The sequence below is a fragment of the Pezoporus flaviventris genome, unplaced genomic scaffold (assembly GCF_033815535.1).
Source record: "Pezoporus flaviventris isolate CSIRO_AGI_PZ_B2104156 unplaced genomic scaffold, CSIRO_AGI_Pfla_v1 ptg000097l, whole genome shotgun sequence".
NCBI lineage: Eukaryota > Metazoa > Chordata > Aves > Psittaciformes > Psittacidae > Pezoporus > Pezoporus flaviventris.
The window spans coordinates 8,900,518-9,044,696 of NW_026892645.1; the positions used below are offsets into that span (position 1 = coordinate 8,900,518).

Sequence of the window (144,179 nt, forward strand, 5' to 3'; positions counted from 1 at the left end):
CTAGCTCTGGTAGCAGAACCTCTGTGGCACTCAAAGATGGCTTCAAAACTCCCCTGGGATTCTGAAACACACCTTCAGTCACATCTGTGTTGCGATGGAAACTTTCTTTTCTATGCCTTCACATTCATTGCTCCCTTTGCCATCTGGTCTGGATCTTGTTGGCACAAGCTGCTTTCACAGTTGTCAAACTGCAGTTTGTCTAGGTAGCAAAACCATGTTGCATGTGTTTCAAAAGAGATACTCAAGAGGCTATGGCTGTGTGCAAGAGCTGTATGTGATACACGGGTAGTTCATAAAGCAGGAGGAAAACATCTCTACAAGCTGTTTCTGAGCCTATCCCTGGATCGCGAATTCAGGTTGAATGAGGAGACATGTGGCCTCACAGTGCCTGGCTGGTGCAACAGATGTGCAGAGGGTCTGCTCCTCTACCTGTCATTTCCACTGCAGGAATGAGGAATGAAAGGATTTTGACTGCAAAGAGTGTAAAATGAATGAGGTAGGATGTTTCTCCAACTGATTTTGGCAGCAGTCTGGTGTTGGTTGCACATGCTGAGCAAGATTATCTTGGGCTTAAGGATCCAGGGGCTGCTGAGTGTGCTGTGGTCCTGAGGATAAGAGAAACACTGAGCTGATTTCTAAGGCTTTCTTCCCTCTTTAATACTGCCATTCTGGATGTAATCCTTTGCTCCAAAGTAAACTTTTCCTGTAATGATCTGGTGAGAGGGACAGGCAGTTAAATCACAGTATGATCCTTCATGATTATCTAGGACTGGAAAGTCATAGTAAGAGCCAAGTGCCTTCTAATGTGGTGGTGTTCACTGTCTCAGACTTGCATGGCATAGGTGGTGTCATTTCATATCCTCTAACCACCTTGTCTGGAGAAATGGTTAGGTTTGCCTGGTTGTTGTAATTGTCTTCACAAAGGGCCTGTGATCAGGAACTTCCATCAGTTGTAAAACTAAATACATTATAGCCATTTTTACTAAGTCCTCAAAGCTTCCTGTGCAGCTTGAATTTAGCAAGCAAAGGAAACCATTCAAATTATGCCCATAGTTCTCTGGGGAGAGCTGGGTCTCCTGCTCTGCTCAGCCTGGTTTCCAAAGCAAATTGACACGGGGGCATTTGGAGAAAGCTTTGTAGAAGAGTCCAGATCGTCGCTGTTTTCTCCAAGTAGACCTATTAACCTGTGAAGGAATCTGAGATTTGCACACCCCGAGTTAGGAGGGTCCCTGAGGCGTGTTTTCAATGATCGCGTTATTCACATTCTTGAGGTAAAACATACTCCATTGTCATCACGTCTCACCTTGTGTTTCCTGATATTTTATAGGAGGCTGCACCACTGTGTTTCTGATGTCACATTCAACAACTCTTAGCAGCTTTCTTTCTCCAGGTGGAATACAATCTATTGAGACCATTGGCTTTTTACAGCGTGGTGAAACATTAACCTTTTCCTCTCCCCCAGTCTAGAACATCACACTTCTGACCTGCCAGCTAGGAGACACGGTCATTTACACCAGTCAAAACCCGAAAAAGCTATTTTGGATTTATACCCCTTGAAGAGCAGAATTTGCTCTTGAGTGCTCTCCTTCCTCTCAACCTTTTCCTGCCTGGCTAAAACATTGAAGTTTTTGTAGGCTCCCACATTAAATCCATATTAGCCTGGAGGGCAGGCAGTCCTGTGCCATTGTGGTAAATATATCAACTCACTCTGAAATAGATATGCCTTTTATCAGATTCTTCTTTAATGAGGAAAGAGATTTAATTTCATGGTTAAAAAATTAAAATGAAATGAAAGACGTGATACATGAGCAATGCCATTAGACTCTGTAGGAAAATGGGAATTTTCAGACCAGGTCTAGACAGCAGTCTCTGAAATGGTTAATTATGGAACAGGTAGCTCATTTTCAATGCTTCCCTGAGAAAAGGCTGATGAGCACGTAGTCCAGAGCCTGGAGAGAAAATCCACTTCATAGTAAGTGCATCACATATATTCTCACCTTGGCAAAGTCCATGGCACTTTAATGAAACATAAGGACTAGAAGCAACGAGGGAAAGGGGAGAGCAGAGGTCTCTGTGCACCCTAATCAAGTACACACATACATGTATGTAAGCCTGAACCACCACCAGTCCATGAAGAAGGGTAATACCTGCTGTGTACCAGGCTGTGAGGTGGCCACAGTGCAGGGAGGCTGAATCTGACCCTAGAAAATACTGTTCAGGGACTCCCAGGCCTCTGCGAGCAAACCCTGTAGATTTAATCATCTTGGTCAACGAGAGTTTCTGGTGGTTTGTTTTGCTTTGGTTTTCATACACAATGCAAGAAGTATTAATTCCCTGGACTGCTTTCACAAGAGAAACACAAAAGGCATCCACAGCCTGTTGGTCCCCTCAGTATAGTTTTTATACCCACTGAATCTTTTGCGGCCAGTTTCTGGAAAGGACATGAGTGAAATTGGAAAGCTCAGAACACTTCGTGTGTTCCCTGCCCTTGTTCCTGGGATGTTCGATTTTGTCTATGATGGGATGTAAAAAATGTAAAATACTTTTTTTTCTCTTTTACTGAGGTTAATTTATTCATTTGTACCACAGTGTTGGAACAGGTACAGGTGTCAAGAGTCGCTTCCAGTGTTATACCTGAGTAACTTCCTCAAGTGTCCATTAGCCTGGAGAAGCAAATGGATTTACTGAGGCTTCGCTTGGTATTCTGTCCGTACTACTTCTTTTTCTTCTGCATCTGAGATCCCCCCAGTCCATGTCTCTGCTGTCTGAGCCAGCTGCTGAAAATGGAGTCAAATATTGTAGTGTCCTTCCTGAACTGTAACATGTCTTTAAACATATCTAGCTCATAACAGAGGGCCCCATACCCATAGAATTAAAAGGGCCTTTCTCCCCAGTTCTCCCTGGTTCTCTTACTGTCACTGACTGGCTGCCTGCTCAAGGGCTTCTTACCTTAATGTTTTTCAGTATTATAGGACTGTGACACCTCCTCTAAATAGAACATAGGGTTGCTTATACCTACTCACACTCTTGACTGGTTAAAAATGCCTGCTAGGCCACCTAAACTGCATATTGAATTCAGTCATGTTGCACTCATGTTGTTAGCATGGTGCTCTATGTTAGTAGGAGAGTCCATGCAGCAAGGGTTAACAGCCCCCTTGCAGCCCTGTCTTGAGCGCCTGAGGTCTGGGAGCATGGATAGGGAGGTGGCACAAAGGGGAAAGAAGATTCCTGGCTCCATGGAGTCCTTTTCTTTGCAGCCTCACCTAAAGGAAGAGGAGTCAGTGTTTTAACACGGTTGGTGTCATTCTCCAGTAGTATCCCTGTAAGGGCTGAGCATCCAAAGAGCAGGCAGTTTGTTTGTGGCTCCTTACAGAGAACTAAGGTAATTCAGCTACCCTACGGGATACTCTAAATGCAAAGGAAGTTACTTGACAGCTTGTTTCAGCAGACAATATCACTGTTATTGCCAAATGTTTTCCTTCTGGCTTGCCTTAGGGTGGGCAGATGGGGGAACACCCGCAGTGGATTAAAAACCGGTATTTGTCTGCAGGTACCACTGCCAAACAGAAACCCTTTTGCATCTCACAGAGTCCACACAATCTGCAGACTCTGAACAAGCCCAGTTGGGAAAGAGATGAATTTTTCACACTTGTTTCTCCAACTTTAATAATAATAAAAATATCAATGCAAGCTCGGGAAGGCAACATTCCAGTAACATTTTGCTTTTACTGACTGAAATTTCCCGTAAGATGGGCCTCTGGCTATAGAATGGAAAATGTGTCCTCACTCACTTCCCCCTCAGTACTGGGCGGACGTATAGAGTCTGGTTGCTTTGTGATTCTTGCCAGGGCTGCTGCAGTAGCTCTGTGCTGGTGAGTCCCTGGTGCCATGAAGTCACAGCCACGAGGCTCCCCGTCACTGTAGGCGATGGGGTCGGTGGTTTGTTCCAGGAGATATTCCTAAGCCCTGTGTCACTTCATTACGCAGCAAATTGGGAGCAGACACTGGTAATAGAGACAGAAGGAAACAAAAGGAAAGAAAAAGAAGAGTCATAACACTATCAGAGAAATATGTGTAAAGTCCCTGAGTGCTTCTGCACTGTGGCCAAACGCCAAGTTGAAACCTAAGATGCTTGATGTGCTGAATTCTGAGTTCCCCACCACAATGGCTTTTATATATGTATATACTTTATTGTTATTTAGCAACTGGTAGTGAGATATAAACTTTATTGTGTAGCAGTTACCATGTTGAAGTTGTGGAAAACTACAGTAGGAGGACATGGGCTGCATTTGGCTATAATTGACTGGAATTCATGACACGGAGTATCTTTTGTTGGCTTTACAAAATGGAATCACTTCCTAACTGTAATGAGAAGTCTTGGACATGAGTGTTTTGGGACACTAAAGCACTGGCTGTTACATGAGTACTGCTGATCCTCATTGCATAATGGTGGCTGTAAAAAGCTTTTAAAGAAGGAATAAAATATTTGGAATTTGATATGTATAGAAGTTCCGAGTCCTCTCACTGTTCTCCAGGCATCAGTTTCAGAATTCAGCCTTGTGGGAGGCACTGCCTTTGCCAGAATAAATGCAGTTTAAAACAACAATAGTAGGAAAAACCCTCTCATAATGCAAATGCTTGCCCTAAAAATTGCTTTAGTTGAGAGAAACCTAACTACACTCTAACTAAATCAAGGCTGTTCTGGAGATGACGCATTAGAGATCTACAGCACAAGAGGCTTTTGTGTCTTGGTTGTTTTGAAAACAGGTACTAAATTATTGATACTGATTGTGCAAAACCCCTGAAATGTCTGGTTTTTGTGAATTCAGTTCTCTTCAATTTTGTAAATTAAGTTTTGAAGGAGTATTTGCACAATACTGTCATACAATACTCCAAAAATATGGTGATACAAGAATTTTATTCAGAACAAAACCAGTTTACTTAATTTCTGTTGTTGTGTTGTCATACAAATAGCTGGCAAACAACCTTATTATGTGGGATGGTTTGTATTATTCTGCTGTGGAAGGTTTGCCTTGTTTGCTAGCTCTGAAAGGGAGATAATCTTAAATCTGAGCTAGGACAGGTGGTTACAAGCAAGAGAGGAGGTTTAAACTGAGTTTACTCTTCTGATGTTGACGTTAAGAGACCCCTGAACTCCCGAGGAAATAACAGGGTGCTCCTGTGCTTTAAAGAATGCAGGAAAGGCGATTGGTGTAAGGCGTAGTCAATTATGCATTCTTCTGTCTAACCTGAGCATGTATTTTGCTTCCGTTGTGTTACCTGATGGACTCAGTCTCAGGCTAGGGTGCACTATGCTGACCTATTGAGGATGTGAAGAATTGGTAAATAAGAAAGGATTGGTGTGAGTTCAGTTACAGAGTTGCATTTTTTTGTTGTTAAATTTATGACTTGGATGCTGCTGACAAATTCACTCTGTCTTTTGGCTCCAACTGATTGCAAAGCTGGATTTCTAAAGACATAGAAGCAACGTAAGAAGTGAGCTAACCCATTTGAAGAAGCCTGGGATTCCAGCTGTGTTTAATAAAATCTGAGCTAGCTCTAGAGAATGTCAGTAAGCTAAATCCCATCTGCTTTGAGGTTTCCCTTTGGTCCCAGAAGCAGCCAAATGCAGGATATGAGGAGAGGTGTATAGGCTCCTACCGGAAATGCTGGGAAAAAGGCAAGGAAAAAAGGCCTCCCCCTGCTCCTTTGGTCTGCTTTTACGATGTGAACTCACTAGTGACACAATGCAGCGTGTTGAGCAATACACAAAGAGAAAGCAGGAAGACCTGTGTACCCCTCCCTGCCATCTAAATGGGATCATAGAATCATAGAATAGTTAGAGTTGGAAAGGACCATAAGATCGCCTAGTGCCAAACCCCTGCCCCAGGCAGGAACACCTCACACTAGAGCAGCTTGCTCCAAGCCCCGTCCAACCTGGCCTTGAACACTGCCAGGGATGGAACATTTACAACTTCTTTGGGCAACCCGTTCCAGTGCCTCACTACTCTCACAGTAAAGAACTTCTTCCCTATATCTAACCTGAATGATGAGCTCTGTGAAGAGCCAGCATCACCTCTCACTTCTCCCATTGCTGCGCTATGCCCATAGCCATTTTACAATGGGCAGTGCCAGGAACTGGGCTGGTAGGTCAATGCTTCTATCTTTTGTGCTTGGGTGCTAACTGGAGATGAACAGCTACATCAGGCTGGGCAACTCTGAGGACTCCTGTGTGTGAAGTAGGGTTAACCATGCAGATGGTCCCTGGCAGTCTTTACAACTTAGATATGATATCCCAGCTGATCAGGGAGCAATTCTGACTAAAACCAGAGGAAAGGAATATGCTGACTAGCACTTTTCATTAAAAATCAGCAAGACTGGACCTGGGGATCGAAGAGGAAATTCTCACAAGTCTGTTTTTCCTTGACTGTATTTCCTTTTCTGCTATCAAGAACAGAGGGAATAATTACATAAATGTACCTGTCAAAACCACTTTATGAGTACTTAAGAAAGCCAGAATTCTATTTCAAGTATGTGTATTTATTGTGCCTACCAGCTCCCTTCCCCTCTGCTCCTGGGATGCTGCTCTTGAACCTGAGGTTCAACATCCAAAGTTCGTTCTACTTGAAAATGAACAGATTATTCCAACTCTCACACTCAAACACTTGGCTGGTCTGTCTGGCTTCTGTCTGTACTGTTCCAGTGAACCTTTCACCTCTTCAGCTGATTGCAGAATCACAAGCAAATGATTGGGAATCACAAAGCAAATGATGGGTTCTCCATCAGCCACATTCCTGACTTTTTTTAATGACTTTATCTGCTGCTCTTCCCCAAAAGCTGGCTGGAGAAGTTAAACATCCCTGTTTGCTAAGCTGTGACCATGATTTATTAGTTTAAAATGATTTTAGGATATGCTTTGAAGACTATAGAGACAAAAGTGTGTAGAACCAATACAAACAGGTAGCTTTTAGTTGGTTTGGGATACTTCTGTCTCCTCAAACACAGCTTGAGATTTCTAGTACTTGGACAGGCACACAGGTCTCTTTCTCTCTTATGGGGGTGCTTTGGATATTTCTATTGGTTTATTTTGGATATTTCTATTGGTTTATCCCCCTCTCTCTTTTACATCAGTGGAATAGGACTGTCTTCATAAAAGCCAGAGAAACTGTGCAAGATGGACACAGTCCATCTGCTTATCCTCAAGTGGGTCTTTTATGGATGGTCTTGATAGAACATTGATTGCAATGCTTATCATACACACTAATCTGTCTATACACTTGCTTACCTTCACTCAGAGGAATGCCAGTGATGATATGCATGATAGGATGCTTATAAATGTGTCTGAACAGCAGCTTTTATTTCATGTCCAGAGGGTACATCATTGAAGGTCCTTCTGCTGCATTTTCCTACAGTGTCTTCCTGTGACAGAGTTTTACTTTAGCATGAAGACGACTGTTGTGACCAGCTTTCTGATTTAAGGTCACACATGGTTACCTGGATAGCCAGTGAGTCTTGTCTCTCCAATTAGCAAATACTAATCACTGCACAGTGATTATCAAACCCACCACCTTCAAGTCCACGGATCCAAATCCTTGCAAAGTTTCTCTTTTGTTTTGTGGGGGTGTATGTGTGTGTTTGCATGTGTACATTTGCTATGGGTTACCTGTTAAACAACTAAACAGTCTGGGTACAGCTTTTAGAATGACTGCATTGCCCGAAGCATGAGTGACTAAACTGAGCTGTAATCTTCTTTCTTTGATTGTTTTCTCTCCTTAGAAATGAACTTTCCACTGTTTTCCTCAGAATAGAGACGTATTACAGCAGAACCAGGGTGTTGTGTACTGTGTATCGATAGCTAAAAAATACCCTATTTGTCATGTAGGCTTCTGGCTGGGTATTAGAAAGGCTTGACCCTTGTGTTTGCTTTCTCATTCTGCTACTGCCATGTTTAATTTTGGTGTAGTTCCCTTTCAAAACAAGTGCTATACTCTTTGCCAAGCTTGTTTTATAAACTGAATTGGGTTTGGTATAGCTTATTGTGCCCTGGGGAAAGATTATATTAGTTGCAAGGTTCCGTCTTATTCTTTTTCTGTGTAAGTGCTTTGACATTTTTGAATGAAAGGTGCAGTTGGGACTAAAGATTGCTTGAACTCATGCAACCATGTCTCTGGCTTTTAGTTGTAGCACGGCATGGCTCACACTGAATAGTCATTTAAGGAAGTAGTTAGCTTCCACAAGATATGCTGGTTACACCTTCAGTCTCCTTTTTCCTAAGAAAGCAACTTTTACGTTTAATAACAGCAGAGATGTTGATGTGACAGTTGTACATTCCTGCACAGGGGTAGCCTCATGCTTATGTGAGGTGAATGGTCCATTTCTGGTGCTCATTTGGCACCTCTTTTAATGACTGAGCGTGTTCTCTGGGAGCAACATCTCACCTGGGGAAGCCCATCTTCCAGGCCCTTGTTACTACTTAGGGCCATTGCTTAGTCCAGAAAGGCACTGAAGATTATGAACTGTCCACAGCTTCTTTGGGGGGTGTGCAGGAGGTGCATGTGAGGTGTTAATGTGGTGTAAATCATGACATATGGGTAGCAAGTGCCATCAAATTCCTACCCAAAATTAAGTCACATTCTCGTTAAACAAACCATACTTGATAGACCAAGCTAGAGACCAAGGGAACATTGTTATCACTGCACATTGCTACCTTTTTCAGCTACCACATTCATTAGATGCCCCCATTTCTCTCTAAGGGAGTGAGGTAGAGCAGTCTTGTGGGTAATGTAGGTTGCCTTCCCCCTTTGTGATGACAGTTGGGTGGAATTGTATCATGTTTTCCAACAAAAGGTTACTTAGGTGTACTCACCTCTGTTTGTGCTGTGTAAGTACCCACCACCCTTCAATCTTTATTAGCATTAGGAACCCTCAACAATGTAGGGCATATACTGACAACAGCTATTGTTATATTTGAACATGTTTCCTATAGAATGGATGAGTACTAAGGACTTTTGCTTTGCTGTATTCATTACTTAAGCTGCAGTAGGGAAACTGTTTCTGCAAGACATTTAAGGATCTGTTTAGCATGATTAGCTGTAATTTTGACATTAATAATCTTAAAAACATGATTACAGTAAAGTGCATGGAAGTATTTAGGGATGGATAGAAGCATGTGCTTAAGTATTTTCATGCATGGAAGCACTTAGAGGATACAAATTGGTGTAGTACAGAATAAAACCTTTACAGCAGTTACTTTCCCTGTGTCATCTATGGATTAATAACTTATGATTAATGGTAACATGCTGATAAATGCTTTATGCTATTCCACATAGGGGCCTTGACTTTCTCAGTCCTCAGCGATTTGGTACAGTTTTCCTTGTCACTCTTTCTACATAGTGAAAGCTATGTTTTGTCTCATAATAATAAAGTCTACTGTAAGTATAACAAAAGATGAAGGTGTTTATGAAAATTGCAAGTCACTCTGTGTCACAGACATTCACATCAGCAGTTTGAATGGAATATACTCATGTCCTACGTAGTTATTATTGTCTATTTACTATTTTTTTTCAGTGAAGTTTTGATTTTTCTGGAGTGAATTTTGAATCTAGGTTATCTTTATGTGTGGTATCACCAACAAATTCTTGTCTAGTGTGTATTATCAGTGTGTTGAAGTCTATCTTGTAAAGGACATTTATTTCATACATCAGGAAGGGACATGATCAAGGTCATCTCTTCAGAGCAAGGCAGACCTTGTATTAGCACCCAGTTCATCTGGCTCCACTCTCAGGTATCCCTTAACAGGCACATCACTTCTTTTCATCAATGTGATAAGAGACTTTGAAATAACCTTATTAAACACCAACATCTGCTCCATTACCTCTTGTTTGTGATTAAGCCTGTGGCCTGTACAGGTCATACAAATGCTGCCAGGGTACACTTAGCTCTTAAAAGAACAGTTAAAGAAGGGCTAAATGTTATCTCTCACAAGTGTCTTCCTGTGTACAGGCTGTACGCAAAGTCAGTGGGTTTGCTCTCAAACAGCTGCTTCCTATTTATTTAGGGAATGAATGCAACCCTGGGGAAACGGTCTGATAATAATAATAAGTTCAAATAATAGAGGAAATTTCCTTTTTGGAGATCATCTCTTAAAAATTCCAAAATTGACAAGTATGTTTTTGTAATTTAGTGGTTGGTGTGGTACTTAATGAACATTTTTAATGGACATTATGGGGCTTCAACTTTACTATCTTTACATGTGCAGTTGATTCCACTGAAATTCTCAGTGGTGCTGATCTGTGCAGCAATTGCAGACTTGTGCCTTCTGGTACAAACATTGGTCTATTTAGGTCAGACTTCCCCTGAGTCAAGAACGAGCTTCTGCGTTCTCTGATACCAAAACTGTGAGCACTCTTCCTGCCTTTTTACATGGGTTGCAATTATCAGGATCAATCCAGCCTCAAAGCATGTCTTCAGCATGGTTGAGCATGGTCATACCACTGCTCATAACGTTTGGGAAAGGATAGTCAATGTATGACTGCATAAATTAGATCTGAATAGAAGCACTGGACAAGTAGCCGTAAGTCTAAGGTGCTTGAAAGCCCTTATTCTATTTGAGAGTTATCACATCAGGAAATGGAGGGTATTAGCATAGAGGCAACATGAATTGCTGCAAATAGCAGATATTTAAAGCAATAGTTTAGATATTTAGATATTTTCTGGGGAAGCTGGAGTGTCCTCTTGTATATTAGCATTGAGTGGTTCTAAATAAATGCTCTCTTAGAAATCAAAGTGTGTTTGCAAATGCTTGTCAAGTAAGAAGCAGTGAATGCACTGGGACAGTGATTTGCTGAAAATTAATGGGAAATCAACTGAAAAGCAGCAGATAAAATCTTAGCCCAAGAGCCAAAGGTTTAGCAAGGTTGCCAGAATACTCAATGTGAACTAAACTTAACTGACCTGTTTCTGGCTACAGATGTAAAGGAATCAAGGCAATGCAGACGTAAAGACAAAAGTACTTGTACTCGATTCTGTGCCAGTGATATCTGTTGAATACAGTCTCAAAAGACAGCAGGTGGAAGTGTCATGGTTTAAGCCCAGCAGGTAACTCAGAACCACGCAGTCACTCGTTCACTTCCTTCTTCCTCTTCCCGCTCCCGGAGGGATGGAGAGGAGAATGGAGAGAATGTAACTCCCACAGGCTGGGATAAGAGCAGTCCAGTAACTAAGGTATAACACAAACCACTACTGCTGCCACCAATAATAATAATAATAAGGGAAATAACAAGGGAAGAGAATATAACTGCTCACCACCCGCCGACCGATACCCAGCCCGACCCGAGCAGTGATCTGGGTGTTCAGGATAACTCCCCCCCGTTTCTATCCTGCGCATGACATGCTGCAGTATGGAATACCTCTTTGGATAGGTTGGGTCAGGTGTCCTTTCTCTGCTCCCTCCCAGCTTCCCGTGCCCCTCCTCACTGGCAGAGCATGAGACTGAAAAGTCCTTGACCTGAGTAAGCATTAGTTAGCAACAACTAAAAACATTAGTGTGTTATCGGTGTTGTTCTCAGGCTAAAGTCAAAACCACAGCACTGCACCAGCTACTAAGAAGGAGAAAAATGACTGCTACAGCTGAACCCAGGACAGTAGGGAAAGGATCAAATGATGTAGTGAAGAAGGATCAAATGTCTCTGGAAATTACTTGAGACAAAAGCATCAGTTGTAAGAATGGAGCATGGAAAGGATTTTTAAAGTCATCTCTCTTTAAGGATCAACTCTGTGATATTATAGTTGCTGTTTAAATCTTGATTTTTCGTCTTCCTCTCAACATTAAGTAATAGAAGCTGTCCTCAACAGGATGCATTTCACTGGATCTAAATCGGTGCTGTTTCTCAAGCTGGCTGTCTTGCTTGTCTCCACTTTATGCTGCTTTTGAGCATTGTCCTACTCAATATTAGTTTCCTATGAGAAATTCTTTTCCTTCCAGCCACAGGCACTGAATATTTCTGGCTCCTAAAACTGTCCAAATCAAGTATCCGTTTCTCTGCCCTAAGGCAGTATCATCTGGCTGGCCATTTATGTCTCATATGTTGTATTCCAGTGGCTCACTGCATTCCCAGCTGCATGTTATTGAAATCAGCTGCATTATGTGTGTACCAAGGACTTCTGAGGCTACACTACCAGTGGTGTGAATTCCTCCTGTGATTCATGTCTTCACATTCAGGGCAGCTTCCACCCTCTCAAATATGCTGGTACGAAGCAGGTTATTCCTAGGACTGGGTGAACCAACACAGGTATGAAATGGGAACTAAGTCTGATTGCCTGTGTTGTACAATTTTGTCCCAAGATAATAATATGCATAACTTTTCCTATTCACTACTATTTTCCAAAGTTGGTCTCTTTCATACTTTCATAAATAGCAAGATGCTCCTAGATTTGTCCATCTGTTATGATCTTCCATACGTGTTTGAATTTTATCTCCAATATTATCTTAAAAGTGCATAAAACCACAGCAATAAATTCAAGAGCATGAAGCTTGGTGCTCATTTAATTTCTCCTGTTCCTTTCATATAAAAAAATGAATTGCTACCTACATTTAGCTAATGAAAGATGATACCACAGGGTACAGAATCCAGCTTCTTAGAGATCCCAACCTAAAGCTATCTTTCTGATTAAAATACATTTTCCTTGTTCTTTCATGTTATCATTTGCTTCTGACTCAGTGTTTCGTTCAGTTGCAACAGAGTGTAATTAAAGATGGGTGAGCCCAAAAAGATAAAACAAGAACAGGCCTGAACTCTTACCTGAAGCTCCCTTCGTATGGAATAATGTTGGAAAGTCAGGTAAGTGGGTGGAGAATTATTGGAGAAAAAAATTAGTTTAAATTTTGATTGAATAAACGTTGACAGAAAAGCTCCAAAACCACATTCTGCAGGTGGCTTTCCACAATTCACACACAATCTTGTTTTAGACTTGTAGGCATGGATAATGAAAGAAAGTGTTTTGCAAATGTATGCGGAAGGGCTGCTGAAGTAAGAGACAGTGAACGATTCAGTGCATGGGGAAGAGCTTTTTCTGAGGCAGATTTTGTTGCAAAACTTGTGTTATATGTCACATTAAATTTATGGCTTTGAGTTCATGTTTTAATTGAGTTTACCAGGACTACATAATTGGGGCAGAGCTCACCCAGGCTGGTACCAGAACCATCTAGAGAGTTTTCTGAGAATTACACATAAAAATGGGAGGCTTGCAAGTGGCTGTATACAGTAACCTCATTGCCTTTGAGACTGGTGGAGGTGCAGGTAATGATGGGATAAAGGGGAATGAATTTAAGCTGAAAAAAGGGAGATTGAGATGAGCTCTTAGGCAGAAGCTCTTCCTTGTGAGGGTGCTGAGGCACTGGCACAGGGTGCCCAGAGAAGCTGTGGCTGCCCCATCCCTGGCAGTGTTCAAGGCCAGGTTGGACACAGGGGCTTGGAGCAAGCTGCTCTAGTGGAAGGGGTCCCTGCCCGTGGCAGGGGTTGGAGCTGGGTGAGCTTTAAGGTCCCTGCCAACCCAGACCATTCTATGTACAGAACAAGGTTTATTTTAAAAACTGTTGGATCAAAGAGGATCCGATGCCTTTACCAGGGATTAGTTAACATTTCTGAGCCTCTCTCCAAGAGAGGCTCATTTCTTGTCCTGGGACATGCCTGTTACAAAACACAGCATGTAAAAAATAAACTCAGAGATTAGAAATGGGTGTTCATCAATGGCTGATGCAGCGACATCACTGGTCTTAGTGAAACTCCTGCTCCCAGTGCTTTTTGAACCCTTCTGTAATCAGTTGGATGAGGGGATCTGTTTGGAAAAATAATTTGTAAAAACTTCAAAGAGTTTTTGTTTGGTGTTTGTATCTTCTGTCAGCAGCAGCTATTTGAAAATAACTAAAATCTGTGTCACGTGCTGTGGAAGGGAGCTCAGTGATAGCGCTAGACATGAAAGAATACACGTTATGTATGAAAGCCACAGCAAGGAAAGCTGAAGTAGCTCAGTGAACAGAGCAACTCTACTCTTTAAGGTCTCAAGAATAATGATTCTCAAATGGTGATTCAGAATTTCAGGGTCAGGAATTCTCCCATCCTTGCCCAAGTGTGTTCCTGGCAGTGCTGTGCCTGTGAAGCAGCAAAAAGTGATGTGCGAGTCCTGGAGCCTGGGAAAGGCCAGCTGGGTGCAGAGACATTCGGAAAGAAACATCAGCAGCAAGGCCTGAGGAATCAGTTTTTATCTTTATGAGCATCCTTGCTCCTGAGAGAGATCCCTTTTCTTTCCTACTGGGCTGTCCCACTGCCCCTTGGAAGCGGTGAGAAGAGTTTTATATTCACTGTCTTTAGAAGTGTTTGGGTAACTCTTGCTTTCTTAATTTTCAAGCAGAAGAGTGATTTTATGCCTTATCCTAGAAGGCAGACCTGAATGTTAAACATTAATTTTCCTCTCTCGCCCTGTGCCACCAACACCCCCAGCAAAAACAAACCCACCCAAATTAAACCCAAAGCAATAGTGGGCTGAGGTTCAGGCAAGAGAGAGGTAGGCTTTTAGTACCAGATAGGAGGGAAATGAGTGTTAATGACTATCCTTTAACCGTGGTCTTTACTTTTTGCCACAAGCCTGAGGTTCAAGGGTAGTCAGAGATAACAAACACCCTGAAAAGGTCCCAGATGAGCACTCTGGGTGTCACAGATATCTGTGGCCTGGGAAGCAGGGAGAATGGGATGAAGGAGAGACCACAAGGCTCACAAAAGTGGTTGGATTATCTTGGCACACACGCACCCACGTAATCTCTTTTTATCAGATCTGAGAAGAAAAGGAATCCCTCCTGTGCCGTTTGCTTGGGCTTTTATATCCTCTGCTCTTTACAAAGAATCAGGCTAGGGCTCCTCTCATTAGACTTTCCTCTTGATTTCTCCACTCATCTGCCTATGGCTTTTGAGAGAGCAGGACTACAAAAGGAGGTGAAGGAGATCACAGGCTTGAAAATATGGGGATTTGCCAGCTCCTTATCTTGTGTTCATCTGTATCCTTCAGCTGATCCAGTGGAATGAGGTCAATTAGCACCAACTGCATTTCAGCTCCATTATATTTTGTAGGAGTTGAAATCCTGCGGGTTTCCTCTGATTTTTATTGGAGTTTGCTACTCTTTCACAATGTTAAAATAAAGGGGATGAGGGGATTAAAACTCCTGATAATTTACTTGCTGATGCTGTAAGGAAAATATTCTGCTTTCTGAGTCATTTGCCCTGAGCTGACTTTCTTCTTGAATGGTTCAGGGGTTTCCTTCTTTAGCCATAAATTGCATGCAAATTCTTAGTGTGTGTGTGCCTGGGGATGACAGTGTGTGTGTATGTGAGTGTGCCTGTGTGTCTTTCAGAAGCTAAGCCAAAGAGAGGGGCTGTTCCTTTAAAGCAAAACTAGGGGAAAAAAAAATGCCTTCAGGCGTCCTATTACAGTGGAATGAGCCAGGGACCGGGATTTGCAGCTCAGCTATATAAACCCTCAGAATCTGGCTGATCTGACCAGTTTCCTTCGCTGTCAAACGTTTCTGCCTCTCACACACTCACCTGCACGTAACTTCGCCGAGTTTTTGACAGGACGGCCGCGAAGTCAGAAGCCAGCAGCTGACTTTAACATCCTATTTATTTCATGGAGACTGCTCACAGCGGGATCTGAGCTCTGTCAGTCTGTAAGGTAAGTCCCTCCTGAATTAAACCCTCTTCTCCCACGCAAGTTTGAGATGCCATAGTCCTCTGTCATGACACTTGTAGACACTGTCTGGATGGGCAGGGGTCTTACTAGGGGCTAGTTTTGAATTGGGGCACAGCTGGTTTTATTGCCTGGTGCAACAAGAAATGTCTCAGTGATATCAATCTGATCCAATGAATGAATGAAGGATGAGTTAGTCGGATGCTGGACACCTACAGAAATAGAGGCAGAAACCTAATTGGCAGGAAAGGTAGAAAATCAGATTTGGGGCTTCCTCTTGGCTACTGAAGTGATGTAAACGTTTCCCTCATCCTTACCTCGTGTGCCAGACTAAATTCACTTGCAGTTCTTACACCTCCCAGGTAAACTCTTCCTCTGCTGTTGTGTCTGACCCGAGAAGTCAGGCCCCTTCCCTTTGCAGTTTGCTGTCTGCACACTTAATTGCGCTGGAGCCTTTGTCACCTCCCTCCCTGCCCCCCACTGGGCTCCAGTTTCATTTAAAGTATAGTTAACACCAGTCTGTAGTGGGGAGCAGAAGACAAAGGAAGATTCAGCTGCTATCTAATTACCGCTGCTTAAACGGGAGGGCTCTGGGAGCCGGGTGGGTGAAATTCTCCATCCTCTTGGAAAAACGGAGACCCTTTACGATGTGCCTTATCTACTTGCTGCCTCGTGCACAGAGATTTTCTGCATGACTGTGTCTGCACTTACCGGTTAGGCTCAAATTGGCTTAAAATAAAGAAGCGGATGGGGAGAAGGTATCGCCCTCAGCTTCGTTTAGGAGTTAAGCCCACTTAAAACTTGATGTTACATCACCTCTGCAGACTTGCTCCTGCCTGATTTGCTCTCTGGCTCCTAGAAGACAGAGGTCTGGGCAGTTATTCTAAACTTTGGAAAAGTATGTGTCACCCTATGCAAGAGAAGCTCGTGTTCAGATTGAAATGATGGGACATATCCTCCTGCACAGCGGAGACCTCATAAAATTAAGAAGCATGATGAAGATATTTATCAGATTTTCCTTCATGTAACACATAGAAACCAGTGAGGTACATGTAACTATGGACTGGGTAAAGCCTTATTGTCGTGATGCTGTCTTTGGGTTTGTCTCCCAGTTTATTTTTTCTTTTAAAATCATATTAAGTAATGGGAATTCATTTTACACTCTTCCTGATTATCATTATATGTGTTGGTGTTCTTTATTATGCTGGGGTTGTTCATTTGCCTTTCAAAGCTGTGAAATCTTAAAGGTGCTCTAGTCTGAAAATGAGTTTTCTTAATGGTTCAGGGACAGTGGGGGCTTGTGACAGCCCTTTGAATCCCAGGAAGACTGACAGAAAAGTGTTATGATGCCTTTTCGTTTCTTTTCTTTTACTGCTGTTGGGAGCTTGGGAGCAAATGCTTGAGCAAATGAAATTGTTCAGCCAAAATCGAATCCATCTCTCTGCAGTTCACCCTTTCTGGCAGTGAATTTTGAAGGTACTTGGAAGAGTTCTCAGGGTATTCCCTTACACCTCTGCACCTTTACTCAGGAAAGGATGCACATCTAGGCTGAGCAGGACCACTGGCAGCTGGAAAGGGGCAGAGTAAGGGGGCTGCTGTACAGGGGATGCTGTATGGGGAGCTGGTTACCCCCACCCTCACGGACCCTCTCACAGTCACTATCCTCAGCAAATTGCTACTCGTTTCCCATACTTTTTTGCTCATTAATTTTAACCTCTGGCTCCTTTCAGCCCAGGGAAAATTCTTTGCAAGTTCCAGTCCTTAATCCTATGCCTACAATTACTTTATCAGTGTTTCCAAAGCTGTAAAAGAGCCAAAGGATCTGCTGAAAAGCATACAGCCTGCAGATGAGAATGTCATGTCTCATTTGGAGGGGAAACTGATTTTCTGCTAAAGAAACCTCATCGAGGTACATTGGTAGTGATAGGCATGTGAAAAGAGAACCAGCCAGATCCAAACTGCCTTTTGAAATAATGATGTTTAATGATGCTTAGAATTTACTAGGAATATCCCTAAACTCAGATTAAAAGTCCACAAAAATTATGAGTAACTGTGTTAGCTGGAGACTTTTGTTAATGCAAATTATACATATATATTTAATCCCAGCTCTTTAAGACTGGATTATTTCTCCTCAGTGTTCACTTAAACTTAATTATTATGTTGCTAGAACAGCATTTCTGAAGGTGTTTGAAGTTCAGGTCAGGTGGCTTATTTTTCATATTACTACTTATTATAAAATATCTAAAAAAATCCCAAACCTACTCAACTATGAAGATGTTCTGACATGTTCCACTCTAAAGGGACTGTCAAAATCTGCTCTTGACTATTGTTTCCCTTTTTGATAAGAAAATGAGACTAATGGCTGAGTCTGCTTCTTAGGACTTTTCTATCCTTTTTAAGATAGAAGTAGAACTGAGGAGTGTGCATTTGAAACACTTGAGAAGTGATGCTGCTTTGGAGCCTGGGTTTTAACCCTTTCATCCTTTCTGGTGATACTGTTTGAAATACTGGACTTGCTTGTGCAGTTCTCTGCCCCTTTCCTGGTACAACACAGCAGTACATCTGTTCATCCAGCTTTGTAGGCTGTGTCCAGAGGTTTGGGTGGTGCTAACTGGCAGTGAAGTGTACTGGGGTGTATAATGCTTGTCTGCTTTAAATTATGTCCCATATTAGCAAATCTATAAGGAAGAAACAGCGTTTATTCAGTTGGCCATTTCCATTATTGAACCCACATACCTTCTACCTTGAATTTGGAATCTAGCCTGAATTTAGCATTTGGAAGTAAATGTAAATGCAGAGGGTGGTGTCTGCTTTATCAGCAGTGACACACGCATCTGTCCTACCCTATTTACTGAAACATGAGAAATGAGAGTGGTTAAAAATTACCCTAGTTTGAAGCTTATGACTTGATATATTCATCCTTGGACATATGCCATCACAGTCTGCTAAGCTGAAGGGCCATTGACAGTTTTAGGGTCCAGTTCCTCATAAAGCTCTAGCCTTAGGAGTGGATGATTTACATCACTGGAACGTAAGAAATCTCAGCTTTCCAGTAATAACAAGGTATTTGTTTTGAATTGTGGCAGTTTGAGATATTGAGCTTTAAAACTGTGCTCTGCTTTACCAATGTGCACTTTCTCAGGCTTAATTTCTGGCGTGAACTTAGCACACCCTTCTCAAAGACTGCTCTCTGTTATCAACCCCCGCTATAGAAGCCTGAAACTACTGTAGAAGGTAATAGCTACCCTTAGTAGTTCTAAGGAAGTTGCTGATGTAATGTTGTGGAGGGATCCTTGTTATTGAAGAAGGAAACTATGGAAGGTAGCAGTCACAGTGAATTAAGTTTAGTAGATATTGTCATCACCCAGGCTCAGAGATATGCAAAACTGGTGCAAGCAGTTGTAGGGCTAGTAAGTTCTGGACAGGAAACATTATAACCTGAAGTCAAGAGCTGAGAAATGAGGGATGTTATTAAGGAACTTATGATGAATTTACATAAGATGTAATTTAATGCATTAAACTGTTTGATATCAAAGTGGACTTGCTGGCCATGGCTTCTATTGGATTTCTGTAGGAGTTTATTAGAAGCCGATGATGCTGTTACTATTGCAGCAGTATTTTAGGCCTTCATTGTATTAGAAACGGTGAATAGACATAATAAGCAATGCTCTCTGCCACAAACAACTTACAGTTGCTATTATTAGCTGTTCAAAACAGTTCTTTGTGTAGTAAAAAGAAAAAAGGAGGAGGAAGGCAACTCTGAGGAGCAGGACTACTGGAGATAAGGACAATGAACAACTCCGAGAGACAATCTTGAGTCATCTCCATTTTCACTGAGCTGGGGGGTTTATACAAGTGTGAAACTTTCCCTAACTCTGCACTTACTGTCCACTCATGCGTTTGACCCTTTGTCCAAGCTGAGCTGAAGTTAAATGCCTTCCACATGTGGGAAAAGTTAAAACCTGGGCATTCTTCCAGGTAGTGAAATCTTTCTCTGTATGATGTAACTTACTGTGTGGAATGGGCAGGGTGGGGAGGAGGAGTCAGCCTGACGGGAGAACTGCCTGACAAGAGATGCTTCTTGATCCAGCAGAAAGTGTTTGGGCATTGAAAGGAGGAATATAATACGGAGTCTTCTTCTTTTTCTGCCAAAAGGGAAAAGTTTGAATAACTTAGTGTCTCCTTTTAACATTGACCGGAATGAGATACATGCCTTTATAACTAGGCATGGCCTTAATGTAATATTTTACTGGATTTCTATAGGCATCATTTGTCTGTCTCCTATATACTGCACATCCTGTTACTGACAAAACATCGTCAACAGAAAAAAAACCAACCCTATAGCTTCAGTGAGTATATCTGGATACAAACTTTAAGAAATACTAGTTAATATACATGATATCCCATAAATTGCCCTTCGCAAACAAAGGTCAGGCTTTGCTACTCAAGGGTCAATGAGAATAACTTTCCATTTCTGTTTTTGTTTGGCTTATGCATGAGTCAGACATCAAAGATAAATTCATCCTGAGTAGCTCTTGTTGCAAGAAATGTCTCCAAATTCACATCCTTAATTGTCTTGCCACTGTAGTTTCAATTAAACTAAGGTGGGATGGTGCCAAGTTTTCAAAACCTCCAACTAGAGAGTGCCTGTATGCGAATAGCCTCTGGCATTTTGTATTCTTTGGGTAGCGGAGAACAACGTTGCCAAGTTTGCATTCAGTCATCCATCACACATTAGCCTACTGGAGGTCCATTCTTCCCTAGCAATAGGGGAGCTCTGCTTCCTACTTAGAAAGATTACTCACACAGAAAGCTCTTTCCCCGTAAGCAGAACCGCACAGGGAAGAGAAAGGAAGCTTTCTTCAGTTCACAGAAGTGCTTGGTTTCCAAACTCTCCACAAAAATGATATTGTTTCATGCCTAGAAAACATATTCTTTTTAGTAATTGAGTTGAAAGTGCAGGATGGTGGAACAGAAATCTTTAATACAGATTTTAAAAACAATTGCTTGAATCATAGGCACAACAAAGGGTTGTTGTAGTAGTCTGCCTCATCCCCATGCCAGGCTGTGGCATTGACTATATGTGTATAGATGTTGGCTGAAATTGGTGCCTGGGGAAATTCCACTGTAATGATTTTGCTTCAACTGCCTACTTGAGCATTTGCCTGTGCCTTATCCTCAGATGCACTAGAACATAATAAGCTCAGAAATCTAAAATTACAAAAGCTAATTTTCTTATGGGATTAGGATATTAACCATAATTTAATGTAAACTGTCTTGATTCTTCTTTAATTTTATGCTCTTTCATACCATTCAGTCAGCACAAAGCTAAAAAGGGACATAAATATCTTCTTCAGAGCATACATAAAAGTTAAATTGAGATCGTTTCCCTGCTGGCCCATCAGAACAGGCTAAACAGTTATTTCCATCATTAAGGAACTCCTGCTAGAAAGAGATTAAAAAAAAAGAAAAAAAAAGAAAAGATATTTATTTCCAGGAAAGGAGTTTTCACTTTTCATTCCCAAGAAATCAAAAGAACTGGAAACAGATTTTGTCCATCAGTTTCGGGCTTGCCTCAAAGACAGGACGCTGAGCAAGCAGGTAAGTGCCAATTGCAAGCTCAAATGCTCTTGTGACTGTGGTTTTCTGCCTCTTTGGTTTGATGAAAAGCCTTTAGTCAGACAGGAAGGTTTCACTTTCAGTATGTGTTGTACAGTTCAGTACAAGTCCTTAGTGGTTATCCTCATTCTTGGCCTGGCATGATCTCATTTAGTCAGAAGTCACTTTGTTAGGCTTTCAAAAGGAGCTCAGTGTCCACTTTGCACTGGTTCTTTGTTTTTACTGGTCCTTTTGGAAAGCCAGCTTCTTTTGGATATGCTGAATCCTCCTAAAGAGTTTCCCTGTGCTGTGTGACAAAGGTCTATGCCAAGAAAGATATAAAGGTAACTTATGATGCGTAGGCTATCCATTCCTCTTAGTGAGACACAGTGTAATGCATATTTTTCCTTTACTTGTGGCTTGCACTTCCCTTCTGCATTGCTTGCACTACAGTAATTCACATCTGGCTCAGAATGAATGCTGCGCGTTGTACCCTACAAGTCAAAAGAGAACAGGATGCATATCAAAGGAAAGGTCTCAGATAATTTTTCTTCCTGAATTATTTTGGCAATATAAATAGCTTCCAGGGAAAAATGCTGGCATTTCCCATGGTGAGCACTCCTTATAAATGTCCTATCTATTTTTCCAGTTTGGTGGCCAAGTGCAATGTTTATAGGAGGATATGCCATCTACAAGCCAGGGGATTTATATTTCCACCGACAAGTGTTAATTATGATGTAGACTTATACACTTTATGGGTTAGCAATTCAGTCACAGGGATCCAGCACTACCAGTGCTGCAGTTCCATGTTTGATGGAAAGAGTACAGGACCTAAAGAGAGCACTATTCTCGAATGCATTAACATGATTTGTACTTTGTCATTCTCAGGTGGTTATTTCATACACTGTGTATCTGCCTTAGGAGTACTACACTGGGATTTGTCAGGATTGCTGGTAGAAGTAAGGACATACAGTTTACTACCAGCCAGCCATGTGTCCCCTTTTTCATGCTTTCTCCAGCACTGGTCTGTAGGCTCTTGCATCTCAAGGTGCTCAGAGCCACTGCCCCATCTGTGCCAGCAGAAGCCCCATGCCATGTCAGCACTGAGAAAGGTGACTTTGGACAGAGTTCATTTGCTTTGGTTTGGATCCCTCTAGATTTGTAGGGAATTACATTTTCACATTACTAATCGTCCCTCTGGCACTATTCAAATGGGTGTAAGTCTCCTCTGCAAGAACAGGGAATCTATCCTGAATTAATACAGTGCTTTCCAGGCTGTGGCCTGACTCTATCTTGTACTGTTTCTGTTGCTCAGAACATGTGCAGGAATCCTTAAATGATGTTTGTTTCTGTGTGTATACAGAAACTTCACATTTGATGTAAGAAAAGTGCAATTTCTATCAACAGAAATATGCCCTATAAACCCTATAATCCTATGAATTTGCCCTACGACATTCGTTAAAGGGGGCCTTAGTGTAAATAAAAATTGAGTCTATGTAGTCTAACCAGTGGTTTCACATGAGCAAAGAGCTTTTACTGCTAACATGAGCAATTATTTCACTTTGATACAAAGTGTTGAACATGCATATAGTACAGCTGCTTGATGTTGGCTTAATTATATAGCAGAGAAATCCTTTTTTGTAGAGGATGCCTTGTCCAGCTCCAATTTGGTTTGTGCTCATATAGGTCAGGAGTATTGCTCATGGAGTAACATGAGGATAAAACCAGACTGGCAGAGAGGAAATTAGAACCCACCAAGCACTTCTCATGCATGGAGCAGCACTTCATTGTCTGCATTATTCCCTGTCCGCTTCACTCCAGCTTGCATTTCTTAGGGGATGGATTCTCCCATAAAGACTGCAAAGGCTGCCAGCCAAATTCTCATGTGACACAATTGCATTGATTTCACTGGAGATCTGTTGCTGGATAATTGAGCTCCACATCCCTTCTTGTATTCCACAGCTCAAATTGCTGCCAGCTAAGACTTTAACTCAGACAGGTCTCAAGTCACTGTGGGTTAAGAGAAGGAGGTCAGAACGCTGTTGGTGGAGGTCTCTCAAGTCTCCCATTAGTGTAACAGTGCCCAATTTGTTGACATTTGAAGCAGCAGTGCAGATTTTTGTCCGAGTTCAGTCACCATCACAACTAATCACTTGCTCAGGGCTGTGTATATGCCTGTATTTTCCATTCCATTACATAAGTGCTTCTGCTTTACATCAGAGCACTGAGAAACACTTTTTAGGAGCACTCTTCTCTCTTTTTCCACATGCCTTGCACTCAATTTGTTTCATATTTTGTGAATCTAATTTATCTTTTCCTTTGTCTTGCCAAGCCGTGGTTGATTTCACTCCATCTTCACTCTTCATTAGGTATATTGTTATAGCATGAGTTTGCTACCCTACCCTAGGTTGCCAAAGATGCACACTGATGCTACCACATCTGACAGAACCAGGCCAAGTACATATCTAGCCGGGGGGCTATTACTGGAAGTCAGGTTTCAAGGAACTCCTTCTGTGGTGTGGGGAGTTGGAAGAATGTGCACATTCCAGCACATTCCCAATGCTAGTACCAAGGACAGAGGAGCTCTGGAGGGGAGGAAAAGCCACCCAAGTAAACTAATAGTTGTTTTAAAAACAGAGAATTGCCTGGTGAAGGGTTACCCCTGTGCTTCCCCAGCTTCTTTTCAGATGATGACCAAGGCTGCTAATGACAGGAGGCAAGTAATAACATTTCTGGTGGTCAAGAACAGCGCAGGCTTTTATGCCTGAGTTCTGAGATGGTTTTAGAGATGTCATTTTTAGTGCTTGAATAGGTACATAGTTAACTGAAATTAAAATTGCAGACCGTATGTAAATAGTCACAGTGAGTTCTGAAAGCATCCTGCTGACCAACATAATCTGTAGCAATTCATGCTACTTAAACACTGTTATTCCAGATGAATATACATGTAAATTATTTGTGCTCTTAGTTGCAGCAAAGTCATTAAAACAGAAGAATCCCACATCACTTTTCTCTGTATGTGACTTTCATTTAACTAAAATCACTTTAAATATGGAAAAATGTGATGCTGGATGTATGGAGCAGGGTTTTGGCTCACCTCTTCCTCCTGACCTTCAGGAGGAAATGTGAAAAACAGCTTCATGAGAGATGCAGTACAAAGCAATGTGGCCTCAGTGTGTTTAGCTTATTCACTTGTGCTCTATGTATTTGTTTAATACGTCAGTGTTTCGTGGTTCTTTAATTGCAAAGGTCTTATTTTCTATTGCATAGTATTCACCAATATTTTTGTTAAACTTATTGATTTGGCACCTATTCACCTACCCATATTGTATTTATTAAGAGTGTTGGTGACTCTTTCCTTACATCTCATTATCTGTAGAATAGCTGGTGTTTGTGAATCAGCTGTGAATTTTAGAGACAAGTGAGACTAAGCTCCTATTTCCAGAACTGGCTGCTGCTTTGTTCTCAGAAACTCTTGTTCAATATGAAAGGAGTAGGAAGTAAGCTCAGGGCTCCTGAATTTCTGCTCTTCCCATCTCAGCACAAACCCATCTAGGACTTTATGAAATAGGCTTTGGAAAACCTATAGATGGTTTTGGAAGAAGCACTGTGGTGAAGGGTCTGGAAATAAAGCAGAGCTTGCTTTGTGGTTTGAACGTAAGCTGCTGTGATTCATGCAAAAAAGCACCCAAACCTCATAGTTTGAAACTGCATCAGCAAATCCCTCAGACTAATTCAAAGTGAAGTCTCCAGTGTCTACCCAGAAAATAATGAGCTCCTGACAAAGTGTAACTTGGCAAAGAAACTTTCCAAAGACAAGTTTAGAAAACTGTAGCTCCTTTCCAGCTATAGAAGCTCTGTAGAAGTTTTCCAGTCTTTGCTATGAGGAGGAAAAAGCCAAGAGACCAGGCGAATGCTTTTGCTATTAGGAAAGGCTTCATTAAAAGGGACAGTATGTGCATAGGAGGCAAGAATGATTTCTGATGAGAGATTATGTGCAAAAGTAGCTTTTGCTGTGAAAGGGGATTTTTATATTGGAGAAGGCACTGATCTAGGTTTCAGCGTCTGTGGTAGCTCTGCTATGGACCTGATTCAATTCTGCATTTAACAGTCCAAAGTTCTGCCTGTGTCTTCAGAGACTAAAGGGTAAAACTCACTTCTGAGCTGTACATGTGAACAGGGGGTTTGGTGGGAAACTATGCAAAAGGAAAGTGGGAACCCTTCTGCTTTCCATGGAGTCCTTTTGAGACGATCCATTTCTATAGTCCTGCTTCTGGATTTAGAACATGATGGTTTTTCTGAACCCATTGTCTTTGTTGCTGTTCACACCACTTGTGTCCTGCTGTTTCTAATCCAGTCTAGGCTGTATCTGCTAGTGGCTTTTTTCTTACAGCTCTGAAAACTACAGTAAGAACAGAGGTTGCTTTGCAGACAGGAGGAAAAAAAGCACTTAGGAGATGCGTAGTCCTCTTTTTTTCTCTCAAGTTTGTAGCAAATTGCTCTACTTGGCTAGTTGCTGTGCACCCTGCCATTAGTCTGAATGCAGCTCAAAAGCACCCCGCTGACCTGCTTGTTTCGTTCCTTTTTTCTGAGTTCCCATTTCCAGAAACCGGTGCTCAAGTGTCACAGCTCTTAAGAAAAAACAAGCTCCAAGGACAGATTGAATCCCCTGTTCACTTGTACCTCATCTCAGTCACTGGGAGCTGGAGCAGATAGGGCTGGTGCTAGATCTTCCATAGTTACCTCTTCTAATTCTGTTTCTCTTTTCTAGTTTATATGCAACACATTTGAAAAACGTGCCCCATAAAATAACTAGCTTGTTTCTTGTGGCTCCTATGGAACTCTATCTGTGGTTTGAGCTGGACGTAGTATTCTTCTTTACATCCTGTCTGAAAGCATGAATCACTTCAATTGTATAACAGCAGAAGACGTTGCTACACAACGATGCATACAGCTCATCGTGGAGGAAGATTGTGTGTATGAATGATCCGTCTGAGTTCATAAAATGTCTGGAGACTGTTAGAGATGAAAGGGCATTCTGTAGATAGAGGACCATTAGCTGCACCTAGGAATTCTGTTTCAGTTGCACATTTTTCTCCAGTTTTCTGCTGAGTTTCTGTGTGGGTTTTGTTAACCTTATCATTTATTTCCATGGATTCGTCCCCATATTCTGGTGATTGGCTTGGCTGTGCTTTGGCTTCAGAATAAGTCTTCAATTTTCTAGTGTTACCCTAGCATTTCAGGCAGTCCTGTAGCTATCTGCATATTTGCTGCACATCTCTGGTCAGACTTTCTTCTGCAGTGCAAAAGGCATTTCCCTGTTGGTGATTCTTGCTCCCTTACATTGCAGGAGATACTGATTCAGTTTTTTGCTTTATACTTATGTATTTTCTAGCATTTTTCTAGCACTCTTCAGGAAGACTTTTAGTTATGGAAATGAGGGTTTGACAATACTTTCCCTGTGAGCTCCTTGGAATACTGAATTCCCTGAGATGTACATTCTCCCTGTGAGGTTTTACCAGTGGATAAACTGAGACACACCAAACGATTTATAAAATCATTTCAGTGCAGGATGTCTGACTTTCAGGCTTCATTTCTAACCACAAGACCACACGATTAATCCTGAAGTTGTAAGCACTTTCTGGAGTCCCTGTTGAGAGTTTCTGTGGGAACTCCACAACTCCAGCCCTAACAACACAGCTCTATTTAGTTTCATTTCTGTCATTATGGTTCAGAAGACTCAGAGGTGACAGACTCTTGGTTGGGAAGCTTTTGTCTCAATTACTGCTGAGATGTAGTTGTTCTGGGCCTGGGGAATCCATTCATAGGGCGACCTCTTCATTTCTCACTTCCTATAAGGTATCTTATGGGCTACGCCTCACCATTCCATTGAACAGGTAAACATATTCTTTGTCTATCCTATATATCAAACTTCATTTTGATTTTCCCATCAGTCAGCAGCAGACTGACTCCCTACTAACTCCATCTGGCAGTTTATGTTCCCAGTCTTTAGAAAGGAGTCTACTGTCTAGAAAGATCCATCCTCACAGTGCCACAACACAAGGCTCTGGTAGAGCAGAAGTGAGCCGCATTGTTCCTTTGCCTGCCATCATCTTCCACGTGTCCTTGCAGGACAAATCTGGAGGATATTGCTCCTTCTCTTATACTGTGTGAGTAGGAGGATCCAAATCAAACCAACATACAAGGCACTCTTGTAAATGTCACCTCATATATATATTAAAAACCTCACTCGAACATTTATTTGGCTTTTTCAACTCAACATTCACAGAAGAAAGGGAATAAACCTAATATGTAAGAAACCCTGTGCATTTTATGCAGGATTTTAATTTCCCAGGCTTTGCACCTCTTAAGAAGCAGCAGCATAACCCATGTGAGACATTACTTCAGCTAGCCTACTACTGCTTGCATCATTCCCTTGAACTCATTCAGCAGCATCCTTCTTACATGCTCTTATCCTTATTCTGCCTCACCCCAAAACTGTATTTTTGAAAAAGTAATACAGAGACACATTTTTAGCTGCTGTGAATCACTGGAGTGCCCCAGGTCAAATTCACCAGCTGGTCTAACATGCTTTGTAGGCAAAGAGAATGTGGAGTTGGCTAATGCACCAGAAGAGCACTACAATCAGCAGTACTCAGTATCTGTCGTCTCTGCTCCCCCTCCAGGTCCCTCTTCAGCTTTTCTCTCTCTTTTCCCAGTCTTTCAAGCTGTTTGTTTCCTTGCCAAGATGATTTCTAGCCAAACATGCTTGCGGGGTGTAGGGGGAGTGTTACTTATCTGTAGTTACGATTTTTATATTATAAAGCAGTACTATATTTTTGTACTATAAAGCAGTATTATATTTTTGTATTATAGGCAGAACTTGCCTTGCAAACAGAAGAATCAGTGTCCGCAAAGAAACTGGTAAGAAACAGGAAGGTAATTGGGCACGGAGTCAGACCTCAGTAAAACCCTCTTTGCCTCTTGGGCTGCTGTTTTGAAGTATTTTGCTGCCTGAAACTTTTGTTTAAAATGCATTGGCATGTCTTCCCCATGGATACATCTCTACACTCTTAAAGGTGTAAATGATCATAAGAGTCATTCTCCTCCTCCTCCTGTCCTGGGATGAAGGAGAGCATAAGTACTGTTGTTTCACTTTCATAAATGGAAGTCCAGCCTGGTCTGTGTTTTATCAAAAAGGAGGTTGAAGAAATGGTTGTGTGGGGTGTATTTTCAGAAAGGCCATTTTGCTCACAGCAAGCCCTAGCAGAGAAATCTCTGGCTTCAAAGAGGTTTTTCTCAGAAGGTCTTTCAGGGCAGGCTGGATTTGTTTCTTGAGCAAAAGAACTCCTGAAATGCTGCTGACCATATTTTAGTTTTCTTCTTGCTGAGTTTTCAGACTTGAGCAAAGAATGGCACCTTTCAATGGCAAAATGTGTTAGGAAAAAAACTTTCAACTGGTTGTTACCTGTTAAGTTATTATCACTCAGTCACAGTTCTTTTGTGTTCTTTTTATAGAGTCAGCCTTTATATGTCTGTCTGGTTGCTTGGACATCCAGTGGCGAGGACAGAGAAACACTGAACGAAACAATGCAGAATGAGAGGAACTGAGTTAATTGTTTTTTCTAATATAGGACATCACTGACACCACCAAGTAACTAATGTGGAACAATGTAATTCTGATGAGTATGGGTATTTAACAACACATATCTTATTGTTTATAAACATCTCTGAGTGCTTACAGACAAATCAGTCCAAACTAACTCAGGCTTTGCTGCTCTTAGACTTCCCAGTATAAGCTGACCTTGGGTGTGTGTCCTGCAGGGGAAATTAGTAATGATGTAGTTATAACTCACTCTTTCCCTGCTGGTGTTCCTGCCACCTCATAAGGGGTACTGCAAAGCACTACTGAAGTTGCTTGACCTGCAGGGTGATAAATATTCTCAGCCTAGGGCTAAGTCAAATAAAAACAGGGGGCACAGTTTACCTCCCCTGTAATGGCACAAAAGCCCAGTGTTTTTGGTAGTGGATTTCACTCCTGCAGAGGGTAGGTGCTGTGTGGTGAGAGGCAGAGGATGCCTTCTAGATGGCTTGTGCCACTGGGACAATGCACTGTGATACCTCAAGGTGCGATTTGCCCCGTGGATGTGTCTAACCAGTATCTGCCATGGTGCTGGGCTCTCTAGAAAATTTAGAAATAGATCAAGAAACTTTGTCCCGCAATGCGAGAACAATGAACCCCATTCTTGTGCCCCTTTCCCATCTTATTCCAATCTCCTTTTCCTGTTGGAGAAAATGAAAAGAAAAAACCCAACCCCAAACCCACCAATTTATTTATTCACTTCTCAATTCTGCCTCAGACTGTTTCTTAAAACCCCTTCTTTTGTGAGTTTAATCAGATGCTTGATAACAGAAAAAGCGTTGCTAACTAACCCGGGGTACAAAAAGCCCCTTCAGAGGAACACATGACCTCACCCAGGATTACTCTATCACATGAATTCAGACTCCACCGCACACCCAAAATAAATGTTAAGCTCCATTTGCAGTGAAGTGCTTCATTCACCTCCATTCGCAGGGCATATGCTTTGCCAATGTCTTCTTCAGTCACTGGGATTAAACGTGTATGGAAATACAGCACAAGAGGCAGATTTTCCTGGTCACAAATAGCCTGCTGTGCACTCAAAAGCTGCTGGCTGGACGGTGCCTTTGGGCCATTGCCCTCCTGGAACCAGCGAGCTCTGGCACAGGTTTGCAGTCGTGGAGCAAGTCTGGTTTTCACTCACAGCTCCTATTGTCTGTTGGTTTTGTTGGGTGCTGAGAGCCTTGGCAGCCAGGAGCTGCCTCTGGGAATGCTTGTGGGCTCACACACAGCACTCCCCAAAGTAACCCTTTGCCAGAAGGTGGCATGCAGCCCTCTAATACGTACGAAGTGACACTAATATATTGCCTCTGTGCTGTCAGGGTCTCTAGCACCTAATAATGGGCAGCATCAACATCCTTAAGATATCCTTTTTGTAGGCACTTTTCAGGGAGTGTGTGGATTTCTAAGCCAGGTGCTTTGAAATCTCAGTCTGGGTGTAATAACAGCTTGAATGAAGAGGAAGGCGTGGAGAGCAGAGCAGCTTCCCACCCTGGCATGCTTTTGTTGGGTGAGGTATAGCAACAAAAACTGTAGGGTGTCCAAGAAAAGGCAGAAAAGACAGGAAAGGCTGATGAAGCTCTTTGAAGTAAAATAAACTACAAAGGCAAGATCCTGCCAAGTCGCAAGCTGGAGGCATATTTGGTATCAGCCACATTATCCATAGGCGGGAGCCCACAAGCATGCTGGAGGGCAACACATCTGCAACTCAGGCTGAGATGTATCATTTGCTTCTAATTATGCACATTTAACAGTATATTACATGAGAGATTAAACACCCAGTTATGAGCATCGCCTGATTAATTCTGCATTGCACATCAATGCTCTCAGCAATTATCTTAATTCATTTTGAACTCATTTTATTAATTCTGGTGGTACCAAATATGGGTTGTTAAGAGCTTTTGATTCCTGTGTTTGGTAGGGGTCTCTTCCTGAGCCTGGTTGGCTCTATGTAACTTAACGTAGTGCCGCATTGGACACTTTTCCTATAAACAACTGGGTTTAAACAGCCTTTAAACTCTGACACAGGCCAAGGGAAGCTGAGATGTTCTAGGATCCAGCAGATGCCATTTCCTTCAGGTCTGATCCTGTACATGTGAATTCTGCGTGACACTTGTGATACCTGTTGGTGGGAAAACTGATGTTGCAAACCCTATTTTTTTTTTTGAGGTTTTCCAGTTGATATTTGTATTCCTTTTGAGGGTTCAAGCATTTTGAGTGTATCATGTAACAATACATACTGTGCCTTTACATTTCTTCAAGGGACAGAAGGCTGCTTATAGCGTGACGACCTGAATGTACAAGCTTGCGAAGTTTGCTGCAGGAAGACACATGGAGGGGCTTGGTTTTTAATTTCCTCTGATGGTGGCTGGGCTCTGGAACAGCTCCAAAGGAAGCATTGAGTTTATTCTATAAATAATTGTGTAGGCAAGGTCTTAACAAAAGTATCTTATACCTAGCAGCCCTAAACAGTATGGTAGTTGTTTCAGAGCAGCTCTGCTCTAGTCAGATGATTGTATAATTTCCAAAGGCATCTCACTTGTCCTTTCCACCATCAATCTTGTCTCCTGTCTATCTGTGGCCTATTTAGAAGATGGCTGTGATTAAACCTTGTTAAGAACTGTAGCCACTTGGCCACTATTATTTAACACAATTAGGGCTTCCTCTAATGTAGGTAGTATATAGAAGCATTAAGAGACAACCTCTAGCACGAAGTTAGGCAGAAAAATTGATGGCAGGGAAGGTCTTTATAGGGGGAAACTAAAGAATCTCTCTTGAGGATCAGTTGGAAACATGAAAAGAATGAAGTAATTAAGTTCAGTTACTTGCATTTTGTTTAGGGTGCAAATCTCCCTGTTAGAAATCAGGGTGGTAATTGTCTTGGCTAAAGTCATGCCAGAGATTAGGAATGATCCCAGCTCTCCCAGGTCCCAGCACAGTGTCATTTCCACACACCTGGCTCTTCTCTGAGGTCATTCTCCTTTGCTCTTGATGGACTCACAATAGCAGCAGCAGTGTGTTCAGGCAGAATTTCTTTACTTTTCTCCTTGCAGCCAGGTAACTACTAAGAAACATAAATCAGAAATGTCTTTAGGACTGTGAAACTGAAAGGCACCTCTTGGTTATTGAGTTCAATATCCTGTCATTGCAGCCACCTCAAACATAATCCGTTTGGCACTTCTGGTTAACTATTGCATGTGTTCAGCAGCCGTTTTCTCCTAGCTGACTTAATTTTTCCCTTAATTCATGAGATTCATGAAACACCCAAACTTACTGTTTCATTGGGAGAGGTCTGTTCTCGCTCTGAGATCCTGAACAAGGATAGACCTAGAGAGATTTGCCATGGGTAAGAGTACAAAACTTTAGAGACAAAGTCGTTTATAATGGAATAATTATGCTAATTTAACTCAAAATAGTCACTGTACTACAGAAGGTTTTGTCTCTCATGGGGCTCCTTTTTATGCTTATCATTCAGAATTTACCATAGCCCTTTCACATTTTTATGGATGTTGGCTTCAGTGGGTTATTTTTCCTTCTCCTTTTGTGGCACTGTCATGCTGATGGCTTTGAAATATGAGCCTTTGCTAAATTCTAAATTGTACACAAAGCAATTAATTAAAATTCTTTCCAAACAGCCTTGGTAAAGCTTTGCTATATTCAGTTTTTCAGCCAAGGTAGAATGGGCAGAGGGTAATATGAAACCAGAAGGTTTTATTTAAAGATGATGTGCAGTAGAACCTTGTGAACCAGTAACCAGACATCTTCCCTGAAACAAAAAAATCATCTAAGAGCTGAAGCCAAAAGTGATAAATTAGCTGGAGTGAAGAGTTCACCCTTAGCTGAGGGATGTTTAATGCAGGAACTCAGGGGCTAGATGGGGTAAAAAGTATCTATGTGTTTGTTTTAATTGCTGTTCTTTGAATCAATCTGAGGTATAAATGTCATTGCAATTCTAGTGATCACCAGGATGCTGTAGTATGGTAATCTATGGTAATCCGAAAGTTGTTTTGTGTTTATTGGTAATTCCAGCAGTGTGGGCAAGGCCCTCAGAATGTGTGATGGATACATTCTGCACATGAAAAACCTGATTTATGAGAGCTCAGAAATTAACTGTGCAAATCAGTGCCCGTCTCTGCATTTGGGTGCCCTTAGTTGTAAGTGCTCTCCCTCCCGTGAAGGGGGCTGATCTCAAACATGCAGGGCCAGCACTAGATGAAACACAGGTGGCTTCAGGGTGTATACAGAGCTCTGAGTTGTGAGTGCTTATCCACATCAAGCATACAGTGGCAGTTTGCCCTTAAATAAGAAGAGTTTAAGTGTTGAAGGCAGACTCATGAAAAGGACAGTATGGTATCAGGGTCTGGTGCTGTAAGGTGCTAAAACGCCTCTGAGAGGTGTTTGTGTTTGAACACCTCTGCGTTCAAACACTGTGATGGGACTCAACAGAGATGATCAGCTTAATCAGTCCTGCAGTGGGTAGAAAACTTAGGTCCAAATGCAGAGGCTTCTAGGAGCTTGGGTGTCTCCATGCCAGCTCTCTGTGTTTCAGTTTTCCATATTTAAAGTGGAGGAATGGCATTTGTCCATTATAATGACAAAATCCTTTTGGAGAAAAGGCTTTCTGCCACACCTACACCACACGTGGGTGTCATGGGGCCCTTGCTCTGGGGCTGTGGACATCACCAAATCACTTCTGTAACAAGAAGGGATTTTATTACCTGTACCAACTTGTATCTTTAGACATCACACTACTCTAGTTAAGCAAACATTGCTTAGAACTTCATTCCCAGTTGGTTCCTCCCTGCCTCTTTCTCCATGCATTTATTCCAGAGGGTACTTTCTCCCTCTTTTTCGCTGCTGTTGGGTATCCACAGACAGCAAGATCTTTTTTGGTCAACGCTTTTCTTTCCTTTTAGCTTTCAGCAAGAAGTTCAGTCGGCAAATCTGGAGCAGGGCGGGGTGGCAAAGGCCTTCAAATAAGTGCCTGTGCATTTTGATGTTTATTAAGTGGGGGTGTCACTGAGTCTGGATTCGTTGCTGTTTATGGGTTTTCCAGATGTGGGATTTCTTACATAGAAAACTGCAGAGTACATGCGGGATGCTTTTTCTTCGTCAACTGACCATAGAGTTAGAAACAAAGTTGTTTGAATATAGATTAGAGGTAAGCCTTCACAGTGTAACTTGGAAGCTGGATGTAGTACAGCTTATCACACTACATTTTAGCTGTTAGAAAGAGGGAATCGGGTTCTTTCTTTCTTCTTTGACAGTTACAACCCTCTTTTCTTCTCTTCATGAGGTCCATTAAAGACTATGAAGAAAAATTCTGTATTATGAGTATTTCCCTTTGGAGCTTCACATCCCAAGGTCCTGTTTGCATCTGTGATGTCTAAGTGGTGTTGAAAGAATCACACTGTGCACATGTTCTCTATGAACCTTGGGGAACACAATGGAGTTTTTGGAATTACTCTAGATTTGGCTGCCTTAAAATTCTTCTCCTTAGGATGAATACAATGTAAAACAGAGAAGAAGAAACCAAAAAATAGCAACAAGTTGGCTTTGATTATTTCTGCTGGAAAGATTCAGTGCTGATGGTTTAGGAGTGTTATGAATTTTTGCTCTCCACTGTGATTTAATCTAGTTTGACCTACACTGAGCATCCCTGCTGTTTCCTTTTCCCTGTTGGAATTGGGAATGGAAAGAAAATGATTTTCTGCAGTTACAATTGTATGGAAACAGCAGCAAAAGATGAAGAGGTCAGAACTGTTTGTGTTTTTGCTTGCCATGTCAAAACTTTCACACTCCCTCAGTCTCATTGAGAGCATTTCAATTTACTTCAGTCTTAATCCGTTTGTGTTTGAGAAGATGCCTGGAGCCTCGAGAGTCGCATGCTCTTGGCAAAGCTACATTAGCACTTCTCCTTTAAAAGGCTGCATCTTTTGAAAAGCCTTGTAAAAATGCACTCTGACAGACAGTTTCATTTTAGTAATCCTCTGTAAAAGCACCGCTTGTATTCCCCGTGGAAAATGCACATGTTCTCCATGTCTGCTCCAGGACAGAGCACATTCCTGACATCTTTTGTCTGTATGGCAATAGATAAAGAGAAGAGCACCATGATGCCAGTGCCCACACAAGTGTGTTGCTGGGTACCATGGTCTTGAGGGAGCAGATGACCAGGTCATGCCTCGGTGTGAATTCTTGAACCGTGAAGTTTCTTCACTTAACAGATCACACAAAACTCTCCTGGGATTAGCAATTCACCAACCCTAAAATGCACCTTTCTGTGGTTCCTGTAGAGGGCTGTGGCTCTCAGCCCTCTCTCTGGCAGTACCTGCTGCTTTAATGCAGATTTGAACTAGAGGTGCTTGAATCCAATAGATGCTGACAGTAGTTGATCCCCTCCTGTAACATTGGAAGTACCTGTTTAGAGAGGAATTGTTTCCTTTTTTTATTTCCTGTTTTTCTTTCTCTGCCTTTTTAAAGTCTAATTTCCAAGTCATGACATGTATGGGGTGTCTGAGCAGCTCCCATCAGCCTTCTGCCTGCTTTAAGGACAGCTGAGATACTTTTTAGCACCTCCATTGCTCCATTGCTGCAATCTGCTTTGATTAAAATCGCAGGGTTCTTATCTGCATATTTATCACTCCACATACCCACAAATCATCTCACAGCTCTGCCACTCCTGAATTTGCAACAGAGACTCGAGCGATTCACTAGGAAATTGAACTGTGCAAGTATTAATTTAGTTTCTCACACCTGCTGCTTTACAACAAATGTGTCTTGAGGGGGGGGGGGGGAATATTCCTATATTACCTTTGCTCAGTATTCCCCAGGAGTCAGGATTCCTTGGGGTTTTCAAGATGGATTGAAAATTTCCTATTAAGAAACACATTTCTAATTTAATGGAAATGTCCTGAAAAAGTTCTGATGTCTTGGGGTGGGAGGTGATGTCTAAACAAAAAAAAAATAACTGTAATACTTTTTCAGCTTTTGACAGCCAGACCGTGATGAGCATTCAGGTCCTTGGATGAAAGGGCTGCAACAGAAGTGAAAATGATTCCTTTCCTTTGTGCTATTGACAGGCTAGCTTATTTCCATCATATAGCACCAAGAGCATTAGTAGCTAGTGATCAGGGATTTAACAGGGTTTTTCTAGAAACAGTCTCTTTTTTTTCTCTTTGGAGAAGTGTTTCTACAAAAGAAGGAAAATGTTTGTTTTCCTGATTCTGCATCAGCTGGTGCTGCATAGAATTAGAATTAGCTTCTCAAGTGATAGTCTCTCATTCTTGTAGTAGGCCAGAAGACTCTAAAGTGAATAGTTACGCGCTGTGAGCCAGTCAAGGTGGAGGAGTAGTGAGGATACAACAGTTCAGGCTGTGGCTAGGATGAAAAAATATGGATTATCTTCAGACTCTTCTGACTTGAACTGAACTCTCCTTGCAAAGATCCCAAACTTTCAACACTACTGCTGCCACAGTGGCTGAATCATTGCCAGATGCCCTCTTCCCCTGTCACAGTGATACAGAAAGCACATGTGTCAGAGAGAGGGACTGACATCTCTATCCTGGGCACCTAGACCAGTTGTTTCAGATACATCACTCATGAAGTTAAGGTGCTGTAAGGAAGATCTTCCACAATTAAACAAACAAAAGTGTTCTTAGGATGATAGCTGGTGCATCCAGTGTTAGTGGTCCAAGGTTTCATTACTCAGCCTGTACTTGCACAAGCTGTACTCAGGTTCTACTCAGATGGGTAAGGCTACCTAAGTGTTCTTGGAAACAAAGATAATGCACAGCAGACCTCAGGTGACTCCAGGTGATATACTCTTGGATCTGTTTTTTGTCTGGTGCCGGCATGCAAGTCAGTAAGTGAGAGGACTGCAAAATTCAATCACTGCTGGTCAAGGAAATTAAAGACATGTGAGAGACCATAGCACCTTCTGTTATCATTTATATAGTAACAGGGATCATATAGGAGCAAGAGAGAAGTAAAGATAACTCTTGCCCAGGGAGGGTGATGGTTGTGGGAAGATGCCAGCGATCAGACTGGGAGAACATGAGCTCTAGACTTTATTGTTTTGCATGACAAGAAGAATATTTTGCAGATCAACCACCCAATCACTGCAAGATTTTTGGAGCAGTCATGTTGCAGTCAGGACAGCAGGGGGGCACAGTCCATTAAGATGAGTAATATTCTGTATTATACAAACTGCTTGTCAAAACTGGACACATTCTGAGTCACACAAGGTTCCCAATGTACCTGAGAGGTATGGTACAAACATCACCCCTCTCCTTTTGTATGCATTACAGCAAGGTCAAACTCATGATAAGGGTCATCTTTTGCAAACTCCTGCTGCAAGACTTTTAGGTGCTTGTGAAGAGTCCCAGAGCTGATTCTGCAAAGCAGATATTGAGAGGATGTCTCCGATTAGCATGTTTAAAATACAACCTCCATGAACCATTCTGAAGGAAAGTAGATGAGGGAACAGTTGCTGTGGCTTCCATTTTTCTCTCTAACAGCCTCTCCTGGGTGGTCCCTTGTGGTCTGAACTGTTGTTTAGATACTTTTGAGGAATGGAGTTGGAGAGAAGGATGTCACCTTTGCTCTTCCAGCCAAAAATATGGCTAATGTATAAAATAATTGAATGAAGGTGTCTCATGTTGTAGATCTCAGATCTAGGAATGGAGCTCAGCTAATCAGACGGGTCCTTGGCAGATCAGATGAGAATCTGATCTGATTTAGCTCAGGTATCACACTAGGTCAAAACACAGAGGTCAGATCAAATACTGGGGAATGCTTCTTCACAAATTTCAGCCACGGTACATTAAGTCTTCTAGTATCATCTGTAGGCTGAGAGGTTTGGCTGACTCTAACACAATGAGTTTCCAGTAGAAGTAATGGTGTTCATATTCATTTCAGCAATAGCGAAGGCAACAGTGACAGCAGCTCTTGTCAGAAGCACGCTTTTCGTTTTCCTGGCATACTAACAAAACGACAGTTTGTACTGTCATGAAATGATGTGTAAACTCCCACCAGTCAGCAGAAAAACTACAATCAATTTTCTTGGTTTGGTCAAGGTCCAAGTTCTTGTAGGTTGGGATATTTAAAAAAGCCATAAGGAAATCGATGCTCGACTTCCACTAAAATTCAGTGAGAATTAGATGCAGACCTGCTTCCAGTTTGTTCCATTTTCCCTTGGTGGTGCATCTGTCAAGCAGCCTGTACCCTAAATAACTACTTGAGGATTAGGCACTGATTTTAGCTATGTGACCTCGTCTCAGAGCAAGAAGTGGATAGCACATGGGATCTCATTGCATGGACAGCAGTGAGCAAACCTCATGTGGGAGTTCTCTAGAGTAAAATCCCACTTCAGATACTGTCCTGAATGTATTTCATGAACTTGCAACCCAATCTAGGGGTTGGCCTGAGTCACAGATAAGATCTGGACTGTGTCTGTCTCTGTTATTCTTCATCAGTGACCTTGTGATTTCTTCTGGTGAAGACGGGGTTCTTGCAGACTATTTGATCAAATATGGTGTTAGAAATGGCTAAAAGCTGAATGTTTTTCCATGGCAAGAAAAAACCTCCACTGCTGCTTGTTTACTTCTGATTTATTCCCCAATAAAAAGGGGTGAAGTCCACTTTTTATGAGCTCAGCATTGTCTAAAAAAGCATTAACTTCAGTAAAGTGTCTGATGTATTATTGTCATCCTTCCACGAAGGCAGCTGGGGTAGCATGGGAAAATATTACCTCTGTGCTTTGGGGGAAGCAGAAGGGTGGAAGAAGCTGGTTTCTCATCTGAAAAATTAATTATCATCAAAAGAGTGTTGTTTGGAGAACAAAATTTTTCTATGTTACTGGCATATCACTAACTTGCAACTAGTGAAAGCACAGTCAGTGAGCTAACAGCTTAACTAAGCTGTTCTGGGAGTATAAGGGGAAACAAATGCTAAGGTGACATTTATAAGGTGTGCTTGTTTAGTCAGTCCATTTGCTATTTCTGGTTCTCTACCTGCTGAAGGGTTGACCCTGAACACAAGTCAATAGCTGTCCTTCAGCTCCCCTGGCTCGTATTTGAAAGGAACAGATACAGACTGAGGAGGAAGAGGAAGTATTGTAGTTGAGTGGAAAGAATGAGTTTCAGGAAGAGCTACTACAGTGCAGCCAGGTGCTTGTAACCTTAAGCAAACTATAGCTAATAGCTAATAACTAACAAATAAATAGCTAATATAAATAACTATAGCTAATAGCTGATGAAATATCAGACAGTGGGAAATACTGCCTAGTGAAAAGGTTGCTAAAAGGTGTTTTTACACCTGTATTGTTGTAAAGCTTCCTCTCTTGAAGGACTTAGATAATCAAAAGATTTCTTGTCCTCCTCGTCTCCCTTTTTTATGTATGTGTACACACTGCTGGTTCTTATAGTATCTCCTGTGCTGGAGTCTCCTGTTGTGTCTCACTACTTCTATGCTAAAATACTGGTAGCTATGATACAAGCACTGACTGTAGACCCTTCAAACAGCAGTGTTCTCCAGAGAACTCCATTTATCAACATGCTGTAGACAAATCATCAGTATAGTGAAACTTGCTACTGGGCTACAAGCCCTGGAGCTCAGATTCCCAAGAAACTGGAGTAATTTAAAGCATATGGAAAAGGGCTGCAGTGAGCTTTTAGGGTTGATATAACTTTTGACAATGTCTTGAACTTCTTTTGCGATCCAGCTTTCAATAACCTTCAAGCAGTGAACTAAGGAGTGAAGGAAATACAGGCTTTTAATGTAATATACCTGAATTATGACAGAACACATTTATTTTACCTACCTCAGTCTGAAAATAGTTATTTTCAGTCGAGATGAGACTCAGCAAGCTTCCATGCCCTAGCCTTCTGCTTGAGGAAGTTAAACCTTCCATTTTACACTATACTTGCTCTAAATTGGAAATAACAGTAGCTTCCTTTCAGATTCATGTCTTGTGGCGTTTAGTTCACAAGCACACTGAGATCCTGGAAAACAGGGTAATGTCTGTTGTTATATATGAGAGCAAGCTCAGCAGCTCAGGTGATGTGAGATGGTACATCGAGTAGCACCCCAGTCCTTAAAGGTGTTCTTTAAGGACACCAGCACACATTCAGTGTCATAGGCCTTTCAGTGCAGGGTGTAACTGTGGTTCATCCCTTATACTGCTCCTTCTTCTTCTAGGGAACAAGTCTGCCAGGAAAGGAAAGGATATCCAACTTGGTTTGAACTGGCTCTCCAATTGCTGCTCCTGAATACAAAGGCCAAACGTATATAACACTCCATCAGCTTTGAAAAGGACCTAAACACCGCAATGGGACTCCCCACCCAGGTTTTAGCCTGTGCGATTTTGGCTTTGCTCTATCAGCATGTCAGTGGTGGGCTCATCAAGAGAATTATCCGGCAGAAACGGGAGACTGGGCTAAATGTGACCTTGCCAGAGGATAATCAGCCTGTGGTTTTTAACCATGTCTACAACATTAAGTTGCCTGTTGGCTCCCTTTGCTCTGTGGACCTGGATGGAGCGAGTGGTGATGCAGACCTGAAGGCGGAAATTGAGCCCGTCAAGAATTACGAGGAGCACACGGTGAATGAGGAGAACCAGATTGTCTTCACACACCGGATTAACATTCCCCGCCGAGCCTGCGGCTGTGCAGCTGCCCCAGACATTAAGGATCTGCTGAGCAGACTCGAGGAGCTGGAGGGGCTGGTATCCTCCTTACGAGAGCAGTGTGCCAGCGGGGCTGGATGCTGTCCCAATTCCCAGGCAGTAGAAGGTAAGGCAGACTGGGGGGAGCTGCTCTTGGGGAAATTCTTGTGCTGGCTGTGGGTCTTGTTTAGAGTAGATACCCAAATCTGTTTCAAGAATGAGCAAAAGTCAACCTGTTGAATTTGAAACGTAATCAAAATTAGGAATGTATTTGGCCAGCTTGCAAGATCCATTCATTCACAGTTTTGCTGGTTTATGAATCTGTGGGTCAGAAGTCTGCCTGGGCTGCTTTGTAGCTGTGGCATTGAGCATGTACAGTACTTGGGCATGGTGACAATGTGTTGGAGTTGAGATTAAAACTCATGCAGTTCAAGCTCTTGGCTCCACATTTTGTCCCCTTGAGTAAGCTGCCAAGGTAACTGGTCTTGTTTCCAAGTTTTCTTTAAGAGAGACTGATAAAAATACAGCTGGACATAAGGCAATAGACAAGCACAAGTAGTCAGGGAAGGGGGAAAAAAAGGTAAGGGCTTGGTCATACAAGAGAGAAAAGTGGGTCTTCTCAGTATTTATTTGTCCCTCCGAGCACAGAGCTGGTCTCACAGCTGATGATACAATTGCTGCCTGGCTTGTTATGTTTGGGAGTGAGTTTGGGAATAATGATTCATGGTGCAAGCCCTAATGAAGCAGTCAGGAAAGCTGCTCAGCCAGTGGAAGAGGGATTTGGAGAAGGGCAGAGGAATCCAGCATCCTCATTTAACCAAGCAGTTGGCAGGGGCACTTCCCTGGCATCAGTGTGAATTAAAGCACCCCATGTAAAGTGAATCTCACTGGAAAAAGGATTTATTGTCATTTAGAAGCTTTGGTGATACTGGAAATTATATCCTGTACAGAGCTAGGAGCATTAGGCCACTTTTAGGTGGTCTGTGCCACACTGGCGTAGTGCATCCCAGAGAGAAGGGGAGTAATTGATTTTCTGGATCATTGGTACAGGTCGCCTGGACACAACACCCTATTGCAGTGGACACGGCAACTACAGCATTGAGATCTGCGGCTGCGTTTGTGAGCCTGGCTGGAAAGGTCCCAACTGCTCTGAACCAGCCTGTCCACACAACTGCTTCAACCAGGGCCTCTGCGTCCAGGGCAGATGCATCTGCAACGAAGGCTTCACGGGTGAGGACTGCAGCCAGGTCTCCTGCCCAGCCGACTGTAACGACCAAGGCAAGTGCATCGATGGCGTTTGTGTGTGCTTTGAGGGGTACACAGGCACAGACTGCAGCGAAGAGCTCTGCTCCCAGGGGTGCAGTGTGCATGGAAGGTGCGTGAACGGGCGATGCGTGTGCCACGAGGGCTTCGCAGGCGATGACTGCAGTGAGCCCCTCTGCCCCAACAACTGCCACAACCGCGGGCGCTGTGTGGATAACGAATGCGTCTGCGATGAGGGTTACACCGGTGAGGACTGCAGTGAGCTCATCTGCCCCAACGACTGCTTCGACCGCGGGCGCTGTGTCAATGGGACCTGCTTCTGCGAGGAGGGCTTCACCGGGGAGGACTGCGGCGAGCTGACCTGCCCCAACAACTGCAACGGCAACGGGCGCTGCGAGAACGGGCTGTGCGTCTGCTATGAGGGCTTCGTGGGGGATGACTGCAGCGAGAAGAGGTGTCCCAACGACTGCCACAACCGCGGGCGCTGCGTCAACGGGCGCTGTGTGTGCCATGAGGGGTACCTGGGTGAGGACTGCGCTGAGCTGCGGTGTCCCAACGACTGTCACAACCGCGGGCGCTGCGTCAACGGGCAGTGCGTGTGCAACGAAGGGTTCATTGGGGAGGACTGCGGCGAGCTGCGGTGTCCCAACGACTGCAACAACCGTGGGCGCTGCATCAACGGGCAGTGTGTGTGCCATGAAGGGTTCATTGGGGAGGACTGTGGCCAGCTGAGGTGCCCCAACGACTGCCACAAACGAGGTCTCTGTGTCAATGGGCAGTGTGTGTGTGATGAAGGGTACACAGGGGAGGACTGCGGGGAGCTGCGGTGCCCCGAGGACTGCCACAACCGTGGACGCTGCGTGGAGGGGCGCTGTGAGTGTGACAATGGCTTCACAGGGGAGGACTGCGGCGAGCTGTCCTGCCCCAATGACTGCCACCAGCGCGGGCGCTGCATCAATGGGCGCTGCGTGTGCCACGAGGGCTTCAGGGGGGAGGACTGCCGAGAACAGTCCTGCCCCAAGGACTGCAACAATGTGGGCCGCTGCGTCGACGGACGGTGTGTCTGTGAAGATGGTTACATGGGGGATGACTGCTCCGATGGTAGGTTGGAATGTCTCTTTTGAACTGCTTCCCATGGTAATTCCCTGTGCCCTTCCAGCAGATTTGGAAGCTCTGTGAACCTTTTACATGTAGCCCAGCACTGTTGCCACTCTTATTTATCATCACCCAGACAGCTGAATTGGAGAAGTAAAAACAACAGTAGCAAGATTTTGACCTCCCTAACCTTTCAGGGCTATATAGTCTAGAGCTTACTGGTGATTTTTAGTGGTCAGCAAGCCAGCAGGCTGATAACCGTGATGCAGTTTGCTCCCTCACAATGCCACTGGAGCCAGCACTGGTTGGGATTTGTCACCATGACCTTTCAGTTCCTCATAGCACCTCTCGATGCTTAAAAACCAAAATGCATCTGAAAGAAATTGTTCTAGATGTGGAGAAAAGGAAGATGTCTCCAGGGTCATCTTACTAGGAATTCAGCAGGATTAGTCAAAAGGATATGGGCCTAATTTTGACTAAAGAATAGGCTTTGCAGGAAAGAGATAATATAGACAATGGATGCCAGTGAAAAAGGAGCCTGGATATCAAACATTTCTTGTAGCCAGGTTCTGGTTCCCAGTCTCATGCTGGATGGATAAGAAAGGGGTTTGGATTTATAATGCCATCACTACTGTAGGCAGCTGAAAATGAAACACACAGCCCTGACAACACTAACAGACCCACTCCAGGGGCTCAGTGGCCTTGTTCTGAAGTCAGATCTCTGAGCTGGAGCCCTGGTGGAGGCAGAGGGTGTAGTTAGTGGAGACTGGGCACACATGGGAAATAATGTTGTCCCATCCGAGTGAGACAACTATCATCATGGAACTGCCAGATGGTGCAAATATTGCAGTTCAGGCTTTCAGGATTATCACAGGGGCCTTGGCTACCTCTCATTTTGGCCAGATAGATCTTTATAACTAAAGTAAATCTTGATTTTATATATATATATTATATATATATATATATGTGTGTGTGTGTGAATGTTAGACCTGATAAAAGCTTAGAGTAAAATCATGGAATCAGCTGGAGTGGAAACCTAGCTATGAAGCCACATGCTTAGTTTCCCAATACCACTGACTTTATGGAAATTGATAGAAAATTTTGGCAGCTAGATAATGACAGGCATTATGCTATAAATGAGATCGTTTTCTTTAGTAGAGCCCAGGGGAGAAATTTTAGAACTAAGATCTTTGTAGAGTAATCAAAGAGTACTTTGGGGTTGGGAACATTATAAAAGACAATGAATACCCTTGAAAAGAAATCCTCATTTTTCATCTCCTCCTTCTGGAAGACTCCTAAGCCACATTTTGTGCTCTTGCACTTGCAAACGTGGAGCATTCTATTGAAAGTATTTACAAAAATAATAATGTTTAATTTTACTTTGGAAAATCCATGCAAACCCCAGGACTTACAGCTATAAAACCATGTGCTGCTGGCAGTTGAATTGAATGTCTGAATCCCTAGGGACCCAGCTATAGTCTTGTGCAGTAGCTATGAGAGGAGGAGCTGGAACACAGTCAGCCATAGGCTGTGTGCAAGTGTGAACGTAGAAATTGCCCTTTTGGAAATGTCTGTAGTCTTCATCAGCCGAACATTCCTTTCTTCAAGCAGCTAATTTGTGAGACATGGCTTCCTCATTCCCTGTTTGTTAGATGATTCTTACAAACTGCTCCTGGGAAAATGGGGAACTGGGTAAGTCATTATTTTCTGAGCCTTGAAAACTTCTTATACGTTTGTTTTGGGTTTTCCCCTCCTTAGTGTCTCCTCCAACTGAGCTGACTGTGACAGACGTAACAGATAAAACCGTCAATCTGGAATGGAAGCATGAGAATGTTGTCAATGAGTACCTCATCACCTATGTCCCTACTGGCAGTGGTGGCTTAGACATGCAGTTCACTGTGCCAGGAAACCAGACAGCTGCCACTATTCACGAACTGGAGCCGGGTGTGGAATACTTTATCCGTGTCTTTGCAATCCTTAAAAACAAGAAGAGCATTCCAGTCAGTGCCAGGGTAGCAACATGTGAGTTTTACACTCCCTGTATTCTTTCTTTTGTCTATAATGTAGTATGTATTTATTTGCATCCCTTTGGAGGGGGGGGGGGGGTATTATTTCTTTTGTATTTTCCATTTTCAATTCATCTTCTGCTCTGGACAAAGCCAGCTTTCTGCACTTTCATTTTCTGTTATTTTCCAGTACCAATGACTGCATTCAAAGTTACAGCTCTCTCACTCTTCCACTCTCTGCGGTTCCTCCCAATGAATATCAGGGGGTCTTTGTAAATTAAGACCTTTGGCTCCTTCATAATTAGGTCCATTTAAAAATCTGGTAATGCTTCCTTTAAAAACAGGAAAATGTAACAGTGTGTAAGAGGAATGTGAAATCACTTGATTCAAACTGTTTTGGCTGAAATTGAGATTTTATTTGTTTTGTATCTTCTGTGTGGTTTACCACAACTTACTTTCTATCTGCCTGTCCATTCATTTGTTGTTCATCTTCCTTTTTGTATTGTGCACATCACAGTCATAGCTAAACACCCCAGCCTCAAAAGGTGCTCTTTGACTTCTGTCACTATGCTCATTCCTAGAGACCTGGGACAGGATTCATGTCACCTGTCTTTTAATGTCCATACTAGGCTTCCTTCAGGAGGGCAGAAAAAGAGATTTTTTAGGGCAAAATTCATTTTACTCTGACATCTAAACCAGGTCAGAGGAGTGTCTCTCCAAAGACAGAACAACTGGCTGTGAAGAGGGTTTAAACATCTCAGATGCAGATAAATAGGAGGCAGATATTTATAGTGGTGGAAAGATGTCCCCCTCCCAGGGTCCTCTTTAAGAGACCTTGTCACCAGGTAATGATATCCTTCTGTTCTGTCACAGATCTGCCTGCTCCAGAGGGTCTCAAATTCAAGTCTGTTAGAGAAACATCCGTCCAGGTGGAGTGGGATCCTCTAAACTTCTCCTTTGACGGCTGGGAGCTGGTCTTCCGTAATATGGTAAGGGAGCATATGGTAAGAGGCCATATGCAAGTGGAAGAGCCTGGATTTTTTATGTTAATACTAACTGAGTGTTCCATGTGTTACAGAAAAAGGATGATAATGGAGATATAACCAGCAGCTTGAAAAGGCCAGAGACATCTTATATGCAGCCAGGTTTGGCACCAGGACAACAGTATAATGTGTCCCTTCATATAGTGAAAAACAATACCAGGGGACCAGGACTATCCAAAGTGATAACCACAAGTAAGCACAACCTGTACTTGGTGTAGGGTCACCAATAAAACAGCTGCTGTTTGGTGTAGGGAGTTTTTAAACAAAGAGAATGCCAAGTTCTCTATACTGTAAATCAATAGGGGGAAAAGAAGTAGTAGTGGAGCTGCTAATGAAGGATACATGAAAAGAAATTAATTCCTTTCCAAATTACCTGTTTGAAGAGAAAATGAATTATTTTTTAGCTAGAAGATAGCAAGGAGCATTTTTATTCTATTTCCCATTGTACATCAACAGCAAATAGAATTTCTTTCATCCTAGTATTATTTGCATGAAGAAATTGGTTAAAGGAGAATTTGTATTGTGCAGGGGGAGAACCTCTTAGGGTTCCTGCTTGTCTTTGCTTGGCAGCTTCTGATGTTAATGAATTTTGATGAATCTGCTTCTGATGAATTGACTCCATTTTGCATTTTCTTCTGCAGCTATGGAAAGCAAAGTGAGAAAGTAGATGAAGATAAGCTTCAGTTGGTAGAAGCCACTCATTTTAATTTTGAATCATAAATTGAAAGCACAAGAATGTGTATGATTTTTATGGCAAGATTTCTTTAAAAACCACTTTTCTCTCTTTTTGTAACAGAGCTTGATGCCCCTAGCCAGATCGAGGCAAAAGATGTCACAGACACCACAGCTCTTATCACATGGTCCAAACCTTTGGCTGAAATTGAAGGCATAGAGCTCACTTATGGCCCCAAAGATATTCCAGGGGACAGGACAACCATTGACCTCTCTGAAGATGAAAACCAATATTCTATTGGAAACCTGAGGCCACACACAGAGTACGAAGTGACGCTCATCTCTCGTCGAGGGGACATGGAAAGCGATCCCGTGAAAGAAGTCTTTGTCACAGGTAAGAGGCTTGGATGCCAATTCCAACCTCTGGGAAGGTAATGCAATCACCATCAATCTTCCTGTGCTGTTTGTGTTGTGTTGCTTGAGTTGATGAGTTACTTCATCAACACAGAATCAGCAGTACTATTATAGAGGTACATGAAAGTAGAGAATGTTTTTCTGTGCCTTATATACCCTACTGGCTCAACGAAATATACTCAAGTATCTAAGTGTATTTTGAAAATGAGAATTATGCTATTAAGTCTCTTAAAAGCTTTTGCTCATCATATGCTGAATCTCCACTTCAGGAAACAAATATCCTCTAGGTTACTTATCTTCTATGGTTTCTATTCCATGTAAGACCTTATTTCTGTTTGTCTAAAGCATAACAGACTAGCGGAAAACTGCTTTGTTTTCATACTGCAGTTCTTCAAATGTTTTCTGTCATGTTTTTTATAAATTTACTTTGCTCTTTAGTGATCCTGAGCATGCTTTATGAAAGTGTGAGTCCTTTAGCATGTCATCAAGGTCTGATGCATTAAGGGAGCTGAGTAAATGGTACATAGGAAATAACTTCCCTTTTCATCCTGAAATGTAATTGTTCATCCAGAGCAGGATTTGAGCCTACTATAGGTGTGAACAGCAAAAGCCCACTGAACTTCTGTATAATATTCACCTTTTCTTTTAAGCCTTAGAGCTCCTTTCAGCTATGAATGCAAGATAATTACTGAACAGAAATCTAGACATGATCAGCAGCCTTGATCCTTTTGAAAGCTGATGTATTTATAGAGGAAGAGTAGTATTTTCATCCAAATGTGTTTTTCCACAAGCCTATTCTGTAAAGAAAATAATTGCTAAAGTTGAAATTGTTATTTTTGTCTTAGGAGATAAAAGTTTAATTTCTTCCACTGATCTTTTCTCCACAGCCAGTGAACTCTCCACTTCGCGGTAAAAGAAATTGCTTGATGTAGTTAAGAACATAGATTTATCATGTGAGAGGGCACTTAACTTCAGCTTGGTGGATCACTCCACCCTCTAAAAAGTACTGTTATAAGAGACTTCTGTCAAAACATTCCTATGTATTTATTTATCGGTTTATTGATTACAGACTTGGATGCTCCAAAAAACCTGAAGAGAGTGTCGCAGACAGACAGTAGCATTACTTTGGAGTGGAAGAACAGCCATGCAAATATTGATAACTACCGCATTAAGTTTGCTCCCATCTCTGGTGGGGACCATGCTGAGATCACAGTGCCAAAGGGCAACCAAGCAACAACCAGAGCTACACTCACAGGTAGGAGAATGGTGAGCTGGTCATCGATGTCATGCCACTGCCATCACCGAGGGCACAGTAATGTAGCGCAAAAGTACCCTTTTGGTCACTATACAGAAGAGGTACAAGCAGAGGTTTTGCATTATGAGTATAGGCAAATATCACATGGATGTCTATGTGCTTTTCTTTGGCAAAAGTACCTGTACTGCAAGCTCTTGAAAATAGAAGCTATGTCTGATTATGCATTTGCACAGTGTCCAAAATGTGATCTCAGTCATCACATTAAATCTTTATATTTAAGCATGTACATGGAAAAAGATTTATTAGCATCAGGTCAGCTGGAGGGTCAACTGGAACCTCAATTCTCTGCATGCACAGGAAAGCATATATCTTAACTTGCATACATTCAGGCTTCTTTGTTTAAACAAATGCCTGTAAGCATATTCTGTGGACAGAAACTCATACTCCTATTTCTCTTCACTTAGGGTTGAGGCCTGGAACTGAATATGGCATTGGTGTGACAGCAGTGAGACAGGACAGGGAAAGCGCTCCTGCTACTATTAATGCTGGCACTGGTGAGTAACTTGATCCCCTTTTGCTCTGGAGGAAGCAGCAAATCAAGTGGATAAGCCTCTGAGCTGTTGCTAGACAGCCAGTATAGATGCTAATCTGTCAACTCTGCTTTTTTAACCTGTAGATCTTGATAACCCCAAGGACTTGGAAGTCAGTGACCCCACTGAAACCACCTTATCCCTTCGCTGGAGAAGACCAGTGGCCAAGTTTGATCACTATCGCCTCATTTCTGTTAACCCCTCTGGAAAGAAGAGTGAAGTGGAGATCCCCGTGGACAGCACCTCTTTTATCCTGCGAGGGTTGGATGCAGGGACAGAATACACCATCAGTCTGGTGGCGGAGAAAGGCAGACACAAAAGCAAACCCACAACTGTCAAGGGTTCTACTGGTGAGTGACAGCTTTTGATGAGTGCCGTGCACCGGGTCATTGGGCAATGACTAGCCCAAGTCTTCACCTCATTTTGTAAGCCATGCCTGGACAACTGCTTAGAAACATCAACTGCCTACAGAGCAGACTTAGCTCTGTCTGACATGATAGGCTTAACTGAGGGATAGCTGTGCATTTCCCTGCCTACCATGTCTAGCTCCATATTCTCAATGATTTCTTGCTTAACCTTTGAGAAGACTTGCAAAGAGCACAGCTCTTTGTCCTGCATGAAATGCAGATCTCATCCTTTGTTTTAAATGAGGCTGTTCTTTGTGTATTATGTCTTGTAACTTGTTTTGTTTTCTACAGCCAAAACCAAAAAGGAAGAGCAACCAGAATGTATTTAACATTACTTGTTTCTGCCTAATGAATTCTCTTCACAGCATGCCTCCACTCATCATGCTTCAGCAGGGTCAACAGGGCTCTGATGCTGCCTTTTTTTTTCAGTTTTGTCATCCAAAAGCTAGAAGGGCCTCCAAATCTGGTCACAGTCACCACTTCCATGGAGACCACGACTGTTACGTTTGTCTACAGAGAAAGGGGGCATTTCTGTCATCTCCATTTGTACAAACCACTCCGAATAACCAATATCGGTGGATTACTTACCAAACAAGGTTTTATTCTTGGTGAGCCGTTTTAACCCAAAGTTTGTTGCACACAGAATTGTATCTTGGTACAGAGCATAAATAAGTCTTGAATTTTTACAGGCATTCAGGCTAAATTCTGTGAGGCAAAGCCTGAAGTGCTGTAAGTGAGCAGAGACAGTGAAATGAGAATCAGCTGACAATTACTGTCCTTTGCACTGATCAAAGTGTTTCTCTTTTTCTCCCCAAAGCCCATCTATGAGGTAAACATGTGACAGAAGTTATGGATTTTACAAATTAATAACAGCTTAACAAATCAAAACTGGTTTCATATTCAGTGGTGGTGTCCATCCAAGCACAACCTCTGAGTGCTTTACAGATTTCACTTATCCAGTACTGCAGAGATGTTTATGCTATGATGCAAACTACAGAAAACCATCAGTACTGAATTACTAGTTTGATGCAAGGCCTGTGTCCAGTGTTGGGAAATAACAGGAAGCCTTGAGGTACACACATACAAAAGGAAGCTGAAGGTTTATGTGGCAAGAGTGAGCTGACTTTGATTCTTCCCAAGTTACCAGATGTTTCCCTATCTGTCTGAAGACTGGTCTCAAAAGGAGTATGTATAGATGCTGAAACGGCAGAAACAACACATTGTGGAATTTCAGTCTGGCCTTTTCAGCACCAGCTTCCCAAGTCTCACAAGGTAGCTTCTTTTTCCTGATTTGGAGCTCTTATAAATCCATTCATCGGGCCAGGGTATCTGTTTTACACCTTTACTCAGAGCAGCCGGTAGAATTATTTGTAGTGGGCTCCTTAGAAGCATCAGCAGTAGTTAACAGAGCCTGTCTCTATGACCTTCCTCCTGTGTAGGAATGGACAAATCCAAACACATGGGCATGGGGAGGCAGAAACGCTCTATAAGCCTGTGGGGTGTAAGAGATGAGGTCTTTCCTTCAGTTTACTTTTTTTATCCACCCTCAATACCATATTCTTAATCTGTGTTCCCAGTACCTGGGAGGTCCTGAAGTCTTCAGGCTAAGCCAAACAAACTTGGTTTGCCCTCTCTTGCAGAGCTATGGGGGCTCTCACGTCCATTGCACTGCTGGGGTAAATACTTGGAGCAACAAGGGAGAGAGAGGAATGATTGAAGTGGAAAATGCCAGTAGCACAGCTAGAACTGGACTAGCTCTTCTCAGAGGGTGGGGGAGACAGTCCTGCTGTTTGGAGGGGCATGTGCCACCCCTGCTGAACAAGGGGGCCAGGGACTGCAGAATGGGTGAGAGCTTTTCTTCTCAAAGTTTCCTTTGCTTCTCCACATTGCCAGTTTTTCATCTTACTTTCTTCCCAACCTCTTGATCAGAGTCAGGCATCCCTGCCAGCTGCTGTTCAGGAGCCTCTCACATGGTATTATTTATTTGTAGAGTGGATTTTCTATTGCTGAGGGTAAAGCTTTTTTCAGCCCCAGGGCTGAAGATCTTCTGTCAGTACCTTCTCTCCCTTCTTGCATTCTTCTTGCTATCTTTTTTTGTATATCAGCTCTCCACACAGAGCTGAAATGTTCAGAGCTCATGACCAAGGAACATGTCCCAAAACCTTCCATAGTATAGGATGACAGCTTTCTGATGTTTCTGTCTCTTCTTATAGATGAAATGCAGCTCAAGTGACAAAGGTTTTTGCAACTGATGTCAACAATTCTGTATTCAAGGGATGATAAGGATTATAAAGTGAACAGTTTGCTAAGGGTCATTTTATTGTACTGAAAAGGGAAGACTGAATATTTCACACTGCCATTTGCTTGTCTGTTTCTTCATGGCTTTATATAGGCAAACCCAAATGCAGTCAATGACTCCTTACCCAGAGGAGCTTCCTGGCTCTGGGAGCTTTCATGCTCCAGAGGCCTCAGGGATGCAAGAGGATGCTCTGAGGGACCTTGTGGTCTCAAGGATGACTGACCACAGCTTTAGTGTCTCCTGGTATGCAAATACAGGAGTCACAGTAGTTCTGTGGTGGAATACAAGGATGTGCCATTGGCAGCTGAGCCCCCTGCAGAAACCTCCCTGCCCAGAGAGTCCCTAAGTGCTGTGATTGATGGCCTCCAAGCTAAAACTTCCTATAAAATCAAGGTGTATGGACTGGTTGGAGAACAGCGCTCTTCTCTGGAAGCTGTGGCTACAACAGATACCTCCTTTCTGTTATTAACAAAGGTGTCACAAACTAGGGTACTACCTGTTTGTTAGAGGTCCCACCCAGCATCGCACTAAGGTTTTGGTTTAGAACTATTTCTGAAATCAAAGAACATGAGCCATTTTACTGGTTGGAGGGACCTTTCTGGCAGCATGTCTTGAGGATGTTTCATCAGATTAATAACTAATTTGTAGGGTGAGCATGTAATCCTGCTCTGAGGAAGCTGAGCAGCCAGAGTCCAGCTTTGTTCTTGCTCTGGTTTGGAACCCTGCCTGCATAGCACAATAGTCCTGGAGGAGGATGGGTGGTAACACATCAGCCATGAGAGGCCTGTGGAAATAAATGAGTGGACATTAGAGAAACCAAGCGCCAACCTCGAATTCCTCTGCTGAAGGACCCAGATTGTGCAGCAACTGCTGATGAATCGTGGTTGTGGTACTGTCTTGCATCTGGAAGTGAGTTGCAATAGGAGCATGGCTCAGAGAAGTATCTTTTCCATTCTGTTGAATGTTTTTAAGATAATTTATGCGTTTACCAAAGACTGTTGTCTGCGCTGTGCTTCAGTTCCCTCTTCCTCTCCTGGCTTCTACTTATCTTATATTGCTCCACGCATTTTTATGCAAACTCAAACATTAGGAAGAATGATTAGGTGAGGCAGTTCAATGGGAAACTGCCGTGCTGGTGACTGGCAAACTAAGTTTGCCAGTAAAGATTGTCCATTTATTCAGCTGATTCCTCTGCTGAAAATACCTGGAACCTGACTTTAGTAGGAGCTGCTGTAGCGTTTCTGGCTTATTACTTACTGCAATGCTTTCTTTATGAAGTTCAGAGGGGCAGAGGCACTCTAAGCCCAGTTTAATCAGCTGCTTGGCAGAGGGGAAAGCTATTTAGCCAGAGAGATCTGAAAAGAACCAAAAAACCTTGATAAACCATCATATCTTACAGTGTGCTTGAGCTTATGAGAGACTCTGCAATGAAACCGGTTCACAGCTCCTCTTGGCAAATAATATAAAATCCAAAGAGCAAGAAATAATACAGAATACTGTATTATGAATACTGAATCCCAAGGAACTGGGGAAATGTCCTGGCAGGACATTAGCATTCTTTTTAGTAAAATTGCCAGTGAAGCATTGCGGTGGAATTCCTCAAAAGGCTATCAACAGCAGTATAGATGTATTTAGGCCATGTTCGGCTTGGAGATTTTACAAAGAGAATTAAACTAAGAAGTATTGCAGTCTGAGAAAGAGCATATGTTTGTTGTCCATTCAGTTTCCCCTCTACATCGCTTTCAGCTCTTTGGCATCAACTTTCATTCATCTTGCCACCACGAATCACTCTATCTGGTTGTCATCCACCCACCTAGGGCTCCTAGAGCTCTCTTTCTCTTCTCTCCATATATTCCCCTGGTTGCCAAGTCAAGTGTTTGAACTTCATTGGTCTTATCCTACAGTTCAATGGTTTTCCAGATTTTCTGTTATCTGTTATAGTATTCCATGTGCTAAACAATGAACACTGATACTGCCTGTGGTATCAGAGAATTTCCTATGTATTCCTGTAATTTTCATTTTCCTATCTGTTGTTTGGACAAAAAGCCACATATTCCTCTATTACACATGAACTTTATGTGGCTTATATGAGTGTTAATACATGCGTGTAGAGGGTAGACCACTCTCATCCACAAATTCATTTGTGGAGTCATTAAACCCAAGGTAATATTCAGAATTAGGTCTGAAAAATAATCAGAGGTAATGTAGTTACATATAATTTGATATGCTCCATGAGACAGGCTGTGCATGGCAACCTGCCATGTAGTTGGCAAAGTTGGCAGAATAAAATTAATCCACTTGTGACAGCGAACTTCAGAATTAAAGTGTCATTTAGGTAGTTGGTACCTCAGTTTTTGTATAATACAGTTGAACAGCTGCTGTATTTTCCATTCACATTAGAGTAACCAAGTTCTTGTGTGGTTATACTGCAAGTGGATCTGGGAGAATGTCAGGAGGATGGTCTAGTAAAATGAGGGAAAATGGGGAGCCAGTTTTGACTCTCATTACACAGAGTTTTCTGATAGATCCTCAGTATATCAGGAGTGTAATGTCAGCCTTTTATTTTTCTTTTCTATTTCTCTTGTGTTCTTTGATGTTTTCCTTTTGTTTCCAAATCAGGGTGCATGCCAGTTTCCTAGTGGGACCATCCAGAGCATGAAGCTGTACCTGTACCAAGTACTGCTGCCCTGGCCTCCCCACTGGTCTGTTCACTCTACCTATGCATGTCTTCTGCAGAAACACTCCACAGTAAAGCCCAGCTACCACTGTGCATGTCAAGTAGACAGCCTCAAGGTTGAACAAGTACCAATTGCTTGATGCTTGATGGTTTTTAGCCTGTTCCCAGAATAGAAAAGAGCTGGTTGACATCTAATTGTGCACAAGCAGCTGAGAGTCCCAGGTGGCTAATGGTTCCTCACTGCATGTCTTCCTACTTCACTACATAAGCACAGTAACCCTGGTGCAGTCAGTTCTGACAGCTGTTTTACTGAGGAAGAAGGAATTATGCTAGTGGTTATATTGCAGGTAAGCTGGGGCGATGGTTTTTCAAGTTACAGCATAGATAGGGCCTGTTTCAGACTATGTGCTGAGGTAATTTAAAGCAGGCCCTCACCTAAGTCAAGAATATCAATGACATATGTAAACATAAATCACTGTTTGCCTCACCTGCTTCTGCTCACCTTCCTGGAGGTGAGCAGAAAACAACGTTTTTACATCTGCATTTGACCTGAGAGTGTGTTTTCAAGGTAACATTTCTGCATTTACATTGACATACATTTTTAATTGATTTTTCTCCTCTGAAAACTTCTTTTTTTTCTGATACATGTGTGAATTTGGAGGCAGATATTGAATCCTGAGTATGTATTTGTGCTGATTTGATTGATGATGGAAGATGACTTGCTCTCTCTTAATTGAATGCAAGTGGAGCAGGTAAGCAAGGAAGTCACTGAGGTGTGAGATGATGTGGTTTGCCACTAATGAGGAGATAATTCCGCATGTCAGAGAAATCACCTGCCTCTTGCCTTGCAGCTGTGATCAGGAGCACATTCTCTGTCACCTCCACACTACTCAGATTCTCAGAATCTGACTGTGCTCCAGGATGCGCTCACAGATCATTCAGTATGTTGAAGGCCAAGTCTTTTTCCCTTCCATTCTTTTTTATCTCCTTAAAGAAAGATTGCTCAAGCTCTTTCTGTCCTAGTTTTTAGGTAAGGATGTGTGTCCCCCTCCGTTTTATGAAAATCCTATATATATCCATATGAATCACTCCTCCAAGCCTGTTTTTGCTTGGGTAGGATAAGATTTAGCATGCTTCTGCTGTGGCCGATTTCTCAGTCTGGGCTTGGATCTGTTTGCAGTATTTGGCATGCATTCCACTTATGTTTTATATCAGAAGTAGTAACTTATGTGCTGTAGTAAAGATAAAAGGCATGTTCAAGAGATTTAGGGTTCAAATCCTCACCAGTGTGAATTAGCAAAGTTCTTTGGAGGTAACCAGAGTGTACTGATTTACATCAAGTGAGGGTGTGCCTGTTTCTCTGCTGGGACCCTTTCAGCTCACTGTTAAATGGTTGTTGCTCTGGATCTCCTAGTTAGTGTTGTCGCATGAGGATCACACTGTGCTTGGTGCTGCTACCTTTCCTTGTGGCTTGGATTCAGTCTCCAAAAAAGACAAACCCATCTGTGTTCTTAGAGCTCTTTAATTCAAAGCACACAAACTGTTTGTAGTGGATATTAGCTGGCTTTTAGTGTATTTGGGAGTTTATTATCAGGAAGTTCTAACTTGTAATTTACCTGTGTTTAGCACTTCTAGTCACAACACCTGGAGGATCAATCAGTGAAGCACCATTTAATCCCACCAGTCCTGCACCTAAAGAGATAAGCTATTTAACAAACCCCAGCACTGATTCTCATGCTCTGCTTCTGGTGCCCACTGACTTTCTCATCTCAGAAGCCGCTGGTGCTCTTCATGACCTTAACATAACACACAAGGCTTTCAGTAGTCTCGCCCTGTCTTGGGCAGCACAGGATGAGGTCTGGATCAGTTCTTTATCACTCTGAAAGACCTGCCCAGTTTAAATAGAACACAGGAAATCTTTTTGCTGAAAAACCATTGTGAAACAGAATTTACCAATCTCAGCACAAGCACACAAAACCAGATTATCCTCCATGGAAGCACTCAGAGTCAGCTCTCTTGGTCCCTGGAAGCCCTAGCTACTACAGGTATTTTCTATGGATTTGTTAGCTATATGTTTCTTTTCTGCTTTGAAATGCAGAACTTCATTTTGTACTGCTGTCCCGCTGCAGAAATGCTGGGCTTTGTGAGTGATGCATCCTTCCTTAGTTGTTCTTTTCTTTCTTCCTTTTGCATGGGATAAATGTCTTATTGCTGTGGAATGAGAACCTTGAGTGGTGCAGCATGGAAAATGCCTTTTATGCTTTTAAGGCAATGTAGCATCAATTCTCTCTTTCAAATTGCATGTAAAGAGATGTTGATGCATCTGCTATTTTCAAGGCATATGAAAATAGCAAGGGGCTGCAGGTTATCTGCATTGTGGTTCAAGCACAAGAAAGATTGCAAGGATGTTGTGGATTGCAGCATTGGCATGGAAGTGGTGATGTCAGAGAAAAAAAAAGACTGTAACACATTGGGAGTATTCCTTTTACGTTTTATCCCTGTTACATAAATCTTGTGAGGAAACAGGCCTATAGCAGCAAGGCTCACTTCGATAATAATCAAAGTGCCAGTGAGTAAGGTCATATTTGGAGAACCTAGCTGGAGCTTAATGACTTTACCTGCCCATCATCAAACCCAAATTCACAGCATGAGATAAAATATGTACATAGAAACGCACAGATTATTTCACACATACTGCAAGGCTAGAGCACCTAATTTCTCAATGGTTGGTTCTCTCTTTTTTTCTTGTTTAAGCAAGAAACATCATCCCTTGATATTATTTACCATGAAACAGTCATTGTTTCATCATCTATATTGGATGCTTTATGTATGAGGCATTTGGAGTTTTCCAACAGTCCAAGTTGGTGCATGATCTTGTATGAGAATCTCTTGTTCCCTAAAAAGCATGATGGGGTTGTGTGCACTTCCATTGCAGACATGCATGAGAAAGGAACGGGACTCTGCATCTTGGAGATGAATGAAGCTGAGCATTCGTCAGAGTAATCTGAATTGCTTTTATGCTGTGATGATTACTGCATTACTTATTATAATCAAGCTTTTACTTTTCATTTGAAGGCAATGTGTTTGCTTGATTTGTTTCTGTTGCCACCAAAAGATCATTATTTCTGACACAATTCTTTTCTGTCCTGCTTTCTCTTTTTCAGCTCAAGGGTGCTATTTCAACAGGATTCATCTTTTACCCCAATGAGTCTAATTTCTGTTCCTGATAAAGCAAACCAGCTCTGAATTCATGCTTTTATTTTTTTGGTAGAATATCACTGTTATTTCATAAAAAAATTATTCTTTCCAACAGGATGGGAAAAGCTCATGAAAACTTTAGTGTTCCTGAGTAGCTATTTACAATAGCAATTTACTATACATTAGCAAAACTCACTGCAGATAACTGATTGTGATCTGTGAGTGCTACACCTCTGAAAATACAACCCCAGCTACATATATAAGGCTACGTAGCAGTCATACAATAAGCACTCTTTTTTTACAGGGGGGTAGTGATGTTGCTGAGTCTAAATTTCACTTATTCCAGGGCCACTTTATCTTCTGCCTTAGAATAGGCATGAAGCTTAACGCTGCAGTTTACAACTGACAAACCAGATCCATTTCCCTTCATGCATCATCTTATAAATTGTTAGGCGTTCAGATTGGGATGATTCAGATGGATTTTGTTCTTGTTATAATGCTGATGTGTCAAAAGTGCAAATAAATAAGTGCTAAAATATCAGTAAAAACAAAGGCCAATGCTAGATCGTATAGGAAGTTTTTTCCATGCTGAAAAATCCAGGTGTTACTCTGTCATTTTCCTGTATGACCACTAATTTGAAGGAATCAGTTGTATTTTCAAACAGAGGACTTTCTATTCTTGCTGAGAAAATGACCTCAACTTTCAGCTTTAACAACATCAGAGTTAGTTCTGATGGTCGCCAGCTTCCTCTGCCACCCTTGTGGTGGCTTATGAGAATGGTCATTTCTATGAATGCAGATTTCAGTTTTAGGTTAATATCAGTAACACTGAAAATCCAAAGCACCCTGCCCCAGGAAGGTTTTGTGGACAGAATACTGTAATAAAAGGAAGACAAATCCATTAAACAAAAGATATGCAGACTTGGAAGAATTTTCCCCTTCTTTATATTTTTGGATTGGAAATAGTTTGGAAGAGTAGATAACGTCCTTCATGCGGACACAACTAAAATCATAAACACCTGAATTCCAACTGCTAAACTCGGTGTCTTCCTACCCTTACAACTGGGTGCAGTATTCACTTCATAATGACAAACACTGTGTTGTTACTAGTGCAGTACAGTAGTTACAGTAATACTTACTGATCTCATCGCGAGTTGTAATTAATGTTGGCAAGCCACTTGCAGCTGTAAGATGGTCTAAAAGCTGCTTTCTGTAAGCAGTCCTTCAGCATTAATGTGGTTATTATTTATTATTACAGTTCTTTTCTTACAGTTCTGTTGTGCCATGCCTCTGAAGAGATTTTACAAGTTATCTGAGGCAGCTGAGAATGTAAATGTGTGTGTGCGGGTGCATCTTTGTGTCACTGATTATAAGTGACATTCTTTAACGTGGAACAGCATTAAATAATGTCATCACCAGCAGTCTGTAATGTGAGTAACTGATTGACTCTCTGTCCTTATTCAGAGGAGGAACCTGAGCTTGGAAAATTGTCAGTATCAGAGACTGGCTGGGATGGTTTCCAGCTCACCTGGACAGCAGATGACGGGGCATATGAGAACTTTATCATTCAGGTGCAGGAGTCTGAGAATCCCGAAGAAACCCAGAATATCACAGTCCCAGGCGGACTGCGCTTTATGAATGTCACGGGCCTCAAGGCTAACACACCTTATAACATCACGCTTCACGGTGTGATTCGAGGCTACAGGACCAAACCCCTTTCTGTTGAAACCATGACAGGTATCTTTTCAAGTCACTCACCCAGCCTGGTGGCTCCCTTTCTTTGCAGACAGGAATGGGAGCCAGAGCTATTGCAACTGCTTGGCAAAGCTTGCTCGCTTTTCATGGGGAGCACTGAACTCATTAAAGCTTGGCTGAACATCTCTGGCATGGAAATGTCTCTTGGTCAGACTTTCCAATAAGAGTCTCAGTGCCCCCATGGAGCCTTTCACTTTTAGGACTGCTTCCCCCCCACACACCTCTGAATGCCTTGTTTTGTTCCCCTTACTTGCTTTTTGCTGGTTGACACTAACAGCAAACCCCAACTCACTGTTGTACATGCTTGCAAAAGCCCAGGTTGCCTTTTTAAAATCACAAAAATCCATTCATTATAGCCTAGAGAATTAAAACTGAAGATCAGGTCTAGTTTTTACCCTTTGGAAGCTACCTGTGAAATGATGCACTAGTTTCCATGTAAAGACAAACTTTGGTGCATAGTTTGTGCATCTAACTCAATGCAAGGCCAGACACCTTCTGTATGTTCTTATATAGAAAAGAACACAAATTAAGTCCTACTGAGAGTAGCGGCACATAATAAGCTGTATAAGGTTGTTAAACAACCTGGTTGGTCTGAAAAAGATACCATGCAAGAAGACCAACTTCAGCAGAAGTGCCTTGGCATAAAACTGACCTGAAGGAAGGAAGGTAAGCCCCACGTTATGGTTGCCCCACCTAAGGTTGCATGGAACTAATCGTAAGCCACAAAAATCGTTTTCTGGCTGATACTGTGAAAGATGTCAGTTTGAAATGAGAGCTTATCTTGAGCTTTGTGAGGGGTAAATACGTACCTCTGTCTATCCTGTATGGCTCAGTGGCTCTTCCTTCAAATAATTTTTGTTGGACAATATCTGATGCCTTTGGGCTTCCTTAGAGACCTGTGCAGCCTCCTGTGATTCTGAGATAGCCTGAGCTGGCTCATATTTGATTTCCCCCAGCACAGAAGGGGATAAAAGTACACAATAAGAACTAAACAGAGTTAAAACAGTAGAGCTTGCTTGTTTCAATAATGCTTTAAGCAGCCTGGCTTAGGTAGAAACATGTCTGGCACAAGGCACTTCCCCTGGGCTGTGTCCTGCTGCAGAAGTCCTGTGCTTCGAGAGTCCTGAGTGTGAGCTGGTAGCAGACTGCCCATTGAAAACTGACAAATGTGGCTAGACAAAGGAGGCTGTACAGGGACAAACAAGAAAACAGACATCATGGGTGTCCTGCCTAGCTATGCAATGTGCTCTGCTCTTATTAACTTCATAAAAGCAGCAGAAGATGCCCTGCTGATGTTTTCCCTTCCCTTTCTGGGTCATGCTCAGCACCCGGCTTTTCAAAACTGTCCCTTCTGGGGACTTCTAATTGTCAGAAATTTTGGAGTCTTCCTGTAACATCCGAGGGATGTCTGCAGAAAGGAAGGAACCCCAAGGCAGCAATCACTGTTCTGCATTTTGGCCCCAGCTCCAAAACTTCATGCCAGCTTTCATAGGCTTAAGCTAAGAGGGAAAATAAGAAAGCAAACAAAACACAACCTTTCCCTTTGGATAAAGAAAGAGCTCTAGGTTTAGCTTCTAAAACTGGAAGCTGACTTTTCCAAATGCCCTGGGGGCATTCACAAAAGTTCTGCATCTGCTTTCATGCTCAGACCTCGAAGACACATGACTGCTCCTGGAGGAAAAGGGAAATAGCCATAGCTATTTCCTTATTTAACATGTTGAGATGCTTTTTGATTTCTTTCCCTTAGTAACTGTCTGCTTGTAGCAAGCTTTTACCCAAACCCTATTCTCCAGCAGCAGCTGGGAGTGCTGCCAGCATGAGCAGAGAGTACAGTGTTTCTGAGCAGGAGGAGGTCCAGGGCTGTTCCTTTCTGACCTGTGTTGTTTCCCTTCTCAGGAGCGCACCCAGAAGTTGGTGAGCTAACAGTTTCCGACATTACTCCTGAAAGCTTCAACCTTTCCTGGACAACCGCCCATGGGGACTTCGACGTCTTTACTATTGAAATTATTGATTCTAACAGGTTGCTGGAGCCCATGGAGCTCAACATCTCAGGCAACTCAAGGACTGCTCATATCTCAGGGCTTTCCCCCAGCACTGATTTTATTGTCTACCTCTATGGGATCTCTCATGATTTCCGCACACAGGCAATAAGTGCTGCAGCTACAACAGGTATACAAAACTACCTCAATGCTAACTCTCCTTTCTTCTAACTCTTCCTTACAGGTTGTGCCCCTTTCCCTGCCCTCAGCTACCCCATCAGTCTACCCATTATCAAATCCTCTACCTCACTGTTTGAAACCTTCTAAGGAAGACCTGCCGGAGACATTTTGAACTGTGAATGTTAATCCACTACCCCATCCAGCGAAGTCAGTCTATCACATTATGATGCAATTTCATCAACACAATAGGTTTGCTCTTGTTCAAACGTTCAGGTTAGGGCAACCTCTGCCACAGCAAAATACATTTCCCAAGAGTCAAGTGGGAGATGATGCATTGTGTTAGCCTTGTATCATGTGTTTGTGTCTGTCACCCGCATACAGGAGACACTGTTCCTCTCAGATAAGCTGATTTCTAGATACAGCTTTTATCCTGATTCTTTAAATAGACTTCAGGCACATTTCAGTCTGTGGCGGCAGAATCCTATAAGGTAGATGCATTGTCTGAATTCAGCCTCAGAATTCAGGTTGCATTGGGTGAGAGATTGAAAGAGCTCATTTGTCTTGACGTTGGTGAAAGAAACAGGAAGGCATTTAGCTCTTGGCACATTGCACATCTTCAGGTTTTACAGTTGACAGTTTTTATAGAAAAGACGGGGAAGTCAAATGTTCAATGTGCTCTAGGTAGTAAGAGTATGAAAGTGGAAGGAGAGGAGTAGACTACAGAAACAGAAGGTGCATTCTCATAGTAGGCAGATGATAGTTCATGTTGTGATCATTTAAGTTTTGCCTGCTCCTATGACAGTTTTTCCTAAGATCATGTCAACTTATCATAACAATGGATGAATGTGGCCCGTGACATTTAGCAGAATAGCAAATTTCAGTGATCAGATAATACAGAGTTCCAGTTTCCAGCATCAGCGATGGGTTTACATGGGCAGGGCTGCCGGGGTAATGGTATGAGCAACGTTGAGAAACACAAAGCTAGATGATCTTTGTGACCCATGGCTCATGTGTATTCAGACTTCTATATTACTTTATTTTGTTGCTTTGGGTTTTAATGATTGCAATACATTTCCATTTGTTTTTCTTTCCATAGTAGAGGAACTTCTCCTTAGCAAACTCAGTGTATCAAATGCTACCTCAGACAGCATGTCACTGACGTGGGAAGCGCAGGACAATGCCTTTGACCATTTTATTCTAGAAGTCAGAAACTCTGACTTCCCTTTGGACTCCCTGGTGCACACAGTGCCAGGGGCCTCCCGGCGCTATGTAGTCACCAACCTCAAAGCTGCCACTAATTACACTGTCCAACTCCATGGTGTAATTGATGGGCAAGGTGGTCAGACCTTGACAGCACTGGCAACCACAGGTATTTCACCTTCCAGGTTTGCTTTTTGCTCTTCTTTCTTTTGCTGTCCACCGAACTGCTCGAAAACATGGCTCCAACTCATCATCCTGCCTTTGGTAAATTATAGGGAGATCACTATGAGGGGAAGCTGAAAATGCTGGGCTTGAGGGTGCTTGGAAAAAGATCTGAGACAATGGAAAAGGCTGAAGAAGTGCCCCCAGCATTAAGGGAGCCAGTAGTAAACCATGATTGGTTTCTTTATATATACACTTACCTGCAAGTTTTGTGTATATATAATTGACTTGCTCCAGAAAGTCAATGTTTTTCACAGGGTATCTTTGCACTTGATCTGAAAAAAGTTCTTGCTCATCCCATCCTCACATTCTTTGTTGTGGATGGGAAGCCTTCGTGTCTTTATCGGCCTGGAGAGGCACCTGCATGCCATTTTTGTTCTTCATTCTTAAACCCAAATGTCTTCCATGACATTTGCGTCTCTTGTTGGAGTTTCATGCAGCATGCTAAATGACCAACCAGAACTGCATGGAGTGGTCTGATGTTCTGATGTTCCTCTCTGCCTGGTATTTTCATGTGTTCCCAGCAGAGAGCAGGGCTCAAGAAGCAGCTTCACCCTTTTGATGGTCAGTCCACCACTGTCACTTGCATTGCTGCCTTTGAGTCTCTATGACCTGTTTCGCTGGATGTCAGAGCTTTTCCTGTGGTGGCGGTGATTCCAGGATGGCAGGAGATCACTAGGACTTGCCTTTTGCATGTAGTGTTCTCTGGAGTCTGGGTGTCTTGATGTGAACGTGCCTGACGGGATGTAAGCAGCATGTGAAGGAATGTGGCCATTTCAAGATGAGATTGGAAAGGACTGGTTTACCCTCTCTGACCTGCATGCAGGGCTGATGGCTCCATGCTTGGTTTCACTGGGTTTTACACCCAAGCCTGTTTGCTTTGGGGATATTTTCTCATCTCCTCCCCTGTCTTCAGAAGTACCATGCTTACATGGTGACATCCTCACTGTCAGCCATGAAGGCATTGATGGTCACTGGTTGATAGCATGATGACAGCATGTGTCCTTAACTGGGGCCACTTGGATTCACCTGTTCCTAGTCAATCCCAGAGAAGAAGGTGGACTATTTGAAAGTCTTGCAATAAGGGATGGGAGTAAAAGTTGGAACATCTCGCAGCAGTTCCTGTTTTAGTTAAGAAAAGGATTTCATTCTGTCGCTGTTCTCTCTGTCAGTGGGATACAGCTTTCTTACTTTTCTCCCAGCATGAATCACTTGCATCATTATTTCCCTGTATCTCACTGCATTTCCCAAGGTGTTCTTGGTTCATACTCGATTGGCAACAGGAAAAAGAGAAAATCGGCCCAGAGAGCAGACATGGGATTCTCTGACCCCTGACTGCTGGGTTGTGTTTGTGCTCTCTCTGGGCTTTAATGAATCTTTAATGATTTTATGCTGAATGGAATAGCTTTAAAACAGGATGGGCAAGGAGCTCTCCCCCTACTATAGCCTGAAGGCCAAGTTTGTCTCCTGGCAGGGGGAATATGTGATTCTGAACCTCCTATAGCAGACAAAGAGAGTCTTTGCTTCTTAAGGAAGTACTCTGACCACTGAACAGTCAGGAAGGAGAGCAACAGCAGTGTGGTGGAGTTATTTTTGGTCAGTCTGTTAGATATTCTCTGATTGTGCCTAATCAGAGGATGAGGAACACCTTATCTGTGGAGTCCAGGGAGGTTTTGGCCTGAGATTAGTGCTGAGATAATAAGTTAGGATTAAAACTCCTCATAAACTTCAGGGTCCAAATAGAAAATGCATCTACAGCTCCAGGCAACAGAAATGCTAAACAGAAGCTGAACTGGGATTTCAAGATGTCTGGTTTGGACTCACCCAATTCCTGCCTGAATCCTGCTTTATCTACTTTGGAATTGTTGTGGGTTTGTATTCCCATCAAATTCCCAATGTGGAGTTCCTGCAATTCCTATGGTTTTACCATTTTACCATAGGACCATATACTGCTGGTGCTTCTGTAAATCAGGCCCACATTTCATTAGGAAAATGGAGTTTATTTAAGAAAATGCAATGAAAAAATCAAAGTCAGCACTAATTTCAGTGGCTTCTTTCCAAAACCTTACAAAACAGCTCTTGCAATGTTCCTTTTTTTTTTTATTCTTCAACCACTGCAAAACAGAGCTGATACATTCAGCCTTAGCTTTAAGCTTCTATAGATCCCCAGTGCTATCCCCCAGCCCCGCGGAGTAACGCTGTGTCTTCACCTATGTTCCTTTCTCCTTCAGAGGCTGAGCCACAGCTGGGCACACTCACCCTCACAAACGTTACCCCCGACAGCTTCAACCTCTCATGGACCACGAGAGATGGGCCTTTTGCCAAGTTTGTTATACACATTAGAGATTCCTATGCAGCACATGAACCCCAGGAGCTCACGGTGTCAGGAGGTGCTCGCAGCGCTCACATGTCAGGCCTGCTAGATTACACTGGCTATGACATTAACATTAAGGGGACCACCAGTGCAGGTGTTCACACAGAGCCCCTCACTGCTTTTGTTATGACAGGTACCTGCTTAAAGGTTTGGAGTCTATTCATTGGCTCATAAAAATAGATATTCCAGCATGGATAAAAAGAAAGGCTCTCTACAGCACTGAATATCTTGTCCAGCAACAATGGTTTTGTTTGCAAACTTATGCAAGGATGGGTCAGACCAGTCATGTTGACCTTAAAAGAGATATCCAGTAGGAATACAAGTTTAAAGAGGTTTAAGAGCCTTCTGGAGTCATAGAACCATAGAATCATGGAATGGTTTGGGCTGGAAAGGACCTTAAGATCATCTAGTTCCAACCCCCTGCCATTTCTAATAACCTATTCCCATGTCTAATAATCTTGAACGCCTGAAGTTTGAGGGGGCAGTTTACCTAATAATGCAGCATTTGCATCTAAAGGATCCAGAGGGGACTGGATTTTAGAACAGCTCCTGCCCTGTGATGTTATAGAATCACAGAATGCTTTGAGTTGGAAAGGACCTTCAGGTCATCCAGTTCCAACCCCCTGCCACAGGCAGGGATGCCTCACGCTAGGCTGTGTTGCCCAAGGCTCTGTTCAACCTGGCCTTGAACACTGCCAGGGATGGAGCATTCACAGCTTCCTTGAGCAGCCTGCGCCAGGGCCTCACCAACCTCACAGTAAAGAACTTCTTCCTTATCTCCAACCTGAACTTCCCCTGTTTCAGTTTGAACCCATCACCCCCAGTCCTATCACTACAGTCCCTGATGAAGAGTCTCTCCCCAGCATCCTTGTCACCTCAATACACCCTTTATGTCTGAATATTTTGGTCAGGTTTGAGTGGGATCGTCTGTACATTACATGCCTCCTAGATGACCAAATAAATGCCACAGAATTCATCTCCTATATATATTATGTGGCCAGTATGTGCTACTAAGGCTTGCCACAGACATATGGATGGGACGCCCTAAATAGGATTAATGGAGAAACTGAGGCCTTATTCACCTCTCTTCACTAACATGCAGTGGAAACACCAGTTACAGCAGCTTTTCATGGCTTCCTGTGAAAGGCAATATCCATGGTCATTTTCCTTAAGGCAAATGGTTGTTTTACACCAGCTCCAATCTGCTCCCTCCTGGCAGTCAGTCTTATAGCCAGAAGTGAGCAACTACTTTCAACCCCCTGCTCTTTTGCTCTACCAGAGCCCAAATGCTTCCTTGCTGAAAATAAACCATGGACACTGGTATTTGGAGAGAAAGCTTCCCACAGCTAGGTAAACAGCAGAAGGATGTGCCAGCAGTTCACATAAATCTGCAGGGCTTAGTGTGTTGGTGTCACTCAACACCTATCCCAGGAAAGTAATTTCAGCTCACTGTTTGTTTACCCACCCTCCCAAAGACCTAACCAAAATGTGAATCTTTGGGACTGCTTGATTAGAAGTAAGTAAGCTGCACAAATGACTCCAAATTGAGTAAATTTGAGCTGAATCTCTGGCACCCAAATGTGTAAACATCAAAACATAAGGACTTCCAAATTATAAAGCTTCAGGAGGGAATTTTCATACCAAGTTCTAACAGAGCATCGATTTCAGCTGTTATGAAATGTCAAAACCAAACCCAAAACCCTTTCCCAGAGAAAGTTCAGTGTTTAACCAACTGGTATTTTCTTAAGTGAGTGAGACGTGAATGATTGGAAGATGGGATGAGTTTAGCTCCTGCGCCAATGCATCAAGGTTTGATTAATAATGTAGAGAAATACTAGTAATGCCTTGGATTCAGGATCATGACCAGAGCTTAGCAGAACCAGTTGATCTTCCTATCTATCTGACTTGTCAGATTTTGAGTGAGCAAAATGCATCTTGTGAGAATTTGGTCTCTTTATTTAACTTTATGGGAAAGTTTTGAGGAGCTGATCCCCAGCTTTGACAAACGTCATGCTGATGGGAAACACAAGAACACAGCTCACTGGAATTTCTTGAAGTTGTCAACAGACCACACTAGCAGCTGCCTGTGAAGCTCTTTGGACACGTTAGCTCTGTTCTGCCATCGTTAGCCCCTGCCCTTAGCCAGTGCAAACTGGCTTCTGTCCCATCCCCAGCAAACCCCAAAACATTTAGTGCTTGCACTGGCTATGACCCTGACTGATTAATGTCCTGCTTCAGGCAACTCTGACCCCTCCACCATTGAAATGAAAAGCTGGAGATATTCATGTGAAGTAGAGAGATAAAGAAGCAAAATACAGGAACCACAAATGCCAAAGTTGAGGCTTTGTCCCTAAAACACCAATGGTAGAGACAAGTGGAAGGAAATGACAGCTTTATGCATAGCATTTCTAAGCTAGTTTTGGTTATAACTGTCTTGCAGTGCATGTGTAACAGGAAAAATGGGCTAATACAGTGAGCTTGGAAGCAATTTCAATAGAGCTTGTGAATTAATGGTGCCTAGTCACCCTTGATGAAAATTTAGCATCTAACTTCTGGAGGCTCCATTGAAAACCCTGGTCTTGTGGTCCTGGCTATGCACTTCTATTAAATCCATACTTTGGGGGAAAATGTGATTTATGTTTGGTGAAATCTGTGACACTTTATAATTTGCAATGTTTTTCGCTTCTTTTTTGTGTGTGTTTTTGCACCTTCCCTTCTTTCAGAGGCCATGCCCCAAGTGGAAAACCTCACTGTCTCTGATATTAACCCTTATGGGTTCACAGTGTCGTGGATGGCATCGGAGAATGCCTTTGACAACTTTCTAGTAGTCGTGGTGGATTCTGGCAAGCTGCTGGACCCACAGGAGTTCCTCCTTACGGGAGCCCAGCGGCAACTGAAGCTTAAAGGCCTTATAACTGGCATTGGCTATGAGGTTGTGCTTTATGGTTTTGCCAAGGGGCACCAAACAAAGCCCTTAAGCACTGTGGCTGTTACAGGTATTTTAATGCGAACAAATTGTTCTCTTCCACCCTTTTTTTCTTGCTTTTCTTCTCACACGGAAGATGTCTCATGCAATCCATTTGCAAAGCAAACCTTGGCTTTTGCATCCTTTTCTGCATCATGGCTACACATAACTCCTTGTGATTGATAGGTTCACCAATGAAATTCCATTCCTTTTAACTCGATGTTTCCCTTTATCCCTTTACAAGGGATCCTGTAGAGGCGCATGAAGTGGGTTGAGGGGTGAAAGTTGCTGCTGTGGTCATGCAGGTTCTTCTAACTGAAGTCTTTAAAGATAAAGGGCTGCATGTGGGAGCTCGTCTTGTTAATAGCTGTTGGGCACGTCAGCATTCTCCAACTTACAACCATCAGGACCTTCAGAAAGAGTCATGGATTTCTTGCCCACGGCCTCCTTTCTACCACTCTCTGCGTGGGTTCCACCCAAAGACCATCAATGTGTGATCAGTGCCACCTTTAAGGTTGGCTGGCATCTCTCTCCAGAAGCTCATGTGTTCACCTTCATCACAGCTGCTGTTTTCCAGTAGCATTTGAGCTTTCTTGAACAATCATAGCAGACCTATTCTCTAGCCCCATAACCATCCAGTTTCATCTGCATGACACTGTCTATGCAGTAGTAAAGCTGGGGTTTACCTCATTGGAGGTTCTTCTGTAGAAGAAAAAAGTGCTTTGGAGATGCTGTAAGACAGTAACGACTCCAGTAGCATTTCTCTAGGTAATGATGCTTGACCATACCGCGCTATAGATATTTTGCAGGTAATGAATAACTTACAGCTCCTGGGATCCTCTTGAATGGGTTCTTTCATTAAAGACAGTCTTGCATTTGGATTTAAGCGTGTGGTTTAAGGGATATGAGTTTTATGATTCTCCTTGCTGCTTCGGCATTTGTTTAATATTGACGTAAAGGGTCCATCTGCTATGAAACATCACAGATGCCAGAAGTGCATGAAACAAGGGGTTTGCATGAAGTAAAAGACTCTTTGAAGTTGCTTCTGTATTGTCCTCCTAACAGAGAGAGATCTGACAACATTCAGGCATGCCTTCTATAACAAGAGCTTGGGTTTATTATACATGAAGGTTTCACAGAGGTAGTAAGGGAGAAACGCACCTGAAACTTACTATTAGCATGTGTAACTTTGCATGTCAGAGGCAAATGGTGTATGTCCATGCAGTGGGTTTGCTATTAGAGTGGAAGTTTGAATGAGCCTGCACACACTCACATGTATCTTCTTCAGTATGTGTGTAACTCTAACAGTCTTTTTACTTGGTTTTTTTTTCAATAGCTGGCAGATTGTTTCCCTTTCTTTGAACTGTGGTTGGATTCTTGCAGTGTGCTACAGCCAGACCTTAAAGAGGTCTCTCATGAACTGATTAAAAAGTCATTTCTTTTCCCTACTGTTATCTTCTCCTTTTTTAGAAGCAGAACCCGAGGTCGACAACCTTCTGGTTTCAGATGCTACTCCAGATGGCTTCCGTCTGTCCTGGACTGCAGACGATGGGGTTTTCACCAGTTTTGTTCTCAAAATCAGGGATACCAAAAGGAAATCTGATCCACTGGAACTAATAGTACCAGGCCATGAGCGCACCCAGGATATAACAGGGCTGAAAGAGGGTACTGAATATGAGATTGAGCTCTATGGATTTAGCAGTGGACGACGTTCCCAACCCATAAATGCAGTAGCAACCACAGGTATTGTCTTTGCAGTAGGAAAAATATAACATGCTCATGCCTGTTTCTTTCAGCATCTCCTTTTCATGCCTGCTTGAGCTGTTACAAATTGTCTCCTGCATGTCCCTTATCCAAGTTACCGGTTCCGTGTGGTGTAGTTACCTGTAATCAGTCATCTCCGATTCCTTAGCTTCATCACTGTCTATTTAATGTGGTTTGATTTAATTACTTTTTAATACGGTTTGATTTAATGACTTTTACGATCTGGAATTAGGTAGCAGATTATAGCAATTAAAGCACAGGCTCTGAGGGACAGAAATATTGTCTCTGTATCATCCTTTTTCTGTGATTCCTGACACTGGTTACATATCAGCACTGCACGACGCTTTACCTCCTTAGAAAAGAGGCATGACAAAACGAATATACCAGAGCTATTGAGACGTTTATTTATGGCTTGATCAGCAAAGGACTAAGCACCATTAACTTAGATCTTAACAGCAGCAACATGTGCTTGATAATCCAAAATCAACTTGAGTTTCTTGCAGAATCAAAGCTTTGAACTCCCTCAGCAGAAGTTGCTATGTATTCTCTTTCTCATCTGTCAGAAACCCCAGTGGGAATGAAGAAACATTGTAAACATAATTGTAAATGGCTTCTGTTTGAAGTTAGCCTAAGCCTATTTGTACTCCTGAAAAACCTCCACCAGAACAGAGCTTCATATTCTCAGTGTCACGGAGAAGGACATTTTTGCTTTTGTAATGAGAATATTTTCTTCTTCCTTTATTTTTCTATGAATATATGCAGATATTAGGCAAGTAAAAAGTTCTCGAGGCTTAGGTTGAATTCTTTAGCTTGATTATACAAAGAAAAGTTTCATACTTTGAAGCATTTCATTTTGGTACTTTTGAATGAAGCTTTTCTTCTTTTTTTTTTTGCCCACCAAAACATGGTTTCATTTGGAAACCTTTAAATCCAAAGCAAATGAAGCAATGACCCACGTTCACTCTCTTAAAAACGCTCATCTGCTGTAAAAACACAGTAATTTCAAGTCAACCTAGTTTCATGCGGGGAATGAGAAGGGACCAGGTGAGTTCAGTGTGTGAGGAAGCCAAGAGAAATGCATAAAAGAGACATTTGCCCAGTTGCAGCAGTGTACTCCAGACAACAGTAACTCAGCGCTGAACAGCTTTTCCTGAAACACTATGGACTCATGATTCACTCTAATGTCTGTGGTGCCAGTTGTTAGCATGGAAAAGTGCATTTCTGACCATCTCTACTGATTGCCATCACATCCCTTGAATAAACAACAAGGGCATGTTTACCCTAACCCGGACATTTACATGAAGCAGAACATGCATCCATCACAAGCCCCTATTCTCCAGGCTCATGTGGGTTGTCTTGTAATGGAGAGGGATGTTTAAAGTCAGCTGCACTTGTTAGCAACATGTCCCCATTTTCACTGACTTCCAGAATATTTATGGTAAACCACTAAGAGTTCCCATTTTCCTCATGACAACATTCTTCACTTCTTTCAGGGAGATTTAGCACATGTCACCTACTGAAACCAATAGCCCAGAAGGTGTTTGTCAGATACAAATAGCCTGTGGATAATTGTTAATAGAGCTGGCGCCACAAAAATCCAGCTAAGTAATTCGAACTGCAGGTTACACCAGTTGGGAAGCTGGGCCACTGAGACATCTAACTAATTTCTGTTCTTAGGAGTGGATTATTACACAAACATATGTGTATTTATAGCATGTCCAGTCTGGTGGCAAAGAAATATTTCTGCTCCTGAAAGGTGTAGCTCACCCAGGCTTATATTCAGCCTTGCTTTATTCTGGCCTGTGCACAAGTTACAAGGAATATATTAGTTAGAAAGTCTTTAGGTTTAGTAGAGGAGATAGTAAAACAACAGTTGGAACAAAGCTAGCAAATGGAGCAGCAAACCTAAACCAGACACTACCTGGAAATGAAGGCAGAAGAATGTAGATTGAAAATCCTTCTCTGTACTTACCACTCCAGCTTCTCCCTTTTTCCCCACCTGGGGATGTGCCCTTGTACACACAGATGTTGTCTTCAGGGATCAGGTCCAAGCAATCTTCCCACACCATCACAAGTAGTTCTTCCTCCATTGTTTACTTATATGTGAATACACATACAAGTGAAGAGCAGTTTCCCCCCAGGTCCTGGTAGTGGCATTGTTAAAAGGTTAACTTCTTTGGGCTGATGACGGTACCCTACTCTGCATTTATCTGTTATTTTACCCTCATCGCTTCTGCTGTGGTCGAAATCATCAGTTATAAAAACACTGTAGTGCAAGGCAGCACCATGCAGATCTGCAGTGTCCAATCAAGCTGGCTCAAGGGAGTTTGTCCACTGCTGCTTTCAGAGGGACAGTCAGTGTCTTTTGGAAATTCATCTGTATAATGTTTGTTAAGATGCAGTTCAGCCCTCACTGGGGACCCCAACCTGGCTATGTGCCACTTCGTGTCCTTGGTAGGAAATGTTGGTCTTATTCTGCTGCTTTCCTTTCTCCTAATGATGTTCTGCCACACCATGAAGTATTTTCCAGCTGAGAGGATCACCAAATACTTCACATGCTCTTTATACATGATAAAAGTCACCTGATGCTTCCTGTTGCCTAGGAGAAGAACACACTCCTATAGCCTGTTAGGAATGGGAGAACAAGCTCCTGGAAAAAAATCCCCAAAGAATAGCAGCTACTCAGATTTCATGGGGGCTTCAGCAACCTCACAAGGAAGTTCTCTGTCTCTCATACAGCTCATGGGGAATGATGCTGGAGGGTAATGCCCATTACCTGTATCTGCCCAACAGATGAACTGGGGTTTTGTGAGTGACAAGACATGCTGGACATTTTTATGCCTGCTTAATTTTGGCTTTCAGGTACCTCCAGAAGATGGTTTCATTTGCTGCTTTTTAATTTCCCTGTGCTCAAAGGTACCACTCATGCATCTCTGGGACTCATTCCAGGACTGATGCTTGTTGTCATTGTCTGCTGTACTTCCTTTGCTAGGCTTGCTTCCTGGAAAGTACCTGCAGTTGTGGCACCTGGGGATGTGGAACTCAAATAGTCAAGGCTTTTCTTACTACTGTTATACAGTTTACCTGCTGCAGAAAACAAGTGTTAAGCACAAAGAAGTGTGCACAGCAGAATCCAAGTGGGATGGGTTGGGTACTTTATTTGCTGGGAAAGGATGGAATTCTTCATGTCTATGAAAATTGAGTCCTGGCTCATCTCTTTGGTTTCCAGAGTCAACACTAGCACTTTTCACTAGTCACAAAGTGCACTTATGATGTGAAGCAAAATCCATGCGATATTTACTTCTCTCTCCTTCCCAGTTTCTCTTTATGCTCCTCTGTTTCCTTCAGACTGTACCTAAATCAGTAGCAATTTCATGTGCTGTGTACTTTTACCAACCCCACCCTACTTTCTTAGTTATCTTTAATTCTTTCCTTTTTTTTGGCTTTTCCATAAGAGCAAACCCTTCAAACTCAACTTGTCTCATGAGCTCCAGATGAATAATTTACATTTCTCTTGAGAGCTTCATTGTTTTTTCTTCCTTGCCTTTCACTTGATTTAGTGCCTTGCTGCTACAGCTTTGGGGACACATGGAACAAACAACCTTTTGACTTCTTGCCCACAGGCACATTCTTTCCAAGCTATTTCAAGCCCAGTCACTTTTTTTCTCCTCTTATCCCCTGCCCCTGCCCTCAACCTGTCTTCACTGCTCTTAATGTGGCTCGATGTCCCCACTGTGCTTAATGGCCTACTGTGTGTGGGCTGTTGAGTTTTTTTCATAACTAGTCAGGGTTGTTTTGGTTACAGTCAAAAGAGTGGATTGGAAGTGAGATGCCCAAGGTGAACTTTGAAGTGGCAGGGCTCTTTAGCATGTCCTTCCAGAAGTCCTTTCCATGCTTGTTTTATAGTAGCTGAATTACGCTTTAAACTGGAATGTTTCACCTTAAGCGTTGGTTTGCATATTAAGGCAAAACTTGGGCTTTGTTTACCCAGCTGGCTGATCTAATTTGGAGGGGCAATGTAGTGCTCAGGTTTATAAAAGGAGAGGCTGTGTTGTATGACAAAGAGCTGCAGTGGATCCACAAAGTGCCTTCCTCATGATGGTTGTACTTGGATGTCCTCTGGATGGATGTGCTTGAATGCACCTAAGAAAATCACGGTCTCAGATAGAGATTCCAAGAAGACAATCTTATCACTTCTAGTTTGAAGCCAGCAGAAGCTACAGCCAGTCAGTACTGGAGAGAATGGACCCTTGATGAACACCTGCACCTGAGTCCTGGTCTTTTTTAGGCATCATATAGTAGAAACTTTATGCTCAAGCAGAGATCTCTCTGCTGCTAAGGGCTGCCATTGCTGTGCGTCACAGACAGGGTTCTGAGACCCAACGGAATGTCTAAAAATCATTCAAGGAAACTGGGGTGGAAAAAATATAAGTACAATGACTCCTGAGTAATAGAAGTGTATTCCTGTAAGTGTTCTTCCACACTCTTCTATCACACTGAAATCTCTGTTACTTCTAAGTACATGATATGTTGGCATATGTCTGGGGTATTTTTAAGCTATGCACTACTGTAATGTTACTGAAAAAGGAGAACTTAGACCACATGGATAGTTGCTGTCAATGTGTGCTAAAACCATTAGCTGTTTGGTACTCCCTGCATTATTGTTGTTCAGGATTGAATGTTGATAGCATCAGCTCTTGGGATAGAAGGCTAAGACAAATCAGTGTTCCAGCACTAAGGACAGATAAGCAAATGATTTAACTTTTCTTTCTATGTGGTGTGTTTGTTCTCTCTTCTCCATTGACAGTTGTTGGATCTCCCAAGGGAATTTCTTTCTCTGACATCACGGAAAACTCTGCTACAGTCAGCTGGACACCCCCTCGCACCCGCGTGGAGAGCTACCGCATCTCCTATGTCCCTGTCACAGGAGGTGAGAACTTGGAGGAGGGACAGAGAGGGAAATGATAAAGGGAGAGCAGAACGGGTTTCTTCTGTTGATATCCATCTCTCAGAGCAGCTCCAGACGATCTTAAATCCCCTTTTTCTTCAACCTGCTGACCAGGACCATGGGTGTGCATGCACGGTCCCAATAGTCAACCTCTGTCTGAACATAGTCCCACGTCCCATGGGCAAGCCTTTTAAGTCTGCTCGGAGATAGATGTTGGGTGATTGTACCCCTAATAGGGCCCTGTTCACAAAACTCTCTACTGCTGCTGAGCCTCCTAAGTAAGGCTTTATTTCCAAATTGTCTCATTATTTTGCTCTCACTTATGAGCTAAACATATCTGAAAAGATGGCCCTTGGAAATAATAATCGTGGTCTATGATTATAATAGTTTTCCAAGGCAGTGATTTTTCTTAGTACTCCCCAATGTTGTTTCATTCCAGCCATTATATCACTGTTTTAGTGTTCAGCTTAAAAAACTTCCTATACTTACACAGATTTTTAGCATAACTTAGGGACATCTCTGAAAGGAAATAGCTAAGGAGCAAACACTGCAGACATCAGGACCATAAAAGACTTGCTGTTGACTCAGACAAGAAAACACATAGGCCTTTAGACAATGCAGTATGTAAGCACACACGTAACTAAATATACAGTGATACCACCACAAAGGAAAAGGAGCCATCCACAAGCATAATGTTAGGCACCTGTCTAAGTGCCTTCCTGGAATAAATTGAGAATATGAAACAAACACATATTGTGTTCTCACCCACATACGCAGCACCTCTTAAAATAACATATACTATATCTTGGTTTGAAATGAGGTGGGTGAAGAAGAAACCTCCAGCCCTTGCCAGAAACAAAGCAGATCTAAACTGCAGCTTGTGTCCTCACAGGTGTAGGAACTTCCATGTACAAAGCGCTGTGTTTTCACCTTACATCTCATTTGTAAAATGAGATTTTTCTGAGCAGAAATGATGATTTTTCCTTACTGTTGGCATATACTAGGAATGAATCAAACCAATGTCTTAGAGGTAGGTGTTACGGCAGCAATATTTTTTCGTGAGGCTGCCCTTTGATATTGGTGGTTGTAGCCAAATGGAGAAAATTCACCTCCTCCTGCACAAGTGCATCCATGTTGGTCATAAAGTCTTTAACTTGGAACACATCCTTCTAGCATTTACTGAAGTATTGTGTCACTAATCCCTTGGCATCTGGCTTCCTCCTAGGTACTCCAAATGTTGTTACAGTCGATGGAAGCAAGACAAGGACCAAGTTGGTGAAGTTAGTCCCAGGTGTAGACTACAATGTTAGTATCATCTCTGTGAAAGGCTTTGAAGAGAGTGAACCCATCTCTGGCATTCTGAAAACAGGTAATATATAAAGAGGAAACGGGAGGTTTTCAAATGCATTGTCTGTGCTGTAGGAAAGACTCAGAAACTGGAGCTGTAGACCCACTGAGATCCCATTTTTGCTGTCCGCACAAACTGTAGGAAGATTTGTGGCCAGTCTTTCTTTGAGTCCAGAACCTCTAAGTTTCGTCAGGCTCTCATTCGCTAACGGCTGAACCAACTTGCAGTGAGACAGAGACCATTCACGTATTTACAGTCCTAATACATCAGAAAGAAAGAAACAGTTTAATTAACACAATTTTACAGATGAGGTAGTGAAGGGCCAGCTCAGCTGAGCAGTTCAGACCGATTTTGTTGTGTACTCAAACTCCACATCTCCCAGGTTCCAGACTGTTCTAAGCATAAAAGCAGTCTTTCTCATAGTTTTTCTTCAATACAGCCTTAAATATCCCTGCAGGAAATGAGGGTCCACCACACTCCTGCTGACCACCTCCCACTGTCTCATTCATTCAGTCTTTTTTTGTGGGGGATAATAGATATTCAGAGAACTAAGGCAAGGAAGAAGATGCTGAGTATTGGATAATATAGAATCATAGAATGGTTTAGGTTGGAAAGAACCTTAAGATCCTTAAGTTTCAACTCCCTGCCATGGGCAGGGACATCTCACACTAGTTAATGTCACCCAAGACTCCATTCACACTGGCCTTCAACACTGCCAGGGATGGAGCATTTATCACTTCTTTTGGGCAATCTATTCCAGTGCCTCATCACCCTCACAGTAAAGAACTTCTTCCTTATATCTACCCTGAACTTCCTCTATTTAAACCGATCACCCCCTATTATATCCCTTGATATAATGAAATTTGTAGCCCATTCCAGCTGTTCTGGAGGCAGATATCTATCCTAATTGAGGGAAAGCATAAACCTGTGTGCAAAATAGAGTCCCATGAGGAAGCAAGGCAGGATGTGTGGGGATTTTGGATGGTTGCTAGCTGTTTGATTGGTTTATTTTTAAACATGAAGGGCAAGCTGGTGGAAGGTCACAGCGCCTATCAGTGATCACATTAGTTGTTTTTCCCAGCTCTGTCTCCTGACTTTGCTTCAAAAAGCAGTCAGATTGGAGGGTGCTGGGAGAAATATGTCACCTCTGACAGAGCCATTAAGATTGGTGATATCAAGACTGATCTGAGAACATAGTGATGTCTGTTCCCAGTGCTGAATCTTTTCACACATTGACCTCCCTTTCCAGTGGAGGCATTTGATGTCTCTTTATAGGCACTGAAGTCTTTTCTGTGGAGCTCCACTATTCTGAAGGGGGTTATAAAAGCTGCATCAAGCAGCACTGTTTGCACATTTTGTACCGTATATTTTCAACAGAGCATTGCACAGAGCCGCAGAGTGTTTGTCAAATTTCCTGAATCTGTTACTCTCTTTCTTGCAGCTTTGGACAGCCCATCAGGCCTAATAGTGGTGAACATCACAGACTCTGAGGCCCTGGCAACCTGGCAGCCAGCAATTGCTGCTGTGGATAATTACGTTGTGTCCTATGCTTCTGAGGATGGTAAGAAGTGATGAGTCAGGGAGCTGACAGCATTACAGTCTTGAGACCGTCTCAGAAATGGGTGCAGCAGTGTGACACCAGGAAGATGGCAGGGGGTGTTACTTGAAGGAGATGCTTCCTTGCTGGAAGCAGTTTAATAATGATGCTCTTAGTTAAACATCCCCAATTGAGGCACGAACAGAGATAAGTGAATCTTGGAAAGAAAAGCTGGTGTTATTATTCATACGAACACTAGAGAGTGCTAATACTTTTAGATAAAGGACTCCGGTGTTAATTCATGTTCAGTATAGATATGACCAGAGAGAAGCGCTCTGGGCTTTTACAGTTTTCACCTTGCTTGCAGCTAGCACAAAAACCATCAGAGTGGAGCAGGGGGCTGAGTCCATCCTGACATGAGTGAACAATGCTGAGACCTCTTCTCTTTTGTGGTCTCTTCTTAGAGCCAGAAGTTACTCAGATGGTATCAGGAAACACGGTGGAGTACGACCTGAAGGGCCTTCAACCTGCAACTGAGTATACGCTGAGTGTCCATGCGCTGAAGGACACACAGAAGAGTGAGACCCTCTCCACCCAGTTTACTACAGGTGCTGTGTCCCACCTCAGTGCGGGGAGACCTGCCATCTCTTTTAGTCCCTCTGGGCTTTCATTTCTCGGATACTTGAAAGTCAACCAGCACATTGTGACTTTTTTGTTAGAAACCTGGATTTTCATAGCATTTTCACCAGCTTTTCTCTGGTGGAAGGCTGGTGTGATCCAGATGGAGGTTTTCTGTTGTTAGTTCTACAGAGCCTCAAAGCAGGACTTCTTTGGGGTCCATATGTTGGGGTACCAATGCTGAAGATATCCAGTTGGTTTCATACTGTGGCTTCCCATGAGCATCAATGAAATCATGGAGATTTCTCATTTTCTTGACTGGTCCCAGGGGGTTAACTAGAGAGCCAAGAACTAAGCCACACAAATTCAGTGTTATAATTCCAGTGGAGAAGAGAAGCTATAGCCAGATCAAGTCTGAAAAGTTTTCCTATTCAAAAGAGGCATATCAGAACCAGAGTTTTTTCCTGGGAATATGTAAATATTGATCTGTCTTGTAGGAAATAATAAAAGGCACAATATTGTTTCAAAAGACATTTCAATGCAGCTGCTTGCAAACTGAAGTGCCTGGGACAAGCCAATATTTTAACTTGGATAAAATGAATATCTTTATTTTAAAACCTTCAATGGGGAATTTTTTTTTTTGTCACAAAATTTAGGTCGAAGCATTTTTCAACTTCAAATTTCTGTGGGGAAAAAGTTTGCTTTCCTGGCCTGTTTTAATATACTGCCCATAATATAGCCTGTGTACTAAACTCCACATAGACATGATTGTGAGTGATCTGTTGTCTCCTTCAGGACTGGATGCTCCAAGAGATTTAAGTACTGCTGAGGTCCAGTCAGAAACAGCTGTGATAACTTGGAGGCCTCCACGTGCTCCTGTCACTGGTTATCTCCTGATCTACGAGTCCATTGATGGCAGAGTCAAGGTATAGCATTTGTAACCAAAGCAGAAGAACTGTGCCTCAAAACAGCAATAGAACATGGTCATGTGCCTTAAGTTAAACATGCTAAAATGCTAAGTACCTGTTTCAGTGCTAGCTTGAACACAAATGCATTTAAATCCTGCTTAAGTACTTTCCTGTATTTTATCCTGAAACAGAAGCTCAATTGCAGCCTGAGTTTTGACAGTTATCTCTCCACAATACAGATAAAAGCACAAGCAACCATTTTGCCTCGTTCCAAACCAGTATCATGGAATAAACTCATACCCCCCAAAGAATGTGATTCCTCTTTCTAATCTCAGGAGAATCCATCCCTGTGAAAGTGAGATCTCTAAGGCAGGATGAATCACCTTTGAAAGTGCCTTGTGCTCTCCAATAATTGTATTATGTTCATCCATAACTAGATTACAGTAGATGCTTAAATAGAAATGAAGTGAACCCCAGCAAAATTGACAGACAATTCCGGATGCCCAGCCTGGTACATCAAGAAAGGTTCTGATTTTCAAGAAGGAAAATTCCTTAAGCAGACTTAAAGTCTTTTAAAGCTACAGAAAAACAGCCTTTCAAAGACTGGAGTATAATATTTCTTTGTTGTAAAGAGTGATTCTTCTCTATTTTTTATGAGTTTCATAGACATCTATATAATGTATAGTTCACAGCATGCACACATTTATGCTAACTTGCTTTTAAATCACACAGCTTACACATTCTGATGGTCATGATGGTCATAAACATTTATTTCAAGTCAACTACTGAAGAAAGTGTAGCTTGATACAAATCTTAGCGAAATAGAGCTTTTGTATTAAATAATTTAGATGGTTAAAATGGCCCTAAATAATTACCACAAAAATAATGTGACAGACTAAAATATGTAGCAGTTACCAGTCATTCTGGTTTTCTCTCTGAGGTTTTCCTGCATTGTTTCTTCTCCCCATAGGAAGTCATCCTAAACCCTGAGACTACTTCCTACAGCCTGACAGAGCTGAGCCCATCTACCCAGTACACAGTGAGACTCCAGGCGCTGAATGGATCCCTGAAGAGCAAAACAATCCAGACGATTTTCACCACAAGTAAGGACATTAAAGCACGTGCACAGTGGAAATAATCCATGAGCTGAGCTCTGCAATAGGCAGACATAGACCTCATAGAAGATTTTCAATCCAATTGTCAGTATGCACTTCATTTGCTTGTAGTGTCAGTGCCAAAGTCCCCGTCCCCCTCCCCAAGCTGTCATCTGCTTTCCCCAGACTGGCAGGATGAAATTCTTTTCTTTGCATCCATCCACATTGCCTCTATTGCCCTTTCTCTGAGGAAACATCCTGTGTAAAACATCAAAAGGAACATTACTCTAAAATCCAAACTGATGCTCTGATTTGCCTCTGTATTGATGCATAGCAAGCTGTTAAAAAAAATCAGTGTTTTGAGCTGAAATGAAGCAAGCCACACACACAGACACACACACGAATCAGTTCAGTCCAAGGAGATGAATTTTAGGGCAGTTTTTTTTCTCCTTCTTCCAAGATCAGTGTTCACAAAGCCACGTGGCATGTCTGTTTCAGCTCTGGCAGGACAGTTCTGCAGTGAGCTGAATGTAAGAATAGATTGGGTTCTCTGAAGGTCACTTTACAGCTGACATTCAAAGAGAGGTTGTTCAGTATTAACTGTGAAACCTTGCCTGTCATTAGTCACACTCTTCACAGTTTGCAGCCTTTCAGGAAGGACCTTCAGCCGTTTCCATTCTCCTTTCTGCTGCTTGTATCAACTTCAGCCCAAGGACGCGCAGAAGTGCTAATAAAGATCACACAGCTCCGAGGCTGCTCACAATCACTCCTTTGGTGGAACAGGATGAACTCCACCAATAGGTGACAATCCACATCCAGACATGAGAGAAGAATTAAATCTGGGTTTATTTAAGCGATTTTTAACAGATTGACTATAAGCAGGACTGAATGGGGTGGCTTCACCCATATGAACACGAAGGCAGCCTCAGTCAGGTAGATATTTAAGCCTGGCCTTAATTCTAAACATACATTTGTGTGCTATTTAGTGAGAGGAAACACTGAAATAGCTCCCTGCAAAGTGATGCTTTTCTCCAAATCCCAAAGCTGATGAAATTCTCTGTAGCTGAGGTGCTGACGCGGGAGTCACGGACAACTCAGAGACGATCAATGTGGTCAAGTGATTGCCAAATTTATTCATACACATCACAACTTTTATAGTTTCTAGGATTAGCTGATGTAACCAATATAGATTCTGATTGGCCCAAAAGTGCTGTTCACACATTTTCGAAACAATGAAGCAGATAACAGGCTAGCTGAAAATTTGTTCGTTACTCATTGCACACATCTGACATCCCATCCCACTTCTACATCTTGTTAACCTTGAGCAAACGCCAAGTTCCCTGTTCTACTGCACGTAGCTGTTCTTTAGTAACCTAAGGTTAGGCCTTGCAGCCTGGGTAACTTGAGTTCAGGCTTTACAACTTAACTAAGTTGAGTTTGGCTAAGACCACACAGCTGGAATGGCTCACATGTCCATTGTTCAACTGTATTCTTCATAGCCACCATCTCCTAAGGCTAAGACATCTGGGTTGGTCACGAAATGTCCACGGTTCCTTGGCCTATCCACACTGAGGCACAGGCAGGGATGTGCATCACGCTGCAAAGGGAGCAACAGCCACTCTGTGGACAGCCAGAGTCAAACACTCTACTGTGGATACACCTAGAACATCACTTCATTAGACCATTGGCTGAAATAGTTAATGGCCTAAGAGAACTTGGAAAGAAAAGAAAAGCTTTTTTTTGGGGTTGAAATTGTTCTGACTGCAATGATCCTACTGTGATGTTGTCAGAAAGAAATGATTAACAATATTTCCCTGTACTTTCAACTGTTATTGTTTGCTTTCATTTTTAAAAGCCTCTATTTATAACATTTAATATTATACTTGCTAGCAAAATATTCCCAGTTTCTTTTAGGTTGTAGTCCTGTGTTTGTGTTTTCCCTTCCCATTTCTGTCATATCATGAGATGTTGGTAGATTTGGTTTTATCCAGAAGTTGCTCATGCCATTTAGATACTTAGCTGGAGGATGCACTCCCATCATAGCAGTAGTTACCTGCATTCACAGCACTTCCAGAAGTGGAGGCAGATGTGCAAAAGCATATTCAAAAGAAAAATTTGCATCATCTGCTGTTGACTGTGAATCTTTTCTATGTAGGAGGTGAATTACAAGCCCATTCCTGGGCTCTATACCTGGCTGTGCCATTGACCTACAACAGATTTTCATGAGTCATCTGTATTCAACAAGTTTCTTGTAACTGCCGATTTCCTAAGGACTGCTTTCTCTCTTTCTGTGTGCGTGCAGCTGGTCTTCTCTATCCTTACCCTAAAGACTGCTCCCAGGCTCTCCTGAATGGAGAAACCACCTCTGGGCTCTACACGATTTACCTGAATGGGGACAAGGCTCAGCCTCTGCAGGTCTTCTGTGACATGGGCGAGGACGGCGGTGGATGGATTGTGAGTAACAGGGAGAGGGCCCACACCACCTTTACATGCATCTGCCTGTGCTAAGAGCACCTGCTCATCTATGGGATCCCTCATAGTGCTCTACTGTCAGAGTAGGGCTGACTTGTCTATAAATTTGGGGAATTCAATCTTGGGTAGCACACGTGAGTGCCTAGAACAAGGTTGCCGGATGTTCCTGTAGCTGGAGGAAAGAGAGGTGTCTCCACAGGATGGGTCACATCAGTGGTTTCAGTACTATACAAAGCACAGATCTCTCTCCCCTGGCTATAAGGGGTGCTGAAATGACCAGCTTAGATCAGATACATGCCTTCTAAAGAGCTAATTAGGTGACAGGAGAATAGACTAACTCTATTTGAATGAGGGAAGCAATGGAGGAGGTTAAAGCACAGGCCAGAGAAATATTGCTTCAGCATCCATGTGGTGTGATGGCCAGCCAGGCTTCCCAGGCCATTATACAAGGAACACAACCCACCCAGACAACAAATGAATGGAAATAATAATGTCTGTACTGACTCTGCACTGACATCCTCCAATCTGAACATGCCAGAGGGACCTGAGGAACAGAAGGGAAGTTGGAGCTGGAGAAATACATGGCTAGAGGACTAGGGCATGTAGAAAGTCTTGGCTGAGAAATACAGAGTTGCAATGGGCTGTTAAAAAGGCAGAAAGGCCGTATCATGAAGCCTGGGAACCCAACAGAGAAACTAGAGGCTTTCAAAAAGGAAAGCAGTCTTGGTACCATTCAGTAGTTGCAGTGAGACTGTTGCTTTGGCTGGTAAAGGCAGGGGAGCTGCAATGCCAAGCTGTGCATTTCTAAAAGCCACATTACTAGTCCCTTTCTGCCAAAGGCAGTGTGTCCATAACACTTCTTGCACGTGGTGGTTGTAGGTGTTCCTGAGGCGTCAAAATGGGAAGGAAGATTTCTACAGAAACTGGAAGACTTACGTGGCTGGCTTTGGAGATCCTAAGGATGAATTCTGGATAGGTAAGTGGCAAGAATTTGTCTTTTTTAAAAGAAAACATGAACACAGCCCAAAAGACCAGAAGCCCCTTTGAACCCTCTGTTTAGCTGTCAAAAGTCTGGGCAAAGGAGGTTAGGGAGAGCATGCTCTGAGAGAGATTGAAATTGCCAGGTCCATGCCAGTCCCTCTAGTCACAGCTCATAGATGTCACGGTTCTTGGCTCACCGTACATACCAAATCAGTGCTCACTGGCGCTCTCTCTAAGAAGTCAGAAGCTAAGCTGAGAAGCAACTGCAAACCTTCTTCTTCCTGCGCTCCTAGTACACCCCAGCAGCAAAAGCATACAACTCAAAGCAGCGAAGTGGGGAAAATAGCAGTAAAAATCAATTTTTCAAAGCTTGTACTACATTGCATTAGGTTGTAAGTGAATGACAGTAATGATCACACAGTGCAGCTTTGCTTTTCCCAAAGGGCTACTGGCTACTGCGATCAGTCAGCCTGTTCTTACCTATTTGGTTTCGTGCTGACATTACCCTACGGCAAAAATAGCTTTTCCCTCATTAGTGTTTATGCTTGGGTGTAACAGACCACTGTAACTCTTTAATGGGACAGCACGATGGTGCAGAAGTAAACACAGGGAGACAAATCAATTGTTCTTTTATGCTCACAGGTCTGGAGAACCTCCACAAAATCACTTCTCAGGGCCAGTATGAGCTGCGTGTGGATCTGCAGGACAAAGGTGAGACAGCTTATGCTGTCTACGACAGGTTCAGCGTTGGAGATTCCAAGACCAGATACCGCCTAAGAGTGGATGGCTACAGCGGCACAGCAGGTGAGGGGTGTATTTTTGCCTTCTGATTTGCAATTTCCTCCCACTTGCCTCGAGATAACTGAATATTGCAGATGAACATCACAGAGGGTACTTTATGTATGTTAGGTGCTTGAAAATAGGAACATACCAGTATATTTTATGTTTCCATTCTAAATCCTCCAGTCATTTAGGTGCCACATTTTATGGCATGCTTATGGCGGAGTATAAACTAGTATATTAAACAGCCATCTATCTCATTTGTTCAACACTTGACTGTCATTTATACAGCTAATAATAGCTTGGCACAGCCTCCTGTCTTGTCAGTGGAATGTGCAGCAATGTCCTGCTATAACATGATTTGTAATCAAATTGTATGCCTTTCGTCATCATGCTGGGGCAAACCCTGCAGCCCTTATCAGGGCTTCAAAGGATTAAGAGATAAATTCAGCTTCACAGGATGTCTTAGTAGGAGATAATTTCATGCTGCTAGGGGCATAAAACACCACAGAGATATGTGTGTATGGACTCTGCCCTGTGACCATCACACAGACTTTATGCACAGCCTATAGGGATACAGACAAAGTATATGCAGCAGTAGTAGAATTAACGTCTATTTGAGGCAAACACATTGATGCAGAGCAGTAGTAGCTGCTACATCTAGTAAGATTCAGGCTTACTACTTCCTTTTCCTGAGCATTCAGGTCTAAGATTTGTGGATAGAGCAACACAGATACTAAGACATGAATGAGAGTTCTGCTTCAGGCATACACTGAAAGCCACTCCTATGGCACCCACCTGTAAATGGGCACCCACCTGTAAATGAGCACCCAGACCCTGGGAGTGGGAAGTCAGTGGCAGGCAGAGAGCTCTCTGGCTGTGTTTCCAGCTGAAGAAGATGGGCAGCTTTACTGCATGGACCAGCTAAGTGAGGAGACTTCTTTGGTCTTGCAGATTCAGTCCTTTTGGAGGTCTCTTTGGTCTGCACTGCCTTCTGTACAGAGCCAAAATCCACCTCTCAGCAAGAACTGCAGAAACTGAGCTGCATAAAAATACTCCTAATAAGTTGAGGAAAATTTGCTGCAGAATTGTCACTCCCATATTATCTAAAGTAGGCAAAACATTGACCTTGCTTTCTTTTGTCTTCCCCATTCAGGTGACTCCATGACGTACCATAATGGGAGGTCCTTCTCCACTTTTGACAAAGACAATGATTCTGCCATCACCAACTGTGCTTTGTCATACAAGGGGGCATTCTGGTACAAGAATTGTCACCGAGTCAATCTGATGGGCAGATATGGTGACAACAGCCACAGTCAGGTGAGTTTGGCGTTTAAAGTCTTCCGTAATGCATTAAAAGAAGGGGAACTGCAGTTACGGATATGTCTTGCTGTTCAGCTAGCAGGACATCAGAGCACCAACCAAGCCTACCTTCTAGACCCATAGGGAAAGATACGGGCAGTTGCTCCCAAAAAAGGAATTTAAAGTCAGCTGGTGAAATGGGATGTTTTTGTATGATTTTCCAAGGGAATATCCCAAGTGTGGAGGGAGCAACTGTAGTTTTCAACATGTGAAACAGAATGTTCTTCCTGCCATGAAAGTCAGGCAAAGAGTTACAGTTCCAAGAGACAGCACGTGGTTTGTTTATCCAGGTTGTGCATGCTGGTGGCCAGAGCCCTGTGCTTCCCTAAGCCCCCCCAGTTTGTTGTGCTTCTGTTCCCGTTACAAAACAGCCTGCAGTCTGAAACGAGAGCAGTAAAGGCTGACAACAGGAGAAGAAGTGGATGTATAATCTCCCATACTCCATCTTTTCCTTTGCAGGGTGTTAACTGGTTCCACTGGAAGGGCCACGAATATTCCATCCAGTTTGCAGAGATGAAGCTGAGACCTTCCAGCTTCCGGAACCTGGAAGGAAGGAGAAAGAGAGCGTAAAACCCCGGAGGTGGCAATGGGGCTATGGGTATGGTGGTGGGGGGAGGGATATTGAGTGTGGGTGTGGGCAGAGGTGTGGGGAGATCCTCTAGCATCACTGGGTGGTGGGGTGTGAGGAGCTGGTACTTGCACCAAAGCATCAGTGCCCCTTGGCCCAACAGAGGCTTCGGCAGCATTCCAAACAATAAGCCTTAAGCATCCCAGCTTTTCCAGCAGAGCCGCTCCAGTTGCCCACCAGTAACGTCCTCCACACCAAAGACAACGACCTCAAGGGTTGTCGGGTTGCTAATTCTTATCTTCTCAGAAAGCCTGTGGGATAAGGTTCTTCCACAGTCTGACTGTCTCTTGGGTGGCCCAGGGGAGGGGAGGGAGAACAGCTTTGTACATTGGTAGTTTGTTTTAGAACCAGGCATACTTTACACACAGAAACGTGTACGATTAATTATCATTATTATTATTATTAGCTAGAATTGAAATTTGTTGGTCATTGGAAAGCCTGGTTTTATATATATATCAAGTACTAGAGAGAAGGAGGGGGTGGGAAGGGGAAAGCAGTATGGTTTTAAACTTAAGCGTAAGATTAATATTATTAATATAATGACAAAGTAATAATAATAATAATGATAATAATAAGCTAAGTTTTGGTCATTTTGAAGAGAACCATGCTTGGGAAACACAGCAGGACAGTGTCTGATTGTAAATTTTTTTGTTTTTATAAATAAAAGCACAATTACTTCTAAATAAATTTCTACCTTTTTGTCATACATGTTGAGTTTGTGCATGGCCAGGGTATATTTGTTTAGATGGGGAAATAAAAGGAAGGCTGAGAGTGACGAGGCTGCTGTGCCCCTCCTGAAATCTGTCCCGTTTGTGACTGATTGGTTGTAAGTATTCTGCTGGGTTTGTTACAGTGAAATGCCTGTAAGGAGTTGGTTTCTTAGAGAATATATTTCTGATTTTTCCTGCCCAAAAGCTTCTTACATGTTTTTTTAAGCATTACTGACCAGTGCTTGCTCCATCTAGGTGGGAATAACTAACAAGAATACAAAGAAAATACAGATGTTGTTAGGTACCATCGGCAGCTTTGAACACATGTAAATAAAGGGCTCTTTTTTTTATATGAATGAAATCTATGTGTAGTTCCTCTGTATCATACGTGTTGGAGACAATAAAAGATCTGTTGTTTTAATCCAGTCTCTCTGCCCTACTTCAAGCTTGCACTTTTCAAACAGAACAAATGTTTCCACCTCCTCCTTGGCAATCCCTGGGAGGTGGCTGGGAAAGAAGATGCTGTCAGCGAGAGCAGATGTGATCAGCTCTGTGAATAAGACTTACTGTGAAGTGGCAGCAATGAGGTAAGGTCAGACAGTGTTGATTCGACACAGGAGTAAAAGGTGTGTGTGCCTGGGAAACATCACTAAAAACCATCAAAATCATGAAGGAGGAAAGGAAAGAGGGAGGGAATCACTTCCCTTCACCCTTAGCTCCTGGCTTCCTAATTATTTCTTCTTGTTATTATTTTTAATTGTCATCCTTCCATTAATGCAATTCTGAGCTTTAGCTGAGCAATAGCCCTTGGGAATGGCAATGTCCCAGGGCTACCTTGTTCATGGTCTTGACTCAGGTGCTCACTGGGACCAGCTTTACTGTGAGAGAGCCTCAGGGCAACAGGAGTTGCCGTATGGAGAGAGGGAAGCTGCTGAGGCAGAAGCCCCACACCTGCTCTGCTTTATTAATAATCAGTCTCAGCAGATACATTTCATAAATGTCTCATTTCTGTAGGTATTTATAAAGCATCTCCAGGAACACATCCATCTCACACAGTGCGCAGCTTTCATCACTAGGCAGACTTTAGGACCACAGAGTGAATGCTCAGGGATGGTGCAGAGGATTTACTGTTTGAGAGCAGAGAAGGCCATGCTGGGGAAGTGGGAGAAGTTCCTCTTCAGCATGAGTAAAACATTGGAGGTCTTCTGTTCATGCAGTTCCTATTCCAGCATCCCTTGGCAGCCCTGCTCGCTCTCCTCATCCATCACAAGCCAGACTGCCGGCAGATGGCACAAGGAGTCTGTCTGCCTTGGTCAGTGCCTGCTCTGCTCGGCAGCACTAGGGACGTCCTGTGGATATCCAGCATCTGCTTCACGATGGTCTTCTTGTGCACTGACATCCAGCACTCTGAGCTTCCCAGCTGCTGTTGGTGTCCCTGCAGCAGTGGTCTTTGTTAGGAAAACTGACTGCAGGTAGTAAAGCATATCCCTGTGGTCTCACAGCAGGAACTTTGCAGGGACACTGTGAGAAGAAGCTTACTTCTGGCTTGCAAGGGCAGGAATAAGTCACAGCAATAGCACATGTCAAAGGGGAACTTAATTCATTAGTATTATTGCATGTACTCTGAATTTCCTTCTCCTTTGCCACCCTTCCAAATGGAAGTTGTACTAGTGAATAGTGAATACTGTTTGTTTTGCACAAGGAACACAAATGTCCTTTGACCTTCCAGAGCACTGGCAAGGGGCTGAGATGGAGCACTATATTAAAATTCATTCTCTGTAATTAATAGCCCTTCTTTGGTGTTTGGCAGTATAAAGAAGAGAAAATCCAGTAATGAAGAAATATGCTCCACTCTCAAGATGCTTTCAAAGTTATTAGGAAGTGGCACTCAATCTGTATAACTGGGAGCTTGAAAGCTCTTAGACTCTGTTTGCAGACATTCAGAGGAAGAATTGACATTTATGAAATCATTTCCCCATTCCAGTAACTTCACTAGGCTGAATGTATCTGGCTGTGATGCCATTTAGCTTGGCAGAACCAAAGAGGGCTGCTGGAGAAGGGCTCAGCTTGGTACCTCGCTCCAGAAAGGATGCAAGCACACTGCACAGAAGATGTTGTTTCCTGTAATTACTCACTGACAGATGCCCTGATGGATATCTTTCATGATTACTACTGTGGAAGAGAAACTGGCAACTCCTTGAGGTAACACATGCCAACCCTTGGGAGCTGACACAAGCTTGGTTCACTACCAAGCAGCTCCACCGTTGGCCATTGTAAGGGATATTCACTTTCTGGTTTTTCTCTCCTTCCTTTCCTGACTATAACTTGTGAGAATAGCTTGAAAGCACTCCCAGTTTTGAAATCTGTTTATAAGCCTGCCAAGGGTGAATGAAATTGCTGACTAGTTGGTTATTCAACTTAAAAACCCAGAAGCCACCTTACTGCTGGTGTTAATACTTAACATGATGAAGCAGTTTAGGAAAGGAAGGGTTTCCAAACTGTTCAAGCAGCAAGATTTAAGATCTCAAAAGCACTGAAGAAGGTATCTGGGGAAGTGAGTGGGATTTATGGGGTTAGGACTGTATCCATAAGGGGTATTTTTGAGACAAGTACATGGAAAGCATCTTCTCCAGTGCCACAGAACCACTTCTCCTTCCTTTTGTCAGTGCACAAGCCAAGCCCTGCAGACCCTTATTCATACTGCAGTCCTAGCAAGATCTCAGACTTGGATTTCTTACTTAAGTTTGAGTGAGGTGAGTGCTATGAGCCGGTTGGGCAGAAGACAGCTGAATAGATAGTTTTGGAGCACCGAGGCTTAAGTTGATGGCTTTTAGGTTATTAAATCCTCTGGCTTTTTGTGGTATTTGGAGTACTAAATGATGTTTATTTCTGAATTCAGTTTTGAGTGTGCAGCCACCCTGACCAAGTGGATCACTCTAGTGTGATGTAGGAGACGAGAGATGCTTGAAATTCTTCCTTCTGCCTGAACCAGAGTAAGACCTTGATGTGGGCTCAGTTTAATTGTTAATCAAGAGTCTAAATGGAACCACAATACCAGGGCATCGTGCCGGAGTATTAGTGGAAAATGTAGCCCAAACTGCTGCAGTGATTGAAGTGACAGAAGACTCTTTCTATTTCCCATCTTTCCTGCACAAGGATGTCACTTCATTCAAAATCACAAGTTTCACTTGCTTTGCTTTAAAAGGAGTTGGCATAACTGGGGTTAAAGAGCATTTAAAACTAGGAATCCTGCATAAAGCGATCCAGTGGCTGGCCCCATACCCATTTGGACTCAATCTTCGATACCTGAATCCAAAATTGCAGCCTTGAAAAACCTCACAGCTGCCTTCTTTCTTTTTCCTTTTTATTTCTTCCTTCCTTCCTTCTTTGTTCTCCTTCCTCTTTTCTTCTTAAAAATACAGAAGACATGAGCCCTTCAGCAGCTGTAATGCTCCAGCTGGGGTTATCCCCTATTCCCCTCTATTGCCTTAGCATTTTCTTTGGAAAAAAGTCTCCTTAGAAATCCTCCTGACTATAGCCTTTGTTTTATGCCTTTTTTTCCTGAGTATTTCCCCAGCACCATGTAAAGAAATCTCAACCTGGAGTATCTTAGCAACTTTGTGTGGGTACAACATCTGTTTACCTTGATAAACAAGGTGTGGCTTGTCCCCAAGAAACTGCAAGCAAATATCAGCAAAAGCTTCACATATGACTTCTGTTCATGGAAGGCTGACAGCCTCACTGTGAAAAAGCACATCTTAATCAGAGCTCCAATCTAGAGAATAACGTGATCTCTCTGCGGTGAAGAAACTGGTTTAGGTGAGAGGGAAAGACAGTTGAATGGTACGATGATGTAAGAACACCTCTGGTTTTCTGGGTCATCCTCAGCTGCTCACAAACTGTTCCTGGCTCCAGCCCAAGAAGTTTAGGATGATGATTGTATGGTTTTCACTTGACTGGCAACCTTGGTGAGGAATTTCCACTTGGTCGAGAATGAGTCTCCATCCGGGCTCATATCAATCATGTTCCTTCAGCAAAATGAATCAGTCCTATTTCATTTTGCAGTGGAAATGACATCCCAAGTGGAGGATGGAGCTGTAATACAACCACATGCAAGCATTTCAACACCCCTGCAATTAAAGGAAGGTTTTCTAATAGTAGTAGGAGTTGGAAAAGAAAGGCAGAGGAAGTTATTGCATTATAGTTAAAAATGAGGCTGATGTTCTACCCAAGTACATGATCTCTGTCTGTTTTTTATCCCTTCTACTCCTACGTTGACACACATGCACACTGAAAAACCCACTGCCATTTTAGTCACCTTTAAAGTATGGGGAACTCATGGTCTCATTGAGATATCTGATGAAATCCGATGAGTTACTCACTCGTGCCCTTTTAGCTGACATTGAGGATAAATTTTCCTTAGGGTAGAAGTCCCTCTTCAGGACCTCTGAAACTGCAAGTGTTTGACCTGAGCTTAAAAAAGGGGTCTTGCAATGTAGGAGGCCCAAGTCACATTCCTTAGTGCTGATACTTTGGCTTCAGAAGAGGAGCAGAGCAGATTTGGAACAGCAGCTATGGCTATGCCATACAGCAAGACCTTGCAAACTGCCTCTCTGCTCCTGCTTTCCTCATTGCAGCTCTCAAGACTCAACCTCATACTTTTCCATCTCTGGAGATAGAGAGGAGCCTCCAAAGCCCAGGTGCTGTGTGCAGAATGAGCACTAATCACAGTGTGTTGATGGTTTAGAGGTTTTTCGGTGTACAACATGCAGCATAACTCATAGTTAAAGGACTTCAGGACTTCCTGTGTTTGGATTGCCAGAGGGAAAGATTCAAGCCTTGTGTCCCTCCAGCACTGGCAAAGCCATTTCAAAGGTGTCTCATTGCATGATCCTGTCTCTGCCTGACACAGCTGAGGATGCACGCATGGCGATGAAGTCAAAGGACCTGATGATTTCACTCCTTCACCTCTTTGTCAGGTACTTTCCTCAGAGGAAATCATTCAGCTTCCTGTGTTTTTACTGTAAATTATGCGCTGCAAAGAGGAAAGACAGATTAGGAGGGAAAAAAATACAAGAGACGATGGTTTCAGTACAGATAACCCCTTTCACTGCCACTTTTGTGGCACCCTTTGCACCCCCATTTTAACCTACAGAAAAGGTTAAACCTAACAGCTGAAAGTTTGTCTACTGCTTAAACTGAAACTACTTCAAGTACCCAAAGTGCCCATTTCCTCCCCACCCTCCCCCTGCCTCTTTACTTTTACTTTACTTAGTGCCTTGTCCTTCTATTTCTGTAACTGAGAGAGAGAAGAAATAACGTGGAAAAGACTGTTTGTCTGTTTGTCCTTTGTCCAAATGGAACACAAAAATATCCTGGCTATATCACCAGAGAGCACAACTGCTCAGATTTGTTCTCAAAGATAATTTCCACTCTTTCATCAAATCAATTGTAAAAGTCTCAGCTTTAGGAAGAGTTGGGACTCTTTTATGAACAAGATGTTCTAGGTTTCCATGCCAATAGGATGCTGCTTGTAAAGAAGGTGCTTAGCCAAAAAAGAAGCCATTTTCCCTAGAAAAGGGGTTTGATGGGGAATTTTAAAGCAGCTTCCATGGAGATGTTTCAAGTGTGAGAGACCAAAGGAGTGCAACTAGCTGAAATAAACTGAAGTAAACCCCCCCACAGAACAACACAATCCATCATATTCTGAGTATATGTACACACTGAACGAGTAAAAATGAGATAGCTCCCCCCCCATGCCAATTTTTATGTATTTTAAGTGCAAGCTCTGTGCATTCTCTACCTTATAGTAACCAGACTACCTGGAAATAGCACACCCCACTGCAGGGCTGGCACATCAGCCTAATTAATTGCAGATGCCTTTTTAATCAGTTCGTCAGACTAAAGATACAGGCAGCAGCTCTGTGTTTTGACAGTCTCCTACTAAACCAAAGGAGTCTCCTCTGGAGCCTTGTGTGTGAGTTTCTTCCAGCCATGGTTATACATGGATACCTGGGGTGTCTTAGAGGAGGGAATGGCTTTCACATTTGTGATTGCATCTGACCAGCCTGATCTTTGCTTTCCAAAAGGCTTTTCAAACACTTGCAGCTCCAGTTGCTGCTTTGAAATCTTCTCACTGAAATAATGGATTAAGGTCTCTGCTACAAAAGTGTCAGTGCCCCTGGGCAAAACTTCAGTTCTAAGCCCTGCTTCACTCCAAACCATCTCCCCTGTTGCAAATCTTTGTCATCTCACTTGGCTATGGAGCTGAAAAACAGCTCTTTGATGAGGATCTGCTTCCACGTGGTAGCAAGTGACCCTGTCTTTGCTGCAAGATGAAACAGGATTGCTCTGCATATGGAGAGCATCACTCACACGTACCAGTGCAGACAGAGGTGTGTCTGTGTTCGTGTCTGTGTGGTTTTGTAAGTGCAAGCGCCCTTTAGCTGTGCTGCCTTACAACTGCCATCAGACCAAGGGAAGAATTCAGACAAGAAATTCCCCTTGTAAAATTCCATGTGCTGGAGAATGTAATAAGTCAATTTAGGTGACACATCCCTGGTCACTTCTGCACCTCCCACACTGCGGTGCTACAGGGTGCAGTCCCTTTAGCTTGTTTTCTTCCTGTTTGCCTTGCACAGGCTCATGTGGGTTGCTGTGGGTTTGTAGAGGCCCTTGGGCTATGGCTCTGCAGGGGAGAAGGCTCTCCCCACCACTTCTGGTGCTGGGTTAACATCCTGCACCCTGCCAGCATGGGAGCTTCCAGATAGTTTCATCCTTCAGTGAGTCAGCTGTGCTCCTATAGAAAGTAGGTAGATTGAGATGAGATACGCAGAAGAAATGCTTCCCTGTGAGGGTGCTGAGGTGCTGGCACAGGGTGCCCAGAGAAGCTGTGGCTGCCCCATCCCTGGCAGTGTTCAAGGCCAGGTTGGACACAGGGGCTTGGAGCAAGCTGCTCTAGTGGAAGGTGTCCCTGCCCGTGGCAGGGGTTGGAGCTGGAGGAGCTTTAAGGACCCTTCTAACACAAACCATTCTAGGATTCTATGATACATATGCATTTATGGGTATACCTATGCATGCGTAGAAAATATCCATGTCTGTATATGCATTTCCCCACAAATATTCATTTGTACTAAGATCTATTCATTGCATATTAAAGAGAGTGCAAGAGAGCATATGTGTACACATGAACAGCATGCACACACACGCAAATGCACAGATTAGGCAGATATATAGATCTAGATACAGATATTGATCTAGATACAGATATAGATCTAGATACAGATATAGATCTAGATACATAGGTTTAGAGAGATATATATATAGATATAGATTAGATAAATATAGATATAGGTATAGATATAGATATATAGATAGAGATATATAGAAACAGACTAGATAAATATAGATATATAGGTACAGATACAGATTACAGTTGTTTAAAGGCTGGGAGCACCACTGGTCCAGAGCCCCTGAAGTGCTACCAGCTCAGCATAATTGTCAGTACTTGCAGTTTACAAAGGGAACAGAAACCACCGAGTTTTCAGGTGGCTGCAGGTACCAGGACCTCAGCATCAGCCCTGGTGAGCTGACAGCAACTGCCTGTTGCAGCCAGGTTCCACCAGCCCCACTCTGCAGGCAAGCTCCAATGCTCCAGAACATTTTGATGGATTTCCCTTTCCACTGCTCTGTTAGGGTGTGATGCAAGCACATTTGTTGCTCTTGTTACAGCATGTTTATGAGTAGGAGTGCCCTGATTCCTGTAGCAATTGGTTCATTCACTTACATTCATGCTTCAAAGTGCGTTACAGAGAAAGAACCAGAGAAAGAACCAAAGGGATGTCTGGGAGGGATTCATCCTTAATGGGAGCTTGCTTCGTGTGCCTCAGGCACGAGCAGGTGGGGAGGTAATCAAAGCAAAGGAACAGTGACTGCGTACTTGCAGCTTTGTTTAATGCTCCTAGCAGGGAAGTTTCACCTCTCCCAGGGAAGGATTTTGACAATCTGTTCCTTTATAGCTTCTCTCCTTGCTGCAGTTTGGCAGTTCTCATCAAACTTCCCAGCTCAACAAAGCGTTGCTCTGGGAGGCTTTGCCACACAGTGGGTTCTGGAGAAGTCTCTTTGCTTTGTCTTAGTTGGACACTGAACAAACACCACCTGATCACGTTACCTATGTGGGTACCCAGGGAACAGCAAAAATGGAGACACGTGGCCCCTCTGAGATGAGAGACCAACTTTGCATCTAAATGGGAGGCAGTAAAAATGAGTCTATCCCCTCAACTCCATCACAAAGGCAACAAACCCAAAGGCACCTGCAACTGATGGGCTCTCTGGAGTTAGAACATGGCAAGAGTTGGCATGCTCAGCTATCTGCACAGTTAGTGCCCAAGTGAGAAGTGGTAACTTGTGTGTATATTTCATCAGACCATGGATCTGGAGGAGAAATAGCAGAAAGGGTACACTCGGCCACCAAGAGCCTTTTATTCCAACTGCAAAGCAAACAACGTGATGAGAGTTTAAGGTTGCTGTGTCGAAGAAACCTCTGAGCTTTGCATATGTTATTGGCCAAAGAAACATCAGCTGCTGTATTTTCCAGTTAAAGGCTGCATGATCAGCTGCAAGCCAGCTCTTGTGAGGGTCACGTTTTCCAAAGGGCTGCAGGTACAGCAGGTTTTGGGGGGCCTGAGCTGCCCTTAGTGTTCTGGAAGAAAGATCACCTTGCCCTGGCCATCTAGAGATGTTAAAACCCTCACTGAGAATCCCGTTTATGGCAGTTTAGTCCTGAACTAAGTGTCTACGTGTATACAGATTAGGAATCAGATGAAGAGTGTATGTAAAGTGAATATACGATACTAGTGTGAAAGTGAATATGTGACAACAGTGTGTGCTATTTCTGCTAGGAAATCACTTCTTTTTCAGATAACTTGGTGTATAGTGATAGTTTTGAAGTCTTTTATTGATGATCTGTATATGTGAATGTGTGTGGGTGTATCTTTTTTTTAATGTATATATGTATCACAGAAAGATGTTACCTATCTCCTGTAAACAGCACGGCGAGAAATGTCCCATCAGCACAAATGTATCGTGTGTGTGATCTTTCAGAGCTAACAACAGCGTCTAAAAGCAAGAACAGTCTGTGGAGTTTGATGTTTCAGTGCTAACTTTTCACAGGAGACTCAGTTACTATTGCTGTTATTTCATAGAATCCCAGCCTGGTTTGGGTTGGAAGGGACCTTAAAACTCCTCCAGCTCCAACCCCTGCCACGGGCAGGGACACCTTCCACTAGAGAAGCTTGCTCCAAGCCCCTGTGTCCAACCTGGCCTTGAGCACTGCCAGGGATGGGGCAGCCACAGCTTCTCTGGGCACCCTGTGCCAGCGCCTCAGCACCCTCACAGGGAAGAGCTTCTGCCTTATATCTAACCTGAACTTCCCCTGTTTAAGTTTGAACCCATTAATCTTTTTCCATGCAGTACTTCCTAGAACCTCCAGTTGAGAAGACGAAGCTTTTTAGGGGGGACCATCGTGTGAGCATCCCACTTGTTGGAATAGGACCTTGGGACAATGAAGGCAGCGTACCCAGGGCACACCAGCCCTTAGCATAGGAGAACATCTGCCTGCAGATGTTTTTCCACTGACAAATCAACTGAACATCCAAGCTGACACGTTTCTGTGAAAAACAACCTCTCCTTCCTGGGAAGACAACTGATGTTGGGGCTCACACAGTCGGATAGGTCAACCCTCTGAGGGTGGCAGGAGTGCTCCCTTTTGTGGTCCTCACAGCTTACCTTACAGGAGAAATCAATAGAGAAGCTGGCAGACATTGGCATCTGCAATGGGCAAAGAGAGAAAATAATAAGGGCAGGCAGGCTGTCAAAGAGGATTTTTAGCAACCAGTACGTGTGTTAATACTCTGACCTAGTTTCTGAAAGGCCTATATAAGGAAGAATATTCTCCACTGAGCAAGCAGCTAGTAAGCAGTGCCAGCAATTAAGAGTTTGGAGTGCATCAGTTCTGAGATTCAGTTATCTCTTCCTGGAAAGAAATAAAGCACAGAAAACAAACACTCTTCAAAAAGCATTAATCCACCCCCCCTCCATTTCTAATAAAAGCTTTGCACCTCAGCAGTGGTGTGAGTTGGCACCGTGAACCCAAAGACATTGCTGTGCTTGCCCACTTGTGGCTAAACTGCCAGAGGAACTTCATGAGAAAGGAAAATCCCTTCCCTCAAGTTACCACAGCTTATTTTAATGGAGTTTCTGCAAACACACATCCCTTTGAACCACATGTACAAGTGGTCTGGAGTGCTGCCTTGGCACCGTATTCTCTTTTTTCTTTACCATTTAAGCCTTAAGCCTACAACCTGCGTGGGTAGGTCCAAGTGGGGCAGAAAGGCCTCTTATATCAGCCAGGGTGCCTACCCTCTTGAAGCCACCCATGACTTTAGGAGCTTTTGTTTCTCCTTGGCCAGTGTGAGATGCTTCAAGGCTTCTTTCTTTGATCAGGCTTACTTGCAGGGGCCTTCCCTTTGCCTTCCAGTGGGGCTGAAGGTGCTCAGCAAATTATTAGGAAGTTTGTAAAGTCTGGACATCAGAAAGCAGGAAACCCAGAGCTGTTGCCCAAATCTGATCATTTGGGACCAGTTCTCGCATCTGGCAGCACTTGTTTCACTGCTTGCATTGGTTTTAGCTGTGTGTACAATAATAAATGGTGTTATTTCTAATTTACTAAGTTGAAGGCTACACAGTCCTCGTAAGAGTTACAAGATTATTTTGCATGTCACTATCCTTTCAAGAGATGCTTCATCTGTTGTAGTGTAAGAGATATTGTAGTGCTTCACTGATTCTCATAAAGAAATAAACATACCAGAAATTATACAGAAGTGCCTTCCCTTTTTGAGAGCACCAAGTGGTTTTCTATTGATTGAAGTACATAAACATCAAAACAGCCTGCTCCTCAGGATGAGGAGGTTTTCAAGACCACTAGGAGAAAGTAAAACCCCATTGTGATTGGGGAAGAGAGACGTTCTGTTTCATTAACCATGAAGTATCACTGATTCTATGACTTCCTTGCTTTCTTAGGTGAACACTTATGGGAGAAGACTTTCTTTTGCTTCCATAATTTCCTTTGTTTCTATAATTGGAAGAAAGCATAGACAGATATAGATGTTCTCCATGGACATGGGAGGACTGGGGAGAGGGCAAAATAAGAGCTACTTACTGTCATTCTGTGCTTTACATGCTTTCCTAATCTTACTTCTTCTTCTATTAAATATTTCTTCTTATCAAGAAATCTGCTATTAAACACTTCCTATTGGAACCTTTCAAACGCACTGAGACAGCAGCCCCACAACAGATCTTCTCGCTCCTGGGGATTTCCACTTTATCTGTGTCAAAACCCCATCACAGAGGCATGAAACACTCAGTTCAATACATACAGCAAATCACTGCCAGAGCCAATAGCATCATCACCTTCCACCGCCATCCTCATTGCTTCAGCCATGCAAGCATCTGCTCTTGTCTTCAGCTCTCTCCTCCTTGAAGCATAGGGGCTGGAATGAGCTCAGCACGCAGACAGCGGGCTGCCTGGATCCTTCCTATCATGCTGCTGTAATATTTTCCACTGCGAAAAACGAAGAACAAGGACTCTAAAACTTGCTTTCTTTTCCCCCAAAAAATATAAAATAGCGGGCCCCAGGGGAACACATGACACAAGCATCTCCCTCCTCCTGTTCTTTCTGCATCATCTTGTACAGCACACGCTGCCTGGTGGGAGGACCTCTGAGAGGAATTTGCTGCAGGTGAAACTAGCCACATTTATCATGCAGTTCCATAACCATCCACCTTATCAGTGTGTCAAGCCCCTCAGTGTAGCATGATCACTGCTGCTACACACAGGCAAGCTGACCATGGCAGTGCTACAACTGCCCCTTGCTAACCTTTCATAACACCTACCTGTTTGTTAACTCTTTAAAGCCCTTGTGGGTTTCTGTAACAGTGCAAAACAAGAACTGTCCCTCGGTTCTCAGAAAAACATAGAAAACCACAGAAAACCACACCAGGAGTCTGTCAGCCAGTCTCAAGTGTGTTCTCACTGCACCTGCCCCTATAGGGATTGGGGCACTGACACAAATCAAAAGAAAAACTGACCTGGCATGAGCTGAAATGACACCAAAACCCATGCCTCGGCTCTTTTAATGAATAAATATTGTTTCATTTTAATTTTGCTTCATAATTTGCTGAAATTTCAATTAATTCAGCAGATTTACTGCCATTCAAAGACTGCATTCAAAACACTTCGGGATTTCCTGTTTTGGATAAGCCTCTTAAAGCAAAGAGGGGATGCTCGATGGCTCCCGCAGGGTGTGAAGGGCTGCATCCTTCCCAGCTCTCTGTGCTCTGGTCCCCCATTGGGACAGGCAGGGAGTCCTATGCTACTTCCTCCTAGGAACTCCTGGAACAGATACATACAATAAGGCAGAAAAGTGTCCATTTCTCCCTCTTGATTGAAAAGAGGTTGGAAAGAGCACTATGAAATACTGAATGCTTGGAGGCACCAAGCCAGAGATGGATCATTCTTTATCTAACAGCTATAAGGGGCACCCCAGGAAAACAAACCCTTCAAAGCATTTAAAAGATAAATGAAAAGAACATTTGCTTTATACATAGTGTGATGAAATTATGGATCTCATTGTCACAGTGCCCGAGTGTGCTCAGATAGGAATTAAATAACTTAGGTAATGCCCACTATATCTTGCCTGCTGCTTATACTTTCTCCCAAAGCATCTTTGACTTAATTACTGTGCTTGCAGGTGGTTGGGCTGGATGGGACTTGCTCTAACTCAGTACAGTGCTCTGACTCACTGCAGTGACCAAAGGCAGTGGGTGGTGACGTACCTGTTTCTTCATCCAGCAGCTCTTGACAATCTGCATCCACCAGCTCCAGAAGGGTTTTTACACCTTTCTAGTGCCTAATTCTTGCTGTTTCCAGCATATAAATGGAACTACAGCTCTCTCTTTCTCCAACTAATATGGAAAGGGCTGTTGAGCTCCTAAGGAGACCAGATCATAAGTGATTGAATATCTGGTGGGTACTCATCCTGTAAAAGTGAGACCCAGGGAGGGAATCTTAACTTGCAGTTTTCAGGAAATGGTTATCAGGTATTTTCCTACCCTTTCATTCGTTTTATGGTATTCTGGTTTGTGGATACTATTTAATAATAATGATTTCTTGAGTACGGGAGAAGGTTGTTCAAATCTGTGGTCTGAATTACTCAGAGAGGGAGATCATATCTACACTCATTATGGTGCGCATTGTTACCTTAAGCATCCAGTTAATGGATGAGGAACATCTTCATCACCTAGCTCAGGTTTTGGCATGAACAGAACCCGTCAGAAGTGCAACTATTCCTGAGTTGTCTAAACCGCTGTTTACCCTTGTCTAATTGCAGGGTTTCAGCACTCCAAAAATTTTCAGCATTTGTGGTTTTGGAGTACAATTCATCTCAAATTCATGAACCAGCTTAGCCAACCCCAAAGTGCCTTTTCCAATGAACTGATGACTCATTGAACAATTTTCTCCCACCTTTAGAGTCACACCATTTCATGGACGTGGGTTCTTTGCTCAGAGAGATGGCTATCGCATCCGACTCCGCCATAGGAGTGTTGAAAGCGCAGGCTGTGGGCTGTGCAACTGTCTAGGAGTAGCTTCTGTGGTAACTTAAGCACTTGTGGTACCTCCTCCTCTATTCCCTTTCAATTAATTCAGCAGATTTATTACCATTCAAAGACTGCATTCAGCAAACTATTTCCCAAGGTTAAGTTTACCAGATGTTGCAGTCGCCTTATGATTAGGATGCGCTTTGATTTGTGGGTCCATCGTGTGCTTTGTCATTTTGCTCTCCACATGACTTACTTCCCTTCTGTTACACAGCTGTCAGGGTAAACATTTAGATTTTAACATTATAAAAAAGGTAATAAGTTTTCCAAACATCTTGTTTTAATAAGAAAAATAGTTCCCAAACCCCAAATTTCCCCAGGAAATAAAGCACAGTCACCTGTGTCAGTCTGCTGCTCTGTTGGAGTGCTCACTGGAGGAGCTGCCTGACCTCTGCCTGCTTCCATCCCCAGTTGCCTGCAGAGATGGGTAGCTGCTCCTCGTGCCCAAATCTCATGAAGCCTGCCCAAGATGTGCCCTCAGCCATCTCCCCACACTGCTGCTTACTCCTCTCCAGAGGGGGGGTGAGCAGCAGCACTGGGGCTGGGTCTTCCCCGCTCCTCCGAGCCATGTACCACATCCTCTGCCCACATAGTGACTCACCACAGGTTGTACTGTCCAATGCCTGTGCATCACCCTGGCACAGGCTCTGCTGTCCCCACTGCGCTGCCTTTACCCCATTCATCTCTTATTCTCAGTTCCTCTTCAGTCCTGCAGTCATATGTGTGAATATCCTGCCCAGTTCTGGACCATATCCACACAGTCTATTCATAGAATCATAGAACAGTTTGGGTTACAAGGGACCTACAAAGGCCATCGACTCCAGCCCCCCACTCCCTTACTTTGGCATTCATCACGGCACCTCATGGCTATCCTATCTTCCCCAGCAACCTCTCCCAGCCCTCTGTCACCCTCAAGTGCTTCATCAAGAAGGACTGAAAGCTTCTCCCTTGCTAGCGAGGCAGCCCAGTCTCTTGTTGCTTTAATACAGTCACTGACATTGCACCAGCTCATGTGTGTGCCTGCATTGTGAATATTCATGACTTTTACGTGGCCCTGTACTGCTTTTCCAGGGCATTTGACAGTGTTCCCAAGTGAGATGTTGTCATGACAAAAGTAGGGAGCCCTGCTCTAAGCCATGGCATGGCAGACTTGACTTCATGAAGAGCATCCTGTCCATCCCCATGGACACACAGTCTTTCAACCACCTAATCCCTCACCTATCTACAGCTCCTTACTTCTCCAACTTTTCATATATTCTACCTACTTTACCTGCCTGTGAGGCCCTGACCCCTCTTCCCATGTCTTTATGCACCACCAACCAATCCTTATTGCAGAGGTGTCTCTTTGGGAAGCAAAATACATCAATCATTTTTCAAAGCATTATGAAATTCATCAGATTGGCAGCAAGGGAAACCTTCCTGAATTACTGGATGAAACTGATGACAGTTTGCTATCACTGGAGAACCACTGGTCGTGCAACTATTACGTCAGGAACTAGCTTCTGTGTCTGGGTTGTAATGGTGCCATTTAAGACTAACTTCTAGTCAGAAACAAGAGTAATCCTAGAAAGTCCCTTTCTCCACCCCAAAGTGTAGCAAATGGAGATCAAAAGGCTATTTTTCCCCATAGTTTCAAGTTGAATAAATTCATTGAATAAATAAAATCATACCGAGTAGAGTGTTCCAAAACAAAATATCATTTTAATAGAAAAATAGTACCAAATTGCTGAGCTTGTGGCTTTCAATGTTACTGAAGTGCAAGGATTGTTTTCATTTTCTGGGAAGTTGTATCAGAATGGCCATCTTTCTGAAAAATGGTGTTGCTTTTAAAGAAACAGTAGTTTTGAGAGGAGGGGAATCCACTGGGATATTTCCATCTATCTGCATGCTGTTTTGGACTCAAAAGACTAGAGCCCCGAGGTGGGAACTGACACAGACCTGCAGTATGACTGTTACAGTATGACCTGCAGTATGGCAGTTCAGGTTGCTCTGAAGGTGACTCTTAAGCCTGCACTGGCCACATATCACAGGCTCATAGAATCATAGAATGGTTTGGGTTGGAAAGGACCTTAAGATCATCCAGTTCCAGCCCCCTGCCATGGGCAGGGACAACTCACACTAGACCGTGTCACCCAAGGCTCTGTCTAACCTGGCCTTGAAGAATATTCACAGTAAACACCAAATACGCCACGGCACCCATAGCATTAATGTTACCTTGTGTTTGGTGAACATACTGGCACATACGGAATCATAGAATAGTTAGGGTTGGAAAGGGCCTTAAGACCATCCAGTTCCAACCCCCCTGCCATGGGCAGGGACACCTCACACTAAATCGTATCACCTAAGGCCTCGTCCTGGCCTTGTTCAACCTGGCCTTGAACACTGCCAGGGATGGAGCATTCACAGCTTCCCTGGGCAACCCATTCCAGTGCCTCACCACCCTCACAGTAAAGAACTTCCTCCTCTTATCCAATCTAAACTTCCCCTGTTTAAGTTTTAACCGGTTACCCCTTGTCCTATCACTACAGTCCCTAATGAAGAGTCCCTCCCCAGCATCCCTATAGGCCCCCTTCAGATACTGGAAGGCTGCTATGAGGTCTCTACGCAGCCTTCTCTTCTCCAGGCTGAACAGCCCCAACTTCCTCAGTCTGTCTTCATACAGGAGGTGCTCCAGCCCCTGATCATCCTCGTGGCCTCCTCTGGACTTGTTCCAACAGCTCCATGTCCTTTTTACATTGAGGACACCAGAACTGCACACAATACTCCAGGTGAGGTCTCACGAGAGTAGAGTAGAGGGGCAGGATCAATCTATCTACTAGCAATCACTTGCTGAGACTCTCCCCTATACCTGGAGCACACCTGGGGATGCAGAAATGCTGTGGGTCCCCCAGGAGCCCCATCTGAGAGTCTCCGCTCCTGCTGGTCCTCCCTTTCCATCTCCCCAAAGCCAGACCTGCTCCCTGAAGCACCATCCTTGATGCACCAGCACTTCAGAGCATTGCTGCCCATCTCTGGGCTGCTCCAGGCAAGCAAGGTGTCCTGGGTTCAGCAGTAGCAGCCATGTTTCTCCTTCTTGGTAGCTGGTGCAGTGCAGTGTTTTGACTTTCGGCCTGGGAACAGAGCTGATAACAAGGATGTTTTGGTTTGGCCAAGGACTTTGTGAGCCTCATGCTCTGCCAGGGAGGAGGGGAAGCCGGGAGGAAGCAGAGACAGGACACCTGACCCAAACTGACCAAAGAGGTATTCCATACCACAGCACGTCATGCCCAGGATGTAACTGGGAGTTAGCCGGAAGGGCTGGGAGACTGCAGGGTTGGAGGAGGTATGGGTCGGTGCTTGGTCGGGCTGAGGGGGGCAAGTTATGGGTCGGCTGGTGCTGAGGTGTTGTATTCTCTTCCCTTGTTATTCCCTTTATCATTGTTACTATCGGTGGTAGCAGCAGTGATTTGTGTTATACCTTAGTTACTAAACTGTTCTTATCTCAACCCGTGGGAGTTGCATTCTTTTTGATTCTCCTCTCCGTCCCTCTGGGAGTAGGGGGAGGGAAAGAAAGGGGTAAGTGAGTGAACAACCTGTCTGGCTGGGTTTAAACCACGACACAAGGGCAGTTCATGCACTTTTAGGCTGGAAGGCAGAGCCTTAGAGATGAGAAAACCAGTGCTCCGAGCTTTTGCTTCCTATCAGACTTTGCATCTCCTGTTCAGGCTGCACAAGACAGCTTTGTAATATGTAGACCAACCAATACTGTGTGTTTCCATTGCTAGCTGTTACCACGACACAAGCAAGGCTCTGTCAAGGCTAAAAGGCTTCCTTAAATAAGTGCACTGATAAGCCTGTCTAACTAACAGCTTACTGCTGATTTTATGCCTTGTTGCTAGTTTTTAGACTTTAAGGTCTTCGTGTCTTTGCCTAATCTGCTTTTTGGCAACAAAACCACTTATAGGAGTGTTGATAGCATAGCAAAGCAATGATAAACACAGCCACAGAATAGTGGCTTGGTTGTGCTGTCCCTCCTTCCCCCTAGATGAGTGGAAGACCTATATTTGGGTTGCGGCTAACCTATACCTGGTACGTCACAGCCCAGCGCCTGCCCTCCTGCACTTCATATTGACTAATAATAACAAAAACTACTTTGTGAGCTGCTTACCACCCACATGTATCTATCCCCCCTAGAAAGCCCCAGAGGAAATAACAAGAACTAACAGGCTTTTTCTATTTATAAACAGAAAAAAGCATGATTCCTAGTAGTAAAACAGGCAGATGTTTATCTGCTACGTCAGAAATGTTGAGTTGGTTTTTTTTGAAATTCCAAATGTGAAGTTTCCTTTGCTTGTGTCAAAAGCTGTTTCATGTTCACTCGCAACCTACACCACCACCTCCTCTTTCTCATTATCTTCACCTCACTTCTTCCCTCATTCCTTACCTTGCCTGGCTACATGCTAAAGGACTGTTCAGGCTCAGCCACCATGACAGCAAAAACCCACACACACAAAGGCTCGTGGAGCTTTTCATTGGCCCATGATGCTTCTGCAAAGCGTTTAAATTCATGGTAGAAACTCACTGCAGCTGCATGGATCTCACTTGTCCAGTGCATCTGGCAAAGGTTTTGGAAAGAAGCAGGGTCTCTTTGCTTTCTCCATCCTCTGCCCCATGTTGTGTGCCTGTAAAATGGTAGAAATCAGGTAGACCTTTCTTGTAAAAGGTTTTGAGCTCTGGGGTGGGAGAAGTATATTGAGCTCTGAGGTTCAAGTATTTTGCAATAGATCCAAAGGCATTAGCAGGTCCTTTTGCGCAGTGCTGGCTTCAAACATTTCTCTTCCCAAAGCATTTACAGAAGCAGCAAACAAGTGCAGAGCAAGGGTTGGTGGCTTCCCTTGCAGAGCAGTCAAGCGCTCCCCTCCCACCCTCTTCTCTTGAGCTTCGGCCTAAGGAACTCCAGACAAAGCCATCATTGTCTCATCTAAAATTACCCTCCACTTCCAAGGGATGCTGACAGATGGTGAGGCCGTGCGTTCACACAGCTCCCACCCGGGTGACTGCGTTGCTTCCCTCACAGAGCTGCTGGGAAAGTGGGACACAGCAGGTGCCATGGCACTGGTCAGGCAGGATGGCTGTGGTAGAGACCAGACCTGAGACCTGATTTCCTTTCAGTCTGAGTTTTACCCACAGTCCAACATCATCTAGAAAACACGCAAAGAAAATAAAACAAACCAGCCTGTCGAGACACATCCTGAAACTGCCTCAGTACCTTTGACAGAGGCCACAGAGCAATAAGACATTATTCTATCTGAGTGAGTGCCTCTAACTTTCTATTGTTTTCTATGTTTCTATTCATTCAGAGCACTGTTTGAGGCTGCACTTTGCAGTTTCCCATCCTGCATGTTCTGAGAAACATCCTTTGTTGAACATTTTCCCTGTTAAACCGTAGCAGTGGCAGAGTAATGAAATGATTTGGGCTCTAGAAAATAACTTTAACATGAGAAATCTGAGCTATTTTGTTTATTTTATTAATTAACTTTATTATTATTTTATTCTTATTATTTTATTATATATATTATTATAATTATATATTATTGTATTTATTAACTTTATTCATTCAAACTGAGGAAAGAAAATTCGAACCTGTGTCCATATGGATTTAAGGAAAGAGTTCTGACTAGTGGAAATGAGTTAATGACAGATGAGGTGAAAGAAAAAAAAACAGCACAAGGCTTTCCACTTTTCTATCTTTCTGTCTGATTCTCTGGCAGTCCAATAGAAAAGAAAAGCGAATCCGTGAGACTGAAGTTAGTTAAACATTACCATGACACCTTGAAGGAAATGGCAGGTCCATCTTGACTTGAAGTCTTTGAAATGCAAGCTAGCTGTCTTTTAAAATTAAATCTTTCAGTCTATTTGAATTTCTTGGTTCAGTAGTGCTCAGTAAGGTAATTTCTAAGGAATTCAGCAAGAGAATGAGTACTGATGTATCCTGGGTGACAGAATTGGCTCAGTAGGTGAGACACAGCCTTTGGTAATGTATCCAGCATAAATACACATATTTACTTATATATCACTAAAAATGCATTAAGATTCAAGACAAACTGTCCACAGTATAATATGTCTGCAGTGCTACCCATTCTTCATCTCACTCCTATTTTAATTTATCTACTGTTTGACTGTCATGAATTCAAGGCTGAAGCTGTCTTTTATGTGCACAGCCCTTGCACAGCCTCAGCTACCAAGTGCTTGATGAGCTCCCTGTCCTGACTTAGAAAAGATCCAAACTTTATTCTCTAGGGAATAAGCCACCTTTAATCAATGAGAACAAGACTAGAGTATCAGTATTTTCCCAGTCTCTTTAAACCCTGAGAAATAAAAGATGTATACTTGTGTATGCTGTGCCTGCACCACGATTTCCCCTCATGACAAAGAAAATCCTTGTTTTTCATCTTCTGGGTATATGTTCAAGGCTGAAACTATACTAACACAACCAATATAAAGGCCAAAACCAAGCCCAAAGCTCAAGGGCAATAAACTAATCTATTTTCACTTAAATTGGGGATTCACACAGTGCAGAGAACTGTCTCAGTGCAACCAAGTACCTAATAGCCAAGGCTGGTGTTGTCAACCATTATATTCCCAGTAGATAAAAGTGCATAGATGATAGCAATTCACAGTGCTTAAACTTCATGCTTACCTTTTTTTCAGACTCCATGAAACTTTCATAATGAAACCCCAAAAAACAGGGGGAAATGTATGGTTTGGTCTGGAAACCGTGAGCAATTCTGTGGTTTTGCTTAGGTTTGGACTGAAACTAGCCCAAAGTAGGTAGTTTCTTCTAGCTGAATTTCATCTAAAGATTTTGAATTCATTCATACATGAAACTGAGAGCGAAATGTAGGGGACATGAATCCACATAGCTTAAAAGAAGGAAAAAGAGTGAAACCGCAAGTCAGGTTTGCTGAGTTTAGCACGACTTTGAATTGCTTTGCATGGTATTGGCTGCTGACTTGTTAAACTATAGACCCCATGACTCTTTGGCTATTTGTGAGTTGTCAAGTTCTTGTATAGGTACCCATCTTTGAAGGCATGGCTAATGTTTGCCTTGTGGCATTCTTTCTGCTTTGCCCAAATAAGCTAGAAATCCAAGTGTAGGCTGCCATGCCTCCGGCATGGAAAAATCTAAGGAAAAAGTATGGAGAAGTAGTATTGCTAGAAAACCCCTTGCTATTTGCTACAGTGGTTCACGTTGATGGTTTCTTTTGATTGTCATTTGGGCATCTCAGTGTCCAACTCTCCTGTGTAGGGTGAAAAACCTGTTTTTCCAACAGTAAAACCTGCTGTGTGTTGTATGCCTATGAAAGTACTAAGAGATTTGCACAAAGGCATCAAAGAAAGACATAAAGGAAACTGTGGAGGTGGGATTCAAGAACAGACAAGATAAAATTTATCAGTTTGCATAAATTGAGACTGACATTGCTGAGATTCCTGGGTTACATTAATTCAAGAGAAGATGAAGTAGAAATGATATGAATATCAATGGGGATGCTGTGACTGGAATTCAAGACAGAAACACCCAATTTAATTCAATGGAGAGCAAACAAAACAGGATCCATGGTGAACAAATCCTTCTTGTGGATAAGAAATCCAGCTTTGATAAAAGCTTTGTGCTTTTTCAGGGTAACTGTTCTAGTGAAAATGCTGTCAGGTACAGTATTTTTCCAGACAGTTTTGTTCGTAAGGACAAAGAGGAACTGTCACTCAAGCCTGATTATATTGATTTTGCTTTTTCATTCTCCTGTCACTTCTACATCTTATCTGGCTTATGTAAATGAGTAGCCAGTTTTTCCAGAGGTGATCATGCCCTGGCAGTCACAGCTGTTGTGATGCAGTGATGCCTCGATTTTCTTATCCCACCGTTACCACTCCTCCTGGATGCACCAAAGTAAGATAGCTCTCAATCCCTGGATCATCTCTGCTTGATGATGGCCTCGTATAGTTTCACTCACAGACATGGTGTGTTATGCTTATTTGGTGGCTGCTATCCTTGAAAGGGTGATATAAAAGGTGGGTGTGATTTTTCACATGAACAACAGTGATCAATCTCCAGCCCTCTGCCTGCTAATGAGGGTCATAAATCACAAGCATGCCCAGTCACTTCTCTGCCTTCAGCTATCTGAAAGATATCTAGACCAAGCAAATTGTCTGTTTCTATAACATAGGCTGGGAACATAAGCATTACCAAACTCATTCACCCCACTTAACTATTTTAAGCTAGACTGAATCACTTGCCAAGAAAGCAGTCTACATAACAGTGATGCTTGCCTTAGAATTGGTGTGGGGAGCTGAGAAAGATTCCATCCAACACATTTATGAAGATCTTGCTTCTTTTCAGTGAGTAAAGCTTGTGAGAAGCCAAGCAGCTCGGAAAATTCACTGCAGAAAATGCTCATCCTGAGCTGTACGTTTTTGCACAACTGTAGACCAGTGTAACCATAAATTGCATAGGGCTGGGGTCTAAACAGCTCTGTTTGGAGATGCTGATTGCAGCCAAGGGCTACCCAGCTCCAAGGAGGGAACTTGCAGTATTTTTATGGTGATTTTTGTCTTTAACTGTGGTTGTGGGAGACTATAAAGAAGCGAAGGTGTCCCAACCCTGAAAGTTCAACACACTAACGGAATACAAATAATATTGAAGCTTTTGACATATATCAGACCAACTAGCCTTTAGTTCAGGATTCCACTTCTTATTATGGCCAGTTATTTAAACTTTCATATTCACACACAGGAAATCCCTTATTATTACAACCTAACATTTCCAGAACAGTGTCCCTATATCTATGTCCCCAAAGACAACTGAGTTCCCCTTTCCATTTAAGAGGCACTCATCCTTTCCAACACTATTGTTCATCTGCATCCCCCCCATGCCTCACACTCTTCCTTAGATGAAGTGGGAGGGCCACGCACAGATGCAGAATGCTGCTTGAGTCTGATCCTGTCCCACAGCTCAGACCCCACCTGATGTTTCTTTGCCCGGCTCATCACCATTATAATTTTCCAGGTTTTCTGAGTCAAAACATGGGCCCTTTTCCTGCATAGCAAGTCAGATCATACAATCTGAAGACCCCTTTCAGACTTACAACATGCAAATCTCCTACACCTAGTAAGTGTAAGATCCTTTTCAGGATTGAACCTTGCTCACCCTGCTGCATTTCTCTGCTAACCCTGGCTATACCTGGATACAGCTGGATTCGGTGCGTCTTCCCCTTCACACAACACATGGTCCTGGTGTGTTCTCTGCAACGTTCATCCAAAGTCCAGCACAATGGAATGGAGCCGTTCCCTTCCTTTCACTGGGTTTCGATGCTCATGGTTATTTTTTCCTGCTACCCAAATCCATTTATTAGAACTTGCTCCTGCTGACCCAAAACCACCTCACAGATTTACCAAGATATTCAGCTGTGTCCAGAGACTTCAAGAACCGCATTCAGATGAGCAAATGCCCTTTTTCTCTCTCTTAATGTTTGAAATTGATATAATCTTTTTTTTTGATTGCAGACCCCAAAGTAGGCGCCAGAGTCTGAATATGCTTCTAGGTGGCTCAAGGATTTATTATGCTGCTTGAACCACACAGAAAGAGCCTGGTTTTCAAGAAATTATGAGAATATTATGAAAATAGAATAACTGGAATTTCAGGTATCTGAAATCTCTGGATGTGCCTAAAAAATCATATGAAGGAGTGCTTTATTATTAAAGTTATTTAATGATACCATTTCTTCCAGCTTTGTGATTCATGCGTCGTCTTCTTCATCCTACTCCCAAGTCATTAATCAGAATACAAAGGGCTTTAATACCCAGAAAAGAACTTTTCAGATTGCCTCTTACCAGCAAAGCTCCCTGCTTTGAGAAGCATGCTGCATGGGAAGAACTGTTACTGTTTGGGCAGACAACAACTCCTACTGAGCAAAAGCACTCTGTGACACATCTGTGGAAGTTACTGCACTTTTTATAACTGTTCTATTTGTACTGCTTTAATATTGCATTTTATTATCTACCCTAATATCTCTGGTTTCTATCTGCTTTTCAAAAGAGAGGGATGGTGCATATCACCTACAGTAACAAAAGGTGGTTTTCTCCCTATAGCCAATTTTCAGCTAATTTAATATAACTGTTTTTCTATTGATTTACAAGGCTGACTGATATACTTCTTTTGAATAAGGAAGATGGTTGCACAGCATGAATAAATGCTATTAGCTTCCCAAGGAGATAATACAGCGCAGTGGCAGCAGTAAGCTTTCCTTTTTTCTTGTTTTGCTCCCATATGATATCTATTTTTATTGAATAATTTTATTTGAGAAACAAAATGGAAAAAGAGCATTGCTATTTGTGGAACCTTTCCAATATGCTGCAGGAGCAGAAGGCTTGGATGGGAGATACGCAGCATCTCAAAAGACTGTTTTGTGGTGGCAGACATCATCACAACAGTGTTAGGAGTGTCATATTGGAATGTCATTTACTTCCTTCTGTGACCAGCCTTGGATTAGCACCACATTAGAATGCATTCTAATAAATGCAATTTCAAACAAACAATGTTGTCAGCTCTGGCCCAGGCACCCAACTCCCTTGTCTTGGGCTGAGATGTGGAGTACCAACATCATGCTGAAGTGCAATAGGAGAGTGATTCATCTGAGTGAACTTAAAAGCCTCCAACAACAAGGTGATTCATGCTTCAAATGCTAATGTTTTTTTGCCATAACTTCATTTTACTGATTTTGCATTTCCATATCAACTTCCATATCAACTGATTTACAAGCATCTGCATGAGCTCATGTGTTTATATGTGAGCAGTCAGGTGCGACTCAGCTGAAGTTATATAAGCCTCTATTTAATGGGGTCTCTCTCTGAAGATAAGCTCAAGGCATCTTTCTAGATAAGACCCTTAAGCAGGAGGGGACTCCAAATCACTTGTTGTAATAAAATATAATGGCGCATCTTCTTTGAGCTCTCTTAGGTCTTGAAAAGCTAAGGATGAGGTTCTGGTAGCAAACTAATGCATGTAAACATGAATGATGGCTTTGATGAGAAATGGACCCAGTTCCCATCAAGGATAAAACCAAAAACTTCCAAAACTTCATTTCTGCACTTCACATCCGTGTGGCAGCTGGTACCTACACATCTCTGAAGAACTGGCCATTAATGTCTTTCAGAAAGGTTTTCAGTTCTCACACACTTCAGTCAAGGATGAGTTCCCATTGACTGTGTGGATGGGTTTTCAGTTCTCAGCAAGTTTATTCAGAGCAGCCCTGCAGAAAAGGACTTGGGGGTGATGGTCAATATGAAACTGAACATGACCCAGGAGTATGTGCTGGCAGCCCAGAAACCAACCGTATCCTGGACTTCATCAAAAGGAGCACGACCAGCAGGTTGAAGGAGGTGATCCTGCTCCTCTACTCTGCTTTTGTGGGACCTCACTTGCAGCACTGTGTGCAGTTCTGGGAGCAACAACATAAGAAGGACATGGAGCTGTTGGAACAAGTCCAGAGGAGGCCATGAGGATGATCAGGGGCTAAAGCAACTCCTACATGAAGACAGGCTGAGAACATTGGGGCTGTTCAGCCTGGCAAAGCTGTGAGGAGACCTCAGAGCAACCTTCCAATATCTGAAGGGGGCTTACAAGGATGCTGGAGAGGGACTCTTCAATAGGGACTGTAGTGGTAGGACAAGGGGTGATGGGTTCAAACTGAAACAGGGAAAGTTCAGGTTAAGTGTAAGGAACAAGTTCTTTACTGTGATGGTGGTGAAGCAGTGGCACAGAATATATCTTGCCTGTTTCCATGGTGATGACAGATGCTCTGAAAAACACTACTTTGAAAATCTATATAAGCCTTTGTAGTGCTGTGATTTGATTAAAGATAGCAGTAATAACAATAAAATCCCAGGACTCCATAATGCCAGAGGGGTAAAGAAGAATTGGATTAAAATAGAAAGGTACTACCTCTGGTTTTGAAGTCCACAAGCCCAAATCAGAGGAAACTGGAGAATTACACCAACAAATACCTATTCTTCTGTTCTGATGTTCTTCCCAAGGCATCCCTTGTTACTCTCTACTGAAAATAAGATGTTGAGGCAGGTGAACCATGGCTAAAATCCTGTTTGGCCTCTCTGATGCCCTTTTATTACCAAAGCAAGAATAGCTGAGACAAATGATACTCCCAGTCATTTCGATCATGTTATACAAGAGAACACACATCTAATTGTGGAAGTTTTCAGAAACACCAGGAGTGTCTTTCATGTTTGACTGGCCAGAAGGCAAGGAGTCATCTCACATAGGAAAGACTGCTCCTTCCATACTGGAAACAAGTAGGAATGAAAGCAATCTCATTTCAGTTCTATGAGAAGTCCAGTGGCTGGGTGATAGTCCCAGGCTAGGACAGAGGAGAGGCTTGTGGACAGGATAGAAATGAGCATTAATTTGCTAGCTGCAAATAAGCCAGGGCAGGAAGGTGAATACAGAGACCCTCTGCAGACACATCCTAACATCATCGCTTTCAGCTACTTCGGTGTGACCGCTTTCCTCCTATGCCTCTGTCTAGAAAATGCTTCCTACTTCAGAAACATCTTCCTGACACTCTTCAAAGAAAATCCCACCCAACATCTCCAGACCTTCACAGGCACCAGTCACCAAACTCAAAGCCTGGGTTACCTCTGAGCATAGAGCTCTGGAGATCACAGCTCTGGGACGCTGCTGGGAATAAGAAGAGATCACCCTGTGCAACAGAAAGGCAGAGCTCCAGGGTGATTCAGTGTACTGAATTGTAGCTGCACTGGGTAGAAAATGAAACAGGATTTGCACAGCTCTCTGTTTCACAGAAAGCCAGTGGTGGGGCGGGGGACGGCAGATCTGGGTAACTGTTCACCCTCTGACATCAGAAACCTCCGATGCAGCACCCGAGAACGCAGCTGCAAAATCCCTGATCAAGAACATGAAGCTCCTTCCCGTCTTCACAGCTGCATCCTGCTTCACGCCCCCAGGTCCCCCTTTTTTTGTACTACGAGTGATGAAGGTTTTTTTCCGGATCACATGAGCCAGGATGAAGGGGGAAAATCCTGCCAGGAAAAGAGATGGGCTGCAACTTGAACCTGATCAAGGGGAGATACAGAGCAGCACCCTGAGAGCTATATAAGAATGGGCTCGGCACAAGAGCAAACACTTTTTCAGGCGAAGGACTTGCATGAGTCAGCCATGCATGTGAAGGAAGACTCCGTTTCAAGGGGGCTTGGAGCCACTAACAGAACATGTTTGTATTTCGTCATCGCTACCCTTGCTGCGTTACTCATCTTTGCATTAGCCACCATCATGGTCTTAGTCGTTCAGAGGATGGTAAGAAATTTCTTACTTTATTCATTCTCCCTTTCTACCCCTATCTCTCCTCCCCCCCCCCCCCCCCCCGTAGTGCTTTCCCAAAATTATCCTGTGGCCAGAAAACCAGCCACTGCCTCCTCTTATAAATGCACCCCCATGAAACAAAGAGGGAAAGAAAAGAACTTTCAACGTTCCTCCATGGGCAACATTAATTTCTAGCACGCAATTCCTCCTCTGTAAATGGAAGTGGAAAACTCACAATGTGAGATGCAAGTGACCCTCTGTCCTGCCTAGTTAGGACAAGAGGTGGAGAGAAGATGTAGTGCCTCAGTGTTTGCTACCTCTTTCTACATGTGTCTCAGTTCACTTCTTTGGAGAATGACCACTTTCTGAGGTGGTCTGGTCTGGTTTCTAGAGTCTACATGAATTCCTTTGAAATACTGATGAATTTCAGTAATGGATATACCAAGAGGCATCTCTGTGTGTGACACTGTGGATGCACCATGCTGTGGTGTGGCAGAACTCTCTTGAACTACCCAGGGCAGTGGATGTGGGCAGAGTAGCTCCCTTCTGCTCTCTTTTTTTTGTCAGTCCCATTCTTGGGTGGGATTTTTAACGCAAAACTATAGCTATAGCAGGGATGACTGAGGATGTAAGTGAGGCAAGATCTCACAGGGTCTCACAAAAACAGGTTACCTCTACCTACAGACATCTTTTCCTTCTTAAAATGAGGAAAATGGGTCTCAAGTGCACCTGGGGTTAAATGAGGAATCAGTGAGAAGTTACAGCCAGAGAAGAGGCACAGGTGGTTGTGAATACAAAAAAACTCATTTCTAATCTTACCAGGAGCATTGCCATGAACTTTACCGGAATGAAATGCCAGGTTAAACAATTTACAGGCTTTGAAATCTTACTGCAAATATCTAAGTGCTAAAGTACCACAACTATTCATAGACTAAAAGCACCAGTGTGGGGCTGCTGGAGGAAGTTGGCCAAGGAAAACAAAATACGATCTTTCAGCTCAGTGTTTTCTCTTAATAAATTAACCCTGTGCAATTTGTGTGCCTCTGTATGCACATTACCCAGAAATGAAACCATGAAGGCCTGACTGATATTTCTTTGTTGCACCTGAGAGGAGACATTTACCTGAAATCAGTGCTCTTCCAAAAGAGAAGCAGTTTGGGCACAGTGAAAATGAGACGTGGGGGTTTTCAAGTGACAAATAGTGGGACATTAAGGGAGTTCTTTAACATAACAGGCTGGATAATTACAGAATTGCCAAAGCTTCCCTATATAATGAGACTTTCATTTATACTTATTATGAAAGTAAGCATTAAATTACCTCTCCATCAGGATAAACACAGTTACACTATAGTTGCCAGAGGAACAATATTATTGAAAGAGTCAAGCTTTTCATTTAAAAGAGTAATGACATTATTGCAGCTGCTTTGGTAATGAGTTTGGCTGAAGGAGAAAGCAGGAAGCTGAGGTGTGTGAGGAACACAAATAAAATCAAGCATCAATTTTACACTGTGAGAGGAATTTGGCAGTAAAAGTATAACTTGTGTTCTTGCTCTCAGGGAGCTGAAAGACCCCCAGGTTCTGAAGCATCATAGTCATTCTCCATCCGTGCCTGGTTTTAAACTTCCAGACCTGGGAGCAAGTGTTGGTTCTGTGAGACAGGTTCCTCAAGAAACTCCAGGGCTTACTCCAAAACTACTTTAGCTCATGGTCACAATGTCAGTGTAAGGCTAGGCACAAACTCTTTTGGTAAATACAGTTGTGGCTGGGCTGAGCATTGTGTAGTATTGACTTCAGTAGTTCCACGACATGGAGTTTGGATGGTTCTTGTACCTGGAGCCCTGTAGACATTGAGTCTTACTGATGAAGGGATTAGAACATCATCAATTGGCTTAACTTTCTTTGTAACTTCTAAAGAGAGGACCAACATTTTGTGTGATCAGCCTCTTGGGAAGATCTGTTTTACTCTCCAGATGCTGTCAGCTGGATTATGTGAGTGGTCTTTGACCATGGGAGCAATGGTGGTAACTTCATGCCCTCCCTATGCTGAGCTAGCAACTTTTCCTCTGCTCAAAGGAGTGTTAGGTTAATGGGTCTTAGAGACAATGCAGGCCCTTGTGACCCATGCCTCAGGTACCACTGCATTAAGAGAAGGCTTCTGGTGGCAAGCAGTTCATACAGTCTCCTACCCCCACTGCAGGTATATGCAAGTCACTGCTTGTCTTCCTTTTGATGAATTTACACTTGCCTAGTTTAAGATGAAGGATGATGCATTAGAAAGTGAAAATCAAACCGTGTAGAAACAAGGCAATGGCCTCATCCAATATCTGGGTGCTCTGAATAAAAGGAAATCCAACATGAAAGACCAAAACAAAAAAAAAAAGCAACTATGATTCCAGAGCTTCTCTGAATCGAACAGCATTGAAAATACACATTACCACCCTCACAAACACACCCCCATTTTCCAATACGCCAAGAACTTTCCTTTACACCTTGTTTTTCAGACCTCAGCAAATCTTACACTGTGCTGCAAGGAATGCTGTATCAGACACCTAAGCCACCTACCTCTATGAACAAATTCTGTGTGAACGTCCAAAGTCTGTAATCTGGGACAGTCCATCACTGCTCTGGATCTTGTAGACTTCATATTTTTAACCTCCAAACTGAATGGGCAAATCTTTTCAGCACCATTAAGGCACCAGGGTGGCAAATGCCAAGAGCCAGTGCAGTTACTTCCATTTGCTGATCTAGTTTTCAAGGCTGCTGGAGTTAAAAATGTCAAATCCTTTTAGCAGTGGGGCTGTTGTAACCAGAAATTGCTCCTAGAGCACCCAGTACGATACAACCTATAGCACCTAGTATGATAACAACGCTATCAGTGATTTATGTCTGCTCAAAGATAACCTCGTCACGCACTGCCCCACTCGGTGCCTATTGGCCCCCTCTGGCGGGCAACCCTGACAAATAGGAAAAGGTGAAAACCCCAAACACCAGCTATTGCCCCGAAAGCAGATTTCCACTCGCTGAACACCACAGGAAAACCACTGAGGCATTTTAGATAAGAAAATGCATTGTTCCAACGCTTGCTGTCAGTGTTGTGTACAGTGACAGTCACCTGCTGCATGGAAGGGGCACTTTAATAGGGTTTGTCAGGACTGGAAAAGCTGCATTTCACACAGGGCTCTGTTTCATAGGATCAGTGAGGTTGGAAAAGGCCATTAAGACTATGAAGTCAAACTGCTCCCCAGCACTGCCAAGGCCACCACTGACCCATGGCACTGAGGCCTCGTCTCCACGCTGTGTGAACACTTGCAGGGACGGTGACTGCAGCCCTGCCCTGGGCAGCCTGTTCCAATGCCTGAGCACCCTCTGGGGCAGGAATTGTTCCTCAGCTCCATCTAAACCTGCCCTGGGGCAGCTTGAGGCCGTTTCCTCTTGTCCCATCCCTTGTTCCTTGCAAAAACGTAGCAGCCACCTCCCGTCTCCATCCTGCAGTGATGTGATACTCCTTACGAGATCAGCTGTGGGGACGGTGCTCCACTTCCTGGTGTTTTCAGTGTCAAGTTTCTAGCTTTTCCTCTTGGACAACCACCTCAAGTGCCACCTCCTGCCTTCCCGCTCAGCCAGAAATGTGTAATGATGGCTGGAGGCTGAGCAAGAGACACAGGAGATCCTTGAGGCTCTTCTTCAAGTGGCAAAACTTCCTTTGAGGGCAGCAGCCCAAAAAGCTTGTTCCCACAGAGCCACTGAGTGGACATGCTCTTGGGAGAGCCCTGGACCTTGTTCAGCTGACCCCAGGCCAGTTTATAGGGGCTGTGATTTGGAGGTGTGTTTTCTTGGGCTTTCTAGAAGCAGATACATACTCCAGTATGTTAAATGGTTAAATGACTACTCAGGGTTCTAACACGGAACACGTCCCTTTAGCAGCACCAATCTGACTCAGCCTGGGAAAAGTTCTTGTAAAATAAGGCAAAAGAAGAATGGAATAACCTTCACTGGCACCTGATTATCATTTTCTCTAATGAAGCAAACTCAAACCATGTTACTTGCTGAGAAAAGACTGAGATCCTTCAGCAGCAGCACCCAGCTCACTCCACACAGGGGGAAATTCATTGTCATGCACCCTGCCTGAGCTGGCACTGTAGAACTGAATTTCTCTAGGTTCCTGCTGCGTGCCGCTTTGCATTCCAAATCACAGCATTGCAAGCAAAGTTTTTGCTGTCAGAAAAGGAAGAAGTAGTGCCAGTAATATTTCAAAGCAATCTGTAAAGCTCTATTTGAATATCTATTCAATTGTCACTAAAATAAATTGCATTAGTATCTGCTGTTTCCACCCCCTGGGAGACTTCTCAGGTGAGAACACAATACATTAGTTCGTTTCTGTTGTCCTGACTCCAACGCAAGCTGCGAGCCATCAGCCTTGTCCTGCAGGCCACCTCCAAGGGAGGTGCAAGATGAACACCTCATTGATGAAAAGGGTTCAATCAGTTTACCAAACACTTCTCAGCTGCCTGCTTTCATTTAGCATAATGTATCTGGGGACAGAGCGTCTCCATGCAGAAATGCCTTTAGCTCTCTGCAGAGGGCAGACATGCTCATACATAGCATTGAGAAGCAAGGCTTCCCTTCGCCCTGAGCGCATGTGAGAGGGATGTTCCAGTGCAAGAGTCCAAGACAGGAGCTGAGATGCTCCTTGGGAGCATTTTCAGCAGTCTGTTCTCAGTCCCACGTTTGATGATATGTGTGCATAGGATCCATAAAAGTTTGCAAGGGAGGAGCTCGGAAATGCCTGGTTTTCCAAACTACAGCTTCAGGTTCCTATTCTTCTAACCCAAAGACCTTCCTGCCCAGTTTAGGAAGATAACCTGGAGAATTATTATCTCCACAAATAACTTCTCCCCTGTCGTACATGGGTGTGGGGAGAGAAAATGAACAAATCACGTATTACAGATACCCACATCATGAAGCGCCTATGCCATCTGTCTGCAGGACACAGCATTTTGGTATTAGACCGAAAGATAGTGCTGCTTTGCTGGAAGCAGATGCGGCTTGACTCTTCAGCCACGGTTGAAAACATAGCCACATTAGGCCAATGTCTAATTAAAATACTGAAGGCTAGAACATTAAATACAACAAATACACACAATCTGACTTCTCTCACTGTCCAACCATCTTCCTTCTCCGTGTGTTATCCTATTTACACATGGAAATAGTGCTTATGGACCACTGTGAAGTTGTCTCCCACCACATACATGGTGTGCCTCATTTCTCTAAGGAGATATTACTGTTCTGCTAAATCTGGTACCAGCTTCCCAAATTTCTTTTTGGGCATATAGATGCCACTGAAACAGGCTCCCCAGGAGAGTGTTCACAGCACCAAGCTTGTCAGAGCTCAGGGAACACCTGTACAATGCTTTTAGTCATTTAACTAAATTTTAGGTAGTCCTGTGAGGAGCAGAAAGTTGGACTTGATCCTTCAGGGTCCCTTCCAACTCCAGATATCATACAATTCTATGATTCCATGCTAAATAAGGCCTGGCCTCATTCGATTACACAACTAGCCCAGGTAATTGGTATCCACATAAGAGGAGCTGGTTTAGGCTAGCCTGAGGAAAAACCTCTCCCTGATACTGAAGTCACCATGGGACTGCCTGCGTTAGTGAGTGCAGGAATATGACAGAGTTTCAAGCACTCAGGCACTCTCAGTATCTTTCCTCAGTATCTTTTCTTCCTGTTGGAAGAATTTCTTTGCTCCCTGAGGGCAATTGCTGGGTGTTTACAAGCTGTCAGTGACTTCACTTGTGTGGAGGTAATACGCAAGCGAGCACAGGTTTCAGGGTTGTACCTTTGGATGGCACAGAGGTGTGATGAAATAGAAGCAAGACCACAATGAAGCCTACCATATTCCTCACTTGGAGCTTGTTTCCCGAGATGTTCTCAGGCCACGCTGACTGAGGACAACTGCCTATTCTGAACAGTGGGTTTGCATCCCAGCAAGGAGTAGGAGGGAGGTGAAGCAGGACAACACCATCACTCTCCCACCTTGGGCTCTACATCTTTTACTTTCATCCAGCTACTAGCTTCCTGGGGGCAGATATTGACTTTCTAGGGTTACAAGTCCCATTCTGTCCTGCTCTCTTCAAGCTTTGCAAGCCACAGAGTGAGGTTTCCAGGGCTTCAAAAACCCAACTGCACTGAGAGAATTGCTTTCTCTGTTAGAAATTTAGATTTTCTACATTAGAAAAAAAGGGCTGTGATGAGGTACGCCTGAGGGTAATTTTTGGAGGATCGGCAGAGAGCTTCCCAGAGCTGTTTGCTCCACAGGAATCCCTCACTCACCTGTGAGGCCTTATAGGACCCATAAGCTCTGTAGCAGCTGGCACTGGCTCCCTGCACATCAGGCTCTGTATTGCCTACATGGCATGCAATAGAAACTATTACAATCCACTTTTAAAGCAAGGTTGTACTTGAAGATGGATGTAACTCATGGAATAACCATCCTTTCTTTGCTTCTTTTTCAGGCAGTGGATCCTGCCACAGAGGGCATTGCAAAACCATTCAAGACAGGTAAGATACCTAAACAGTACATGTGATCTGTCTCATCTGTAAGGCAAATATTGCCCAGCATCCCAAATAAGCCAATTACTCACATTTTAACATTTCAGCCTTGGATAATCTTTTAATCTGATACTCTTCTGTATTGGGCTTGTTTCATAGCTCACAAGTCTCAAGGTAGTCGCTGCATGTCCTTCCTGAGAACTTCCCATCATGCCTGACCATCTTTTTTTCTGTTTTAAAATTCCTGTAATCTGGGGGGATTTTCTTTTCCCCAGGACATCCTAAGCACATACTGCTTTCTATCAACCAAAGTAGCTCCTTACAACTTTGTAAGTCTTTCTTAAGTTTTTTAGTGGTTTATTGTGCATGAAAAGTTCCTCAGAAATAAAGCAGCTTCTGAACACAGCCCTACTCTAATGCATCCCAAAAGGCGCCCAAAAAGGAGCTTTGCAAACTCAGTGGGCTGCAAGGCATCAGCCTCTCTGCTCTTGGTCCCCCGAGATGGTGGAAAGTCCCCAGCGCTGGAAGGTGGTATGGACCCCGGAGCAGAGCCTCTCTCTTTAAACCAGCATAAACTCAGAGATGTCACCAGAACTGTGCTGGTTTTCATGGCTGTTTTACCACCATTAGGAGGAGATAGTGAAAGCTGTGGGTGTGGACCCTGGTCAATGACAGAGGAAGAGTCACAGATGCTGTATCTGTAGGTCAGTGTTTTTCAAAGCAAAGCATTGACCAGCGATACTGGTATTCCCAGGGCAGGGAGGAATGATCTCACTAACCCAAAAGTGCATTGCAATATACATACACGTATACATATATATGTACGTATTTTATACCATGCAACCTATGCCAATTGCTTTTTCTCCTCCTCACTAGTGGGCAGGTGCCAGGCAGGAGGAATGTGTTTTTTCCAGGAATGTACAAGATGCTGTTTTCATTAGCCAGAAACCTTTCTGTCTTCGGGTCAATATCAGTACAGACACCCTCTTGCTCTGAAAGCAGCTGTTACATCTGAGATGATGCCATTAGTGAGAGACAAAGGAGAGAACGATAGAGAAACCCCACAAGACAGGAACAGTTGAAAGCCGTTTGCAATGTGTATAAGGGCTCTATCAGCCTCCCCCTCGCTGCCTATCAGTGTTTGCTGTATGTCTCTGGCAGGGTAATAGAGCACTGAAGAGTGAGGGAATTACAACGGCCTTTTATTTTCCTCTTAAAATGTATGGAGCAGGGCTAATGGGTTAATACATCCCAGTGGGTACTTTACTGAGGTTCCCTTAGCAGGGAGCTCTACCATGTGCTGCCAGGCACTGCTTGCTGATTTCTAAGCAAGGAGCTGTGGTGACCATTGCAAGGTCCCAAGCAGCAGTTGTGGAATAGGAAGAAACAGAAGCATAAGAGATATTGCAGGGAACTGTGGTGAGGCTGAAGTTGCTGTGGATTTAGGTTTGGATTTGGGTCTGCCTCTCAGGCAGCCCTGATGCTTGTGGAGTGGTTTGGATGTATTTTGTACCTACCCTGTTCAAACCAGGGCTTCCAAGCCCTGCATTGTAAAAACTGGCAAGCTAGCAAAAAGTTAGTGTTGCTGAGTTGCCAGCTGGGTGCTCAGCCTTGCTCCAGCCCTGTGTTGGTACCTACTGGTGTGAAACATCTCAAAGATGCGAGTGGAGGACGCAGGACTGCGCTAGTGGGAACAGCTAGGGTTCACTAAGGCAGAGATTGCTTTGTAGCACAAAGGGACGGTGGTCTGAACACAGCTACATCTTGGAGTTAATCCTGTAATATTAAAGCAGGAAACCCACAATGATTTCATTTAGATCCCCAATGAGATTATGTTGTATGAATAGCTAAATGCCAGTGGGCACTAAAGCAGATCTACAGGTTTACATTCCTGACTCATCATTTAGTCCTCAATGGATGGGTTTGCAGGTATCCCCAAGCACGATGCAGTATCACCTAAATGTCTGTGCGAAAAAAGGCACGTCTCCTCCGATCCTCTGTGCTGTTGTCAGTGGAGTACCTGAGCAACAGGGGGAAAGACTGAAATTCATCATGAATTTTGTTTGTGAAATGTTCTTCCTGTGGAAAATATTTCTGTCATCCACATTTGGATGAGAGATGGAACTCATCCACATTTCATAAATATCAAATCATACATTAATATGGGAGAGACAGGTGTTATTGTAGGGTTCATTTTTTAGAGGGAAATCTAAGTCACAGAGAAATTTATCACCTGACAACATCTGGAGAGGTTCAGCCTTCATCAGCTCCTTGCTGTCTTCTCCAAGCCTCATTTCCCTATAAATGTAATCCTGCCCGGATGGCTTTTCTTGTTATTTTGAGCTGCAAAGACAAAATATCAAAACATCTTATTTATAAAGGAAAACCCTGCAGCTGCATAAGCACATGCTCACACACTGTTTACAGGTATCTTTTTCTGGTGGTAAGATCCATTGGCAGTTGGTGGGCAGAGCAGGAAAGGAAACCCCACACCCCATTCACAGTTTCAATGGGAAATAGGTTCCCAAATAAAACTCTGGCTTTGAGAAAGTACTGTAATACAGGTGCCATTCCCATCCTTGCTACCCTGGAGTAAACCAGGCTAAAGCCGGTGAAGCAAACAAGCCCTTCCAGATTTGCAGCTCTATCTGACTGCAGTTTGGCCTTCTGCAACTAAATCTGGTCTCTTCCAGCTTGGAACTGTCCCAGTGCAACACTAATGAAACTGTGAGTTGTTAGTCACAAGTGCCATGATGGTGGGCTCTTCAGAAGTAGATATTTCATGTTTAGACTGTAGAGATTTTTGCTTTCTCAGCTTCAGCATACGTATGTGTTTGTGTGCATATATGTGGAACTGTATGAGGTTCCGTCTACTCTGAGATGAGGGCAATGAGCTGTTTCTCAGTTTGAAACATTTTGCCAAGCCTGGGTTTGCAAATGCTAGAAAGAGAGCACAGGCAACCTCTGGGGCCAGCATCCAGAGCAAACTGCAGCTAGGCAGATTCCAGGTAGTCATAAAGGGGGCTGTTTGCTTTCTTAATTCATAATGAGATTATCAGTATTGCTCAAGATGCAGAATGTTAGATCTTCCACCTCTCCAATACTTAAAATGCAAGTTAGAGATTAATACATATATGGAGAGATTAACAGCTCATGAAATTATGTGGCCTTAGGCTACAGAAGCCTGAATAATTTTGGCCTTTATCTCTACATGTTTTGTGGTATCGGGTGTGCAGTGATGAGATTGTACTGAGTGCTTCCTAAATTTGGAGGACAGAAACGGATACTTCTAAAGTTTATGACTTTTGGAAGAAGGTAAAATTGGCAGTGAGTTCAGCGCCATTTCAATGCACAGGATCAGAGTGACAGTCCTTGGGCTCTCAAGGACCAAAGGCACTTGGTACATGTGTGACAGCATCGCTCAGCTGGCACAGTCCATCAGTGCCAACAAGCAGCTGTTTGCAGGACACTGAACTGGAAGGAGAGAGCTTAAGACAGCTACAGGGACTTCTTACAACAGCTGCTGAGACACAGCATTAAGCAAGTTCTGCTAGCTCTAGCGTGCTGACAGAGGTGTGAAATCATCTTGCCTAATTTTACAAGCACTTAAATCAACGCGGGGTATGGAGGAATTGAAAGCTGTTTGTTGCCAGCCTGTACTTCTTTACTTCATAAAATAAGTTCAGGTTCTTGTCCTGCTTTTGTGCCTGCTCACACTCAGCCTCCAGCTAGTTGTAATGACATAGATGCTGCAGAGGAATCCCATAGTAAGAGATGACAGCTACTAAGACAAGCTTCAGAAATCACATTTGAGGGGCTTTCCATGTCAGAGTAGCAAGTTTTTGCACTGTGGCATGCCACTTTCAGCTGCTGGTTTCACCGCCCTTTGTCTGTGCTCCCATTATACTCAACTGAAAGTTGGGAAAACTGAGGCAGTGAGGAGATTTCCACAGGCATCACAGGGATGGTGGCATCAGGCATCAGGAGTGCAACATCTTGCACCTGGCTGGCCGTAGCCCATAGATCCACGTGTCCCACAGACCTTGGGTTCCTCCTGGCTGGACAGGGTCCTGCTGTGTTTTGATGTTTCTTGTTTGTCTACAGGAAACCTGGAGAGGGGCTTTGGACAAGGGCCTGTAAGGACAGGCCAAGGGGAATGGCTTTAACCTGCCAGAGGGGAGACTGAGATGAGCTCTTAGGCAGAAGCTCTTCCCTGTGAGGGTGCTGAGGCGCTGGCACAGGGTGCCCAGAGAAGCTGTGGCTGCCCCATCCCTGGCAGTGTTCAAGGCCAGGTTGGACACAGGGGCTTGGAGCAAGCTGCTCTAGTGGAAGGTGTCCCTGCCCGTGGCAGGGGTTGGAGCTGGAGGAGCTTTAAGGTCCCTTCAACCCTGTCCATTCCATGGTTCTATGATGAGGCTCCTTCCGTTTTGCAGTGCAGGTGAGGCTGCAGCTCCTCTGAGTCCCATTTCAAAGTCCCCTTTGGCTCAGTGAGAAAAAGCTGCACTAAGCTCACAGAAATAGTCTGGGCCTTTTCCTCATGGTTGCACCCTCTGGATGCTCATCCTATGGTAAAGGGATGAGGAAGACAAGAGTGAATTATCTCCTGGTACTTTCTTTAGGGCAAAATAGTCTAAATGGCTTTCTACTAAGACTCCTTCCTTACTAGCAGGCTTCCTTAAAACAGCCTAGTCTACACTGTCAGACAACAAAACCAGTGAGGTCTCCTTGGTATTTCATCCTGAATGTGACTTTACTTTTCCTCTTCCTCTTGTTTTTTTTTAAGTCATATAATCCTATTGACTTCAGTGGGATTACTTCAGATTTACAATTACCAGTGCAAAGCAAATTAGAGGATATGATTGAATATATGCATCAATCAGGCCTGAAACTGGAGTAATTTCTGCCTCTCTTGGCTGGTGCCAAAATGCTACTTTGCTCCTTGAGAAATAAAACAAGAAAATAGTTATTAGCTGCCTTAGCAAAGTGAGAGCCGGAAATGTCACATCTTTTTCCATAACTTGCCTTCTCAGAAACACAGCTGATGTCATCAAATAAGTGCTTTATACACACACACACACACAACTTGCTGACATCAATAAATGTAAGTACAGCTTTGGAAATGCAAAGCGTGGCTAGCTCAGTGAGGGGCGAGTCTTGAGTGATGCCAAGACTCTCTCGAGACAGCTCATGACTGCTGGGGCTCCTGGTTACATCAGGCTGTTTGTAGAAAGTACTGTAATACAGGTGCCATCCTTGCTACCCTGGAGTAAACCAGGCTAAAGCCGGTGAAGCAAACAAGCCCTTCCAGATTTGCAGCTCTATCTGACTGCAGTTTGGCCTTCTGCAACTAAATCTGGTCTCTTCCAGCTTGGAACTGTCCTAGTGCAACACTAATGAAACTGTGGGTTGTTAGCCACAAGTGCCATGATGGTGGGCTCTTCAGAAGTAGATATTTCATGTTTAGACTGTAGAGATTTTTGCTTTCTCAGCTTCAGTACCTGTATGTACAGCATTTTGCTTGCTTCAGGAGACACTGCAAGGCTGCAACTCCCAAAGGCTGCTTGAGCAGCAGGGGATTTTCTGTTTTATAGGGTGAACTCTCTAAATGCCACTGAGTTTCTGTCCTTCTTGCAGGACGCTTGTAGTGGGAGCGGGCTCAGGGTGCTGATTATGCATGACCAGAGACTGCTGTTACCACCCTAACAGCTTCAGTTGGAAATAAGGGCCAGAAGGGTTTTCTCCTACCCTATGACCTCTCTCCACATCACTACAACACTACATTGACATGACTAATATCAGGAAAGTTGGCTTTGGTTTTTCTTTGGGGATTTCCAGCATGGTCAAGGGACTTTGATATGTGACTTGCTCAATCTTGGAGTGCAGTGACAACCTGTTTCCCTCTAAAGTGTTTAAACTGCTAAAAACAGAGACAGATTGCAATTCTTTCAAGACATCCTCAGCCTCCTTCTCCAACAGTGAGTGCAGAAGGTGCAACTTTACAAATCACCAACAAGGGGGACTTGAGGGGACCAGCTTCTCCCTGATCTATCCCTCCTGACCAAGTGCTTCTTAGAAATCTGGCCATGCAGATAATGCAAGGGTCTAGAGATCTGAATTCTTTTTTTGACCCTTAGTTTAAGGAATCCTGTAAAACTTCAGATCCTTGCCTCACTGCATTTAGTTGACTCCTTCTCATTCATGTAAGGAACATGAAATATGTTATCTGATGTCATGGAGTAGCACCAAGATGTACTAGAACTTAGTTTGGTGTATTAACCCATCCTTCAGAGATGCTGGAGATGAGTGACTCTAATAGTGATGTTATCAACTGAGTCACAGGATTTCCACAGTCATTGTATACCATGGGAGAGGGAGTTGCAAGCACAGCCGGGAGATGTAAAGAAGAGCCAGAGCAATGAGAAATAACCATCCACCCTGTCTGGTTGCAAACACTGGGATATACGCTGCTTTTCTGAGCCTGTATCTTGTCCCTGTATCCGTGTGCCTGTGGGCTGCACAGGACAGGGCAAACTGCTCTATACAATCACAAAATAACAGAGGAATAATCAGCTCTCCTGCATGCTACTCAAGCTACTGTTGCTTGTTGCTTTGGAGCTGCTGCTGTGGGATTTGTCCATAGCACAGTTCTAGCAAACACATGAGATGCCAAACGCTGACAGCTTTTTACAGTACAAAACCAGCACGAGTGGTCACTTAATCTGTTGTTTCCCTCAGGGAACACCTCCGAAGACTATTTAAGAATCCTACAGAACGTCCCGACCGAGGGAGCGGCTGCGTACATGAGAGGTCAGTGGGGAGTTCAGTGCTGGCAAGGAAAGGTGGTTGAAGAGCAGGCTGTTTGCTACTCAAACTGGGCTTAGTGGCAAGTGGCTTTTTGACCTAATGGATATTTTATAGGTAAAAACATTCCTAGCGTTCCTGAAATGCGGGTGTCTTGGGTAAAGCCCCTCTCTGGCCACAGAAATTCTGTTTTTTAACTTGATAAGGAAAAATCAATAAGTAGATACATTCTGCACACAAACACATGAATACACCTCTGTTATTTCCATTCAAGTATTGCAGAAGGCCATTTTGACTGCATCTCCCTGGGTTTCCCAAGGGCTCTGTAGGTCCTTGGAACTCTCTAACACCCCACTTCCATGTGTGAACTCCCAGTCATCTGGCCAGGGCCTTTTTTTGGAGCTTCCTATGGGAAAACCACTGAAGAGGTATCTGTTTATCAGGAAACACACTGCTGCAGGTCACCTAAGGCTGAATTCAGGTCAGTAGAGTTCAGCAGCTCATTTTAAAGTTTGTTTGCCTTCCTTTCTAGTGTTCAAGCAAGTAAACAGTTCAAAACTGAGCTTGGTTGAGAAGGGCATTTGTGAAGACATCCAGTGCAAGAGAGAAGAGCTGGTGATAAAGAAACAAGGCCTCTACTTGATCTATTGCCACTTGAACTTTTATTTCCCCAGCTGGTCAAACAGTCCCACCGACCTCAAGATAGAGCTCCTTGTGAATGACCAAGTCAACAGGCAAACGTTATCCACATGGTGCGCCTCCGAAACGTGCCACAAGAAGACTTTTAAGACCTTGTTCCAGCTCCATTTGACACCCCTTAATGTGAAGGACCGAGTATCAGTAACACTCAATCATCCTAAATTCTTAAATGAAATTTTTCTTCCCAATGAAAATGTTCTTGGGGTCTTGAGGTACAGTGATGACATGTGAGCAGCTCTCTGACTTCCCACTGCTGCCCAGATTGATCTTTCCCCGAACGAGAGTAGTCTGTTTTTATTAGGCAACACCTTTAGGAGCTTTGTGAGTATCCCAGAACAAACCCTAAAACACTGCAAAACCCACACCTGACAGATTCTTCTGGTGTGATTTGGGGTTGGATTGTTGTTGGACTACCCAGTATACAACCCACATACCTGACAATGGTTCCTCAAAGCAATACTGTGTAAACCCAGATTAAAACATAACCAGATTATGGGAAGAATACACAATATTGAGACTTGTTGGGTAATGGACCATTGGCAAGGTGCCTGTGCTCAGGAGATGGGGGAATCTTTTTAACTGAATTTTATGGAGTAGTATTTTGACATGGACTTACCAAAAAACTAACAATCAAAGCTTGTAATCTGGGTTTTCTTTACAAGAACCTTGAAACCGTAACTCTGGAGTAGGTTTATGGATAGAATGTATGAAAGCAAAGGCAACGGTATTATTGACTTTCAAGCTAAAACTCTGGGACAAGACACAGAAGATAGGGGATTTACAGGATATTTCTGTGCTGCATCCTGCTATGGACTTTGTGCAATTTATTTCCAAGTGCCTTCTTTTTCACTATTTAACCATCTTTTCAATTTAAATATTAAGCTGTTTGGGGCAGAGACTGTGTATATGCGCAATGCTCAGTCTCTGGTCTCACCTGGGGTTGCTAGACCTTTTCATAACAAATATTAGAACAGTAATCTAGTTGCAGATCTAGCCACATAGCTAAGCTCATCACTGTATGTTTTCCTTGAATCCTGTCCTGCCTGTTTGACAGAGCCCTGCATGACAGCAGGCCACACTGGTGTGGAAAGACACCTCTAATGCTTTCACCTTCTGAAAAGCCAAGATTTATATCTGAGGTCCAGACTTTCCCAAAAACAACTTCAGGCTTGGCTCTCAGCCAGGAGCTGTGGAGTTTGTGCAGTCCAGAGGACAGATATTATCTGAGCTTCTTTGGTTTAGTTGAATCCTTAGATAATGAAGGATTAAAGAGTAATCTCAGGCTCTCTTAGTCTATGAATTGCAGTAACACAGGTGTGTATTTGAGATTTAATTATTACAGTGTGAAGATAGGATCAAAAAGTTACAAAAGCTGGTACCAGTTCACTGCTTTCTCTTTTCCCTTCATCCCTGAGATCCTACTAGGGTCTATTTTCACTAGTATTCAAGTTTTTCCCCTTGTGTTCTTGTATCTTCTTTCCTTTACACGTCTAGAGATCAGTGGACTGTTCACATCAAAATATTTAGTCACAGATTTAGTTTCTAGCTTCAGAAACGCAGTGTCTTCTTATTCAAGCTTAGTTGATGTTGTCAACCGAGGTAGTTTAGTTTGCATGAGCACACTCAAAAATACTCCTAATAGCAGTAATCTGTTAACTGTGCTATGTCACCAGAAACTGATGGTACAGCATGGTGAGGTTTCATCCCATTGACCAGCTGACTTCAAAATACACAAGAAACTTTCAAAGCGCTCATGAGCAATCGGCAGGATTCATTGCTAGAGATACTGTTTTGATGCACATAGAATTATAGAATGGTTAGGGTTGGGAAGGACAAAAATTCCTTTTGCTATTAATGTGGGGAAAAAAGGAAACAAGAAAACTAAATCCATGTTTTCTTTCTTTCTTTTCCCCTTACAGAAAAGGCTTATCTTGCCTATGACATTATAACCTCCACTGAGGTCTTCTCACCTCCCTAGGCCCTATAAATCTTTCAAGTCTATGAATAAGGTTTTTAACCTTTGTCTGCCTTCACCTCGATGCACACAGTGGGTGCCCAGAGAAGTTTAAGCGAGCCCAGCAGCCAGGAATCATAGCTCCTGAATATAGAAAAGGCAGCTAATGAATGAAGATATGCATTTACTCACATGTAACGACCCACTCCCTTTTCCTAACAGCTTTGAATAGAAAAAGAAAGACCATTCTTAAAAAAAAAAATAAAAAAAAAATCAGTGCTCTGCATAGGATGATTTTATTCTATTATTTTACCAGATGGAGAAAATCCTAACAAAGCAGTGCTAAGCTTCTCAGCCCTAGGCTTTTTAATACCACAGGATAAAGCAATCTGGCCTCTACTCTGTTGTCTCTGAGAAATAAGAATAAATTATAGCCATAAAGAGAGCCCATTAGTAGTGTGCAATTTTGCCATCAGTTAGACAATGTTAAATTCCTTCCAGTGAAACAAGACACTGAGCCAGCAGCAGCCTCCATGCTTCCTGGCAGACTCCAAGACACTTCACTCTTTCATCCTTTTGCCTTTGCTTATTTCCTAGTGTTTTGAAGAAGGTCATTTTGGACAAAAATCCTATACTACAAAGGAGTCCAAACTGACTCTTCACACAGTGTGGTCCTTTCAGCAACATCAGCAGCAATTCACTTTGGGGAACAACCCATTTCCATGGTCTTATCTTCACCACATGCAGCAGATAAGCTTTTCTACAGGAGGGTCCTCACTCTTCTGAGTAGCACCTCAGCCCTAGAAGCCCTGCTCTGGTTTCCCACCACAGGGCTCAGCCCATAAGGAAAGGGGCACTACTGAAAGCCCTGAAGTCATGGAGAAACTCTGAAAACCCCTCCCCTTGCCCTCAGATGTGGCAAACGTGTGGCTTGCTGTGCATAAGCTCTATTGCTAACCTGACCAGAAACAGGAAGCATTGGCAATCTCACAAGCAAGTCTGCTCTGTTGAGGTTTCTTGGTCCATTGCAGACACCAAAAAAGCGACATCGTTAAACTGTTTTCTGCCTGGCTAAGGAGTATCTGTAGGTGTTAATGTAAGCCATTGTTTGTATATTGGTGGGTAGGAAAGAATGTGTGGTGTTGGCTTAATTCTGGCTGTTGTTAATTGCTAGAGAATATTTTTCATAGGGACCTAAATGGAAGATAAGTCAATGCAGTTCACTTCCAGCCAAGCTCACCCGGGGGCAGCAAATCAAAATCAGATCAAGTTTAGTTTAGATGATAGAGTCGGATCTGAAGTTCGCCCGAACTGTCAAGACTTTGAAACCAGGATTGCAATTAAACTTCACAAGGCTTGGTGACACCTCCCATGAAATTAGTCTGACCCCAGACTCCTCAAAGCTCAGATCTGAAAACCAGTCACAGCTTATCTGACACAGATTCATTATTTAGGCTGTGCAACTGCCTGCAGAGGGACTCGGGAGTTTTGCACTCACTTCAAGTCTGGTTTAGTTTCATTTCACTCTCCTCAGCACTTCCTACAGGCAGGAAATATCACAGTCACTGAGAGAGAAATCCTTCACTGCGCCATGGGCTAACCAGGGGCTCTGTGTTGCCTAAAAATGCACAGGAGTCCTATTTTAAAGATCCCACTCAGATCAATAGCGCATCAGCCTTCTTCTGCAAGGCAACTACCTGACTCAGCAGTCCTCTAATGCACTCAGATTCCTTTGGAGAGCAAACACCATTCTGCAGAACCTTTGCCACTTGCTCTTAAATTCCAGTTATTATTCTTTGTAATGTAATAGCATTACAAAGATACAAAAATTACAAGCAGCTATATTTTTCCCTAAGTGAAAGTAAGAAAGAGATTCTACAGCTCAACTAACCAACCAAAAAGTGAAATAAGTAAGAAGCCTTCACTCTGGGGGAGCTCTAGCTGGGCCTTACTCTCTGGTCTTCAAAGACTGGAAAAGGTACAACTTGTGTTTGGTATGAATAGCAAGGAAAAAACTCAAAGCAAATGCAGCTTCTGTCAGAGGAATAACTGTAAATATTCAAAGTCTCACAAACACTTGTGATACCAGGAGTTGCTCTCAGTGACCTCAAAATGTCATCCAGCCTCTGCTTTTTATGCTTATAATAGGTTCAATTTCAAGAGAGTATTATAGATTGTGAGGATACAGGGAAATATGTTTTGGAAGACAGCATTCTGCTGCCAGCCCCCCAGCCCAGGAGCTCAGCTAAAGCAGTTTAAATTCCCAGTTTCCCTTTCCAGTACTGATCCCAGGAGCTTGAAGATGTGGGATGGAGGACGGTAGAGACGAAAGAAGTGATCCAGGTGCTTCCAAGGAGAATGGAAGTGGTGAGCACCCAGAGCCCAACATTTGCATCAGGGCCACATGCAACCCCTCCACAATCAGCATCCCCTTTGGGATGCAAAGAGCTCACTGCAGGCAGCAGCCACCCTCCTCTGCTGTAAGACGAAGCTGTTGTACACCATGGGTAAAGTCATCAGTTCTTCCCGAGATGCTGTATTCCACAGTATTGGCGCACACCATTTCCCTTCAACCATGTTGACAGAGTCTAAATTTAGTATCCCTATTTCTCTCTATAGCCTGTGTGATGCAAGAGCTTCCAGGAGATGAGTCAGAGAACCACAAATAGCTGTCTAGATAAAAGTCAACTGCTGAGTCTTTACACAGACCTGTCCTTGGAGTCCTCAGTTTTCATTCAGTTAACACAAAACCCCAGAACGGTTGGGGTTGGATGGGACCTCCTCAGATCCTGTAGTCCAACTCCCTTGCTAAAGCAGGTTCACCCAGAGTAGGTTGTAGAGATCATGTCCAGGTGGGTTTTGAATACTTCCACAACCTTTCTGGGCAGCCTGAGATGCTCTAGTACCCCGATCATCTCTGTGGCCTCCACTGGTGAGGCCACATTCAGCCAGTTCTCAATCCACCTCGCTGTCCACTCATCTAACTCACACTTCTGAGCTTACATCCATGAGGATGTTATGGGAGACAGTGTCAAAAGCCTTGCTGAAGTCAAGGTAGACAACATCCCCTGCTCTCTCTCATCTATCCAGCCAATCGCTCCATCATAGGCGGCTATCAGATTGGTCAAGCAAAGATGATGAATTCAAGACAAATAAAAGATCATTTAATCTGTGGATTGATAATTTATGGACTCTTTCTACTAATAATTTATGGGCCCTTTCTACAGCTTCTCCAGCAAGATTTGTATGGAAAAACACAAATGGCAAGTAAAAAACTGATAAATTTATGGATGCAAAAGAATAAGATTTGTTTGCTTAGGTCATTTTCGTTCCCACCAGCATTTATTGCTTTGCTTGGACATGTCCAGACCTAATAGAGGGAAAGCAAGATTTTGGAATCAGGCACCAATTCAGTACTTTGGGTTTGAAGTGACTGTTTTCTCACCTAAAACTGTTTAAATATTTGACAATTTCATTCCTTCAGCTTATGTATTTTTAATGTCCTTGGGTTTCTATGATTCTGCTTCTTCCTCTCTTTGCATCTATTTTTCAGTTTCTATTTCTGCATAAAAGTGGATAAGAAAAAGCAACTAAATTGTAAAGTAAAGGAGGGAAAAGGAAGGAAACCAAAGCAGCATGAAGAATTGGAAAAAAACCCTGAACCTGTTTCACAGTTAAATGAACTCTACAGAAATTCTAACTCAAAGGGTGTTAGTGGTGATTGGCATATGCAACAACCTGAAAATAGGTATTTCTACAGCTGACGCTTTAGAGGAAAAATAAGTTTAATTCTTAAAAATAAGAATTTTATGCATTTTCTTAATACTTTCTATGAATGTAATTCCAGGGGCTTCAAGCAAGCTCCTGAAGCTTGACAGTGGTAGAAGAACATAACTTTTGCCTCTGGCAAGCAGAATTCTGTGCAGTATAGCAGAACCTTTATATTTAAAGGGTATTTTTTTCATGTATAAACCCGACTGTGTTGTGAGACAATTCACTGGGGGCTTTAGCAACAGAAAATGAAAGGTTAAAATAATTATGTCATGTAAAATGAAATGGTTCTGTGTTAATTATTGCAGTTTAAATACGGGGGCCATCGGTTTTCCTCAATAAATACATCTGATTCATAACACAGTGGGGAGTGTGTCTTGTATTATCTTCAGAGCACCACAGTGCATGTCTCCAGGTACATGTGTACAGAACTGATCCTGCAGCCTCGCCAATCCCAAACCTATTCCTTATTGGTGAGTTCACCTGGTGCTGGACCACAACAGCCCTTTCAACTGTGTGCTCAAGGCAGAGGTCTGCAGAGAGCATCCATCCTACTCCAGCAGCAGGGACCCCCATAGCAGCTCTAGCAACATGAATGCATGGGTCTAGTTGACCTTTTACTCACTGAGGTCCTCAGGTTAGAGAAGTGGTTATGAAATTTGGCTGGGTTTTTCTTTCTTCTCGGATGAGAATGAAATGTCTGCACAGAGAGCTAGGAATTTCAGCATTTTAGTTAAATGCTAATTCAAGTTTCGGAATTCAGTCCGGTAATGTGCTCAGTACTTTTGCTCTGACTCAGAGGAACACTTCAGGGTAGACTTCACTTCAATAGGTATTTAACTGGAACCAAGATGCTCTAAAAATACATGGCCCCTTCAATACTTGAGTGTTTGTAAGCAGGAGCAGTCATAATGCATGAGTTTAGGTGTCTCAGTAATTCTGGGTCATGGCATTGTATGAACTGTCAGTAATGTACGTTTGTCTAGTGTCAATATTTTTAACAAGTCACTTGAGCTTTTCCGCTTTTCCTTAGACTTTGATCCTTCATTACCTCATAGATTAGGGCTTTTGAAGCTTCAGAGAACTTCAAGTAAACTTGAAGGTTGTAAAACGCAATAAGCAACAAGGACTTCAGTGCACGTTTTGTTTAGGTATTGCATAAAGTCACTTAAAGCATAACAGGAATTGAAAGGCCAAAGATCAAAAAAAATATTAAGCTGCCATTTTTTTCCCTCAAATTTTAAATAAAATAAATAAAGGAAGCTATAGTAACTATAAGTTTGCATAAGAAAACACAACAGATATGACTCATTTTACAAGTTTTCCTCTGTTATAAGCAGATAAGACAAAGTCACTTTCTTACTGTGAAAGATAAAGAAATTTGAAAATAGCTTTATAAATAATCCACCCCATGAGGTACATGCCATGTACAATTCTCAAAGTCATTTTTCTTGCTTTACTGAAGTCTGAGATTTACAAGCAGTAGGACTCTAATGAAGCAAAATGATGATTTATAGTAGCAGATTCACTAGGATGTTATTAATTGTCAAGGATTTTCATTAGCAGCACTGCCAGCTAGAAGACTGATCCTTTTGAAAAGGTGAGGTAAAGCCAGTTTGTGTGTTGCAGAGGAAAGCAAAACTGAGTCAAAACCAAGAGCCACTATCCTGATATCCATAGTGGCCAGCATGGCTATGCCAGATAAAAGGGCAATATCTGTCTCCATAGAATCACAGGTTAGGGTTGGGAAGGACATTAAGATGATCCAGTTCCAACCCTGTGTCATGGGCAAGGATGCCTCACACTAGACCATGTTTCCCAAGGCCCTGTCCAACCTGGCCTTGAACACTGACAGGGATGGGGCAGCCACAGCTTCTCTGGGCACCCTGTGCCAGTGCCTCAGCACCGGCACAGTAAAGAACTTCTTCCTTATATCCAACCTGAACTTTGCCCTGTTATACTTTGAAGCCATCACCCCTTGTTTTATCACTACAGCCCCTGATGAAGATTCCCTCTCTGGCATCCTTGTAAGCCCCTTTCAGATATTGGAAGGCTGCTGTGAGCTTCATATTATGCACCATCCCATCCACCAGGAAATCCTGGAGATCACCCGGACCTCTGACATGGGATTTTTCAGTTATTCTTAACATGCTGTATGTATATGAACACCCCATAGCTCTTAATGATCACATTAAAATCTTGTAACTCACAAACCTGCTTCAAGTGCAATAACCACAGATTGGTTATTCAGAAATAAGAGGGGGAAATAAATCAGGGGTTTTTAATTTATGCCCTTTACATGAGGGTAAGACGTTATTGACTGGTTTTCCTTAATGTGTTCCCAAAGTAGAAATCACTCACACATCCCCTCACTTGAGGTGTCATAGCTAATTTTGTTCAATCAACAGTCCATTTCACATGTTTTCTCTCCCATTGCAATCAGAGCCATCCACAAAAACAAAGTGGGGAAATGCAGGGATGTGTAACTAAACCGAACGCAGAGGAAACTAAAGAAAGAAAGAGAAGACAGTGTAACTAGGTGGGAATAAAACCACAAGTCATACACTCCCCTACTGAATTTGTGAGCTAATTCAGGAAATCTGCTTTTATACATCTTAAAGCTTTCATAGAAACTATCTGGTTTTACCATACAAGCCAAATCCTGTCGAATGGACATAATGAATGCATTGAACAACAGTAATAGCAACACATAATCCAAGAAATTAAACTCAAACCCATGCCTGTCCATTAACAAAAATTCTAGCTTCTATCAGCAAGGAAGATTTTGCCTTAATGGCTTTTAGAAATTCATATGCTACAGTTGATTTATCCTCCAAGATTCTAAATATTCTGAGCCTTCTCAGATTGAATATGCATCCCTATTTGATGGGGACCTGTATCACTGAATACATAAGTTCACATCATTCAGGATGCTATTGTTTTTAGGAAAGGAAAAGTCTGTCTCTCAACTCTACATCAGCATTTGCCCACCAGAGAATCAAAATGAACAGATTATGTTAAAGGCAAAGGGAATATCACATTAAAGAAACTGAAGTACATGTCTTTTTTCTCCCTTTTTTTGCCAAAGCTTGCAGGGCTCAGCTCCACAAGGAAAACCAGTGTCCCAGACAATACAAGGCATACTTCTTTTAACAAAGCCACATTTTTCCTCTTTTTTTTTTTCTCTGTGAAATACCAGTCTCAGTGAAACATCTATCAGCAGAAGTTGCTAAAACCACAATGGAATTTCTGGTCAAAACCACAGAAAGACCAAGACACTCTCACAAAATATCCAGGGGATCTGGTCCTTCTCAGAGGCAGGAGGATGTCACAGCAAAGCCTTATGCCAGGTCCCTCTGATGGAGGAGTGCCCAGCACAGCCCCAATCCCCAGTGCTATGCTCCCCATTACCACCACCACCACATATTTCTGTTAGTTAATACATGAAATTGATTGTGGCTCATAATATCCTGTTGTGGTATCCCTTGGCTGCAGAGTATACGGTTCCTTGCTAATGACAAATTATGTCTGAAAATCCCCAAAGCATTAAACAAAAGAGCTAAGTACTGAAGATCCAATCTAGAAGCCACTGCTCAGGATGGCCTAATACAACTCCTCTGCTGGAAGGGTTGGTGGTGCAAAAAGTACTAATTTCACCCAAGGCAACCAGAATGCCTTACCCCTGTATCAAAAGTCTAGTAAATGGGTTTCAGCTATTTGGTTTGGGATTTTGAAGGTAATGGGAGAAGCTCTCCGTAGAGCCCTGGAGAACTGCAAATACTTGCAACACACTGGAGCAATCCAGATTCAGCATTAGGAGTCTACAGTTGCTGAGTCTTCTGGAAAACCCATCACTCTGTAAGTCTCCAAAGAAGGCAGTACCTACCCATCCCTTATGGATTTTGTGTATCGTCCCCTTGGAAGAACACCTGGAACAGCACTGAGAGTACCTACCCTCATTCAAATGCTTATTTTCCAGCTGTGCCTCGCTGTCTGCTTGACAACAGGCTCTTACTGCTCTCTTAAAACAGGAAAATATAGGCTAGGCCTTTTCTTTGTATTTTCTTTTACCATACAGAAAGGCAGAAAGTACAAGATATTGTCCAGCATTTCCTCTTTCCATGTCCTCAAGTACATTTCTCTCCTATGCTGATTTGCTTTGTGCCAGTCACAGCCTCTGCTACCTTCCTCTCCAGCTTCTTATGTCATGTAACTGAGAGGTATCCTGCCTCGATAATGTAGGTAGACAGAAACCCCTTGTGGAGAAGGGCTCTGAGACACAGCTGCCTGCTTCCTATTAGGAGCAACTCTTTGGGAGTTGAGTAAGGAAATAGTTTTGCATGTTGAAAAGAATAATCTTTGCACTTGCCAGAGCTCAGGATGGAATCTGGCTGGGGTTTTCCAAGGAGTCCAAAAAAGTGAATGTACAGCTTGCTTAGAAATTCACTGACATTTGAATAGGAGCATTTTAAAAACATCACATTCCTGTTTGTTCCCAGCACTGCCAATGACTCAGCATAGCTATGCCTACACTGACCTGAGGGGAGGGTTTGTTTTGGGCTTGGTGATGGCATTGAGCAATCACAGTGCTGGATGCTGGCAGTACAACACTGTGGAAGGGTCAAGGTATGACAAATCCCACACCCTGCACGAAGCTGGGGCCATCCCAGGAAGGGACCAGTGATGCTGCTACAAGGCAGGCAGTGTGGCTGGCCAGGCTCACCTGTAGGCTGATGTTTTCCTGGCCCATGTTAAGGCTCACTTTTCCTTCCCACCCCTTAGCAAATCTCACACTGTTATGCTGCTGCTTGTTTCTGGGTTTTCTCAGTCCATGCACTGGCAGCACAGGACAGCAAAGCTGGACTCAGGATCCAAGTGAAATCCACCTTCAGCTTGTAAATGCATCCCCTGCAATCTCTGGCGAGTCAAGGGCAACCATTTTAGGCCATCTCCATGTTCACAAGTCCTGCTTGAGGTATGTCCTTGCCATCACCATCCTCCAAAAGCACTGCACAAAATGAACTATCATCTATGAGAACATTTGCCCATATCCTATCTGACGTTTATGTTTCCTAATCCACAATGAATTGTACCTAATGTTACTTTAGTTCTGCACCATCAGATAGATGCTCCAAAATCACAGCCATGATGTCAACAGAGGAACGTATAACAATGACAGATGAATTTGTAGAAGGGCAAGTTTCCACTACTGCATATATATGAACCACCCCCATGGGACACAGCCCCTGGGACTGAAGTGGTATAAGGCGGTTCCCACAGTAACATTGATCTGGATCCAAATACTATAGTACAAAAGCAGAATCAGTTCAGAATGGCAGCTTAAACTTTAAATAGTTTGGAGAAATTTTAAACATCTCATATCAGATTATGCTCTTCAACCACAAATAAAGAGATGTCTTCAAAAGCCCAAATCATAAGGAAAAGTTTTGGAAAGAAAGAAGTTAAATTCTGTTAATCTCTGCTATTCTTCTTAGGCTGAAAGTTAAACAGCAGTGCATCCCTCTGCTCAAAGTGAGGCTATTTAAACAGGATCTCTGATATGCAGAATATTTCCATTTACTTGAAATAATTTGGTCTGGACATGTGGGGTATCAGAAGTTAGGACTCTATAATGAGATAGAAGGAATGGTCAAAAAAAATCTAACTTTATGCTGGGAAATAATTATCTGTATCATATAATAGAAAGTCTTTCAAACTCTCTTCTAGAGAGTATTTCTAGAAAATAGTAATTAAAAACAGGTTTTAAGCAACCAGAAACAGTGAAAACCTTCATCAGCTTCCCTTGGAACTCCTGAATGCCCTAAGCTTTGCAAACAACACTTATGCATTCATTAACATGCTCATTACAAACAGTACTCTCCTTGCCCTTTGGTTTCCCTTTTTCTTTGCAGTTACCAGACATCAGGCAAAGTTGCTCAGCTCATAGAATAGTTGGGGTTGAAAAGGACCTTAAGACCATCCAGTTCCAACCCCCCTGCCATGGGCAGGGACACCTCACACTAAACCATGCCACCCAAGGCTCTGTCCAACCTGGCCTTGAACACCGCCAGGGATGGAGCATTCACAACCTCCTTGGGCAACCCATTCCAGTGCCTCACCACCCTCACAGTAAAAAAATTCTTCCTTATATCCAATCTAAACTTCCCCTGTTTCACTTTGAACCCATCACCCCTTGTCCTATCGCTACAGTCCCTGATGAAGAGTCCCTCTCCAGCATCCTTGTAGCCTGGAAGCCTTCAGACACTGGAAGGCTGCTCTGAGGTCTCCAAGCAGCTTCATTTCTCCAGCTGAACACCCCCAACTTTCTCAGCCTGTCTCCATACAAGAGGTGCTCCCTGCAATAGGAGGGCTGCCCTGTAGCACTTTATCTCATAGAACCTCACTCAGCAGGTTCCTGAAGAGGCCAAAGTCCAAAGTCTGCTCTCTTGAAGTCCAGGGCAGTGAGCTTGCTGCACGCTCTTCTCACTGTCCTGAGGATCTAGAACTCAACCATCTCATGATCACTACAGCCAAGGCTGCTCTGGAGTGTCACATACCCAATCAACCCCTCCCTGTTGATGAGCACAAGGTCAAGCATGGCACCTCTCCTGGTCGGCTCCTCTATTGCTTGCAGAAGGAAGTTGTCTTCCACACAATCGGGGAACCTCCTGGATTGCTTGTGCCGGGCCCTACCGTTGTTCCAACAGATGTCAGGGTGGTTGAAGTCCCTCATGAGAACAAGGGCCTGCGAGCGTGAGGCTTTTCCTATCTGTCTGTAGAGCACTTTGTCCACAGAGTCCTCCTGATCAGGCAGTCTGTAACAGATCCCCACAGCAATGTCTCCCATCACTGTTCTCCCTTTGGCCCTCACCCACAAACTCTCTGTTGACTGCTCACCTGTCCCCAGAGTTCCATGCTCTCCAGCCTATCACCGACATAAATAGCAACTCCCCTTCCCTGTTTGCCTGGCCTGTCTTTTCTAGCAAGCCTGTAACCTTCCATTCCAACACTCCAGTCATTGGAGCCATCCCACCATGTTTCTGTGATTCCAGCAATGTCATACTGAGCAATGCACTTACCTCTAATTCCTCTTGTTTATTCCCCATACTATAGGCATTTGTATAGAGGCATCTGACCTGAGCTTCACATAAAGCCAACTCATTGGCTGGTGCAGCTGAAGTAGCTCTGCATATCTCCAAGCATTTATTACAGGTGCTGGCAACTGACTGGGAGTGTTGGGGTGGATCAATGTCCCCCTTTCCCAACATATCTAGTTCAAAGCTGCTTTGACCAGCCTGGCAAGCCTCCTGCCAAAGCAGCTCGACTGGCTCCAGCAGCCTCCAGTAGACCTGGCCTCCCAAGCTGAGTTCTACGATTAAAGTAACTAAACCTCTGTCTATGGTACCAGCCCTCTGAACTCCAGAGCCCCTAACTACCTCTCCCAGGGCTCTCTAATCCTTCTTAACGATTCCCAGCTCAAGAACCACTTCAGTTTTACACCCTCACGCAAAGTCCCCAGCCTCCCTGAGTGCCACAGCGCTGTGCGAAACCATCCCAATGCAGCACATCATTGACTCTAGAAAGCAAGTCTTTCCCAGGCAATTCTTGGCTGCGACACAAGCTCAGCACATCTCTAGTTTGTGGCAAGGCACTAATGAAGTCTTACAGTCTGATTTTCATTACAGTCAGGCCTGGATACACCAAGGACATGGAAAGGAGAGGAAAACCCCTAAATCTGTGCCTTTCCCTTCACCTGATGAGCCAGATGCCACCACCCAGGGAATTTCTTTGAGACAGCTGGCATTTCTGTTATTAATAATGTTTGTGGCTTTTCACAGGGACAAGGAAAGAACATTTTGCACCCTGGTGCCTGTACACGCTGGCACAGTGAGTCAATTGGAATCAGAATGTTAAGTGGCAAATCTTAATATAGCAATGCAAGGCTCAAAAAGAGACCCCATAGGTTTCCTGATAAACCAACTGAAAACCAGGTTCATACAGCAAATCATTTCAGTGAGGAATGGGAGGAAATCCCTCAAGGCAGACCACTGAGCAGTGATTTTATAGACATTTTATCAGGCACCAAGGTGTTGAAGCCTACCACAATTCAACAGCAAGGCTTTTGTGCCAACTTAAACACCATGCAGGAGAGGATACTGTGAATCTGTGATGGAAAGAGGCCTATGACCAAGTCTTGTGCAAGTGGAAGATGAAGAACCGTGTAGTAACATTTGACGTTACCAGCAAAAAGTGACAAGACAATGACTTCATCTTATAAGATACAAGCCAGCAATTGTTATTTACTCTGATGATAGGTGGTTTAAATAGGTGGGTCAGTCTTCTTCAGGCTTTATTTTGTAACGGAAGAAGCAATGATATAATCTTTACCAATTTCTTCTGAAACTGAGCAAGGAGCCCATTATGAAGAAAGTGGGGTGAGAAGCATCACAAGCCCAGGAGCTAAATCAATTTGTGTTACATTTTCCACTCTCCTTTCGTATGCCTTGGCTTCTTGCTCAGGATCGACCAAAACAACTTGCATAATCTAGCAGCACAGTGACGTCCTCATCGTGCTGACATTGCTTATTCCCTGTTCACACGTGTTTAGACATGCCTGTACAGCATGGAACGTCTGCTGCCTTCCACCATAGCCACAGTGCCCTGAAACAGCTTCTTCCCTTTTCAAAGGGCCTGATATATTAAATCAAGAAGAATCTTCATTTTTATTAAAGATGCAGAAGAATAGATAACAACTCACTTGACATGGGTTTTCATTAATATATTAACTGTCTGTGCAAGACCTATTACATTTCCCATCATAGTTTCTTTCACTTGTGCCTACACTGTGAACATTAAAGAACCCTGCACGTTTTCTGCTACTCTTTTTCTGCAATGCATAGATGCTGGGCTCTTTAATCAGAAAGAGACCATTTGACAAAGCACTACCAGACGTTGCAACATGAACGGGATCTTGCCAGGGATCTGAATGATTCAGGTCTTGGACCAATCCAGCCTGGGTTTGGCAGGAAGGGAAGATTGGCTTTGAGAGAAAAAGCTTCAAGAAAAGAAAGAATAAATATAGTGAAATAAATTATTTAACACAGTCCTTGAGTCCAGATCTATCCTAAGCAGCTGAACATAGCTCAGCATGCCCCCACACTGCACATACCAAAAAGGAGGGTGAAAAAGCAAAAGGGTATTTCAGCTCTGGAGACATAGGTTTGCTGCCTTACTGGATCCTAGTGCCCCTGATGAGCTGCCAGAAGTGGCCAGCATTTTCCACGCTTGCTTTCCTGCTGAAGGGAGTTTGATTTGTGGGCAACCGTGGATCTGGAAGCACTGCAGTAAGGACTGGGCTTTCCCTGCCCCAGTGAACACCCCAACCCACGGCACCTCAGCTCCACTGTGCTGTTGGTGACAATCCATTCCCACATATTTCCTGGAAGCCTTCCAGGTCCTCACTCTCATGTGCCTGGGCTGCTGCCAGCCATATCTGGTATGTGGGTTCCTATGGCAGGGAAGTCCAATGGCCATCACACAGCTCACATGTTAGGTGAAGCCTCCTGTCTCCCTGGAGCTGTACCATCCTTGGGGAAGCCTGAGTGTGCTCTATGTGTGAATAACTCCCTTGACCCAAAAGAGGGGTAGGTACCCCCCAGCCTTCTCAGCAGCTCTGCCCAACACGCACTGCTAAAGGCAGAGAAAAATTGCTTGGTCTCTGGGCATCCTCTGTGAGTGCCCATGGGTCTCTGCTAGCAAGCTATGCAGGCAAGTCTCCACTAAATCCATGCTTCAGGTGACTTACAACAGCTGCTGTTACTCTTCCTTCTGCTTTCTCCATTTCTTCTCATGCTTGTCATATCATAATTAGAAAAATGAAATGATGATGTGTATAATGTTCTGTATTGCTGCCTACCCTGCAATCAGTATTGCTTC

General features: G+C 43.2%; 2 protein-coding genes and 1 long non-coding RNA gene across 8 annotated transcripts; 2 read left to right on the forward strand and 1 right to left on the reverse strand.

The window, feature by feature from the left end:
• The first annotated feature begins 355 nt into the window (after positions 1 to 355).
• Positions 356 to 87,799, forward strand: TNC (tenascin C). 6 transcript variants are annotated; one of them, XM_061476962.1, is made up of 27 exons: positions 15,443 to 15,720; positions 40,169 to 40,761; positions 41,685 to 42,998; positions 44,751 to 45,014; positions 45,872 to 45,987; positions 46,077 to 46,233; positions 46,838 to 47,107; positions 48,197 to 48,382; positions 48,847 to 48,936; positions 49,059 to 49,322; positions 59,018 to 59,290; positions 61,205 to 61,477; positions 62,567 to 62,836; positions 65,121 to 65,396; positions 67,987 to 68,259; positions 69,699 to 69,971; positions 74,800 to 74,922; positions 76,166 to 76,309; positions 77,730 to 77,849; positions 78,290 to 78,433; positions 79,239 to 79,369; positions 80,322 to 80,454; positions 82,748 to 82,899; positions 83,797 to 83,893; positions 84,541 to 84,702; positions 85,835 to 85,998; positions 86,500 to 87,799. In XM_061476962.1, exons 2-27 carry the CDS (start codon positions 40,299 to 40,301, stop codon positions 86,608 to 86,610), a joined length of 6,243 nt encoding a protein of 2,080 aa, XP_061332946.1. In that variant the 5' UTR covers positions 15,443 to 15,720; positions 40,169 to 40,298; the 3' UTR covers positions 86,611 to 87,799. The 6 variants fall into 6 exon arrangements, with proteins under 6 accessions (XP_061332942.1, XP_061332946.1, XP_061332941.1 ...); XM_061476958.1 differs by lacking the exons at positions 15,443 to 15,720; positions 62,567 to 62,836; positions 65,121 to 65,396; positions 67,987 to 68,259 and adding an exon at positions 356 to 496; XM_061476957.1 differs by lacking the exons at positions 62,567 to 62,836; positions 65,121 to 65,396; positions 67,987 to 68,259 and having other exon boundaries at positions 15,465 to 15,720.
• Positions 46,511 to 49,865, reverse strand: LOC133281418 (uncharacterized). Its single transcript, XR_009747500.1, has 3 exons — positions 49,715 to 49,865; positions 47,765 to 47,919; positions 46,511 to 46,682 (listed from the first exon to the last, which is right to left on the reverse strand). It is a non-coding gene; the product is annotated as an uncharacterized LOC133281418 (long non-coding RNA).
• A 26,170-nt stretch (positions 87,800 to 113,969) lies between the features above and the next one.
• On the forward strand, positions 113,970 to 131,055 carry TNFSF8 (TNF superfamily member 8). Its single transcript, XM_061476673.1, has 4 exons — positions 113,970 to 114,457; positions 120,982 to 121,027; positions 127,754 to 127,825; positions 128,352 to 131,055. Exons 1-4 carry the CDS (start codon positions 114,263 to 114,265, stop codon positions 128,747 to 128,749), a joined length of 711 nt encoding a protein of 236 aa, XP_061332657.1. The 5' UTR covers positions 113,970 to 114,262; the 3' UTR covers positions 128,750 to 131,055.
• Positions 131,056 to 144,179: the final 13,124 nt, after the last annotated feature.

Bases quoted from the DNA above. Each gene is read 5' to 3' on its own strand.
- TNC (XM_061476962.1), top strand. From the start codon at position 40,299: ATGGGACTCCCCACCCAGGTTTTAGCCTGTGCGATTTTGGCTTTGCTC. The intron at 47,108-48,196 runs GTAAGAGGCTTG...TATTGATTACAG, and splicing joins GAAAGAAGTCTTTGTCACAG to ACTTGGATGCTCCAAAAAAC. The intron at 84,703-85,834 runs GTGAGGGGTGTA...TTCCCCATTCAG, and splicing joins TGGCTACAGCGGCACAGCAG to GTGACTCCATGACGTACCAT.
- TNFSF8 (XM_061476673.1), top strand. From the start codon at position 114,263: ATGGGCTCGGCACAAGAGCAAACACTTTTTCAGGCGAAGGACTTGCAT. The intron at 121,028-127,753 runs GTAAGATACCTA...TGTTTCCCTCAG, and splicing joins TGCAAAACCATTCAAGACAG to GGAACACCTCCGAAGACTAT. The intron at 127,826-128,351 runs GTCAGTGGGGAG...CTTCCTTTCTAG, and splicing joins AGCGGCTGCGTACATGAGAG to TGTTCAAGCAAGTAAACAGT.